Genomic DNA, 144,179 nt, shown 5'->3' on the forward strand with positions numbered 1-144,179 from the left:
CTGCCTGGTGCTAATGGAATCTGACAAATCTCTAGTGTTTGAAGGGTATAGGAAAGGTGATTTGTATGTGGTAGATTTCTCAGCAGGACCACAACTTGCAGTATGTCTTCTTGCAAAAGCTTCAGAATGCTGGCTTTGGCATCGAAGGCTTGGGCATGCTGGCATGAGGAACCTCCACACCCTTGCGAAGAAAAAGCACGTCATAGGCATCGAGGGCGTCAAGTTTAAGAAAGATCACTTATGCGGTGCTTGTGAAGCAGGGAAGATGACAAGGGCAAAACATCCTTCGAAGACAATCATGACTACTACACAACCCTTCGAACTGCTTCACATGGATCTTTTCGGTCCCACTCACTACTCAACTTTTACTACTTCTTCATGCCTCTATGGCTTCGTAATTGTTGATGATTATTCTAGATATACTTGGGTGCACATAATCCTTTACAAGACTAAAGTGCAGGATGTCTTCAGACGCTTCGCAAATCGAGCTATGAACAATTTTGGCGCCAAGATAAAGCACATCAGAAGTGACAATGGCACCGAATTCAAGAATACTGGCCTTGATACATATCTGGACACCTTGGGCATCACACATGAATTCTCAGCTCCATACACGCCACAGCAGAATGGCGTCGTCGAACGCAAGAACAGAACACTCATTGAGATGGCCAGAACAATGCTAGATGAATACAAGACTCCAAGAAAATTCTGGACTGAAGCCATTGATACTGCATGCCATACAATCAATCGTGTTTATCTTCACAAGCTCCTGAACAAGACATCCTATGAACTCCTAACTGGCAAGAAGCCAAATGTCAGTTATTTCAGAGTATTTGGCGCAAAATGCTGGATCAAGGACCCACACCACACCTCAAAGTTTGCTCCAAAGGCACATGAAGGCTTCATGCTTGGATATGGAAAGGATTCGCACTCCTACAGAGTCTTCAATCTCTTCCACTACAAAGTGGTTGAAACAGTGGATGTGCGATTTGATGAAACCAATGGATCACAAAGAGAGCAATTGCCAAATGTGCTAGATGAAGTTCCATCAAATGAATCAATCAAGCTTATGGGAACTGGAGAAATTGTACCTTCTAAAGCCCAACCTGAAGAAGAACTTATCATCTCAGCACCTGATCCACATGAAGACAATGCTCAGCCTGAAGATATACCTTCAAATGACCACATAAATCAGCAAGAGCAAAGTCTTCGCACCACACACCCTCGTGTTGCAAATGAAGTACAAATTGACAAAATACTGGACAGCATCAATGCACCTGGTCCACTCACTCGTTCAAGGGCAACTCAGCTAACGAACTTCTGTGGGCATTTCACATTTGTCTCAATATCAGAACCCAAGAAAGTTGAAGAAGCCTTCATGGAACCTGAATGGATTCAAGCTATGCAAGAAGAGCTTCAACAGTTTGAGCTGAATAATGTACGGGAACTGGTTAAGCGTCCTGATCCACGGAAGCACAACATAATAGGCACCAAATGGATATACCGCAACAAGCAAGATGAGCATGGTCAAGTTGTCAGAAACAAAGCTCGTCTAGTTGCTCAAGGATATACTCAAGTGGAGGGCATTGACTTCGATGAAACATTTGCTCCTGTGGCTAGGCTTGAAGCCATACGCATACTGCTGGCCTATGCAAATCATCATAACATACTTCTATATCAAATGGATGTGAAAAGTGCCTTTCTCAATGGCAAGATTGAAGAAGAAGTGTATGTTGCACAACCACCTGGCTTTGAAAATCCAAAACATCCTGATATGGTATACAAGCTCAACAAGGCACTGTATGGCCTCAAACAAGCCCCTAGGGCCTGGTATGATACACTCAAGTACTTTCTGAAAAGCAAAGGCTTCATACCTGGTTCCCTGGATCCCACTCTTTTCACGAAGACATATGATGGTGAACTGTTTGTGTGCCAAATATATGTGGATGACATTATCTTCGGCTGCACCAATCAAAAGTATAGTGAAGAGTTTGGATACATGATGCAAGAGCAATATCAGATGTCCATGATGGGGGAGCTGAGGTTCTTTCTCGGTCTTCAAATACGGCAACAACGCAACAGCATCTTCATATCTCAAGAGAAATATCTTAAAGAGTGCCTGAAGAAGTTCGGTATGCAAGACTGCAAAGGCTTCACAACACCAATGCCAGCCAAGCATCATCTGGGTCCCGACGACAATGGTAAAGAGTTCGATCAAAAGGTATACCGCTCCATGATTGGGTCTTTGCTTTATTTATGTGCATCTAGGCCAGATATCATGCTTAGTGTTTGCATGTGTGCTCGATTTCAAGCGACACCAAAGGAGTCGCATCACTTAGCTGTGAAGCGAATTCTTTGATATTTGGCTCACACCCCAACTCTAGGATTATGGTATCCAAAGGGCTCAGAGTTTGATCTGGTTGGATTTTCGGATGCTGATTATGCTGGTGACAAAGTTGATCGCAAATCTACATCAGGCACATGTCATTTTCTGGGACGATCACTTGTATTTTGGTCTTCAAAGAAGCAGAACTGTGTATCTCTCTCCACTGCTGAATCTGAATACATTGCTGCTGGATCTTGCTGCGCTCAGCTTCTGTGGATGAAGCAAACACTCAAGGATTATGGCATTCATCTGAAGCAAGTGCCACTTTACTGCGACAACGAAAGCGCCATCAAGATTGCCAACAACCCAGTTCAGCACTCGAAGACAAAGCACATTGAAATTCGTCATCACTTTCTCAGAGATCATGTTGTGAAGGAAGACATTGATATCATACACGTCAACACTGAAGAGCAATTGGCAGATATCTTCACAAAGCCCTTGGATGAGAAGAGATTTTGCAAGTTACGGTGTGAGCTAAATATCTTGGAATCCTCAAATGTCCTGTGATCAGGCACACATCCTAACACTTATGCATATTGATGACTTAGATGTGCAACACACGAAGTAGCGTATATCTTCAATCAATGAAGACATACATTCTAAGTGTGAATACATTAATGTGGAATTTGACTTCGGAGCGCCACGATAATTGTGCGCCGTGTCTGGGTCTAATACTTCCTATACGGTGGGTAACGCCACCACCAAACGTTCCATTTTGAAGTGTTTCTCTCATGGCGTCACCTCTCAATGTCTTCACAATTGGTTTGGCTTCATTCTCTGTATGTCTTCATGATTATCTTCACTGCGTTGATTATATGGATATATATGTACTGATGTTCTGTCCTCTACAGCATTCACTTATAGCTATGTCTTCTTGGTTGAATCTTTTGAACTAAGTGAATGTGATCGGACCCTAACCTCTCTATGCTTTCTATCCCAAACTCTATCTCTCCAAGTCATATGCATTCTGTTGAAACTGTCGAATGTCTTCACTGTGTCCTTGTCAGCCGAAGACATTGAGACAACCATAAAAGTCAGTTTTAATGCTCATTCCTCCACATAAGATCCGGAGAAGCAGAAACGACCGCCCGATAATTTAGGCGTGCGTGGGACGTGGAACAAATCCCGATAATCTAACTGGCCACGCGTGCCTCAAATGCGAACCGCCGGGGTACCTGCGTAATAGCGCAGTGCCGCCTCTATCCCTATAAATATACGATTCACTGCGGTCATTATCTCCTTCTTCCACCCTCGCACGAACCCTAGCGCCACCGCTAGCACTCGACGACGCCGGCGACGAAGCGCTTCACTGCCGCAACCTCTCCGACGCCGTTTTCACGCCGACAGCGGACATCACTTTCTCCGCCGTCGCCGTAGGTGTCTTCCGTCGCCAAGTTAGGGCATGGAGGATCGAACTGCTCGGCCTCAACTCTCACTTCGTCTAGCAGTTCCAAGTGTGGTAAATAAAACCTCTTTTTACAGCTTCTTTTGATCCTACAGTTCAGTCACTTTCTGCCATAAGAAGTTTCTCTTCACACCAGTTAAATCTCTCGCTGCATCTCATAACATGCCTAGTATATTCACTTGTACTTCATAAAGTAGTTAGATTCCTCACTTGTACTGATCTATGGGTTCGTACAAATCTGGAACCAACTTCTTATCTATAAGTGAATGTCTTCGCATAATGAGGTCAATGTCTTCTAAACCGATTTATCTTCAAAATCTTCTGAGAATGCATATGACCTCTTCCCCTTCCCTCGCACCTTAATGCTGTCACAGGTACATGTCCGTGGGAGAATCCTTCGGTTCTCATAGTCTGCATTCATTTGTAGAGTACTTGCAGCATCACATCAACTCGCCTGAAGCCAGTTCTTGCAGAAGGAAGCCCTTGAAGCCTTTGAACATCTTGAAGCCTTCCAAGTTATCCATGGCTTCAGAAACAGCAGCAAGGAAGGGAGGCAGACAGCGACGTGGTGAAACGTCCAAAGATCTGCCTGATGAATTGGCAGAGATGTACAAAACTGATCCTGAAGAAAGCTATGGTCAGCGCAAGACACGAATCCAATGGATTCGAAGATATTGGGCAGAGCAATGGTTCCACTACCGCTTCGTCACTCAGGAATATGCGGAGAAGTGCGCCATCAAGAGACCGTGGGGAGATGTATTATACAAAAATCTCGTACCCAAGTCCAAAGACGAAGCCATTGCTCAAGGATTCTATCCATGCATGGTGAGAGGACCACAGCCAGCTGAGGCGCATCCGTCATCACTTCTCTGGTGCCGCGATGATAATCTCTTCAAGCACAACTTTCAGTTTGCACAACAGTCAGCGAAGATAAACAAGAAGAAATTTGGGCTTGACTTCAACCCTGGTCCCTCCTCACCAAGGGCAGATGGCACATGCAACGCCAATCCCAATATCATCGGGCCGTATGCCAATCTTGCAGGCCTCATCACTCGCATCCTAGTCCAAGGGACTGCTGTGAATGACCCTCCAGCAGATACTGAGTCAGATGACGCCCCTGCTGCTCTGAAGCCAAAGCAGAAGAAGCCAAAAGCTCCAAAAGCTTCAAAGCCAGCCGCTTCTCCCAAGATCGCAAGAGTGAAGCCTTTAGCAACTGCACCTCCTGAAGCCAGTGTGCAGTCAGAAGGCTTATCGCGAGTGTCCAAGCCCCAAAAAGCCAACAAGCCTCAGCCACACACAGGCAAAGAGCTCACAGCTGTTGACATTCTGCGCTGCGAAGCCATTGATCTCTCAAGCGATGAAGATCTTGGAGATGATGCTCTTGAGCAGCTCATCAAGAGCAAGGAGGAGGCTGAAATCTTCAACAATCTGCCTCTGTTTGATGTCGCCATCATCCACAACTTCATCGATGAATGGTTTGACACACCAGACATAAGCTTCAATGATCTGCAGCTACCCATAGGCCTCAGCGTTGCCTTTCAAGGTGCAATCGCTTCAGAACTTGCAATAGCCCAGCGCATTGTAGAACTGAAGCAGAAAATTGATCATGAAAAGGCTCAGTTCAAGAAGCACGTGGCCAAGCTCAGTGTGCAAGAAGTGAAAAACTTCAAGATCATGTTGCACGAGCTGAAAGAAAACTTCCTGAAGACGCGTGCCGAAGCTCAAGGCTCACGAGAACGCATGAAGACTTTGGCTGAACGTTGCGTGCAAGCCTACAATGAGGCAGAAAAGCGCAAGGCACTTGGGCGTCCCGGCATTGACCCCAGGATGGACGCGAAGAAGAAAAAGAAGGCGGCTGTGCCCGAACCTGAAGCGCCAAGGTCAGAACCTGATGCTCTGATTGTCTTCCCCGCTGCAACGATTGGCTCGAAGCCAAAGAGTCGATCAACCGCCTCACAGCACAAGAAGACACGGACTGCAGAGGCTAAAGCTAAGAAGAGAAAACATTCTGAAGCCTCTCCTTCTGAACCCATCATCAAGAAGCGCAAGACAAAGAAATCTCGGGCTGCTCCCACAGAGCCCCTGATAGTTGAACCACTCTGCGTCCGCTATCCTGACGCAGATCGTCAGTTGACAGTGCATGAGCCTGGTTACATAGAGGCTCCGCATGCTGAAGACATTCTAGCAGCCAACCCTAATGCTGCTGAAGACATTGGTCCCCAAGACAATGTGCAAGGTGATGCAGCCCTTCCTCAGCTTGAGACAAGCGAACAGATCAGTATTGGTCGTCCATTGACGCCAATCACACAAGATGCGTCGTGGGCAGATCGCCCACAGGAGGAAGATGAGCCCCAACCCACTGCAACTCCACCGGCGCCTACCCTCCATAGGCTTCGCAGAGGGCCAAGGGCTCAGGCTGTTGAAAACATTCCGGCTGCATCAGCCGAAGAGCAAGAAGAAATACCACAAGCTCCAACTCCCCCGCACCAACAAGAAGCAGTTCTCAAGGAGAACGTGCCTGAAGCTGAAAATGTTGAGGCTGCCACAAACAACGCCGAAGCAAATGTGGAGCCCTCCCCAACAACAGCTTCAGAAGACACCGAAGCTACTGCTCCTGAACATTCTGTGCCTGAGTCTACTGCCGGACCACAATTCAACTATCATATTGCGCACAGGCCCCAGGTCCAGAAGCCGATCCCACGACTACCAAGGTTCCCAGGTCCTGCATCAGCTCCTGGTTCCTTCAACATCAACGGCTTCAGGGCAGATAACACGTTTTTCGACCGCTCCAAGAACCCTTATTCAAGGGAACGGATTGTATCAGATAGGTTCTGGAGCCATCAACAGCGCAGCTATTATTCATGCATCCTCTACAACCAAGGCCGCATCTTTCCTCACAAGCACCTTGAGGTTGAAGCTGTTGAAGGTCTGCCTGGTCTAGAAGAAGCATTGGATTGCTTCAAGCAAGTGGGTTTGCTGCCATTTATCACTGACGAAGAGCACTGGAACGAAGAGCTTCTGCTCCAGTTCTATGCCACTTTGCATATCAAAGGCTATAATAGAGATCCGAAGACATGGATCCTGGAGTAGATGACAGGCAATATCCATCATGAAGCCAATGCTTTCGACCTAATTGAGCTTACCGGCCTTCCCACTCCTGGCGAATTCTTTGAAGAAGGGTGCCAACTCCATGCTGAAGCCATTGAGAGCATATTTCAGCGTCCTGAGCCAGATATGAGTCAGATGCTCTCAATGATGAAGCCATTTCCTCCAAATGCACCCTATCCAACTAGGTTCTTCGTTGAAGACTTAGAGTACCTGCCTAGAACAATATATCACATCATAAGGCGGACTCTCTGGCCAGTCAAGGGACACTCTCGATATGCAACGATTGATGGTGCAATGAAGACTCTCATCTTCTGCATTCTTCATGGCAAATGCTTCAATGCACAGGATCTCTTCATCCGTCAATTTGCAGCATCTGCTTCAGAACTGTTTGGCTTAAAGTTTTATGCTCCTTGGGTTATGAGGCTAATCAAGCTTCACTCTGCAATCTCCTATCAACCCTCAGCCCGCAATCATAGGATATTTTTGCCCGATATGGACACATCTGCTGAAGCAATATATCCAGAGCCGGCCAAGCAACCACTAAGTCTTCAAAATGCAGAACACCAGAGCTTCACTCAAAATATTGAAGGTGTTGAAGCTCTCTCTCGCGTCTATCCAATGGCTGGCACCACACGTGCCCCTGCCTCAACTGAAGCCACCAAAAGCACAACTGCAAAGAGACCCAAGAAGCGCACTCGTGCACTCAATGACAGAGAGCTTCTTGTGGCTCTTCACCAAAAGCAAGATAGGCATCACGACTGGCTCAAGAGGCAGATGAGAAGCATCATGCAAGACGTCAATCGCCTCAGAAATATGGCAACCAAGAATGCATTTGTCACACACGAGACCTGTCGCCGCACTTGGAAGGGCCTCACCATGATGTGCCCTGAAGCTGAACTGCATGAGGATGGCTTCACAGAGCACTTCAAATTTGACTCCACGCCTCCAAGAAGAGCGGTGATGCGTAGCACACCATCACTTGAAGAGTCAGAGTTCTCTTCTTCTGCTGCCACCGTGTCTGCCCGTATTATTGAAGAAGAAGACGACGCGACATCATCTCCACCTGCTTCAACGCGCGTCGAATCTGCACCAAGCTCGTCTGCACCACCGCCAAACAACTCCACCGACCCTGCTGCGCCTGGGAACGCGTAGAAACCTCTATGTCTTCAAACCTTTTTGGTCATCACTGACAAAAGGGGGAGAAGCATATGATGGTTATAGTCTTCAAGCGGGTCACTTTGGGCGGGTGCCACTATATTTTGCTTCGTGCTTACAACTCCCGTTCTTGCTACATTTGCTTCTTGAGTTGTAACACTTAGCCTTGATGGCCGTCTGCTACCTGCTTGTCACTCCGGTATGCGAAGATAAATTCCGCATGTGCGATGATAAATTCCGCACTTATCTCTTACTGCAGACGTCCATTTTCCATTATGCATGACATTATCTTCATATACTTTCACATGCATAGTGGATTGTCATCATAAGTTGAAGTGGATCTCCACAAGTACAACCTGCCATGTGCATTTGCATTCAAAAGGCAAATTACTTATATGCACATCTTCAGGGGGAGCCCTCGCAACTTATGAAGACAAATTCCTTTACTATTTCACAAATTATGTTCCCCGTTGAAAACTTCAACTAGTTTGTCATCAATCACCAAAAAGGGGGAGATTGTAAGTGCATCTAGTGCCACCCCTAGTTGGTTTTGGAGTATTGACGACAAACCTAGTTGAGGGACTAATGTGTTTGTGAGAATTGCAGGAAAACACAGGTAGAAGTCCCTCATTGATTCGGTTTCACTACCAGAGATGACCCCTAAAAATGTACGAAGACATTGAAGACAATGGTGGTTTATGAAGATATTCATAGTGAAGACAATGACATGAGAAGACTCCCTATGAAGCTTTTGGAACTTGAAGACCTAGATCCTTCGTAGTTTTATTTCATTCATGTTGTGTCATAGGAACCACCGTACTGTTAAGTGGGGTCGAAGAGAACCAGTCAGAATGACTGAAGTGATGCCTAATTCAAATCCTATGTCTTCGAGCGAAGCCTATGAGAGAAAATCTTGTCCAGAGTCAGACAAGTAAGCTCTACTTGTAGCCCAAGTAAAGTTGCCGTGTGAGTTCGAAATCCGACCGTTGGTACACGTGTCAATTCCTTAGTGACCCAGGGTCATTTCGGACAGATCAGGTCGGGTTGCCAAGTGGCTATAAATAGTCCACCGCCCACAACCTTAAATGGTTGGCTGCTCAGATTTCAGCGCACGGCTTTTGTCGTTTGAGAGCAACCCACCTCGAAGCCTTTGAAAGAAAAATTCCCAGTGAGGAGAAAAGCCCTAACCACCCAGAGCCAGAGTAAATTGGGCATCACTTAAGTCTTCGTGTCTGTGTGATTTGAAGACTTATTACACTTGAGGACTGTGCATCCTCCAGACGGTTAGGCGTCGCGTTCTGAGCATCCAAGAGAAATTGTGGATTGCCAGTGAACGAAGTCTGTGAAGGTTTGGGAGTCTACCTTGAAGACTTACCAGAGTGATTGGGCGAGGTCTGTGTGACCTTAGCTCAAGGAGAAAACGGTGAGGACTGGGTGTCTTGGACTAAGTGTCCTTGACTGGGTGTCCGGGACTGTGTGTCCTTCGGTTTAAATACCTAGCCGCTCCAACCAGACGTACAGTTGTCACAGCAACTGGAACTGGTCCAACAAATCATTGTCTCCAACGTGTCACTGGTTTCATCTTCACTTCCCTTCATTTACAGTTATTCATTGTGAAGCCATTGCATGCTTGCTTTATCTTTTGTCTTCACAACATGAATGTATGATCTGTTCGGCTTCATAACTTCTTCCTACCTGATCCTTATTACACTGAAGTTGTTTGTCATTGAGCTTTCACTCTATTGAATACATGACCATGGCTGCCCTAGTGTAATCTAACTTCCGCTGCATAGTAATAGGCATAATCTTCACTGTTTGTCTTCATAACTCTCACATTTTGAAGACTTTCATAAAAATCGCCTATTCACCCCCCCTCTAGTCGATATAACGCACTTTCACCAACAACAAGAAGGGTTTGACTATGATTGTTTCCTATTAATACTAGTAAGGTATACGTGCATTGCACGCATGAGATTTGGTATCCAAATTATGAATAAATACCACACTATAGCATGTAAGCTTTGAGTCATATATGCATGATGTAGATGTTCGTTTAATTCTTATAGTTCATCTCATTCAAAATCAATTAGTTTTATAAACAATCTATTTTAAGATTCATGGAATTGTGCATTGTAAAGCATAAAGTAAAAACAAATAGTGATAATTCATTTGGAAAAAAGTTTGGGAAATTAAGATATGGAAGATTCTAGAACAAAGGAGAAGTGATTGTGTTTTGAGGTTTGTGCATTATGCTTAAGTTCAACCATGGAGTCTTCTACATTGTACATGTGGCAGAATCTGGTGGAATGTAGAAGATATCCAACGGCCAGTAGTGCTCGGACTTGCCATCTCTATACCATTGGATTGGCTTCATCCAACGACCAATTTCAAAGTTATTCACACACTATATAGGGGTATAGATGTGTGCCATGCTAGACCAAATAAAGTTTGAACACATGTGTGGGACGACACCCCCCTCCCGCCGCCTAAAAGATGGGAAACCGACATCGTACCTATTGAACCAGGCTTGGAGTAGGGTACGGTGTTCGGTTTGTAATGTAGTTGGTGGGCCATCGAAGTTGTGCACTCGGGATTTAAACACATCACACACCACCATACCCATACATATTTTTCAGGCCGCATGCAGTGTATACGGGGTCTTCTGATTGACCACGACTCCCTTGTGTGGGTTTTTGTGACGACACGCATATCTCTGTGCTCCCTGAGTGTATATATATCATCCCTTTAACCAATAATGAGGGGTACATGTCGGCCATGAATGGATTCCTCCTAGTTCGTGTTAGGGCCGGTCACCGTCACATGTCGCTCCCACATGCTCAGATTGCTAGGTTCGACCTACATCGTACCCTGCGTATCTCGTGCTTAACTACCTTGCCTTCATGGTTGTTGTCTGTATCGAGAGGTAGGCACCACATCTAAATTGTACATTATTCTATATTGAAAACACACAACACCCCTTCCCAACATATGATACATCTCCAGCGTATCTATAATTTCTTATTGTTCCATGCTATTATGTTATCCAAATAGGATGTTTTATATGCATTTATACGCTATTTTATATGATTTTTAGGACTAACCTATTAACCTAGAGCCTAGTGCCAGTTTTTGTTTTTTTCCTTGTTTTTGAGTATCACAGAAAAGGAAAACCAAACGGAGTCCAATTGACCTGAAATTTCACGGAGATTATTTTTGGATCACAAGAAGCCCATAGAGTATCGGAGATGGGCCAGAAGAGTCCCGAGTCACCCACGAGGGTGGGGGCGTGCCCTACCCCCTAGGCGCGCCCCTACCTCGTGGCCGCATCTGGGACCCCCCTGACTTGTTCCCGACGCCAACACCTCTTATATATACCCAAACTTCCAGAACATAGCCTAGATCGGGAGTTCCACCACCGCAAGCCTCTGTAGCCACCGAAAACCAATCTAGACCCGTTCTGGTACCCTGCCAGAGGGGGGATCCGTCTCTAGTGGCCATGTTCATCATCTTGGCGCTCTCCATGACGAGGAGGGAGTAGTTCACCCTCGGGGCTGAGGGTATACTAGTAGCTATGGTTTGATCTCTCTCTCTCTCTTGTTTTCTTGATTCAACACGATTTTGATGTATTCCGAGCTTTGCTATTATAGTTGGATCATATGATGTTTCTCCCCCTCTACTCTCTTTTGATGGATTGAGTTTTCCCTTTGAAGTTATCTTATCAGATTGAGTCTTTAAGGATTTGAGAACACATGATGTATGTCTTGCATGTGCTTATCTGTCGTGACAATGGGATATCACGTGATCCACTTGATGTATGTTTTGGTGATCAACTTGCGAGTTCCGTGACCTCATGAACTTATGCATAGGGGTTGGCACACGTTTTCATCTTGACTATCCGGTAGAAACTTTGGGGCACTCTTTGAAGTTCTTTGTGTTGGTTGAATAGATGAATCTGAGATTGTGTGATGCATATCGTATAATCATACCCACAGATATTTGAGGTGACATTGGAGTCTCTAGGTGACATTAGGGTTTTGGTTGATTTGTGTCTTAAGGTGTTATTCTAGTACGAACTCTAGGATAGATTGAACAGAAAGAATAGCTTCGTGTTATTTTACTATGGACTCTTGAATAGATCGATTAGAAAGGATAACTTTGAGGTGGTTTCGTAACCTACAATAATCTCTTCGTTTGTTCTACGCTATAAGTGACTTTGGAGTGACTCTTTGTTGCATGTTGAGGCATTGTTATATGATCCAATTATGTTATTATTGTTGAGAGAACTTGCACTAGTGAAAGTATCAACCCTAGGCGTTGTTTCAACACATTGCAATACCGTTTGTGCTCACTTTTATCATTAGTTACCTTGCTGTTTTTGTATTTTCAGATTACAAAAACCTTTAACTACCATCCATATTGCACTTGTATCACCATCTCTTCGCCGAACTAGTGCACCTATACAATTTACCATTGTATTGGGGTGTTTGGGACACAAGAGACTCTTTATTATTTGGTTGCAGGGTTGTTTGAGAGAGACCATCTTCATCCTACGCCTCCCATGGATTGATAAACCTTAGGTCATCCACTTGAGGGAAATTTGCTACTGTCCTACCATCTTCATGCTCTTTTCTGGCACCGTTGCCGGCGAGGTTAGCGCTTGAAGGTATATCTTTAGATCTTGTAATCGAATCTTTTAGTTTCTTGTTTTATCACTAGTTTAGTTTATAAAAGAAAATTATAAAAAATGGAATTGACGATACCTCATATGCTTCATCTTTTTAATGTCTTTCATGAAAATAAGGATTCCAATAATTGTGCCAAAGTTTTAGAAGAAGAATGCATTAGAATGTTTGGCACTAAATATTTGAATGATGAGCATGATTGCAATGTTGTTAGTACGAACTCTTTGAATATCCATAGTACTAATGATGATTGCACTAGTCATGATGAAAATATCTCTTATAAGCATGTCAATTTTTGTGGAGTGCATAGGGTTTTAAAGTGCACACCAAATAGGGAAGATAGATTTTGCAAGAGGCATAAGTATCTAGAAACTAAATGGTTGCAAGAAAGGCCAGATGTTTATGCGGAAAATTTAAATTTTCTTAGCCACCCTTATGAACTTTGCAATGAACGTGGTCATTTAAATATCCAATGCAAAAAATTTCATGATCGAATCATGTCCAAAAATTGTGATCACTTGATTTCCCTTGCGCACCATAATGAACTTAGTTTGCTCCTGGGTTATGAAGAAATGAAACGTATAACTAAAGATATTCTAGAATTTTCCCTTGATAAATTTCTTGATTTTGATCTAGAGGAAATTTATATGTATTTTGAAGTGAATTGCATTGAAAATCCTTATATTACCAATTACATAGAGTCAAGAAAACAATTATAAGATGAACAGAATACTAATGAAAGGGAAGAGATTTCCCAATATCCTCCTATTTTTTCTTATGATGAATCAGGTAATGAGGAGGAGCCTTCTATCCAACCAATATCATTAATAAGGAGCTCCAAAAATAGGGTTAAACCAACACATGATGCGAAGAAGAAAAAGAAAAGACGTAGAAGCAAAGGTAAAAAGGTATCCCTCCCAAATGATGTTGCTCCTATTACTCATTGTGATGATGAAAATTGATATACTATTGGTGCTATCTATACTATTATTGATGAGAGTGATTATGCTTATGATATGAAAAGGCCCAAGCTTGGGGATGCTATGTTTGATGAGAATGACATGTTTGAGAATTTATTTGCTGAAATTAATGTTTGTCCCAAGCTTGGGGGTGCTATGATTAATGAAGATGATATTTTTAGTCTCCCATGTTTTGATGAGCAAATTTACTATGATGATAGCATGCCTCCTATTTATGATGATTATATTGATGAAAGTGGATTTGGAAGAGTGTCAACTTTAGGACGTAATGATCCCACTATTTTGGAGGATGTTGAATCTTATTGTGATAACTATAAAAGTGGAATTGGAGAGGTCATGACTTTATTAAGTAATGATTCCATTATATTGGAAGAGGTTTCAATTGATTATGATGAGAACAAAGTTTCTACTTATGATGATTATTGTGATGACACCTATGCTATAAAAGTAGTGATTCTTATATTTATAAAACTTGCCATGATTATGATTACCCTTTTTATGAACACTACTCTTTTAATGTGGAAACAATTTATAGTATTCTAGCTTCTTATGATACTCCCACTATTTCGAATGAGAAGAATTTTGCTTATGTGGAGAATAGTAAATTTTCTATGCTTGTAGATCATGAAAAGAATGTTTTATGTGATGGTTATATTGTTGAATTCATTCATTATGCTACTGAAATTTATTATGAGGGAGTAGTATATGCTTGTAGGAATTTCAATAATATCGAGTTTCCTCTCTATGTGCTTAAAGTTTTGAAGGTATGCTTGTTTTGCCTTCCTATGCTAGTTGATTATTGTTCCCTTAAATTGTTTGCTCACAAAATCCCTATGCATAGGAAGTGTGTTAGGCTTAAATTTTCTAGTTATATTATTCATGATGCTCTCTTTATGTTACAATTCTTATCTTTTATGTGTGCATCATTGAAATCATAATGCCTAGCTAGGGGCGTTAAACGATAGCGCTTGTTGGGAGGAAACCCAATTTTATTTTTGTTCTTTGCTTTTTGATCCTGTTTAGTAATAAATAATTCATATAGCCTGTGTTTAGATGTGTTTTTATGTTTTAATTAGTGTTTGTGCCAAGTAGAACCTTTGGGAAGACTTGGGTGAAGTCTTTGCGATCTTGCTGTAAAAAACAGAAACTTTTGCGCTCACGAGATTAGCTGCCATTGTTTACTGGAGAGTGCGTTTAGGTTTATTCTTTATGCAGATTATTAATAGAAAAGTTCGTCAGGTCCAGCAATTTATTTCAGAATTTTTGGAGTGATAGAAGTATTTGAATGATACAGATTACTGCAGACTGTTCAGCTTTTTGACAGATTCTGTTTTTCATTGTGTTGTTTGCTTATTTTGATGAATCTATGAGTAGTATCGGAGGGTATGAACCATAGAGAAGTTGGAATAAAATAGATATTACACAAATATGAATTTAGAATGAGTTCACAACAGTACCAAAAGTGGTGATTTATTTTCTTATACTAACGGAGCTCATAAGATTTTCTGTTGAGTTTTGTGTTGTGAAGTTTTCAAGTTTTGGGTAAAGATTCAATGGACTGTGGAATAAGGACTGGCAAGAGCCTAAGATTTGGGATGGCAAAGGCACCCCAAGGTAATACTCAAGGACAACCAAGAGCCTAAGCTTGGGGATGCCATACGGGGCATCCCCTCTTTCGTCTTCGTTCGTCGGTAACTTTACTTGGAGCTATATTTTTATTCACCACATTATATGTGTTTTGCTTAGAGCGTCATTTTATTTTCTTTTGTTTTGCTTTCTGTTTCAATAAAATACCACGATCGGAAATTCTTAAATGTCATAAAGTCTTCACATAGTTGCTTAATTATTCAACTACTCATTTATCTTCACTTATATCTTTCGGAGTAGTTTGTCATCTGCTCTAGTGCTTCACTTATATCCTTTTAGAGCACGATGGTGGTTTTATTTTGAAGAAATAGATGAACTCTCATGCTTCACTTACATTATTTTGAGAGTCTTTTGAACAGCATGGTAGTTTGCTTTGGTTATGAAACTAGTCCTAATATGATATGCATCCAAGATGGGCATAATAAAAACTTTCATATAAAGTGCATTGAACACTATGAGAAGTTTGATACTTGATGATTGTTATGAGATATGAATATGGTAATATTAGAGTCATGCTAGTTGAGTAGTTGTGAATTTGAGAGATACTTGTGTTAAAGTTTGTGATTCCCGTAGCATGCACGTATGGTGAACCGTTATGTGATGAAGTCGGAGCATGATTTATTTTTTGATTGTCTTCCTTATGAGTGGCAGTCGGGGACAAGTGATGGTCTTTTCATACCAATCTATCCCCCTAGGAGCATGCACGTAGTACTTTGTTTCGATAACTAATAGATTTTTGCAATAAGTATGTGAGTTCTTTATGACTAATGTTGAGTCCATGGATTATACGCACTCTCACCCTTCCACCATTGCTAGCCTCTCTTGTGCCGCGCAACTTTCGCCGGTACCATACACCCACCATTACCTTCCTCAAAACAGCCACCATACCTACCTATTATGGCATTTCCATAGCCATTTCAAGATATATTGCCATGCAACTTTCCACCATTCTGTTTATTATGACACGCTCCATCATTGTCATACTTCTTTGCATGATCATGTAGTTGACATCGTATTTGTGGCAAAGCCACCGTTCATAATTCTTTCATACATGTCACTCATGAGTCATTGCACATCCCGGTACACCGCTGGAGGCATTCATATATAGTCATATCTTGTTCTAAGTATCGAGTTGTAATTTTTTGAGTTGTAAGTAAATAAAATTGTGATGGTCATCATTATTAGAGCATTATCCCAAGTGAGGAAAGGATGATGGAGACTATGATTCCCCCACAAGTCGGTATGAGACTCCGAACGAAAAAAAGAGATAAAAAAGGCCATAAAAAGGAAGAAGGCCCAATAAATGAGAGAAAAAGAGAGAAGGGGCAATGCTACTATCCTTTTACCACACTTGTGCTTCAAAGTAGCACCATGATCTTCATGATAGAGAGTCTCCTATGTTGTCACTTTCATATACTAGTGGGAATCTTTCATTATAAGAACTTGGCTTGTATATTCCAATGATGGGCTTCCTCAAAATGCCCTAGGTCTTCACGAGCAAGCGAGTTTGATGCACACCCACTTAGTTTCTTTTTGAGCTTTCATCCACTTATAGCTCTAGTGCATCCGTTGCATGGCAATCCCTACTCACTCACATTGATATCTATTGATGGGCATCTCCATAGCACGTTGATACGCCTAGTTGATGTGAGACTATCTTCTCCTTTTTGTCTTCTCCACAACCACCATTCTATTCCACCTATAGTGCTATGTCCATGGCTCACGCTCATGTATTGCGTGAAGATTGAAAAAGTTTGAGAACATCAAAAGTATGAAACAATTGGTTAGTTTGTCATTGGGGTTGTGCATGATTTAAATATTTTGTGTGATGAAGATAGAGCATAGCAAGACTATATGATTTTGTAGGGATAGCTTTCTTTGGCCAAGTTATTTTGAGAAGACATGATTACTTTGTTAGTATGCTTGAAGTATTATTATTTTTATGTCAATATTAAACTTTTGTCTTGAATCTTATGTATCTGAATATTCATGCCACAATAAAGAGAATTACATTGATAAATATGTTAGGTAGAATTCCACATCAAAAATTCTATTTTTATCATTTACATACTCGAGGATGAGCAGGAATTAAGCTTGGGGATGCTTGATACATCTCCAACGTATCTATAATTTTTGATTGTTCCATGCTATTATATTATCCATCTAGGATGTTTTATATGCATTAATGTACTATTTTATATGATTTTTGGGACTAACCTATTAACCTAGAGCCTAGTGCCAGTTTTTGTTTTTTTCCTTGTTTTTGAGTATCGCAGAAAAGGGAAACCAAACGGAGTCCAATTGACCTGAAATTTCACGGAGATTATTTTTGGAACAGAAGAAGCCCACGGAGTATCAGAGATGGGCCAGAAGAGTCCCAAGGCACCCATGAGGGTGGGGGCGCGCCCTACCCCCTGGGCGCGTCCCCTACCTCGTGGCCGCCTCAGGGACCCCCCTAACTTGTTCCCGACGCCAACACCTCTTATATATACCCAAACTTCCAGAACATAACCTAGATCGGGAGTTTCGCCACCGCAAGCCTCTGTAACCATTGAAAACAAATCTAGACCCGTTTCGGCACCCTGCCGGAGGGGAGAATCCCTCTCCGGTGGCCATCTTCATCATCTCGGCGCTCTCCATAATGAGGAGGGAGTAGTTCACCCTCGGGGCTGATGGTCTGTACCTGTAGCTATGTGTTTGATCTCTCTCTCTCTCTCGTGTTCTTGACTCAGCATGATCTTGATGTATCGTGAGCTTTGCTATTATAGTTGGATATTATGATGTTTCTCCCCCTCTACTCTCTTGTGATGGATTGCGTTTTCCCTTTGAGGTTATCTTATCGGATTGAGTCTTTAAGGATTTGAGAACACTTTATGTATGTCTCGCATGTGCTTATCTATGGTGGCAATGGGATATCACATGATCCACTTGATGTATGTTTTGGTGATCCACTTGGGAGTTTCGTGACTTCATGAACTTATGCATAGGGGTTGGCACACGTTCGTCTTGATTCTCTGGTAGAAACTTTGGGGCACTCTTTAATGTTCTTTGTGTTTGTTGAATAGATGAATCTAAGATTGTGTGATGCATATTGTATAATCATACCCACGGATACTTGAAGTGACATTGGAGTATCTATGTGACTCTAGGATAACTTTGTGTTATTTTAGTATTGATTGAACTGAAAGAATATCTTTGTGTTATTTTACCACGGACTCTTGAATAGATCGATCAGAAAGGATAAGTTTGATGTGGTTCCGTACCCTACAATAATCTCTTCGTTTGTTCTCCGCTATTAGTGACTTTGGAGTGACTCTTTGTTGCATGTTGAGGGATTGTTATATGATCCAGTTATGTTATTATTGTTGAGAGAACTTGCACTAGTGATAGTATGAACCCTAGGCCTTGTTTTAATGCATTGCGATACCGTTTGTGCTCACTTTTATCATTAGTTACCTTGTTGTTTTTATATTTTAAGATTACAAAAACCTTTATCTACCATCCATATTGCACTTGTATCACCATCTCTTCGCGGAACTAGTGCACATATACAATTTACCATTGTATTGGGTGTGTTGGGGACACAAGAGACTATTTGTTATTTGGTTGCAGGGTTGTTTGAGAGAGACCATCTTCATCCTATGCCTCCCACGGATTGATAAACCTTAGGTCATCCACTTGAGGGAAATTTGCTACTGTCCTACAAACCTTTGCACTTGGAGGCCCAACAACGTCTACAAGAAGAAGGTTGCGTAGTTGACATCAAGGTACATCATTTTGGGCTGCATGCAAGAGGTGTTAGTTTTGTGGTCCCTCTCATGCGATTTTTATGATGGTTCAATCTATTGGCCCAAGAAGTTTATCCACAACAATAGTTGTCGTTTGACCAAACAATATATTCATTGGACCGCCTTATGGTAGATCTTGGCGACATGCATGTATGACCAAAGTATCATTATGTGCATCCGCCCCGCTGACACGAAGTGGGAGGCGGTGGGGCGAAGCATCCTAGATAGTTACGACATTATGTCATTAGAGATATATCCAAGGATGCTTTTGGGTTTGCGAGGCAAGTGCCACCAAAGATGTCTATTGTGTATTTAAAGTTTTAAACATCACACCCAATATTCCTACATATATTTGGCCACTTCCAGGTGGTTCTTGACTTCTGGCCCCTCTCATCGATCTTCGGCCACGCACCCAACCATGGGGCCGTGCGGTCAAAGTTGTGCATTGTAATTTTGAACATCAAAGACCACCCTTTTCAATCATATATACTTGGGACACATGCTGGTGTGGCTGTCTTCTCACCCTCTCTAACTTTTTTGCTACAAAGATTCTGATGATGCTCAACGGACACGGGTATAATGTCTTAACCGTGTGTGATGCAAGTGCGCTATGAATCACCACCTGTGCAAGCTAAAGGCAGGTAAGTTTATTTAGAATTAGGATGAACCGCACCTTGAGTGTTGCAAAAATCGGCAGTTCCGCCACTTTTCCTTATTATCATACACACACATTCTTATTGGACCATGCGCAATCTTGGGCACTCCCGCCCCGCATAAATTCCTTTGCCCAAATTTTAGTAGCCATCGTACTTCAACTGTCGCCCACACTCCTCCAACACCGACCTTATAGTAAAATTGAAATAGCCGAGGCATTTGAACCGCCGGCCTCCCTCGTCCACCACCATCTCCACCCACCATTACTAAGAAATTTAGTAGCCGTGGCATATCATCAAACACACCCCCCAACACAGTCCCCCTACCTGGCCCCCTTCCCCCCTCGAACCCTAGCTCTCAGGCGCCACTGGCACCAACACCAACCCCTGTCGGTCTGCCCGTTCCTCCAAGCTTAGATAATCAAGTTTAGGTTACCCTACGATTCCCATACCGTCGCCCCACTCCCCTGAGTTTTTATATGAGGCCTGTGGTGTCCCTCCCTACCAGATCCACATCCGCTACTCCAAAATGTCACAGCCTAAGCTCGACCACGTATCTTGGGGAGCCCGACGAGCATTCGGCCAAGAAGATGTTATCATGGCCTCTTCGATGGACGTTGGCGAGGTGGCCGCCGTTCGCTCTAACCTGTCGATCCCGGAGCATCACGTCAGCGCGGAAGCCAACGAAGACGTTGACTACGTTGCCATGCCGAAGTCTTCATGTTAACGGGCTAGTGTTTTACTGTATCTCGGGAAAGTTGGCTACGACATCAAGCTCGTGGATAGCAACGGCTTCACGCGGGCCATGTCACAGGTTAAGTGGTCCATCCCCAACCCTTCTAGTTCAACCACCGTCGATTTCTTCAACGGCCCTGCCGCTGATCTCCTCGACCAAGTGATCAAGGATTTGTCATCCTTATACGCCATCAAGCCCATTTTGTCATTTCTGAAGGACACGTTCTATGGCGGAGGCTTGGGATCCTCATTTGCTAAGTCAGATCTCATCGACCACGACCACGAGGAGGGCACCCACAAAGGTTCTTCCAAGGTGAAACATCCCATCTGTGACATCATCGAGCACACCATGTGTTTGTGCTCTTCCAACTGGATGGATCATGTCCATGAAATGTGAGGCAACATCCTATCAATAAATCTTACCTTTTCTAGCTCGCCAACCCATATCCTTTGTTGTTGTAGCATTTGTCGTGCGGTGCTTTAACTGTGCCGTGTTTAATTATTTCAGTTATGCAAAAATGTATTGTTCAATAGGGCTATGTGATGTTTACGTATGAATTGTCCACTTTAGTTTCACGAATGGCTATATTTGGTTATTTATAGTGAGTAGATGCCTTGTTTATCTATATTTGGGTGTTAGGTTGGTTGCAGCGAGCATTTTTTCAGTTATCGAGAAGATGCCTTGTTTATATGTATTTGTTTCTTAGTTTGGTTGAAGTGAGCATTTGTCCAGTTTTCAAGCAGATGCCTTGTTTATCTGTATTTGCATGTTGGGTTGGTTGTAGTGAGAATTTGTCTAGTTTTCAAGCATATTCCCTGTTTATTTGTATTTTCTTGTTAGGTTAGTTGAAGTGAGCATTTGTCCAGTTTTCAAGCATATGCCCTCTCTATCTGTATTTGCTTGTTAGGTTGGTTGAAGTGAGCATCTGTCCAGTTTTCAAGCATATACCCTGTTTATCTGTATTTGCTTGTTAGGTTGGTTGCAGTGAGACTCTGTCCAATTTTCAATGGCTATATTTGGTTGTTATACTGATCATTTATGCCTTGTTTATTTCAGTCATTCACAATGTGTTGTTCATTATGTGCAAGTCGGAACTGTGCCGCTCGACTGCATCAATACCAGTTTGAACGGCTATATTTGGTTCCAGTTATGCCCGGTGTAGTTAACACATGCCCTTCATTTCAGTTTTACACATTTATCTAGTGTGATGTTTAAGCATTACCTACACAATCATTTTTAACAATACCAGTTTGAATTGCAATATTTGTTGGCTGTTAAGCCTACTGTCGGTAACATTGCCTTCCATTTTATATCTCCTTTAACAGCATGCTGAAACCAACACATTCAAGCTATCATTTGGAGATGATGTTGTTTACCTTTGCTATATTTGTTTGATGTTAAGGTTGTTGTACTTATCATGCCTTTCCACTACTTATGCAAGACAATAACGGGAGTGGGCACCATTTCCCGCCGAGGTTAGCTTCATCCCTCGGCTTGTACTGCCCCCATCGTTCCATAATGTAGTGCATATAGATCTAGGCCTGGACACTTGTTAGCTTCTAATATTGACTTGTTGCTTGTAGGTACATATGCCCTTGGTAAGAGTCCACACATGGACCCTTTTTGCGTATGGGGCAATGAGATATTCATGAACAAGCATCAAGTGAGGAAACTAATAAGGATTATTAGCAGAAGATACAAATGGTGGAAAGCAAATTATTTGTTTATGCTCTATCCAACACAATAGTGAGATGTAGGATGATAACTACAAACTCTGCAACCTTCTCTTTTTCCTGCCCATAATCAGTTGTTAGACAACAATGTCTGAATCTTTTTCGTTCACAGTGGTTCCCAAAGCAGTTCACTCAAGATTACCTCGCAAAGTACATGATTGGTGGACACACAATGAAGGTCAAAGTATTTCACCCAGAATACAATGAGCATCGAGAAGTCGTAATGAAGACAGTGAAGGATGGACGGGCTACCATCACAAGGGGTTGGCCTAGAGTTGTGCGCACATTACACATGGAGGAGGGCACAATATGGGCATTCCGCTTCACCTTCTCTAGCAACCAGAATGTCCTTCGCCTCTCTCTCTTTACAGTCTTTAGTACAACTGTGGTTCATCATTCTTTACTTGGTGCTTCTATAGTTCTTCGTGGTTGAACCTATATTTGTGATAAACATGGTTGGATATGAAATAAGTGATTGCCAACTTTCAAATTCAAACCGTGTGATTTTTAAATTAAGGATTAATTAGGGATTACACTGCACACGGTTTGCGAAAGCAAAACGTCTATGATAGACGTGGAGATCAGACACATTTCTAGGATCCACTACGTGTGCGATCCATCTCCACTGCACACATGATCAGCCAAGAAAAAACGTGTGCGATTAACAACATCATTGCACATAATTCTTTCCTATTAAATGTTTGCGTTAGTCACATTAGCACACATGTTTCGAAATTATGGATTGTTTGTGATGTTGTGTGCATCACAAACGTTTCGACATAGAACAATGCGAGCGATGCACATACTAACGGAAACGTATTCCTTGGATTGACTGTGTGTAATGTACATATGAACAGAAACATTTAGTGGGGACTGACTGTGTGGGGTGTACTTATGACCGGAAACAATTTCGCCTATATAACTGTATTTTTAGCACTACTTTACGTATAACCGTATTTGAGCACTCGCCGGTCACACACAACCTAATTCTGCCGAGCGTGTGTGACAGGAGGGCATATCCCCGACGGTTTCTGGGTCGTGTGGGAAGGACCCCCTATCGTCGTCGATCACTTGGCAACGGTTTCGAACACCATCGTGGAAAGGGGTTAAAAACCATTTGTATAGCACTGACGCATACTAGTGTACACACAGTTATATATAATGTTTTTATGCATAATAATGCTTTATGGAGTACTTCTAATGCCTTTTCTCTCATAATATGTAGGGTTTACACAAAGAGGGAGAATACCGGCAGCTGGAATTCTGGACCTGAAAAAGCTACGTTAGGGTCACCTATTCCGGCTGCCGGCTCACGGCCCATGCCGGCTATGGCTGTGCCCTCTGCCCGCGCCCTCGATCTGGCTCGCCGCCTTTGTACCATTGGCCCTCACCCGCGACCCGCCCTCCACGAGCTGCCGGCTGGCCCCGCGACCCACCGCACCTCGCCTCTGCCTCCTCATAGTCTGGCCTCGGTGTAGCCCTACTGCTTCAATGGTGTCCACTCTGAGTCGCCCTCGCATTTTTAATCCGCCTCTGCTTTGGTCTTCACTGTGAGTCACCATTGCCTAAGAGTCAACTGCGCCGGCCTTGTGCCTACACTGCTGCGGCTGGGTCCCACCTTGCCTGCGCCAAGTCGATGTGGACAAGCCGCCCTCACGGACCCGACCTTGCCTCCAAACCACCCCCATGAGTCACCCTTCTACTTTTTTTCGTCGCATTGCCCCAAGAGCTGGCCTTGATGTGAGCCGATTTTAGCTATTGTCTCGCCTTTCCAGCCGCAGTGGCATTAGGTCGTCTTTGCCCTGGTTACAAGCCATAGCCGGTGCTGCCGGGTCTGCACCGCAGTTGAGCCTCCACACCTCGCCCCAATGGCAAGTGCTGCCGAGTCGCCAGCATGCCAAGCCGCTACGGTGTCACCCTCAGCTGTAGGCGAGGCTCCACCAGCCTGCTACCACATTTTTCCTCGTCGGGGAACTTACCTCCGAGCCGCCGATGCCTCTGAGCCGTCGACCGCTTGATCCACCCCCTTGACCCGCCTCCACGCCCGTGAGTCACCGGTTTGCCTTAAGTCATTGCTTCCAAGGCTGATCCTTTGGGCCACCGTCACTGCTACTAGCTTCCGCCACCAACTCGCCGGCTGCTATTGAGTTGTCGTTCCCACGGCCTAGCCTCAACTACCACTGGAGTTTCTTCCTTGTTTCTAGGATGTGAGCTCGAGCAGCTGATGTAAGGAGTTTAGAGTCAGGGCCGGGGGTGTTCGACAAGAGATATTACAAAATTTTGACACACCCAGCTTTCCAATGCTATCGTTCGACTACGAGATGATGTGAAAGTTGCACTTACTTGGTAGGTTGCGGAAAAGAAATTCCACTGCTTTGACTGGGTTTAAAGTAGCACTTGATGCTACCTGTCGTGGACTTGACACGGCATATGTCCTAGTGCAAGGACTTAGTCGTGGAGCCACCGCAACTAGGTTAGCTTGAAGGGGTTAAGAGGGACAAAGGACACAGAGAGTTTACCCAGTTTCGGCCCCTCTCAATGAGGTAAAAGCCTACTCCTGCTTTGCGTTGTATTGCTAGGGTTTCGATTACCAGGGAGGGAATACGTTTGACCTAGCTCCCGATTGTTATCACTTGTGTCTAAACCGTTGCTGGGTCGTCCCTTTATATACACAGGTTGATGCCCGGCGGCTCACCGAGTCCCGGCCGGCTCATACACATCGTGTCCGGCTCGGTGACTAACTATGCTTGCCTTACAAAACAAGTTATACACATATGGCGGTTCATCGTCTTGGGCCATAAGTCGCCTCTGGGTCTTGGGCCGTCAATGGGCTTGTATGAGCCGCCATGTTCATTGATAAGTCGTCCGTGGTATGACCCGGCCCCTCCTTGTTGGTTCATACCCAATAGTTATATCCCCAACATTAGGCCCTAGTTTGATTCGAACTTGTTCATATCAATCTTCAATACCTGACTTGTCAAAATCTTGCATTGCTTGTTTGATAAATTTGATGTAACCCGCCATGACGTCAGCTCACGGAATCTTCTTAAAATGCCATGACATTACTTTGCATTAATTTCACACGAGGCCCAAAAAATCTTTAACTGGTCCTTATCTTAATGACCATCCCAAAAATCAAGGCATCCATATAGCCATATGATGATTTCAGCCTCCTTGATTCTTGCTTTCAGGACCCTGATCCTAGGTCACATCGATCTAGCATGTAACACATAATATCACTTTGTCGCGTCACGCACGGTATTCCCACGGGTGCCAACTTACCTGGCCCGGGAAAATTTGCGCCTTTTGGCTCACGTATATGATAGTGTCGCTAGCATCCATATGACAGAGAACCCAAGGCCGACATGACTAGTCATAAACCGAAAGTTGGCACCCGTGACCAAAGACTGTACCCGTGTCCATATGGGACTCTCCTTGGCGTGGAAGGCAAGCTTGCCGAACAACCATGAAGATTCCATATTATGTAATCGACTCTATGTAACCCTAGATCCCCCCGGTGTCTATATAAACCGGAGGACTTAGTTCGGGTAGGGGATACTCAATACCTTAGTCATACAGGCTAAACTTCCAGGGTTTAGCCATTACGATCTCGTGGTAGATCAACTCTTGTAATACTTGTATTCATCAATATCAATCAAGAAGGACGTAGGGTATTACCTCCATCAAGAGGGCCCGAACCTGGGTAAAGCTTCGTGTCCCCTGTCTCCTGTTACCATGAACCTTAGAAGCACAGTTCGGGACCCCTACCTGAGATCCGCCGGTTTTGACACCGACGTTGGTGCTTTCATTGAGAGTTCCTCTGTGATGTCACTGAAAGGTTTGATGGCCCCTTCAATCATCAATAATGGCGCTGTCTATGGAGAAACTTCCCTCCCCGGGCAGATCTTTGTGTTCGGCGGCTTTGCACTGCGGGCCAACTCATTTGGCCATCTGGAGCAGATCGAAAGCTACGCCCCTGGCAATCACGTCAGATTCGGGAGCTTAAACTACGTCACGAACATCTGTGGAGACTTGATCTTTGCCGGATTCGATACGGCGGTAGCTGCTCCCGATCACCCCGATGATCATGACTTAAATCTGTCATCGGGCCACATCCAGGAGATCGCTCCTGTAACCGCTCTGGCCCTAGAGCCGGAGCAGGCCGCGCCATCCAAAGATGGGAGGATTAACCCCACCGCAGAGGCCGCAGATTCCACGGTGTTGGAGCCTCATAGGGACCTGGTCTCACTGGATGCCTATGCAACCGGAACACCGGACTCATCTCTGGCTATAGGTTCCGAACCACGCCAGCCCGTGGACGCCGAGCTTGATCGTTTATCGATCATCGAATTCAGCGCTGAAGACATCTTCTAGCACTCACCTCTGGGCGATATGCTAAACTCGTTAAAATGTCTGTCCTTAGCGGAGGACTCTCAGCCGAACTATATCCGGCTCGATCTAGGGGCTGACGATGGACAATTTCGTTTCCCACCCGCCACCCACTTTATAGCCATGGTCGAGGATTTGGCCGACGAAATTTATTACGACTCCGAGGACATTGATGATATGGACGACGATGCCGGAGAAGAAGAAGACCAGAACCAGCCGTTCACCGGACGCTGGACGGCCACTTCCTTGTATGACGTATACATGGTGGATGCACCAAAGTAAAACTGCGACGACGACAAGGAAGACCCAGTTGAGGATAAACCTTCTAAAATACAGTCCAAGCGCCGGCATTAGCGGTGCTGGTCTAAGTCACGCCGCAGTAAAGATAGCAACACCGGCATGAGAGAAGATGACACTCCGGAAGGTGCCGAAGGCAACGAAGACCCCGTCGACACAACAAATGAACAACATGAACGGGAAGATGCGCAGGTTAGCCCTGTTGAATAGGCCACGCACAAAGATTCGGAGGACGGAGGACGATAGTTACCTTCCGCTCTCCGAGGACGAGGTGAGCCTCGGTACCGAGGATTTCATCGCGCCTGAGGAACCTCTCCAGCAGGAGCACTTTAAGCGCTAGCTAATACCCACTGCAAGGAGCCTGAAGAAGAAGTAGGAGCAGCTTCAAGATGACCAGGATCTGCTCAACAATAAATGGACTGATGTCCTAGCAGCCGAAGAATACGGCCTCAAGAGCCCAACCAAAAGCTACCCAAAGCGTAAATTGCTACCTCAGTTCAACGAGGTGGCGCCGGAATATATACTACCATCATACAATGCGGCTGACCGACCACCGCATGGTTGGGACAAAACGACAGCTCATGCCGAACACCAGCCCACCCCGCCTCCTCACTCAGGCAAAGGTAAATTCGCCCACGGCCATACATATGACCTCCGGCAGAACCTGAACAATAAAGCAGGACCTACCAGATCAATCTATGGATCGTGAGGACACACCTCGACACGTGACAACGGCCACCTATTCGGACGTGACAAACCCAGTCATGTGTAGGCCGAACACCGCAGACAGACTCCATCAGAGCTGCGTCACGATACGGCCCGATACAGAGGCCCCGCACACCCTCATTGCTTCACTTATGAGGCCTGGACCACGAATTCCCCGAAGGATTCAAGCCCGTGAACATAGAATCATACGATGGGACCACAGACCCCGAGGTGTGGATCGAAGACTTCATTCTCCACATCCATATAGCACACGGAGATGACCTTCACGCCATCAAATACCTCCCTCTAAAACTGAAGGGGCCAACTCGGCATTGGCTAAACAGTGTGCCTGAAAATTCCATCGGTAGTTGGGAGGACTTGGAAGAGGCTTTCCTCGATAACTTCCAATGTACATATGTTCGACCTCCGAACGCTGATGACTTAAGCCATATAGTCCAGCAGCCCGAAGAGTCCGCCAGGAAATTCTGGACAAGGTTCCTAACTAAAAAGAACCAAATTGTTGACTGTCCGGACGCTGAAGCTCTAGCAGCTTTCAAATATAGCATCCGCGACGAATGGCTCGCTCACCACCTCAGCCAAGAAAAGCCAAAATCCATGGCGGCCCTTAGGGCACTAATGACCCGCTTTTGTGCGGGCGAGGACAGTTGGTTGGCTCATAGCAAAAACAATGCAAGCGACGCCGGCACCCCTGAAGTTAAAAGTAGCAAAGACAAGTCTCGACGCAATAGATAGAAGCGCCGAAACAACGTTCTCAACACCGAGGATACGGCGGTCAACGCCGGATTCAGTGGCTCTAAGTCCGGCCAGCGGAAGAAGCCGTTCCAAAAGAACAATTTGGGCTCGTCCAGCTTAGACCGCATACTTGATCATCCATGCCAGATTCACGGCACCCCTGACAATCCTCCTAATCATACAAATAGAGAGTGCTGGGTTTTCAAACAGGCCAGCAAATTAAATAGCTAGAACAGGGAAAAAGGATCGCAAAGCGAGGACGACGACGAAGAGCCACGGTAGCCGAACATAGAGGGACAGAAGAAGTTCCCCCTCAGGTCAAAATGGTGAACATGATATATGCCACCCACATACCCAAGAGGGAGCGCAAGCGTGCGCTTAGGGACATCTACGCGATAGAGCCCGTCTCCCCAAAATTCAACCCATTGTCGTCGTGACCGATCACTTTCGACCGCTGGGACCACCCGACCAGTATCCGTCACGGGGGATCAGCTGCACTAGTCTTACACCCAATAATTGATGGGTTTCACCTGACTCGCGTCCTTATGGACGGTGGTAGCAGCCTCAATCTGCTCTATAAGGATACAGCACGAAAAATGGGAATTAACCCATCAAGGATCAAGCCTACAAGGACTACCTTTAAAGGAGTCATACCAGGTGTAGCGGGCCGCTATGCGGGCTCAATCACATTAGAGGTTGTCTTCGGATCTTCGAACAACTTCCGAAGCGAGGAGTTAATCTTTGATATCATCCCATTCCGCAGCGGCTATCATGCACTTCTCGGACGAACTGCGTTTGCTCGATTCAACGTAGTGCCACACTATGCTTATCTCAAGCTCAAGATGCCCGGTACACACGGCGTCATAACAGTCAATGGCAATATGGAACACTCTCTCCGTACAGAATACCACACAGCTGCCGTAGCAGCACAAGTACAAAGCGGCCTTCTCAAGCAGAACCTTCATTCAGCGGCCGAGCCCGTGGACACCCTTAAGAGGGTCCTAACTACTCTGCAGCAGGAGAGCTCGGCTCGTCAGGAGCTCGACTAGCAATCCGGCCTCCGTCTCAGTCCCGATCAAGTGGTGGCATTCGTGCCGCGCGTACATAACTACACAATTAAAATTCCAGGGACAATGACGGAGGCACAGATAACTTGTGACCCATGGCACAGCTGAGCCGACATCGGATGCACACATACTTTCACTTTTACTTGTTCTACTTTCAGGTCTCAATCCCACAGGCCCCATCGGGGGGTCCGGTCATCGGTCCTCTTGTAGGATAAATACACCAAGATGGCGAGGAGCGCAGACATATGGGGAACTTTTTAGGTGATTCCGTTAAATGATAACTCTACCAGTTTTCCAGGACCCATATGCAGCTCTCCCCTGGTTTCGGCATGTTAAATAGCCTATTGCTTATTGCACTATTTGTATCAATTTGCCTTGACATACTAATTACATTACAATGAAAACAGTTTGTAGCTGGAGCTTTAGGACCCTAGCTTTTCACCTTTACGTCTTGTCTGTTTTCTTTCTCTCTTTTCCTTTTCAGATTCCCTGTGGATAACTCCATCAGGTAGCACCTGTACATTTTGGTACGTTTGATGTTGGCTAGGGTCTTTATAGCACCTTACACTACAGCAACAAATGTCCGAACACTTTCTGTTAGTATAGTTTGGCACCCCGAATTTAGCATTATATGCATTGGCTCTGAATCATGTCTTTGGTTAATAGTTGGGTTGCCCGGCTCGTGTGCTTGCTACCCTATGTTCTGCTACATCGGCTAGGGTAGTAAAGGGAGAACTCAGTAGAGAAAGCCGAAAACTGACTTTGATGATGCGGTGAGAGCTGGTCAGCTGTCCGGAGGTCTCAAATCATTGGAGATTTTTCCGCATTTTGTGAAGGATCAGTACTGCCCGATCAGACACCGACAGCACTCCGGTTCGTATACCAGGGGTTGCGCCTATGTTTTATTATAAAATTCCTATGGCTAAGTGGGGGCGTTCAAGCCGTATAGTCTGGTTGCCTGGTTTGTTGCGCTAAACAACTCCTTCAAGGACCATATAATTGGATCAAGATTGTTTAGATTCCATCCCGAACACCTCCGTACTACCTACGCAAGGGCTGAAGCTGACGACTGGTTAACCCTCAGATTTCATACAACACGACCGCACAGGAGGAATCAATCAAACCATAATAAAAATTGTGTATTACAAAGCGGATTTGTTGTGATCATACAAGACAAAATATGAGTGTATTCACTCGAAAATAACGTCCTGCCCGCACTGTGTGGCTACAATACGAGACCCCTTGAGGACATCCGCAAAATAATGCTCGGGGGTATGGTGCTCCTTGCCCTTCGGCGGCCCCTTGGTCAGCTCGATGGCATCCATTTTCGCCCACCACATCTTCCAGCGAGCAAAGGCCATCCGGGCACCTTCAATACAGAGAGACCGCTTTACGACCTCAAGTCATGGGAAGGCACTAACAAGCCGCTTCACAAGCCCGAAGTAACTGCTGGGTACCGGCACGGCAGGCCATAGCCGGACTATCAGGTCCCTCATGGCCCTCTCAGCTGCCTTGTGTAGCTCAACCAACTGTTTCAGCTGGTCGCTGAAGGATACTGGATGTTCTGGTCCAAGATATTGAGACCAGAACAGCTTCTTCATCAAACTCCCTTCCTCGGCTTGATAGAATTCAGTAGCATCGGATAGGTTGTGCGGCAAATCCGTAAACGCCCCTGTGGAGCACCAAATTCGGGTAAGCAACAGGAGCGTTCCTGAGGGAGTCCTGGATTAGGGTGTCTCCGGACAGTCGGACTATATCCTTTGGCCGGACTGTTAGACTATGAAGATACAAGATTGAAGACTTCGTCTCGTGTCCGGATGGGACTCTACTTGGCATGGAAGGCAAGCTAGGTAGTATGGATATGGATATCTCCTCCTTTGTAACCGACCTTGTGTAACCCTAACCCTCTCTTGTGTCTATATAAACCAGAGGGTTTTAGTCCGTAGTACACAACAACAACATACAATCATACCATAGGCTAGCTTCTAGGGTTTAGCCTCTCTGATCTCGTGGTAGATCTACTCTTGTACTACCCATATATCAATATTAATCAAGCAGGACGTAGGGTTTTACCTCCATCAAGAGGGCCCGAACCTGGGTAAAATATCGTGTTCCCTGCCTCCTGTTACCATCAGCCTTAGACGCACAGTTCGGGACCCACTACCAGAGATCCGCCAGTTTTGACACCGACATTGGTGCTTTCATTGAGAGTTCCTCTGTGTCGTCACATTTAGGCTTGATGGCTCCTACTATCATCGATAGCGATGCAGTCCATGGTGAGACTTTCCTCCCCGGACAGATCTTTGTGTTCGGCGGCTTTGCACTGCGGGCCAATTCGCTTGGCCATCTGGAGCAGATTGAAAGCTACGCCCCTGGCCAACAGGTCAGGTTTGGAAGCTTAAACTACACGGCTGATGTCCGCAGAGACTTGATCTTCGACGGATTCGAGCCTCTACCTTGTGCGTCACGCGGTCACGATGAGTACGATTTAGCTCTACCATCAGACAGTGTTCAGGAGATCGCACCGACAGCCGCTCCGACCCTCAATTCGGAGCCAGTTGCGCCGTCCATGGACGGGTGGATGGACCACGCCACGGAGGCCTTACCCTCAGCGGCGATCGAGCCGAACATCGATCTTACCTTGCACGAGAGCCGTATTGTTAAACTGTCGGATCTTTCTCCGGCCATGGACTCCGAACCGCCTGCGCCCGTTCCTATTGAATCCGATTGGGCGCCGATCATGGAGTTTACCTCTGCGGATATCTTTCAGCACTCGCCCTTCGGCGACATACTGAACTCATTAAGGTCTCTCTCCTTGTCAGGAGGATCCTGGTCGAACTATGTCCGGCAGGACTGGGATGCGGAAGACGAAGAAATTCGCGGCCCACCCACCGCCCACTTAGTAGCCACTGTCGATGACTTAACCGACATGCTCGACTTCGACTCCGAAGACATTGACGGTATGGACGACGATGCGGGAGATGAAGAGGAACCACTGCCCACAGGGCACTGGACAGCCACCTCATCATACGATATATACATGGTGGATACACCCAAAGAAGGCAATGGCGACGAGACAGCAGAGGATGACCCCTCCAAGAAACAACCCAAACACCGACGTCAGCGGCGCCGCTCTAAGTCCCGCCAAAGCAAAAGTGGTGATACCGGCACAAGAGGTAATAACACTCCGGATAGTGCTGAAGACAACAATAACCCCCTCCAGCAAGAGTTAGAGCAGGAGGATGGAAGAGCCAGCCCTCCTGAGAGAGCGGCAGATGGAGAAGCGGAGGATGATAATTACATGCCCCCCTTCGAAGACGAGGCAAGCCTCGGCGATGACGAATTCGCCGTGCCATAGGATCCCGTCGAACAAGAGAGCTTCAAGCGCCGGCTTATGGCCATGGAAAATAGCCTTAAGAAAAAGCAGCAGCAGCTTCAAGCTGATCAAGACCAGCTAGTTGACAGATGGACTGAAGTCCTCGCGGCCGAGGAATATAAACTGGAGTGCCCCTCCAAGAGTTACCCAAAATGCAGGTTGCTACCTCGACTGGAGGAAGAAGCGTATGATGCGGCAGATCGGCCACCTCGTGGCCATGAGAGAGAGGCATTCCGGCCAAAAGCTCAGCCGGCACCCCGACGCCATTCAAATAAAAAAGCATGGGGAAACACACCAGACTTGCGAGACGTATTGGAGGACAAAGCAAAACATGCAAGATCAATCTACGGATCACGAGGGCACGCCACTATGCGAGACGATAAACGTCACGCCAGATACAGTAAAAGTAAATCCGGCCGAGCCGAACACAACGGGCAAGACCCATTCGAGCTGCGTCGCGATATAGCCCAATACAGAGGCGCCGCACATCCCTTATGCTTCACAGACGAAGTAATGGATCATCAAATCCAAGAAGGTTTCAAACCTGTAAATATTGAATCATACGACGGCACAACAGATCCTGCGGTATGGATCGAGGATTACCTCCTCCACATCCACATGGCCCGTGGTGATGACTTACACGCCATCAAATACCTCCCACTAAACCTCAAAGGACCAGCGCGGCATTGGCTTAACAGCCTGCCAGCAGAGTCCATTAACTGTTGGGAAGATCTGGAAGCAGATGCAGAGGCACTTATGTGCGACCACCAGATGCCGATGACTTGAGCCACATAATTCAGCAGCCAGAAGAATCAGCCAGGTAATTCTGGACTCGGTTCCTAACAAAGAAAAATCAAATCGTCGATTGTCCGGATGCAGAGGCCTTAGCAGCTTTCAAACACAACATTCACGACGAGTGGCTAGCCCGGCACCTTGGTCAGGAAAAGCCGAAATCTATGGCAGCCCTCACGACACTCATGACCCGCTTTTGTGCGGGAGAAGACAGCTGGCTGGCTCGCAGTAACAATATGTCAAAGAACCATGGTACTTCGGATACCAAGGACGGCAATAGCAGGTCACGTCGCAACAAACATAAGAGCCGCATTAACAGCGATAATACTGAAGATACGACAGTCAATGCCGGATTCAAAGGCTCTATACCAAGTTAGCGAAAAAATCCATTCAAAAGAAGCACTCCGGGCCCGTGCAGTATGGACCGTATACTCGATCGCTCGTGTCAAATACACGGCACCCCGACAAGCCAGCCAACCACACCAACATGGATTGTTGGGTGTTCAAGCAGGCCGGCAAGTTAATTGCCGAAGACAAAGATAAGGGGCCACATAGCGATGACGAGGAAGAGCCCCGGCAGCCGAACACCGGAGGACAGCAGAGGTTCCCCCCACAAGTGCGGACGGTGAACATGATATACGCAACCCACATCCCCAAGAGGGAGAAGAAGCGTGCGCTCAGGGACGTATATGCGTTGGAGCCAGTCGCCTCGAAGTTCAACCCATGGTCCTCCTGTCAGATCACCTTCGATCACAGGGACCACGCCACTAGTATCCGTCATGGAGGATTCGCCGCACTTGTCCTAGACCTAATCATTGACGGATTTCATCTCACTCTAGTCCTTATGGATGGCGGCAGCAGCCTGAACCTGCTCTATCAAGACACAGTGCACAAAATGGGTATAGACCCCTCAAGGATCAAACCCACAAAAACGACCTTTAAAGGCGTCATTCCAGGTGTAGAGGCCCATTGCACAGGCTCAATTACGCTGGAAGTGGTCTTCGGATTCCCGGATAACTTCCGAAGCAAAGAATTAATCTTCGATATAGTCCCATTCCGTAGTGGTTATCCTGCACTACTCGGGCGAACCGCATTTGTGAGATTCAATGCGGTACCGCATTATGCATACCTCAAGGTCAAGATGCATGGACCTCGTGGGGTTATTACAGTTAATGGAAACATAGGGTGCTCTCTTCGAACGGAGGAGCACACTGCGGCCCTCAGAGTAATCGGCAACTAGACCGCCTGGCACGATCTGAGCTTGCGTAGCAATACGGCCCCCACCCCAGTCCCAGCCAAACAGCGAAATCCTTGCCACGCGTGCATAATTACGCATTGAAAATACCGTGGGCACAGGTGGGGAGGGGGGCACAACTACGAAACGCTCCAAGACACGGCCTAAACCGCACTAGGGGCTTCCCGCTTTGTTATTTTCTCTTTCAGCATTTTAATCTCTAGAAACCTTGTCCGACAGCATGATTGCTGAACACATGATGGAGCAACCAAGAGAGGCAGAAAGCTACGTCACACCACGGAACTCCCAGGTGGATCACTATAACGAGTGAAATATTTGCTTTAATACCATTCCTCAGCTTGCCCTTGGAAGGGACATAGTCCTACTTTTTGATTATCGCACAATCTGTATCATTCTGCTTTAACACACCTCTTTGAATAAACAACGCATAACATTACGACTATTATTGCATTCTTGTTTTATATATATGTGTTCATTAATGACACCTTGCAACCGTACACTTTGGTACGGCCAACACACTAGGGGCTTAAGTACCCCACAATATGGTGTGAGAAGTCTGAACACTTTCACAAGTGCGGCACCCCGAACTTATAGCATTATATGCATCAGCTCTGAATCATGTCTATGGTCAAATGTTGGGTTTGCCCGGCTCCTATGTTTTGGTACCTTACATTCCGCTCTATCGGCTAAGGTAGCCCTAGGAGAACTACTGCGATTGTGCCTCGGTTCTGCTGGGCTCAACACCTCAGTAGAGAAAGCTAAAACTGACTGTCATGATAAGGCGAGAGACTGGTCGCTATTCGGCGAGGTTTCGAGTCCCTAAAGACTTATGCCACTTAGAGCGAGGAGCCGGTCCTGTCCGACTTAAAGGCGTGTATCGTGCCCCGAATTCGGCCTTCCAAATACCAGGGGCTTCGCCGAAATTTAAAATTATAGAATTCTATGGCTAAGTGAGAGTGATAAAGCATTATTAGTCTGGTTGCCTTGTTCGCTGTGCTGAGCACCTCCCTCGAAGGACCAAAACATGGGAACAAGAGTGCTCAGGTTTATCCCGAACGCCCCAACACTCGCGGCATGGGGCAGAAGCCGAGGACTAGCCATCTCTCAGATTGGATAAACAGCCAAACTGAAGGTAATATTTTAAATTCAAACAAGCGTTGCATAGCGCATATGAAACAAGTTTTCATCATACAGGATCACACGAGCAAGTTTACTCAAATATTACATCCTTTGGACATTCGTCCGCTACAAGACGGGCACCCTTCAGGACACCCTCATAATAAATTTCGGGGGTACGATTCTCCTTGCCCTGCGGCAGTCCTTCCTTGATCAGCTTCACGGCGTCTAGCTTGGCCCATTGCACCTTCACGCGGGTGAAAGCCTGGCGTGCACCTTCAATGCAAGCGGACCACTTGATGAATTCCAGCCGTGGGCAGGCATCCACAAGCCGCCTCACCAGGCCGAAGTAGCTGTTCGGAAGGGCGTCGCCAGGCCACAGCCGGACTATAAAGCCCTTCATGGCCTGTTCGTCCACCTTGTATAGCTCGACCAGCTGCTTTAGCTGGTCGCTCATAGGCACCGGGTGTTTGGTCCCAGTATACTGAGACCAGAACAGCTTCTCCGTTGAGCTTCCCTCCTCGGCCTGGTAAAACTGTGCGACATCCCACACGCTGCGGGGCAAATCTATGAATGCTCCTGGAGAGCTCTGGATTCGGGTAAGTAATAGGTGATTTACTTTCACATGCTTGCTTTGCATATAGAATGCCTTACCCGCCGCTATTTTCTTCATCGCGTCAATCTCCTGGAGGGCCTTTTGGGCTTCGGCCTTGGCACTCTTTGCGCTCTTAAGGGCTACGGCAAGCTCAGACTCTTGTGTCTTCGAGTCAAGCTCCAATGCCTCGTGCTTCGTCACGAGAGCCTGGAGCTCTTGCTGCACCTAGCCCACCCGAGCTTGATGCCTTTCCCGCTCGGTGCGCTCCTTAGCCGCTTTGCCTTTGGCCTTGGATAGCGCTTGCTTCAGGGTCGCCACCTCGGTCGTGGCCCCTGGCAAATATACGATGATCCTGTCATTTTGCAATCGCGTCTTCTTTTATATATACATATCTACAGAGAGGGTATTACTTACCCTTGTTCTCCTCGAGCTGCCTCTTGGCAAGGCCGAGCTCTTTCTTGGACCCCTCGAGGTCCTGCTTCAGTGTGGCGACCTCCGCAGTCAGTGCTGCTGAGGCCAGCAGCGAAGCATGCATACGCATACACACATAATTATGTTAGACTCCTACGGCATTATTTGATCCTCTATTCGACTTTTCTTTTTTGAACACCGAACAGAGCATCAGGGGCTACTGTCTATGCGGTAATATTTTTCCTATATTTCGAACACTTACCTCAAAGCCTGTTAGAAGTCTGGCACAGGCTTCAGTCAATCCGCTCTTGGCAGACTGAACCTTCTGGACCACCGCATAGTGCAGTGCTCCTCGTCGATGGAAGCGCTGCGAAGCGCTCCCAATAGATTGTCCAGTGCCTCTGGATGGACAGAGGTCACAGGCACAGGCGTCTTGCCCCTCTTGGAAGGAGGCCGCATGCCTGAATCTGGAACTGCTGGAGGTTCCGGCGTGTTGTTCGGCTGAGGGCCGAACTCGGAGCCCTCGGGGGCCTTGTCCCCTCTGCTCCTGGAGTCTGGAAGGTCACCTTGAGGCGCCTCCGGGACTGTCTCCCCTCGACCCGGTACCTCTTGAGACAATACCTCGGCGTTGTCCATAGGGCAAGGGGAGGTGGCGGTCGGAAGTGGATCGCTATCCATATCCGATGAGCCCAGGGAGCCATCCGACGATACGTCGATACGGGCTCGTGGCGGTCTGCATAGTCATAATTCGGCGTTAGCAGAAGCAGTGCGACAAAGGAATGCTATGAGTTACTCTGGTATCCGAATACTTACGATTTCCCCAGGGTCTTGGCCCTGGGCAGCCACTCATCATCGCCTTCGGCGGCGGTGGTAGAGTAGTCCGGATGGAGAGTCCTTCCCTTCATGGACCCTTTGGGCCCCCCGGTTGGGGCTGCCTTCCTTTTCTTGTCTCCCTGACTGGAGGGGGAGTGTCTTCGTCTTCTTCCTTGTCTTCGGGGGAGGAGTGCACCGTGGAGTTATCGGACGATAAGTCCGATAAACCCAGGCGTCGGGAACTCTTTCAGGTTCCCTTGGCCATCTTGGTCTTCTCTGGCACCTTGTAAGGTGCCGGAGTCAGCATCTCCGTCAAGAGAGCGCCCACAGTGTCTTCGGGCAAAGGGGCCGGACAGTTAGTCTGCCCCGACGTCTCCACCTAGTCCTGTCAAGGGCATGGAGATCAGACCCCGCACATGATTAAGCTAGGGGAAATAAATATCCTACGAGATGTATTGAACTCACCGAACGTGCTAGGCACTTTGCGCTTAGCCCGCGGTCCTTGGCGAGTGAAGGAGGGACCTCGGCGCCCTTGAACAACACCTTCCAGACGTCCTTGTGCGTCGTATCGCAGACCTCGCTCAGATTCTGGTGCTGGGCCGGGTCGAACTCCCACAAGTTAAAATCCCGTTGTTGACACGGGAGGATCCGGCGGATGAGCATGACCTGGACTATGTTGACAAGCTTGAGCTTCTTGCTTGCCATACTCCGGATACATTTCTGGTGTCCATCCAGCTGCACCGATGAACCCCACGACAAGACCTTCTCTTTCCAGGAAGTGAGCCGTGTAGGGAATCTGGATCAAAACTCGGGGGCCGCCGCCCATTTGGCGTCGCGCGGCTCGGTGATGTAGAACCACACCGAATGCCACCCCTTTATGGTCTCCACAAAGGAGCCTTCAAGCCATATAACATTGGGCATCTTGCCCACCATTTCTCCGCCGCATTCTGCTTGTTGGCCTCCCACCACCTTCGGCTTGATATTGAAGGTCTTTAACCATAGGCCGAAGTGGGGCCGGATGCGGAGGAAAGCCTCACACACGACGATGAACGCCGAAATGTTGAGGACGAAGTTCGGGGCCAGATCATGAAAGTCCAGCCCGTAGTAGGACATGAGACCACGGACGAATGGATGGAGGGGAAACCCCAGTCCGCGGAGGAAGTGGTGGAGGAAAAGTACCCTCTCATGACGTTGCGGGGTAGGGACGATCTGCCCCGCAGCGGGCAGCCGATGCGCGATATTCGCGGCTAAGTATCCGTCTCCCCGCAGCTTCTTGATATGTCCCTCCGTAATTGAGGAAACCATCCATTTGCCTCCCACTCTGGACATGTTTGGAGAAGGTTGAGGGAAAGGATGTGGGCTTGGGTGTTGGAGCTCTAGTGCGCGAAAATGGATGAGCAAAGGAGGAAGGGGGCGTGGATGAAGAGGTGAATCCTTATCCCTTTATATGGGCGGACGAAACTATGCGTCCCCACTAGCCTGGTAAAACTCGCTTATCCCCCAAGTGCCGTAATCGATGGCGCGGTTGGGTTACCCACGCCCGTATTGATGAGAATCCCATGATAAGGGGACACGATCTCTGCTTTGACAAGACGTGTCAAAAAACTGCCTCGCGTTATGTGTGGGGCTAGTTAAAGGAAACGGTTCGAGTAATCACTGGGCCATGACATAATGTCGTGTTGCCAAAACAAGTAAGCAAATTAGATTTGTGGAAATATTATTCTCTCTATGGTGGTATGTGGAACTTATTTTGCAGGGTCGGACACTATCCTTGTATTCAAATTCTTCCATGATGTATTCGAGGGAGGAACCCGCCTTGCAATGGCGAAGACAATACTGCGTGCCGGACTCATCGTCATTGGAAGCCTGGTTCAGGGGCTACTGAGGGAGTCCTGGATTAGGGGGTCTCTGGACAGCCGGACTATATCCTTTGGCCGGACGGTTAGACTATGAAGATACAAGATTGAACACTTCGTCTCGTGTCCTAATGGGACTCTACTTGGCGTGGAAGGCAAGCTAGGCGGTACGGATATGGATATATCCTCCTTTGTAACCGACCTTGTGTAACCCTAACTGTCGGTGTCAAAACTGGTGGATCTCGGGTAGGGGGTCCCGAACTATGCGTCTAGACCGGATGGTAACTGGAGGCAGGGAACACGATGTTTTGCCCAGGTTCGGGCCCTCTTGATGGAGGTAAAACCCTACGTCCTGCTTGATTAATATTGATGATATGGGTAGTACAAGAGTAGATCTACCACGAGATCAGAGAGGCTAAACCCTAGAAGCTAGCCTATGGTATGATTGTATGTTATGGCTGTTGTCGTCCTACGGACTAAAACCCTTCGGTTTATATAGACACCGGAGAGGGTTAGGGTTACACAAGGTCGGTTACAAAGGAGGAGGTATCAATATCCGTATTGCCTAGCTTGCCTTCCACGCCAAGTAGAGTCCCATCCGGACACGAGACGAAGTCTTCAATCTTATATCTTCATAGTCTAACAGTCCGGCCAATGGAGAAAGTCCGGCTGTCCGGAGACCCCCTAATCCAGGACTCCCTCAGTAGCCCCTGAACCAGGCTTCAACAACGATGAGTTCGGCGCGCAGTATTGTCTTCCGCATTGCAAGGCGGGTTCCTTCTCCGAATACATCACAGAAGAATTTTAATACGAGGATGGTGTCTGACCATGCAAAATAACTTGCACATACCGCCGTAGAGAGAATAATATTTTCACAGATCTAATTTGCTGGCTTGTTTTGGCAGCATGACATTATGTCATGGCCCGGTGATTATTCGAACCGTTTCCTTTAACCAGCCCCGCACATAACGTGAGGCAGTTTTTTGACACGTCTTGACAAAGCAGAGATCGTGTCCCCTTATTACGGGATTCTCATCAACACGGGCGTGGGTAACCCAACCGCGCCATCAATTACGGCGCTTTGGGGATAAGCGAGTTTTACCAGGCAAGTGGGGACGCTTAGCTTCGTCTGCCCATATAAAGGGATAAGGATTCACCTTTCTATCCACACCTTCTTCCTCCTTTGCTCATCCGTTTTTGCACACTAGAGCTCTAGCGCCCAAGTCCACACTTCCCACCTTAACCTTCTCCAACCATGTCTGGAGCGGGAGGCAGGTGGATGGTCTCCTCTGTCACGGAGGGAGACATCAAGAAGCTGCGCGGAGCCGGATACTTAGCCGCGAACATCGCGCATCGGCTGCCCACTGCGGGGCAGATCGTCCCTACCCCAGAACCTCACGAGAGAGTAGTTTTCCTTCACCACTTCCTCCGCAGACTAGGATTTCCCCTCCATCCATTCGTCCGTGGTCTCATGTTCTACTACGGGCTGGACTATCATGATCTGGCCCCGAACTTCATCCTCAATATTTCGGCATTCATCGTCGTGTGTGAGGCTTTCCTCCGCATCCGGCCCACTTTGGCCTGTGGTTAAAGACCTTCGATATCAAGCCGAAGGTAGTACGAGGCCAACAAGCAGAATGCGGCGGAGCCATGGTGGGCAAGATGCCCAACGTCATATGGCTCGAAGGCTCCTTCGTGGAGACAATAAAGGGATGGCAATCGGCGTGGTTCTACATCACCGAGCCGCGCGATGCCAAATGAGTGGTAGTCCCTGAGTTTTGATCCGGATTCCCAACACGACTCACTTCCTGGAAAGAGAAGGGCTTGTCGTGGGGTTCATCGGTGGAACTGGATGGACTCCAGAAATGTATTCGGAGCATGGCGAGCAAGAAGCCCAAGCTTGTCAACATAGCCCAAGTTATGCTCATCCGCCGGATCCTCCCGTGTCAACAACGGGATTTTAACTTGTGGGAGTTCGACCCGGCCCAGCACCAGACTCTGAGAGAGCTCTTCGATACGACGCACAAGGACGTCTGGAAGGTGCTGTTCAAGGGCGCCGAGGTCCCCTCTTCTCTCGCCGACGACCGCGGACTAAGCGCAAAGCGCCTAGCGTGTTCGGTGAGTTCAATACGTCCCGTAGGAGATTTATTTTCCCTAGCTTAATTACGCGCGGGGTCTAATCTCCATGCCTTTGATAGGACTGGGTTGAGATGTCGGGGCAGATTAACTGTTCGGCCCCTTTGCCCGAAGACACTGCGGGCGCTCTCCTGACGAAGATGCTGGCTCCGGCTCCTTACAAGGTTCCGGAGAAGACCAAGAAGGCCAAGGGAACCCGAAAGGGTTCCCGGCGCCAGGTGTTATCGGACTCATTGTCCGATAACTCTGCGGCACACTCTTCCCCCAAAGACGAGAAGGAAGAAGAAGATGCTCCCCCTCCAGTCGGGGGAGACAAGAAAAGGAAGGCTGCCCCAACTGGGGAGGCCAAAGTGTCCAATAAGGGAAGGACTCTCCTTCCGGACAGTTCCACCGCCGCCGACGAAGGCGAAGATGAGTGGTTGCCTAGGGCCAAGCCCCCGGGGAGATCGTAAGTATTCGGATACCAGAGTAACTCATAGAATTACTTTGTCGCATTGTTTTCCCTAACGCCGAACACAATTATGCAGGCCGCCACGAGCCAATATCGAGGTATCATCGGACGACTCCCTGGGCTCGTCGGACATGGACAACGATCCAGTCCCGACCGCCACCTCCCCTCATCATGCCGATGACGCTGAGGTGCTGTCTCAAGAGGCACGGGACCGAGGGGAGACAGTCCCGGAGGTGCCTCAAGGCGACCTTCCGGACTCCGGGAGCCGAGGGGACGGGGCCCCTAAGAGCTCCGAGTTCGGCCCTCAGCTGAACACCGCGCCGGAACCTCCAGCGGTTCCAGGCTCGGGCAGGCGGCCTCCTTCTAAGAGGGGCAAGACGCCTGTGCCGGTGACCTCTGTCCATCCAGAGGCGCCGGACAATCTGCTGGAAGCGCTTCGCAGCGCTTCCATCAACGAGGAGCACCGTACTGTTATGAGCGCGGTGGTCCAGAAGGTTCAGTCCGCCAAGATCGGGTTGACTGAAGCCTGTGCCAGCCTTTTAACAGGCTTCGAGGTAATTGTTTTAAAATGTAGTAGAAATATTACCGCATAGATAGTAGCCCCTGATGCTTTGTTCGGTGTTCACAAAGAAAAGCCGAACAGAGGATCAAATAATATCGCTGGAGTCTAATATAAGTGTGTCAATATGCATATGCAGGCTTTGCTGCTGGCGTCCGCCGCACTGACTGTGGAGGTCGCCATACTAAGGTACGACCACGAGGGGTCCAGGAAAGAGCTCGGCCTTGCCAAGAGGTAGCTCGAGGAGAACAAGGGTAACTAATACCCTGTCTATAGATATGTATATATAAAAGAAGATGTGATTGCAAAATGACAGGATAATCGTATATTTGCCAGGGGCCATGACTGAGCTGGCAACCCTGAAGCAAGCGCTAACCAAGGCCAAAGATAAAGCGGCCAAGGAGCGCGCCGAGCGAGAGAAGCACGAGGCTCGGGTGGGCGAGGTGCAGCAAGAGCTCCAGGCTCTCATGGCGAAGCACGAGGCATTGGAGCTTGACTCAAAGACGCGGGAGTCTGAGCTTGCCGTGGCCCTCGAGAGCGCAAAAAGCGCCAAGGCCGAAGCCCAAAAGGCTCTCCAAGAGATCGACGCGATGAAGAAGATGGCAGCGGGTAAGGCTTTCTATATGCAAAGCAAGGATGTAAAAGTAAACTACCGATTACTTACCCGAATCCAGAGCTCTCCAGGAGCATTCGCAGACTTGCCCCACAGCGTGTCCGATGCCGCACAATTTTACCAGGCCGAGGATGGAAGCTCAATGGAGAAACTGTTCTGGTCTCAGTATGCTGAGGCCAAACACCCGGTGCCAATGAGCGACTAGGTGAAGCAGATGGTCGAGCTACATAAGGCGGCCGATCGGGCCATGAAGAGCTTTATAGTCCGGCTGTGGCCTGGCGACGCCCTTCCGAACAGCTTTTTCGGCCTTGTTAGGCGGCTTGTGGATGCCTGCCCGCGGTTGGAGGTCGTCAAGCGATCTGTCTGCATTGAAGGTGCACGCCGGGCTTTCACCCGTGTGAAATTGCAGTGGGTCAAGCTAGACGCCGTGAAGGTGATCAAGGAGGGGCCGCCGGAGGGCAAGGAGCACCGCCACCCTGAGATGTACTACGAGGGTGTTCTACCGGGTGCCCGTCTCATCGCAGATGAGTGTTCAAAAGATGTAATGTTTGAATGAGACTTGCTCGTTTTATCCTGTATTTTTGAAAACTTGTTTCATATGCGCTATGCAACGCTTGTTTGAATTTAAAATATTACCTTTTGTTTGGTTGTTTATCCAATCTGAGAGATGGCTTGTCCTCGGCTTCTGCCCCCATACCACAAGTGCTGGGGTGTTCGGGATAAACCTGAGCGCTCTTGTTCCCATGTTTGGGTCCTTCGAGGGAGGTGCTCAGCACAGCGAACAAGGCAACCGGACTAATAATGCTTTATCACTCTCACTTAGCCATAGAATTCTATAATTTTAAATTTTTGCGAAGCCCTGGTATTCGGAAGGCCGAATTTAGGGCGCGATACACGCCTTTAAGCCGGACAGGGCCAACCCCTCGCTCTAAGCAGCATAAGTCTTTAGCGACTCGAAAACCTCACCGAACAGCGACTAGTCTCTCGCCTTATCATGACAGTCAGTTTTAGCTTTCTCTACTGAGGTGCTGAACCCAGCAGAACTAGGGCACAATCGCAGTAGTTCTCCTAGCACTACCTTAGATGATAGAGCGGAACGTAAGGTACCAAAACATAGGAGCCGGGAAAACCCAACATTTGACCAAAGACATGATTCGGAGCTGATGCATATAATGCTATAAGTTCGGGGTGCCGCACTTGTGAAAGTGTTCGGACTTTTCACACCGTATTGTGGGGTACGTAAGCCCCTGGAGTATTGGCCGTACCAGAGTGTACGGTTGCAAGGCGTCATTAATGAACATATATATATATGACAAGAATGCAATAATAGTCGTAATGTCATGCATTGCTTATTCAAAAAATTGCGTTAAAGCAGAATGATACAGATAGTGCGATAAGTAAAGAGTAGGACTATGTCCCTTCCAAGGGCAAGCTGAGGAATGATATTAAATCGAATACTTCGCTCGTTACTGTAATCCACCTGTGAATTCCATGGTATGACGTAGCTGTCCGCCTCCTTGGTTGCTGCATCATGTGTTCGACGATAGTGCTGCCGGACACTGTTTCCAGAGATTAAGGTCCTAAAAAAAAGATAAACAAACGGGATGCCCCTAGTGCGGTTTAAGCCGCGTATTGGGGCGTGCTGTAGTTGTGCCCCCCTCCCCATCTGTGCCCATGCTATGTTTAATGCGTAATTATGTACGCGCGGCACGAGTTTCTCCGTTGGGCTGGGATTGGGGTGGCCGCCGTATTGCTACATGAGCTCAGATCGCGCCAGGTGGTCTATTTGCCGAGCGCGCTTGAAGGTGTCCGGGCTTTGAAGCGCTGAACTGGTTGATTGCCTTGAGAGGCTGCTTTGTGTTTCTGCTGCGAGGGCTGCGGTGTGCTCCTCTGTTCGGAGAGAGCGCTCTGTGTTTCCGTTGACAGTAATAACTCCGCGAGGTCCTGGCATCTTGAGCTTGAGGTATGCATAATGCAGTACCGCATTGAATCTAGCAGATGCGGTTCGCCCGAGCAGTGCGTGATAACCACTGCGGAACGGGACTATATCAAAGATTAACTCATCGCTTCGGAAGTTATCTGGGGATCCGAAGACCACTTCCAGTGTAATTGAGCCTGTGCAATGGGCCTCTACACCTGGAATGACGCCTTTAAATGTCGTTTTTGTGGGTTTGATCCTTGAGGGGTCTATACCCATTTTTGCGCACTGTGTCCTGATAAAGCAGGTTCAGGCTGCTGCCGCCATCCATAAGGACTCGAGTGAGGTGAAATCCGTCAATGATTGGGTCTAGGACTAGTGCGGCGAATCCGCCATGATGGATACTAGTGGGGTGGTCCCTGCGATCGAAGGTGATTGGACGGGAGGACCAAGGGTTGAACTTTGGGGCGACTGGCTCCAACGCATATACGTCCCTGAGCGCACGCTTCCGCTCCCTCTTGGGGATGTGGGTTGTGTATATCATGTTCACCGTCCGCACTTGCGGGGGAAACCTCTTCTGTCCTCCAGTGTGTGGCTGCCGGGGCTCCTCCTCGCCATCGCTATGCGGCCCCTTGTCCTTGTTTTCGGCAATTAACTTGCCGGCCTGCTTGAACACCCAACAATCCCTGTTGGTGTGATTGGCTGGCTTGTCTGGGGTGCCGTGTATTTGACATGAGCGATCGAGTATACAGTCCAAGCTGGACGAACCCGGCGTACTTTGCTTGAATGGCTTTTTCCGCTGACCGGGTTTAGAGCCTTTGAATCCGGCATTGACTACCGTATCCTCAGTATTTTTGCTGTTAATGCGGCGCTTATGTTTGTTGCGACGTGACCTGCTATTGCCGTACTTGGTATGTGAGGTACCATGGTTCTTTGATATGTTATTACTGCAAGCCAGCTAGATGTCTTCTCCCGCACAAAAGCGGGTCATGAGCGTCGTGAGAGCTGCCATAGATTTCGGCTTTTCCTGACCAAGGTGTCGGGCTAGCCACTCGTCTCGGATGTTGTGTTTGAAAGCCGCTAAGGCCTCCGCATTCGGGCAGTCGATGATTTGTTTTTTCTTTGTAAGAAACCGAGTCCAGAATTGCCTGGCTGACTCTTCTGGCTGCTGAATTATGTGGCTCAAGTCGTCGGCGTCTGGTGGTCGCACATAAGTTCCCTGTAAGTTGTCGAGGAATGCGGCTTCCAGATCTTCCCAACAGCTAATGGAGTCCACTGGCAAGATGCTAAGCCAATGCCGCACTGGTCCTTTGAGCTTTAGTGGGAGGTATTTGATGGCGTGTAAGTCATCACCGTGGGCCATGTGGATGTGGAGGAGGAAATCCTCAATCCATACTGCGGGATCTGTTGTGCCGTCGTATGATTCAATATTTACAGGTTTGAAACCTTCTGGGAATTGATGTTCCATTACTTTGTCTATGAAGCATAAGGGGTGTGCGGCGCCTCTGTATTGGGCTATATCACGACGCAGCTCGAATGGGTCTTGCCCGCTGTGTTCGGCCCGGCCGGATTTGCTTTTACTGTATCCAGCGTGACGTTTATCGTCTCACAGAGTGGTGCGTCGTCGTGATCTGTAGATCGATCTTGCATGCTTTGCTTTGTCCCCCAATATGTCTCGCAGGTCTGGCGTATCTCCCCATGCCTTTTTATTTGAATGGCGTCAGGGTGGAGGCTGAGCTTTTGGCTGGAATGCCTCTCTATCGCGGCCACGAGGTGGCCGATCAGCCGTATCATACGCTTCTTCCTCCAGTTGGGGTAGTAAGCTGCACTTTGGGTAATTCTTGGAGGGGCGCTCGAGTTTATATTCCTCGGCCGCGAGGACTTCAGTCCATCTGTCAGCTAGCAGACCTTAATCAGCTTGAAGCTGTTGCTGCTTTTTCTTCAGGCTATTTGCCGTGGCCATAAGCCGGCGCTTGAAGCGCTCTTGTTCGACGGGATCCTCTGGTACGGCGAATTCATCATCGCAGAGGCTTGCCTCATCTTCGGAGGGGGGATGTAATTGTCATCCTCCTCCTCTCCGTCTGCCGCTCTCTCAAGAGAGCTGGCTCCTTCATCATCGATTCTCAAAATCTTGCTGGAGGGGATTGTTGTTGTCTTCGGCACTATCCGGAGTGTTATTATCTCCTGTGCCGGTATCACCACTTTTGCTTTGGAGGGACTTAGAGCGGCGCCGTTGACGTTGGCGCTTGGGTTGCTTCTTGGAGGGGTCATCCTCTGCTATCTCGTCGCCATTGCCTTCGTTGGGTGTATCCACCATGTATATGTCATATGACGAGGTGGCTTTCCAATTCCCTATAGGCGCTGGTTCATGTTCGTCTCCTACATCGTCGTCCATACCGTCGATGTCTTCGGAGTCGAAGTCGAGCATGTCGGTTAAATCATCGACAGTGGCTACGAAGTGGGTGGTGGGTGGGCGTCGAATTTCTTCGTCGTCCGCATCCCAATCCTGTTTGCCATAATCCGGCCAGGGCCCTCCTGACAAAGAGAGAGACCTTAGTGAATTCAGGATGTCGCCGAAGGGCAAGTGCCGAAAGATGTCCGTGGCGGTGAATCCCATGATCGGCGCCCAATCGGATTCGATTGGCAGGGGCGTGGATGGTTCGGATTCCGGAAAAGAGTCTGGCACCTTGGAGTCACGGGCTGCGCAGAGGGTTAGGCTGGTGTTCGGCTCGATCGCCGTTGAGACTGCAGCCCCTGAGGCGGTTTCTAACCACCCGTCCTCGATTGGCGCAGTTGGCTCCGAGCTAAGGGTCGGAGTTGATGCGGGCGCGGACTCTGGGGTACTGTTCGGCGGCAGAGCTAGGTCATACCCATTGTGACAGTGCGGATGTTGGCCGTGTAGTTCAAACTTCCAAATCTGACCTGATGGCCAGGGGCGTAGCTTTCAATCTGCTCCAGATAGCCAAGTGAATTAGCCCACAGTGCAAAGCCGCCGAATACGAAGATCTATCCGGGGAGAAAAGTCTCACCCTGGACCGCATCGCTATCGATGATAGTAGGAGCCATCAAGCCTAACGGCGATGACACAGAGGAACTCTTAATGAAAGCACCAATGTCGGTGTCAAAACCGGCGGATCTCGGGTAGGGGGTCCCGAACTGTGCGTCTAGGCCGGATGGTAACAGGAGGCAGGGGACACACTATTTTACCCAGGTTCGGGCCCTCTTGATGGAGGTAAAACCCTATGTCCTGCTTGATTGATATTGATGATATGGGTAGTACAAGAGTAGATCTACCACGAGATCAGAGAGGCTAAACCCTAGAAGCTAGCCTATGGTATGATTGTATGTTATGGTTGTTGTCGTCCTACGGACTAAAACCCTTCGGTTTATATAGACACCAGAGAGGGTTAGGGATACACAAGGTCGGTTACAAAGGAGGAGGTATCCATCTCCGTATTGCCTAGCTTGCCTTCCACGCCAAGTAGAGTCCCATCCGGACACGAGACGAAGTCTTCAATCTTATATCTTCATAGTCTAACAGTCCGGCCAATGGAGATAGTCCGGCTGTCCGGAGACCCCCTAATCCAGGACTCCCTCAGTAACCCTCTCCGGTGTCTATATAAACTGGAGGGTTTAGTCCGTAGGACACAACAACAACATAAAATCATATCATAGGCTAGATTCTGGGGTTTAGCCTCTCTGATCTCGTGGTAGATCTACTCTTGTACTACCCATATCATCAATATTAATCAAGCAGGACGTAGGGTTTTACCTCCATCAAGAGGGCCCGAACCTCGGTAAAACATCGTGTTCCCTGCCTCATGTTACCATCCGCCTTAGACGCACAGTTGGGGACCCCCTACCCGAGATCCGCCGGTTTTGACACCGACAGTTCCCCTCATCAACTTGCTTTGCATAATGAAAAACATACCCGCCGCAATGTTCTTAGCCGCCTGGAGTTCCTGAAGAGCGCTCTGGGCTTCGGATCGAGCCTCTTGTGCGCTCTGGCAAGCCTTGGCAAGTTCGGACGCCTGCATCTTAGAATCACGCTCAAGGGACTCGTTCTTCTTAACGGCATCCTGAAGCTCTTGCTGAACATCACTGACCCGGGCCTCGTCCTTTTCGCGTGCACCGCGTTCCTTGGCCGCTTTGTCCTTGGCCTCGGCTAACGCCTTCTTGAGGGCTGCCACCTCGGTCGTGGCCCCTAGCATAGTCCATGACATATTCATCCTTCCTAACATACACACACAGGTTACTGCATACCTTTGCTGTCCTCTAGCTGCGTCTTCACAAGACTGAGCTCTTCCTCGACCCGCTCCAGGCTCTGCTTCAGTTCGAAGACCTCCGCAGTAGGAGCGGGAGCAGCCAGCAATGATGCCTGCTTATTCACATAGACAACATATGTTAGACTCCTGCGAAACTTGTTTTGATCCTTTGTTCGGCTTTTCTTTACGAACACCGAACAGAGCATCAGGGGCTACTGTCTACGCCGTGATATTCTTTCTACAATTATTATTACCTCAAAGCCTGTTAAAAGGCTAGTGCAGGCTTCGGTCAGTCCACTTTTGGCAGACTGAACCTTTTTGATCATCGTACCCATGAGGGCACGATGCTCATCTACAATGGAAGCGTCTCGCAGCACTTCCAGTAGATCGGCCGGTGCCTCTGGTCGGACAGAGGTCACCGGCGTAACAGGCACACCCCCTCCTTTCGGGGAAGGCTGACTCCGGAGTCGTACAGGTCTCCGCAATAATATCTGGCTGAGGGCCGAATGGAACTCGGCCCCCACCATCAGTCTCCATGGGGGTTTCTTCCCCCATGTGTTCGGCGGCCGTGGAGTCACCCTTGGACGCCGCCCTGACGATCTCCGGAGCCTCCCCTTTGTTGGGGAAGGCCCATTGGGACACCACCTCGTCATCACCCTTGGGTGAGGCAGAGTGAGCAGGTGGCGGTGACATGCTAGCCATCTCCTTTGAATCTAGCGAGCCCTCTGTCGAGGACTGCGGAGAACCATCGCGGGCCGGACTGCAGTAGCATAAATTAAACATATTAATATTGCAAAGGGGAAGGGCCGAACATTTGGATGAGCATAAGGTCTTGGGTACTTACGAAGCGGTCCGAGGCTTGGTCCGGGGCATTCGTTCAGGACTGCTATCGACATCCCACGTGGAGTTATGTACGAGGGAGCCCTTCCCCCTCTTGGGTGGCTTCACCCCCAGGTTTGTGGAGGCCACCCTTTTCTTCCTCCCCCCCTCAGGGGGAGTTGTCTTCCTCCTCCTCCTCATCGCCGTCTTCGGCTACCGAAGGGTCAGTCTTGTCTTCGAAAGATAGTTGCAAAGAATCCTTTCGACGAAGGCCACTCCTGGTCTCCTTGGTTGCCTTTTTGGTATTCTTTTCTGGCACGTCATAAGGCGCCGAAAACAATATCTTCGTCAGGAGTGGGGTCTCTTTTTCTTCGGGTAGCGGGGCTGGATAGTTAATCCGCCTCGCTATGTCGACCCAGGCCTAAGGAAACAATTGATAGGAGAGCTTAGACTTCTTTCTCACAATACGGTAGTAAAGGTTATGCCTTGAGAGCGTGAAAAAACTTACCGAATTAGCTTGGCGCTTTGAGCTAAGCCCACGATCCTCGGTTGTATGCGGTGGCGTCTTGCCGGCTTTGAAGAGCACTTTCTAGATATCCTCGTGCGTTGTATCGAAGAGCTCTAGCAGCGTCTGGTGCTTGGCCAGATCGAATTCCCATAAATAACAAGTCTAGCGTTGGAACGGGAGGATCTGGCGGATGAGCATAACATGGATCACATTGACAAGATTAATCTTTCTGGATATCATGTTCTGGACGCACGTCTGGAGCCCTGTCAGCTCGCCTGAAGCACCCCAGGTCAGGCCCTTCTCTTGCCAGGAGGTGAGCCGCATCGGAACTCCGGATCGTAATTGGGGGGCCGCCATCCAGTTAGTGTCGCGCGGCTCGGTGATGTAAAACCACCCTGATTGCCAACCTTCGAGCCAGGTGACATTGGGCATCTTACCCAACATAGCTCCTCCGCACTCTGCCTGTTGCCCTCTCACCAGCTTTGGCTTCACATTAAAGGTCTTCAGCCATAGGCTGGAGTGAGGTGGAATGCGGAGAAAGGCCTCGCACACGACTATAAATGCCGAGATGTTGAGGATAAAGTTAGGGGCTAGATCATGGAAGTCTAGACCATAATAAAACATCAATCCGTGGACAAACGGGTGGAGAGGGAATCCCAGCCCGCAGACAAAATGCATGATGAACACCACTCTCTCATGAGGCTTGGGGTGGGGATGATCTGTCCCTCGGTCGGGAGTCAATGAACGATCTCCTTGGCCAGGTATCCGGCCTCTCGAAGCTCCTCTATATTTTCCCTCTTAATGGAGGAGGTCATCCACTTGCCGCCGGCTATGCATCCGGACATGGTTGGGTGCTGGTTTGAATGAGTACTTCGCCGTTGGAGCTTGAGGACAGAGAGGCAGGACGAAAGCGTGTGGGAAGAAAGGGGAATCTTATCTCCTTATAAGGGCGGTGAATATCGAACGCCCCCCCCCCCCATTCGCCTTAAAATTCGCCTGCTCCCAAGGCTGTGTAAATGGCACAGTTGGGTTACCCACACCCGTATTGATGAGAATCCCATAATAAGGGGACACGATCTATGCTTTGACAAGACATGCCAATGACAACCACGTCTCGAAACGTGGGGCGAAAAATGGTTCGAAATTATAACCGAACAGGCGTGACGTCACATTACTAAAGTTGTCAGCGGATTGGACTCGTGTGTTATTATATTCTCTCTATGGTTGTGTGCGGTATGTGTTACAGGTCCGGACACAATCAATTTGTCTGAAGACTATTCGGGAGTTCGGAAGGAGGAACCCGCCTTGCAATGCCGAAGAAAGCACTATGCGTCGGATACCTTGTCATTGAAGCCAGGTTCAGGGGCTACTGAGGGAGTCCTGGACTAAGGGGTCCTCGGGCGTCCGCCCTGTTATCTATGGGCCATACTGATGGGCTATGATGATATGAAGACCGAAGACTATACCCGTGTCCGGATGGGACTCTCCTTGGCGTGGAAGGCAAGCTTGGCGAACAACTATGAAGATTCCATATTATGTAACCGACTCTATGTAACACTAGATCCCCCCGGTGTGTATATAAACCGGAGGACTTAGCCCGGATAGGGGATACTCAATACCTTAGTCATACAGGCTAGACTTCTAGGGTTTAGCCATTACGATCTCATGGCAGATCAACTCTTGTAATACTCGTATTCATCAATATCAATGAGCAGGACGTAGGTTATTAACTCCATCAAGAGGGCCCGAACCTGGGTAAAGCTTCGTGTCCCCTATCTCCTGTTACCATCAACCTTAGACGCACAGTTCGGTACCCCCTACCCGAGATCCGCCAGTTTTGACACCGCCAGTCGGTACGGTGCTGGTTTTAGATGCTGTCGCAAGGCGAATACACAAAATTGAATAAAGCACAACAGTTGTTGGAATGAAATCGAGCGACAGTTCCTAACAAGCAATCAGAGTTGCAATTCTATCAACAATATTGTCGTACTACTTATACACACAAGACACTTGTTTCACCATGCCAGAGTATTACATCAAAATCTCTCGGAGGATAGATCAGTTCGGCAGTTGCGTGATGCTACTGAAGAATTTCAAAGTTGATTCAGACCAGTTCTCCTTGCCGAGAAAGTTCGATTTTGACATCATCCCCTACCGCAAGATATGATTTAGATTAGAACCTTGACCATCCTTTAGCATCAATCATCATGCGACCATCCTTTGTACTTACGGTATATTGAGGAGGTTCATTCACACCAAGGCTGCGCATGGTAAGAGAAACTTGGCCACAGTCGCCCGGATTGTTGAACGACTCCCTCCTTGCTCTAGGAATTCTCTGTTTGCAAACAAGAAGACATACACAAACAGTAAGATCAACACAGTGAATCATGTGAAACAACATGGAATGAAAAAAGAATGAAGCACTTGGGCGGACAATGATTACCAAGAAGGTGGACATGTCGGTTTTTGTATGGACTTTGGTATATGAAGTGCGAACTGCAGCCCAGTCTGTTGCCGGTGCAACTGCCGGTTCTGTTGCCGCTGCACGGGCCGGAGCAGATGCAAGTGCAAGTGTTGGTGCAGGTGCCGAAGCCGTTGCTGGTGCCCGTGCCGGTGTGACTGGTAGTGCTGCTGCTGCTTCCAGAGATGGTGCTCCTTGTAGAGCTAGTGCCGGTGTCGGAGCAGGTGCCTGTGTCGATGCCTGATCCTCTGGTAGATCAGCCTGATCAGCTGACGCGGTCGGTGCCCAATCCTCAGCTAGATCAAACTAACCTGCTGCCACAGTTAGTTGATACGTCCATTTCGCATCATGCTTTTATATCGATATTTATTGTTTTATGGGCTGTTATTACACATTATGTCACAATACTTATGCCTATTCTCTCTTATTTTACAAGGTTTACATAAAGAGGGAGAATGCTGGCAGCTGGGATTCTGGGCTGGAGAAGCAGCAAATATTAGAGACATATTCAGCACAGCTCCAAAAGTCCTGAAACTTCATGGAAGCTATTTTTAGAATATATAAAAAATATTGAACGCAAGAAGTTCCAGAGGGGGCCCACACCCTGGCCACGGGGGTGGGGGCGCGCCCTACCCCCTGGGTGTGCTCCCTGCCTCGTGGGCCCCTTGGTGCCCTCTGATGCCCATCTTCTACTATATGGAGTCTTTCGTTGAGGAAAAAATCATAAGAAAGCTTTCGGGACGAGACTCCGCCGCCACGAGGCGGAACCTTGGAGGAACCAATCTAGGGCTGTGGCGGAGCTATTCTGCCGGGGAAACTTCCCTCCGAGAGGGGGAAATCATCACCATCGTCATCACCAACGATCCTCTCATCGGGAGGGGGTCAATCTCCATCAACATCTTCACCAGCACCATATCCTCTCAAACCCTAGTTCATCTCTTGTATCCAATTCTTGTCTCCAAGTCTAGGATTGGTACCTGTAGGTTGCTAGTAGTGTTGATTACTCCTTGTAGTTGATGCTAGTAGGTTTATTTGGTGGAAGATCATATGTTCAGATCCTATATGCATATTAATACCCCTCTGATTATGAACATGAATATGCTTTGTGAGTAGTTACGTTTGATCCCGAGGACATGGGAGAAGTCTTGCTATTAGTAGTCATGTGAATTTGGTATTCGTTCGATATTTTGATGAGATGTATGTTGTCTATCCTCTAGTGGTGTTATGTGAACGTCGACTACATGACACTTCACCATTATTTGGGCCTAGAGGAAGGTATTGGGAAGTAATAAGTGGATTATGGGTTGCTAGAGTGACGGAAGAATAAACCCTAGTTTATGCGTTGCTTCGTAAGGGGCTGATTTGGATCCATATGTTTCATGCTATGGTTAGGTTTACCTTAATACTTCTGTTGTAGTTGTGGATGCTTGCAATGGGGCTTAATCATAAGTGGGATGTTTTTCCAAGTAAGGACAGCACCCAAGCACCTGTTCTCCCACATACCCAATTATCAAAGTACCGAACGCGAATCATATGAACGTGATGAAAACTAGCTTGACGATAATTCCCATGTGTCCTCGGGAGCGCTTTACTTCATATAAGAGTTTGGCCAGGCTTGTCCTTCGCTACAAAAAGGATTGGGCCATCTTGCTGCACCATATTTACTTTTATTACTTGTTACTCGTTACAAATTACCTTATCACAAAACTATCAGTTACCGATAATTTCAGTGCTTGCAGAGAATACCTTTGCTGAAAACCGCTTATCATTTCCTTCTGCTCCTCGTTGGGTTCGACACTCTTACTTATCGAAAGGACTATGATAGATCCCCTATACTTGTGGGTCATCAAGACTCTTTTCTGGCGTCGTTGCCAGGGAGTAAAGCGCCTTTGGTAGGTGGAATTTGGTAAGGAAAAATTTATATAGTGTGCTGAAATTTACTGTCACTTGTTACTATGGAAAGTAATCCTTTGAGGGGCTTGTTTGGGGTACCTTCACCCCGACCAGTAGAGCAAAGAGTTGCTCCTCAACCTACTGAACCTACTGAAGCTACTGAAAATGAAAATGTCTACTTTGAAATACCTTCGGGTATGATAGAAAAACTACTAGCTAATCCTTTTGGAGGAGATGGAACATTACATCCTGATGAGCACCTAATATATGTGGATGAAGTTTGTGGATTATTTAAGCTTGCAGGTATGCCCGATGATGTTATCAAGAAGAAGGTCTTCCCTTTATCTTTGAAGGGAGATGCATTGACATGGTATAGGCTATGTGATGATATGGGATCATGGAAATACAAACGATTGAAATTGCAATTTCATAATAAGTTTTATGCTATGCATCTTGTTCATCGTGATCGCAATTATATATATAATTTTTGGCCTCGCGAAGGAGAAAGCATCGCTCAAGCTTGGGGGAGGCTTAAATCAATGTTATATTCATGCCCCAATCATGACCACTCAAGAGAAATGATTATCCAAAAATTTTATGCTTGACTTTCTGATAACAATCACACCATGCTCGATACTTCTTGTGCTGGCTCTTTTATGATGAAGACTATTGAATTCAAATGGGATTTATTGGAAAGAATTAAACGCAACTCTGAAGATTGGGATCTCAACGAAGGTAAGGATTCTGGTATGACACCTAAGTTTGATTGTGTTAAATCTTTTATGGATATCGATGTTTTCCGTAAATTTAGCACTAAATATGGACTTGACTCAGAGATATTAGCTTCTTTCTATGAATCTTTTGCTGCTCATGTTGATCTCCCTAAGGATAAGTGGTTTAAATATCATCCTCCCATAGAAGTAAAAGTATCTGCACCTATTAAAGTTGAAGAAAAGACTATCACTTATAATGATCCTATTATTCCTACTGCTTATGTTGAGAAACCAACTTTTCCTGTTAGGATAAAATATCATGCTAAAGCTTCAACTGTGGTTCGTAAAAGCAATATTAGAACCTATACACCTCCTGAGCAAGTTAAAGATGAACCTAATATTGCTATTGTTAAGGATCTCTTGGCTGATAATATTGATGGGCATGTTATTTATTTCTGTGATGAAACTGCTAGAATTGCTAAACCTTGTGCTAAATACAAACATAGACCTATGGTAGGCATGCCTGTTATTTCTATTAAAATAGGAGATCATTGTTATCATGGCTTGTGTGATATGGGTGCTAGTGATAGTGCAATACCTATTGACTTATACAAAGAAATTATGCATGATATTGCACCTGCTGAGTTAGAAGATATTGATGTCACAATTAAACTTTCCAATAGAGATACTATTTCACCAATTGGGATTGTTAGAGATGTTGAAGTCTTGTGTGGGAAAACTAAATATCCTGCTGATTTTCTTGTTCTTTGTTCCCCACAAGATAGCTTTTGTCCCATTATGTTTGGTAGACCCTTCTTAAACACTGTTAATGCTAGGATAGACTACGAAAAGGATGTTTTTACTATTGGTTTAGGTGATATGTCTCATGAGTTCAGTTTTTCTAAATTTCGTAGACAACACCGTGAAGAGGAATTGCCTAGTAAAGTTGAAATTATTGGTCTTGCTTCTATTACCGTACCTCCTAGTGATCCTTTAGGACAATATTTGCTAGACCATGAAAATGATATGTTTATGAATGAAATAAGGGAAATAGATGAAGTGTTTTTAAATAGGGACCTATTCCAAAACACAACTTGCGTGTTGAAATCTTATGGGATTATCCTCCACCCAAGGGTGATCCCGTGTTTGAGCTTAAACCCCTGCTTGATACTCTTAAATATGCTTATCTTGATGAAAAGAAGATATACCTTGTTATTATTAGTTCTAGCCTTTCAGAGAAAGAGGAAGAAAAATTATTGAAAACTCTGAAGAAGCACCGTGCTGCTATTGGATATACTCTTGATGATCTTAAGGGCATTAGTCCCACTCTATATCAACACAAAATAAATTTGGAGAAGGATGCCAAACCAGTTATTGATCACCAACGACGGCTGAATCCTAAGATGAAAGAAGTGGTAAGAAAAGAAATACTAAAGCTCCTTGAGGCAAGTACAATTTATCCCATTGCTGATAGTCAGTGGGTAAGTCCTGTCCATTATGTTCCTAAGAAGGGAGGTATTACTGTCGTTCCTAATGATAAAGATGAATTGATTCCACAAAGAATTATTACAGTTTATAGGATCCTAATTGATTTCTGCAAATTAAATAAGCCTACTAAAAAAGATCATTACCCCTTACCTTTCATTGATCAAATGCTAGAAAGATTATCCAAACATACACATTTTTCCTTTCTAGATGGTTATTCTGGTTTCTCTCAAATACATGTGTCAGCTGATGATCAATCAAATACCACTTTTACTTGCCCTTTCGGTACTTTTGCTTATAGACGTATGCCTTTTGGTTTATGTAATGCACCTGCTACCTTTCAAATATGCATGATGGCTATATTCTCTGACTTTTGTGAAAAGATTTGTGAGGTTTTCATGGATGATTTCTCCGTTTATGGATCCTCTTTTGATGATTGCTTAAGCAACCTTGATCGAGTTTTGCAGAGATGTGAAAAACTAACCTTGTCTTGAATTGGGAGAAGTGCCACTTTATAGTTAATGAAGGTATTGTCTTGGGGCATAAAATTTCTGAAAGGGGCGTTGAAGTTGATAAAGCTAAAGTTGATGCTATTGAAAGGAGGTCGTGTCCCAAGGACATCAAAGGTATAAGAAGTTTCCTTGGTCATGCTGGCTTTTATAGGAGGTTCATTAAGGACTTCTCAAAAAAAATTCGGCCTCTGACTACTTTATTACAAAAAGATATACCATTCGTCTTTGATGATGATTGTGTAGAAGCATTTGAAATACTTAAGAAAGCATTCATCTCTGCACCTATTGTTCAGCCACCTGATTGGAATTTACCTTTTGAAATTATGTGTGATGCTAGTGATTATGATGTAGGTGCTGTTCTAGGGCAAAGAGTTGATAATAAATTAAATGTTATTCAATATGCTAGTAAAACTCTAGACAATGCCCAGAGAAATTATGCCAGTACTGAAAAAGAATTTTTAGCAGTTGTATTTGCTTGTGATAAGTTCAGACCTTATATTGTTGATTCTAAAGTAACTATTCACACAGATCATGCTGCTATTAAGTATCTTATGGAAAAGAAAGATGCTAAACCTAGACTTATTAGACGGGTTCTCGTGCTACAAGAATTTGATTTGCATATTATTGATAGAAAGGGAGTTGAGAACCCCGTTGCAGATAACTTGTCTATGTTAGAAAATGTTCTTGATGACCCACTACCTATTGATGATAGCTTTCCTGATGAACAATTAAATGTCATAAACGCTTCTCATACTACTCCATGGTATGCTAATTATGCTAATTACATTGTTGCTAAATTTATACCACCTAGTTTCACATACCATCGAAACAAAAGGTTTTTCTATGATTTAAGACATTACTTTTGGGATGACCCACATCTTTATGAAGAAGGAGTAGATGGTGTTATTAGACGTTGTGTACCTGAGCATGAACAGGAACAAATCCTACGCAAGTGTCTCTCCGAGGCTTATGGAGGACACCATGCTGCAGATAGAACTGCACATAAGGTATTGCAATCCGGTTTTTGTTGGCCTAATCTCTTCAAGGATGACCGTAAGTTTGTCTTGTCTTGTGATGAATGTCAAAGAATTGGTAATATTAGTAGACGTCAAGAAATGCCTGTGAATTATTCACTTGTTATTGAACCATTTGATGTTTGGGGCTTTGATTATATGGGACCTTTTCCTTCCTCTAATGGATATACACATATTTTAGTTGCTATTGATTATGTTACTAAGTGGGTAGAAGCTATTCCAACTAGTAGTGATAATCATAACACCTCTATTAAGATGCTTAAAGAAGTTATTTTTACGAGGTTTGGGGTCCCTAGATATTTAATGACTCATGGTGGCTCACATTTTATTCATGGTGCTTTCCGTAAAATGCTTGCTAAGTATGATGTTAATCATAGAATTGCATCTCCTTATCACCCACAGTCTAGCAGTCAAGTAGAATTGAGTAATAGAGAACTCAAATTAATTTTGCAAAAGACTATTAATAGATCTAGAAAGAATTGATCCAAGAAACCTGATGATGCATTATGGGCCTATAGAACTTCGTATAAAAATCCTATGGGTATGTCTCCATATAAAATGGTTTATGGAAAAGCATGTCACTTAGCTCTCGAACTAGAACATAAGGCTTATTGGTCTATTAAACAGCTCAATTATAATTTCAAACTTGCCAGTGAGAAAAGGTTATTTGACATTAGCTCACTTGATGAATGGAGAACCCAAGCCTATGAGAATGCCAAATTGTTTAAAGAAAAAGTTAAAAGATGGCATGACAAAAGGATACAAATGCGTGAGTTTAATGTAGGTGATTATGTATGGCTATACAACTCTCGTTTAAGATTTTTTGCACGAAAACTTCTCTCTAAATGGGAAGGTACTTACGTTATCGAGGAGGTCTATCGTTCTGGTGCCATAAAAATCAACAACTCCGAAGGCACAAATCCGAAGGTGGTGAACGGTCAAAGAATCAATCATTATATCTCACGTAATCCTATAAATGTTGAAACCAATGTTATTGAAACCGTAACCCCGAAGGAATACATAAGTGACACTTTCCGGAATGTTTCAGACTCCGAAAAGGAATAGGTATGTGGTATGGTAAGTAAACCGACTCCAAAACAGTTCTAATGGCAATTTTTCTCCGTTTTGGAATATTTACAAAAATAAAAATTAAGAAGAAATCCGGGAAGGACACGAGGACTCCACAAGGGTGGAGGGCGCGCCCCCTGCCTCATGGGCACATCGTGCACTCTCTGGACTCCGTTTTCTAGCATGTTACATATTTTGGTCGGTAAAAATTCATTATATAATCTCCCGAAGGTTTTGACTCATGTATCACGCAATTGTCCTTTGTTCTTGTTTTGACCTATTTTTCTGACAGATCTAGATCATCATGACATCTCCAAGTGCCCCCAAGGACAAGTTTTTGTTAGAAGGTCATCAACTCCTACCTCGCGGAAGTGCCGCAACACCCTCAAACCATTGAGATGCATGAGGGGGTGCTGCACATCCGCAATGTTGTGGGACCAAAGAGGACCGGAATCATGGAGAGAAGGCTCGAGGCAATGGAGCAACAAGTTTTCAAGTGCCAGGAGATGGTGGAACACGGACTCAACTCCAACCATATGATGATCGCGGATTTCACCAACAACAAGAAGCTGGATGCCAAGAACATTGGGGAGACCATCTTCAAGCTTCACGAGAAGATTGAGCACCTCCAAGCCCAAATCTATGACTAGCAAAACCAAAACAGTGAGTACGAATATAGATTCAAGAGGATGAGTTTTTCTGCTGATTTGAGGATCCTGGAGACTCGTTCATCCTTCTATGATGATGAGCCTACTTCATCATCACCACCATGTTCTTCACCAACAAAGGAGACATAATCATATGGGTATTGGCACTCCCCTTGGCAACTGCCAAGCTTGGGGGAGGTGCCCCGGTATCGTATCACCATCAAATCTCTATCTTTATCGTTTTTTAGTTCGATCCTTTTAGTAATATCTTGATCTAGTAGAATAAAGTTTTTGGTATGATCCAGTTTTGAGTTTTGCTTTATGATCCCTCTATGTAATCGAGTCCGTGAGTTATATAATAAAGATTAGTGTTGAGTCAAGGGCTTGATTACCTTGCTATGATCTTGAGGGAATAAAATAAAAGTGAAGAAATAAAAAGAACCAAAGAGATCATATGGATATTATGGGGAGTAATGAGCTCACATATAAAGAGTATGATGAATAAAAAATGTTGAGAGTTGACAAACATAGTTTTGTTCATCGTTGCAATTAATAGGAAGTAATATGACATTCATGGATGGTTTCACATATAAATTTACTATCTTGGACATCTTTTACGATTGTGAGCACTCATTAAAATATGACATGCTAAAGAGTTGACGTTGGACAAGGAAGACAACATAATGGGTTATGTTTTCTTACATCTGAGATAAATTATATTGTCATGGATCATCCAACATGATTGAGCTTTCCTTTCCCCCTCATGCTAGCCAAATTCTTTACACCAAGTAGAGATACTACTTGTGCATCCAAATACCCTTAAACCTAGTTTTGCCGTGAGAGTCCACCATATCTACCTATGGATTGTGTAAGATCCTTCAAGTAAGTTATCATCGATGCAAACAATAAAAATTGCTGTCTAAATATGTATGACTTATTAGTGTGGGAGAAAATAAGCTTTATGTGATCTTGTGATATGAAAGAAATAAAAGCGACGGACTACATAATAAAGGTCCATATCACAAGTGGGAATATAAAGTGACGTTCTTTCGCATTAAGATTTTGTGCATCCAACCATAAAAGCGCATGACAACCTCTGCTTCCCTCTACAAAGGGCCTATCTTTAAATTTTATCTCCTACCTTACATAAGAGTCATGGTGATCTTCACCTTTCCTTTTTACATTTTATCTTTTGGCAAGCACAATTTGTTGGAAGGATCCTGGTATATATGGCTAATTGGATGTGAGTTTTCATGAACTATTATTTTTGACATTACCCTTGAGGTAAAACGTTGGGAGGCAAAATTATAAGCCCCTATCTTTCTCTGTTTCCGATTAAGACTTCATACCCATAAATATTGCGTGAGTGTTAGCAATTGTGAAATACTAAACGATGGTTGAGTATGTGGTCTTGCTGAAAAGCTCTTATATTGACTCTTTCCTATGTTATGATAAATTACAATTGCTTCAATGAATGAGATTATAGTTTGTTAGTTCTCAATGAAGTTTATGATTCATACTTGAAATTGTGACTGAATTGTTACTCTAGCATAAGAGATCATATTACAATAAGTATATAAGATGTTGTTCTAAGAATGATCATGATGCCCTCATGTCCGTATTTTATTTTTATCGACACCTCTATCTCTAAACATGTGGACATATTTTTTGATTTCGGCTTTCGCTTGAGGACAAGCGAGGTCTAAGTTTGGGGGAGTTGATATGTCCATTTTGCATCATGCTTTTATATCGATATTTATTGCATTATGGGATGTTATTACACATTATGTCACAATACTTATGCCTATTCTCTCTTATTTTACAAGGTTTACATAAAGAGGGAGAATTCCGGCAGCTGGGATTCGGGGCTGGAAAAGGAGGAAATATTAGAGACCAATTCTGCATAGCTCCAAAACTCCTGAAACTTCACGGAAGCTATTTTCAGAATATATAGAAAATACTGAGCGCAATAAGTTCCAGAGGGGGCCCACACCCTGGCCACGAGGGTGGGTGGCGCGCCCTACCCCCTGGGCGCGCCCCCTGCCTCGTGGGCCCCCTGGTGGCCCTCCGATGCCCATCTTCTGCTATATGGAGTCTTTTGTTGAGGAAAAAAATCATAAGCAAGCTTTCAGGACAAGACTCCGCCGCCACGAGGCGGAACCTTGGCGGAACCACTCTAGGGCTCTGGCGGAGCTGTTCTGTCGGGGAAACTTCCCTCCGGGAGGGCGAAATCATCACCATCGTCATCACCAATGAACCTATCATTAGGAGGGGGTCAATCTCCATCAACATCTTCACCACCACCATCTCATCTCAAACCCTAGTTTATCTCATGTGTCCAATCTTTGTATCTAAACCTCAGATTGGTACCTGTGGGTTGCTAGTAGTGTTGATTACTCCTTGTAGTTGATGCTAGTTGGTTTCTTGGTGGAAGATCATATGTTCAGATCCATTATGCATATTAATACCCCTCTGACTATGAACATGAATATGCTTTGTGATTAGTTACGTTTGTTCCTGAGGACATGGGAAAAGTCTTGCTATTAGTAGTCATGTGAATTTGGTATTCGTTTAATATTTTGATTAGATGTATGTTGTCTCTCCTCTAGTGGTGTTATGTGAATGTCGACTACATGACACTTCACCATTATTTGGGCCTAGAGGAAGGAATTGGGAAGTAATAAGTAGATGATGGGTTGCTAGAGTGACAGAAGCTTAAACCCTAGTTTATGTGTTGCTTCCTAAGGGGCTGATTTGGATCCATATGTTTCATGCTATGGTTAGGTTTACCTTAATAATTCTGTTGTAGTTGCAGAAGCTTGCAATGGGGCTTAATCATAAGTGTGATGTTGGTCCAAGTAAGGACAACACCCAAGCACCGGTCCACCCACATACCAAATTATCAAAGTACCGAACGCGAATCATATGAACGTGATGAAAACTAGCTTGACGATAATTCCCATGTGTCCTCTGGAGCGCTTTACTTCATATAAGAGTTTGTCCAGGCTTGTCCTTTGCTACAAAAAGGATTGGGCCATCTTGCTGAACCTTATTTACTTTTATTACTTGTTAGTCGTTACAAATTACCTTATCACAAAACTTTCTATTACCGATAATTTCAGTGCTTGCAGGGAATACCTTGCTGAAAACCGCTTATCATTTCCTTCTGCTCCTTATTGGGTTCGACACTCTTACTTATCGAAAGGACTACGATAGATCCCCTATACTTTTGGGTCATCATTAGTGCAAGAGCAACTGTCGGTGCTCGATCCATTGCTGAAGGTGGTACCGATGTGTGAGACAGCGGCGATCATGTCTGATCTTCTATGATCAGCTTTCTAACTAGACTAGGCTCCGTGACCATGATCCATTATTTTTCTTCATTTCTTTAAAACACGAGAAGGACTAATTGTGGCATGTTTGTTAAACCAAACTATAGTTCATTATAGGGATTCAGCTTGTACTCAGACAACAGACTGATCCAATTTTTTCCAGTAATATAGGTGATGGACAATCCCTTCATTACTGACACGACATAATAAGTGAAACTGCAAAAATATCCATCGTAGAGCAAACCAAATGGTTTATTCTGTGATGAATGTCACATGGCAAAACCTGCATCGTAAAATTGCAGCAAAAGAAATAAAACATGACATTAAATCAATAAGATCTAGACAGTAAACCAATAAGATTTACTTGATGTGACACGAGTGAATCCTTACCTGGAAATCACTATGTTGAAGTACTAAATAGAAGATTGGTTGTCCAACTACGCATGTAATGCAGGGCCCCCACCTACTCCCACAAGGACGACAGTCCAAAGGTCATGACAAATCGTATGGACCGAACATCCATGGGACTGGAAATCCTGGTGGGTGCGATAAACCCTGCAATGCATACATATATTGGAGTGTAACCATAATTGATAAACCATCCTCACAAAAATATGATCTGGATACTTCAAAATATACAGACTAAATTAAGTGGACATACATTAACATAGAAAGTTCTCAGGACTCACCACACACCAAAAGCGGCAGTACTAAACAATAGAGGGTTCACAAACACAAATCAAGTATTGAACAATAGTACTTACTACTAACAAGCAAAGTTGCACTAATTAAACTTTATGGACTATTTCTTGCCACCGACCTACGGAATAAACCCTGCATAACTGACTAGGCCATGGACTTCGTGAGATGTCTACCGGCACCATCACCATCTCCACAACCTTGGTGAACCTAACAGAGTGGTCTTTCCATTCATAAACATGACGATGAAGACATGCCGCATTAGATTTGTCAGGAAGCTTTACAAGAACCACACCCTTCGTAATCGAAGGCACAACCAGGAAATTGTTGTGCTCAAGTACAACCTCGAGAACACGCCTGGCAACAGTGCTACAGGAAAACACTAGTTCAGAACACATGGCGACAAGGACACAGCAGCTGGATAGTTTAGCAATAGAACTTATCCTCAGGTATTCTAGTTCACACGGCATGACTTTGTGAACTTCATATCCACTGCAGACCTGGTTCTAACTTAAAAAGAAACCAAATATTTTATTACTACCTCCGTTCAGAAATATAAGATGATTTCCAATATTTTACTCCATATATGTAACACCTTGGATGTAACTTGCCATATTTGTAACTCTGACTCTTGCCATTTTCGGCTTTAAGTTATGAGATTCCTTTCATGATTGGGTTTTGTCTTCATTTTGCATTTTGTTCATGTCATGCATTTCATATCATGTCATCATGTGCATTGCATTTGCATACGTGTTCGTCTCATGCATCCGAGCTTTTTCCCCGTTGTACCTTTTGCAATCCGACACTCCTACGTGCACCGGCGCACCCCTCTTGTCTCTTTTCATGAGAAGGTGTTAAACGTTCTCGGAATAGCCTTGGTATACCACTCGTAGACCGCCTGTCAAATTTCGTGTCATTTGGAGTCCGTTTGATAGTCCAACGGTTAACTGGGTAACCGGGAAGGCCTCTTGTGTGTTGCAGCCCAACACCCCTCCAAAACGGCCCAATAACCCATCTAAACCACTCCCATGTCCTCCGTCATCAGATCACGATCATGTGGGCGAAAACTACACCCCATTTGGACACTCCTACCTCCTCCTAGCTACAAATATGTGCAACCCCCTCCAAAATTCTGGTCCCGAAACCCTAGCTACTCTCCCCGCCACCACCGGACATGTCTGCGCGCCGCCGGACGAGATCCCACCGACGCCCGTAGCCAACCGCCGCTTGCCACGTCAGTGGTGCCGCTCCACGCCTCCAGCCGGCCCGCGAGGCCCGCGTCTGGCCCGCGGGGCCCATTCCGCCGTGCCGCCGCCCGCGGGCAACAGGCCCAAGAGCGCCAAGCGCCGCCGCCACCCTCTTCACCTCCGGCCACCGTCCAGCCACCGCCGCCGCCTCCCACGCCATTCGACCGCCGACCCGCCACCTCGGCTTCCACATCGTCCCCGCGCCGCTGCCAGGTGCCGCCTCCTCCGGTCGGATCCGGACGCCCCCTCGCCGGATCTGCCTCCCCGCATTCTCCGGCGAGATCCCGACGAGCTCCAGCCACCGCGGCGACGAAGCTCCGGCCCTGCCTCGGTTTCCGTGCGAAGAACCTTAGATCTGATCCGGAGGGGTATATTTTCCAAGTCCAAGCGTGGAAATGATGCTATCTTTGTTGTCATCGACAAGCTTACTAAAGTGGCTCATTTCCTTCCAATCAAAGAGTCTATCACAACAGCTTAGTTGGCAGAGCTATACACCTCCAGGATTGTCTCTTTGCACAACATTCCACAATTGATATCTTCAGATCGTGGAAGCGTCTTCACTTCTATGTTCTGGGACTCCTTTTAGAAGGCCATGGGCACCAACATTCGCTTCAGCACATCCTTCCATCCTCAAACTAGTGGCCAAGTCGAGCGAGCCAATCAAATCCTTGAAGATATGCTCAGGGCTTGTGTCATTTCCTTCGGTATGAAGTGGGGATATTGTCTTCCATATGCCAAGTTCTCATACAACAACAGTTTCCAAGCGAGTTCGGGCAAGGCCCCATTCTAAATTCTCTATGGCAGAAAGTGTCGTACTCCTCTCAATTGGTCAGAGACTGGTGAACGCCAACTTCTTGGCAATGACTTAATCACAGAAGCTGAAGAAATGTGTAAAGTCATCCGTGAAAATCTCAAAGCCACGCAATCGCGCCAGAAGAGTTACTATGATAGCAAGCACCATGACTTGGCTTTTGAGATCAGAGACCATGTCTACCTCCATGTCACTCCAATGAAAGGCACTCATCGCTTCGGTATCAAAGGGAAGCTTGCCCCTAGATACATGCGTCCTTTCAAGATCATTGGAAAAAGAGGCGATCTCGCCTTTCAACTTGAGCTTCCGTCCAACTTCGCAAACGTGCACGACGTGTTTCACGTGTCACAGCTTCGCAAGTGCTTCAAGACTCCTGAGCGCACCATCAACTTGGAAGAGATTGATTTCCAAGAGGACCTGTCTTATCATGAGCATCTAGTTGCTATTCTTCAAGAAACTGAACACAAGACTCGCAACAAGTCTATCAAATTCCTGAAAGTGATGAGGTCACATCATTCCGACCGAGAAGCCACCTGGGAACATGAGGATCACCTCCGTTCCGAATATCCGGAGTTCTTTCAGTCCTAGATCTCAGGACGAGATCCTTTCGTAGTGGTGGAGTGTTGAAACACCCCGGATTTAACTTGCCATATTTGTAACTCCGACTCTTGCCATTTCCGGCTTTAAGTTATGCGATTCCCTACGTGATTGGGTTTTGTCTTGGTTTTGCATTTTGTCCATGTCATGCATTTCATATCATGTCATCATGTGCATTGCATTTGCATACGTGTTCGTCTCATGCATCCGAGCTTTTTCCCCATTGTCCGTTTTGCAATCCGACACTCCTACGTGCACCGGCGCACCCCTCTTGTCTCTTTTCGTGAGCAGGTGTTAAACGTTCTCGGAATGGACCGAGATTTGCCAAGTGGCCTTGGTATACCACCGGTAGACCACCTGTCAAATTTCGTGTCATTTGGAGTCCATTTGATACTCCAACGGTTAACCGGGTAGCCGTGAAGGCCTCTTGTGTGTTGCAGCCCAACACCCCTCCAAAACGGCCCAATAACCCATCTAAACTACTCCCATGTCCTCCGTCGCCGGATCTCGATCGTGTGGGCGAAAACTGCACCCCATTTGGACACTCCTACCTCCTCCTAGCTATAAATATGTGCAACCCCATCCAAAATTCAGGTCCCAAAAGCCTAGCTACTCTCCCCGCCGCCACCGGACATGTCTGCGCGCCGCCGGACGAGATCCCACCACCGCACGTAGCCAACCACTGCCTGCCACGTCAGCGCCGCCGCTCCGTGCCTCCCGCCAGCCCGCGAGGCCCGCGCCTGGTCCGCGGGGCCCGTTCCGGCGCGCCGCCACCCGCGGGCAACAGCACCTGAGAGCGCCAAGCGCCGCTGCCGCCCTCTTCGCCTCCGGCCGCCGTTCGGCCACCGCCCGCCGCCTCCCACGTCGTCCCGCCGCCGCCCCGCCGCCTCGGCTTCCGCATCGTCCCCGTGCCGCCGACAAGCGCCGCCTCCTCGGGCCGGATCCGGACACCTCCTCGCCGGATCTGCCTCCCCTCGTTCTCCGGCGAGATCCCGACGAGCTCCGGCCACTGCGGCGACGAAGCTCCGTCCCGGCCTCAGTTTCCATGCGAAGAACCCTAGATCTGATCCGAAGGGGTATATTTTCCACCAAGTCCCTTTTCTGCATTATTTTATGCCTCTGTTCTTCATGCCATATCTCCATGACCATAGCTCCGTTTCATGCGAATGATATATCGAATTGTTCGTTGGGAGATGCTCTTCATTTCATTCCATAGTGGCATGCTTGTTTGAGTTCATATTGATGCACTAATCATTGATGCAAGAGTGCTATAAAATGTTTACTGCTGCTACTTATCAGATTATGATGATTTGGCATTTGTGTCACATTTGTTGTGTGCTTCATATGGGCATGAGCTCTACATGCGTTTTGAACTATGCCATGCCATCTTTACAGGGGTGGTTGCCATGTATATTTGTGATCAATGTGGTGACTAGCACAAGCATGCAAACTAGGCTTCGTGATGTTGCTGATTTCAGGGAGTTAGTCATTTTCCTACTGTTATTTTGATGCCATGTAAACATGATAATACAGTGAGTTCCATGCTTGTTTTGAGTACCTTCAGTAAGGATGTTTTGGGAATATGGTTATTCTCTATCCATACATGCCAATGTTTGCAATTACGGAGTGCCCTAGCATGTCTTAATCTTGCTCTACTTTTGCTATAAAATGTTCCTGGCAGATTGTTTACATGTTAATCAATTTTTCCATGGTTGTTACTAGTGATCCATGCATGCTATGAACTTGCTCTTGCCATGGTTAGCTTCATGAGCATGTCTTCTTGCTGTTTGTATTCTTATCTTGTCATCCAATGCCTTGTGGTGAGTGTTTTGAGCTTGCAAAATTACCTTCATAATTCTGTTTATAAAACATGCTATGTTTACATGGGTGCCATCATATCTTCTGTGCCTTTTTGGCTCAAGATCATTAAGGGACTTTTCTTCTATGCATTTAGCAGAATCATGCCATGCCTTTGTTTGCTATGAGATGTTCCTGTAGCATGTTGTTTTCTTGCTCTAAATATTTCTTCCTGATGTTATTTCTGGCATGTTAGTATTTTCACTAAGTCTATGAAGCTGATATCTTTTGCACTTTTTCCATGCTTGTTTGAACCCGCTCTTTTGTGATTTTGCCGTAGCTTAGTGTTCATGTTTTGTCAAGAATCTTTTGTACATCACTTCCATATGCCTTGTTGATATGTTGGGTTGCCGTAGCTTAGTTTCTTGTTGCATTCTAGATGGCATCGTGCTGTTAATCGCAGAATTGTGCCTTTCTTGTTTTTCTTGCCATTTGCAAACCGTGCACCCGTTTCCAGCAATCTTCATATTGATTTCGACCGAAATCATATCATCTTTCCAGAGGCACACTTGGTTTGCCAAGTTGATGCCTTGATCATTCTTTCCCTTCCGAAGCACGCATATGTATTGCATATCATGTCTTGCATATCATGCCATGTTTTGCATCATGTTGCTTGTGCATTTCACCGTTATTGATTGTTGGTCCCGTGCCTGTGTTCTTGCTTTGGGTAGACCGGGAGACGAGTACGTGATCGAGGAACCTGTTGAGTACGCTAACGAGGATCAAACTTTCGTCAACTCTGAGAACTTTGCAGGCAAGATGACCATACCCTCGAAATCACTTCTATCTTTGCTTGATAGTTGTTCGCTCTATTGCTATGCCGCGTTACCTACCACTTTATATATCATGCCTCCCATATTGCCATGTCAAGCCTCTAACCAACCTTTCCTAGCAAACCGTTGTTTGGCTATGTTTCCGCTTTTGCTCAGCCCCTCTTATAGTGTTGCTAGTTGCAGGTGAAGATGAAATTTGTTCCATGTTGGAACATGGATATTGTTGGGATATCATTATTATATATTATTTACTTTAATGCATCTATATACTTGGTAAAGGGTGGAAGGCTCGGCCTTATGCCTGGTGTTTTGTTCCACTGTTGCCACCCTAGTTTCCGTCATACCGGTGTTACGTTTCTTGATTTTGCGTTCCTTACGCGGTTGGGTGTTATGGGAACCCCTTGACACTTCGCTTTGAATAAAACTCCTCCAGCAAGACCCAACCTTGGTTTTACCATTTGCCTACCTACAACCATATACCTTCCCTTGGGTTCTGCAGACTCAAGGGTCATCTTTATTTTAACCCCCCCAGGCCTGTGCTCCTCTGAGTGTTGGTCCGAATGGAGCTGCCTATGGGGCCACCTCGAGGAAACTTGAGGGTTGGTTTTACTCGTAGCTAGTCTCATCCGGTATTGCCCTGAGAACGAGATACGTGCGACTCCTATCGGGATTTGTCGGCACATCGGGCGGCTTTGCTGGTCTTGTTTTACAATTGTTGAAATATCTTGTAACCAGGATTCCGAGACTGACCGGGTCTTCCCGGGAGAAGGAATATCCTTCGTTGACCATGAGACCTTGTGATGGGCTAAGTTGGGACACCCCTGTAGGGTATAAACTTTTGAGAGCTGTGCCCGCAGTTATGGGCAGATGGGAATTTGTTGATATCTGGTTGTAGAGAACTTGACACATAACTTAATTAAAATGAATCAACCGCGTGTGTATCCGTGCTGGTCTCTTTTCGACGGAGTCCGGGAAGAGAACACGGTCTCGTGTTATGCTTGAGTGTAAGTAGCTTCAGGATCACTTCTTGATCACTATTATTTTCTCGACCGTGCGTTGCTTCTCTTCTTGCTCTGTTTTGCGTAAGTTAGCCACCATATATGCTAGTGCTTGCTTTAGCTCCACCTTACTACCCTTCACTACCCTTAAGCTTAAATAGTCTTGATCTCACGGGTGTGAGATTTCGGAGTCCCCGTGACTCACAGATACTTTCAAACAGATGCAGGTGCCGATGATGCTAGTGCAGGGGACGGTACCGAACTCAAGTGGGAGTTCGACGAGGATTCGGGCCGTTACTATGTTTCTTTTCTGGATGATCAGTAGAGGAGCCCAGTTGGGACGATCGGGGATCTAGCATTTGGTGTTGTCTTTCTTTGTTTTGGTTCTGTAGTCGAACCTTTGATTGTACCTTGGATGATGTATGACTATTTATCTATTGTGTGAAGTGGCGATTCTAAGCCGACTCTTTATCCCTTTCTTATTCAGCACATGGCATGTGTAGAGATTACCCCTCTTGCGATAGACCTACCATATGGCTATGCATCTAAGTCGTGCCCTGACACGTGGGAGATATAGCCACATTGTGGGTGTTACAAGTTGGTAATCAGAGCCTTCACTGACTTAGGAGCCCCCTGCTTGATCGAATCACTGACGTTGTTCTGTCTAGAACAAAATGTTTTGAGTCTTAGGATTACATATATCAGAGAGTAGGATTCTTTTTACTCCTCAGTCCCTTCGTCGCTCTGGTGAGGCCTCCTGGCGTAGAGTTTTGACTCTTCTCTTGTCAAATTTCACCCAAAAAAATTAGGATCACACGGGTATCTTGGAATCGTTCTGATGGTTTTGTGATGAGAACATTGTTCTTGGTGCCTCCTGACATTTAGGGGTTGTGGCAGTCCCGGGGAGTTGAGCTCCGAGGTGTTGTCATCACAATTTTATCGTTGTAGTTCTGGAATACCTGAGTTCGCCGACATTGAAAATATCTTTTATGCAGTTGCTGGTGAGATAACCTCGACGCCACCCAGTACTGGGGCGGGAGTTCGGGAGTATTGCCATAACTCGTATAACGTATGCTTTTCGAAGGTTGAGGTAAATGATTTCTGAAGGTTTCTTGGTTATGTGTTGAAGGATGGATACAGCTAGCTGTAGGATTTGCTAGTTTTGGGTGAGATATTATGCTTCCCCTGTATCCCCAACACCTGATTGCATAACCATAAAGTTTCGGGAGTTTTATAGGTGGGAATTCATGTAGTTCTAGTATTTCTTCCCGCGGATATTTGGTTTGTGATTGGGTAATCCTTACCACTTATTTGTTCATATCCATACCTTGTTGCTTTATTTCATCTACCTTTATCTAAGTGGCTTCTCAATTTATGGAAGTGTGACGATTTACTTGGAATTCATTCGTTCATTATTGTTCGAATGTTAAGGCTTTATGTTGCAATTTCGATCCTTTGATTCAGCTTAAATATATGTCTTTAAAGATGCTAACGGATGTCAACCTCTTCAGGATGGCTCCTCCAACGCATCAGAATCTGGACCGCAATGATGGGGAACAGTCGAACCCTCCGTCACCACCTCCACCCCCGGTGGCATGTCAAGCTGTCTTGGCAGCCACCAACCCCAACACTCAGATGCTTTTGTAACTCTTGCAAGAGGCAACCAAGGGCAAGGAAACCAAGAAATCAAGGCCAAGGCAACAATCAGCCTCAGTTTGCTACCCTCAACCAGTTCCTCGCAAACCACCCGAAGTCCTTCAGCAACTGTGTCGAGGCCACAGACGCCGACGACTGGCTCATGGATATCTGCAAACATTTTGAGTTTAGCAATGTCAGGCCTGAGGACTTTGTCAAGTTTGCTTCGTTTCAACTCAAAGACCAAGCTGGTGAGTGGTATCAACAATATAGATACTCCAAAGGAGGTCGTGTGATTACCTGGGATGATTTCCGCCGAGACTTCAAAGCTCATCACATTACACAAAGTGTTGCTGAGAGCAAGCGTGAGGAGTTCCGCAATCTCCAGCAAGGCAGCATGTCTGTGTATTAATACAATATCCAGTTTCAGAAACTCGCTCGCTTCGCTAAACAAGACATCCCTGATGAAAAGAGCATGATTTATCAATTCAGAGGTGGCCTCAGAGAAGATCTGCAATTAGCTCTCGTGCTTCTTGAGCTGACTAAGTATGGTGAATTCTACAACATGGCACTAAAGCAAGAAGCTGCTCAGCTTAAGTGTGAGGCATCTGAGAAGAGAGTCAGGGATGCAGTTCAATCTTCTTCTTCAACTCAAGTGGCAGCTAAGCAATAGAAGTTCTGGTTGCCTCCTCCTCATCCGTTTCGTCAGCCTTATCAGCAGAAGAGTAAAGGTGGCAATGTATCTTCACACCCACTAAACCCAGGCTATCAAAACAAAGCTCAATCTCATACTCCAAGGTCAAGTGCTCCTTATCACCGTCCGCTCTCAGAGCTTACTTGCAACAAGTGTCAGCATAAAGGGCACTATGCAAACAAGTGCTTCAACCAAAGGCGCCTTCCGCCTCCTCCTCCTGTGAGATCTTCTAGCAATGCAATGGTCAAACATAATCCCAAGCATGCTAAGGTCAACATGATGAACGCAACTCAGGCAGAGGATTCTTCAGAAGTGATCATGGGTAACCTTCCAGTTAACTCCATTCCTGCTAAAGTCTTATTTGCTACTGGTGCATCACAATCTTTCATGCCATTCCCGTTTGCATCGGAGCATAATTTTGACACTAAGGCATTACCAAAAGCATTGCAAGTTGTTTCTCCGGCTAAGCATTTGAGTTCTACCATGATGGTTCTGAATGTCGGTATCGAAATGGGCGACTATAAATTTCTGGCTTCTCCAATTGTTCTTGGTGACTCGGATATTGATCTAATTCTCGGCATGGTCTAGCTTTCTAAGCACAAGGCTCTGCTTGATTGTGCTGCCAGAGAAATTAAATTGACACACTCTTCTGAGGAAGTGATCATCTATGCCGCTCGTGACGAAACCATTCGGCTGTTTTCTCTCAATGAGAAGGGCGAGTTTAATGCCATCTCTCAGATTCAAGACGTTTTTGAATATCAAGACTTCTTTCCAGAAGAGCTTCTGGGAATGCCTCCTCACCGGCCAGTTGAATTCGTTATCGATCTTGAGCCTAGCACGGAACCTGTTTGCAAACATCCTTACAACCTTGGACTAGAGGAGTTGAAGGAGTTGAAGAAACAACTCGATGAACAAGAGCATATGGGTCTGATTAGACCGATGTTCTTCTCCATGGGGTTGTGGTGTTCTTTTTGTCAAGAAGAAGGATGGAACGGAACGGCTTTCCGTTGACCATCGCCCATTGAACAAGAAAACAATAAAGAACAAGTACCCAGTTCCCAACATCAATGCGCTTTTCGAGCAACTCAAAGGTGCCCAAGTATTCTCCAAGCTTGACCTCCGCATGGGTTATCATCAGATTCGCATTGGTGAACAAGTTATCCCCAAGACAGCATTCAGAACAAGCTATGGTTCTTATGAATATCATGTCATGTCTTTTGGCCTTGTCAATGCTCCTCCAACGTTCTCTCGCATGATGAACTTCATCTTCAACCCTTATACAAATGATTTCGTCCTGGTATAGCTCGATGATATTTTGGTCTTTTCCAAGAATAAGGAGGATCATGCCAAGCATTTGAGATTGGTACTCGACAAACTCAGAGAGCATCGATTCTATGTGAAGTTTTCAAAGTGTGAGTTTTGTCTTGATGAGGTTCTCTACCTTGGTCATATCATCTCCACCAAAGGCATCGTTATTAATCCCGAGAAGGTGTCTGCAATTGTGAATTATGAACCTCCTCAGAATGTCAAGCAGCTCCGCAGTTTTCTTGGGCTTGCAAGCTATTGTCGAAGATTCGTTGAGAATTTCTCTAAGATTGCAAAGCCTCTTTCCAACCTCCTACAGAAGCATGTCAAGTATGTCTGGTCACCTGAATGTGACATTGCTTTCAACACCCTCAAAGAGAAGCTTGTCACAGCTCCTGTCTTGACTCCTCCTGATGAATCCAAACCATTCGAAGTTTTCTGTGATGCCTCCCTATAAGGTCTCGGTGTTGTGTTAATGCAAGAGAAGAAAGTTGTGGCTTATACCTTTCGTCAGTTGAAGCCCAACGAAAGGAACTACCCCACTCACGACCTCGAGTTGGCGGAAGTTGTCCATGCTCTACTAACGTGGATACATCTCTTGTTGGGAAGGAAAGTTGACATCTTCACAGATCTTAAGAGCCTCAAGTACATCTTCTATCAACCCAACCTCAACCTCAGGAGACTTGTTGGGTCGAAATGATTCCAGAATACAATCCGAGTATTGAATATACTCCAGGCAAGGCCAATGTCATTGCAGATGGTTTGGGCAGGAAGGCTTACTGCAACAGCTTATTTCTCAAGCCCTTCCAACCGGACCTTTGTGAAGCTTTCCGCAAACTGAATCTCCAAGTTGTTCCTCAAGGCTTTCTTGCCAACCTCCAAGTATCTCCTACTTTGGAAGATAAAATTCGTGAGGCACAACTCCTGGATTCCATCGTGAAGAAGGTGAAAAATGGGATTGCCAAGAGCCAACCCAAGTACAAGTGCTATCGCATTGATGACAAAGACACTCTATTCTTCGAGGATCGAATTGCGGTTCCTAAAGGTGATCTAAGGAAAGTCATTATGAATGAGGCGCACAATTCCATTCTATCCATTCATCCTAGAAGTACGAAGATGTACCATGACCTCAAGAAGTTGTATTGGTGGACTCGAATGAAGCGAGAAATTTCTCAATTCGTGAATGAATGTGATGTGTGCAGAAGAGTGAAAGCAGAACACCAACGGCCAGCTGGTCTCCTCCAACCTCTTTCCATTCTAGAATGGAAATTTGACCATATTGAGATGGAGTTCGTGACTGGATTTCCCAAGTCCAAGCATGGAAATGATGCTATCTTTGTTGTCATTGACAAGCTTACTAAAGTGGCTCATTTCCTTCCAATCAAAGAATCTATCACAACAGCTTAGTTGGCAGAGCTATACACCGCCAGGATTGTCTCTTTGCACATCATTCCACAATTGATATCTTCAGATCGTGGAAGCGTCTTCACTTCTATGTTCTAGGACTCCTTTTAGAAGGCCATGGGCACCAACATTCGCTTCAGCACATCCTTCCATCCTCAAACTAGTGGCCAAGTCGAGCGAGCCAATCAAATCCTTGAAGATATGCTCAGGGCTTGTGTCATTTCCTTCGGTATGAAGTGGGGAGACTGTCTTCCATATGCCGAGTTCTCATACAATAACAGTTTCCAAGTGAGTTCGGGCAAGGCCCCATTCGAAATTCTCTATGGCGGAAAGTGTCATACTCCTCTCAATTGGTCAGAGACTGGTGAACGCCAACTTCTTGGCAATGACTTAATCACAGAAGCTGAAGAAATGTGTAAAGTCATCCGTGAAAATCTCAAAGCCACGCAATTGTGCCAGAAGAGTTACTATGATAGCAAGCACCGTGACTTGGCTTTCGAGATCAGAGACCAAGTCTACCTCCATGTCACTCCAATGAAAGGCACTCATCGTTTCGGAATCAAAGGGAAGCTTGCCCCTAGATACCTGCGTCCTTTCAAGATCATTGGCAAAAGAGGCGATCTCGCATTCAACTTGAGCTTCCGTCCAACTTCGCAAACGTGCACGACATGTTTCACGTGTCACAGCTTCGCAAGTTCTTCAAGACTCCTGAGCGCATCATCAACTTCGAAGAGATTGATCTCCAAGAGGACCTGTCTTATCATGAGCATCTAGTTGCTATTCTTGAAGAAACTGAACAAAAGACTCGCAACAAGTCTATCAAATTCCTGAAAGTGATGAGGTCACATCATTCCGACCGAGAAGCCACCTGGGAACGTGAGGATCACCTCCATTCCGAATATCCGGAGTTCTTTCAGTCCTAGATCTCGGGACGAGATCCTTTCATAGTGGTGGAGTGTTGAAACACCCCGGATTAAACTTGCCATATTTGTAACTCTGACTCTTGCCATTTCCGGCTTTAAGTTATGCGATTCCCTATGTGATTGGGTTTTGTCTTCGTTTTGCATTTTGTTCATGTCATGCATTTCATATCATGTCATCATGTGCATTGCATTTGCATACGTGTTCGTCTCATGCATCCGAGCTTTTTCCCCATTGTCCGTTTTGGAATCCGACACTCCTACGTGCACTCGCGCACCCCTCTTGTCTCTCTTCGTGAGCGGGTGTTCAACGTTCTCGGAATGGACCGAGATATTCCAAGTGGCCTTGGTATACCACCGGTAGACCACCTGCCAAATTTCGTGTCATCTGGAGTCCGTTTGATACTCCAACGGTTAACCGGGTAACCGTGAAGGCCTCTTGTGTGTTGCAGCCCAACACCCCTCCAAAATGGTCCAATAACCCATCTAAACTACTCCCATGTCCTCCGTTGCCAGATCTCGATCGTGTGGCGAAAACTGCACCCCATTTGGACACTCCTACCTCCTCCTAGCTATAAATATGTGCAACCCCCTCCAAAATTCGGGTCCCAAAAGCCTAGCTACTCTCCCCGCTGCCACCGGACATGTCCGCGCGCCGCCGGACGAGATCCCACCACCGCACGTAGCCAACCACCGCCTGCCACATCAGTGCCGCCGCTCCGCGCCTCCCGCCAGCCCGCAAGGCCCGTGCCTGGCCCGCGGGGCCCATTCCGGCGCGCCGCCACCCGCGGCCAACAGCACCTGAGAGCGCCAAGCGCCGCCGCCGCCCTCTTCGCCTCCGGCCGCCGTCCGGCCACCGCCTGCCGCCTCCCACGTCGTCCCGCCGCCGCCCTGCCGCCTCGGCTTCCGCACCGTCCCCGTGCCGCCGACAAGCGCCGCCTCCTCGGGCCGGATCCGGACACCTCCTCGCCGGATCTGCCTGCCCTTGTTCTCCTGCGAGATCCCGACGAGATCCGGCCACTGCGGCGATGAAGCTCCGTCCCCGCCTCAGTTTCCTTGCGAAGAACCCTGGATCTGATCCGAAGGGGTATATTTTCAACCAAGTCCCTTTTCTGCATTATTTTATGCCCCTGTTCTTCATGCCATATCTCCATGACCGTAGCTCTGTCTCATGCGCATGATATATAAAATTGTTTATTGGGAGATGCTCTTCACTTCATTCCATTGTGGCATGCTTGTTTTAGTTCATCTTGATGCACTAATCATTGATGCAAGAGTGCTATAAAATGTTTGCTGCTGCTACTTATCAGATTATGATGATTTGGCATTTGAGCCACATTTGTTATGTGCTTCATATGGGCATGAGCTCTACATGTGTTTTGAAATATGCCAATGTCATCTTTACAGGGGTGCTTTACAGATATTTTTTGATCAATGTGGTGACTAGCACAAGCATGCAAACTAGGCTTCGTGATGTTGCTGATTACAGGGACTTAGGATTTTACTATGTCATTTTCCTACTGTTATTTTGATGCCATGTAAACTTGATGATACAGTGAGTTCCATGCTTGTTTTGAGTACCTTCAGTAAGGATGTTTTGGGAATATGGTTATTCTCTATCTATACATGCCCATGTTTGCAAGTATGGAGTGCCCTGTCATGCCTTAATCTTGCTCTACTTTTGCTATAAAATGTTCCTGACAGATTGTTTCATGTTAATCAATTTTGCCATGGTTGTTACTAGTGATCCATGCATGCTATGAACTTTCTCTAGCAACGGTTAGCTTCATTAACATGTCTTCTTGCTGTTAGTATGCTTATCTTGTCATGCAATGCCTCGTGGTGAGTGTTTTGAGCTCGTAAAGTTGCCTTCATAATTCTGTTTATAAAACTTGCTATGTTTAGATGGGTGCCATCATATCTTTTGTTCCTTTTTGGCTCATGATCAGTAAGGGACTTTTGTTCTATGCATTTATTAGAATAATGACGTGCCTTTGTTTGCTATGAGATGTTCTTGTAGCATGTTGTTTGCTTTCTCTAAACATTGCTTCCTGATGTTATTTCTGGCATGTTAGTATTTTCACTAAGTCTATGAAGCTGATATCTTTTGCACTTTTGCCATGCTTGTTTGAACCTGCTCTTGTGTGATTTAGCCATAGCTCAGTGTTCATGTTTTCTCAAGCATCTTGTGTACATCACTGCCATATACCTCGTTGATATGTTGGGGTGAAGTAGCTTAGTTTCTTGTTGCATTCTAGATGGCGTCGTGCTGTTAATCGTAGAATTGTGCCTTTCTTGTTTGTCTTTCCATTTGCAAACCGTGCATCCGTTTCGGGCGATCTTCATATTGATTTCGACCGAATTCATCTCATCTTTATAGCGGCACACTTGGTTTCCCAAGGTGATGCCTTGATCATTCTTTCCCTTCCGAAGCACGCATGTGCATTGCATACCATGTCTTGCATATCATGCCATGTTTTGCATCATGTTTCTTGTGCATTGCACCGTGATTGATTGTTGGTACTTTGCTTGTGTTCTTGCTTTGGATAGATCCGGGAGACGAGTACGTGATCGAGGAACCTGTTGAGTATGCTAACGAGGATCAAGCTTTCGTCAACTCTGAGAACTTTGCAAGCAAGATGACTATACCCTCGAAATCACATATATCTTTGCTTGCTAGTTGTTATGTCGCGTTACCTACCACTTGCTATATTATGCCTCCCATATTGCCATGTCAAGCCTCTAAACCACCTTTCCTAGCAAATCATTGTCTGGCTATGTTTCCGCTTTTGCGCAGCTCCTCTTATAGCGTTGCTAGTTGCAGGTGAAGATGAAGTCTGTTCCATGTTGGAACATGGATATTGTTGGGATATCATTATTATCTCTTATTTACTTTAATGCATCTATATAGTTGGTAAAGGGTGGAAGGCTCGGTGTTATGCCTGGTGTTTTTTTCCACTCTTGTCGCCCTAGTTTCCGTCATACCAGTGTTATGTTCCTTGATTTTGCGTTCCTTACGCGGTTGGGTGTTATGGGAACCCCTTAATAGATCGCTTTGAATAAAACTCCTCCAGGAAGGCCCAACCTTGGTTTTACCATTTTCCTACCTACCACCATATACCTTCCATTGGGTTCTGCAGACTCGAGGGTCATCTTTATTTTAAACCCTCCGGGTCAGTGTTCCTCTGAGTGTTGGTCCGAACCGAGCTGCCTGCGGGGCCACCTCAGGGAAACTTGAGGGTTGGTTTTACTCGTAGCTAGTCTCATCCGGTGTTGCCCTAAGAACGAGATACGTGCAACTCCTATCGGGATTTGTCTGCACATCGGGCGGCTTTGCTGGTCTTGTTTTACCATGCTTGAGATGTCTTGGAACCGGGATTCCAAGACTGATCGGGTCTTCCCGGGAGGAGGAATATCCTTCGTTGACCGTGAGAGCTTGTGATGGGCTAAGTTGGGACTCCCCTGCAGGGTATAAACTTTTGAGATCCGTGCCCTCAGTTATGGGCAGATGGGAATTTGTTAATATCCGGTTGTAGAGAACTTGACACATAACTTAACTAAAATGAATCAACCGCGTGTGTAGCCGTGCTAGTCTCTTTTCGACGGAGTCTGGGAAGAGAACACGGTCTCGTGTTATGCTTGAGCGTAAGTAGCTTCAGGATCACTTCTTGATCACTATTAGTTTCTCGACCGTGCGTTGCTTCTCTTCTTGCTCTCTTTTGCGTAAGTTAGCCACCATATATGCTAGTGCTTGCTGCAGCTCCACCTCACTACCCTTTCCTACCCTTAAGCTTAAATAGTCTTGATTTCACGGGTGTGAGATTGCTGAGTCCCCGTGACTCACAGATACTTCCAAACAGATGCATGTGCCGATGATGCTAGTGTAGGGGACGCTACCGAACTCAAATGGGAGTTTGACGAGGATTCGGGCTGTTACTGTGTTTCTTTTCCAGATGATCAATAGAGGAGCCCATTTGGGCAGATTAGGGATCTAGCATTGGGGTTGTCTTTCTTTGTTTTGGTTCCATAGTCGGACCTTTGATTGTACCTTGGATGATGTATGACTATTTATGTATTGTGTGATGTGGCGATTGTAAGCCGACTCTTTATCCCTTTCTTATTCAGTACATGGGATGTGTAACGATTACCCCTCTTGCGACAGACCTACCATGCGGCTATGCCTCTAAGTCGTGCCCCGACACGTGGGAGATATAGCCGCATTGTGGGTGTTACAATATATGACTACATATACGCACATAAATGAGTGAACAAAGACACTAGAACATGTCTTCAAAGGCATGAGAGCAGAGGGATTGCAATATCCATAACACAAGTTACTGATGCAAATATACCCTCTTCAAAGGTAGCATTGATGTTCATAAAGTATTTGAAAGTAATCTATATGATATCCGTGTCAACCTCTCGCATGTTTTGGTCAAAAGAGGAATTTAGAACCACCATTTGGCACACAAAAATCACATGCAAGATCGAGAAAAAGATCGTCAAGAAGAGATATTACCTGGACTTGCTTAATGAGGGATCCCGGAGAGGGGGGCTTGGACAGGGCGATGGCTTTGAGCTTGTCTGCGGTAGGCTCGGCGGGGTGTTTGCGCTTCTTCGTACCTTGAGCCTCGGCGGTTTTTGCCAGAGCCATAGACATCACTTCGGCCGGTGCTCCAACGCCCATAAAGAAACTGTCAAATAGAAATAAAAGAAAAGAAACCATAATCACAAACCCAAAAGAACAGAGAGAGAGTTATAGGATCAGTCTCGGGGTTGCAAGACCGGGCCTTTGCCAGAATCAACACCATTGATGCGCTCACCTTTCCTTCTTTGGTAGAGAAGAACACTGGCCGAAGCAGGTCGGGGTTTTCTTGAAGAAATGAGGAACAATATGAGGGAGAAGCGAGGGTTGGGTAGAGAGGAAGCTGAGAGAGAAGTGTGAAATGATGGTTGCTTTGTCTGTCCAACTTACTACTAGAAAGGAGGGGGTTTTGTGAGTTGACGGCTCATTGGGCATTACTGCGATGCTTCAATTGGGGAAGTCTACCGTGCAGTTGGGCACTCTACTACGGAGTAATTTAGTGCATGACTGGTGGACCCTGATTATGGCTGTCCCACACGTCGGCGAAAGTGAGTAGCAAAGTTCCCGATGACCGTCGATGAGGATGCACATGGTAGAGCGAGTCCACTATTTTTTCTGAAGAAAAAAAATTATTACAGCATGCCTTTCCACTCTTATGACGTTGGAGTGAGAAACACGATAGCCACTTGAACATACACAATGCTCCAACTACTAGGCATGTGCAGTGGTTCATACGTCAGTACTATATAATCTTGTTGCTAGTGCAGGAGTAAGACATGACGATAACAAATGATGTTGTGCACATGTCAACTATATGAACAGTAATGTAACTACATTGAGATGAGAATGCAACCAAACACACCCACATGCTTTGTGCTATAGTGACTGATCTGCACCGTCTGATTTTGATGCAATGGTCATGTTGCGCGGAGACATGGACATGCCCATGCAGAGGACTCCTAAACACCACCGAAGTCCCTCTGCTTCTCGAGGCGCACGACGTCGGTGATGCAGGGTGCAACGGCCCGCAGAGCCCGCTCCCGGTTGACAGGAGCCAGCTCATCAAAGACGGCGTCCAATGGCATGAATGGATTCCGGTGACGGAGCCCTGAGAGGATTCGCCCGACAACGGTGACGGCAGCCTGCAACCCCTCCTTGTCTAGCTCCGCCCCCACCATCGCGCAGAGACGGCTCAGCTCCTCGGAGATATAGGTGAAGAAGGATAACAGGTCAGGAAGCCATTGTCGTGGTTCTAACTCTGACAGCGATGTAGGGGGGTAAGTATGGAGAGGCTAGATCTCAGCTATTGGGAAGTTGTAAACACACCAAGATGTACGAGTTCAGGCCCTTCGCGGAGGAAGTAATAGCCCTACGTCTCGGTGCCCGGAGGCGGTCGATTGGATTACTGGCGTGTGAATAACAGGGGTGCGAACCCTTCGTACTGAGGAGGGGGTGGCTTATATAGAGTTTGTCGGCCCCCTCCTGCCCTCAGTAATGCAGGGTTTAAGGTACATTTAAGGTTGGTCGTTACTGGTAACGCCCCTAATAAAGTGCTATGATGACGATAAAGACTACTTAACAGCTGACCGTTTGCCTGCGGAGTGACTGTAGGTCTCCTGGCGGTCGAGTGGTTGGCTTCATGGTCGAGTGATAGCTTTCTGGTCGAGTGTCTTGAGTCCGTCGAGTGGGATGCATTTAAGTCGATTGAAAGGTGACTTCTCCTAGGGATGTCCTAGGGTAGGACTCTTTGGTCAGGTCTGTGTCCCTATCCTAGGTACATGTCTTCATCATTAGCCCCCGAATGGATCGAGGTTAGAGTGGGGAAAGAGTTGGAGATCTTTCCGACTGGTTCTTCGGGCTACGTGAGCGCCTCGTTTTGGGCCAATCGTCACGGATGACGTTGCCAACCTTTTTCAGTCGCCTTGATCCATTCCAGGCCTTTCGTCGAGTGAATTTCGTTGCTTGTGACATACCGAGCGTCGGCGCGATCGGGGTCTTCTGTTTTGACAAGTTGTTTTGTGGCCCGCGGATGTCGCGGGATTCGGATTTTGGGAAGCGCGCGGGACGAGAGCGGCCGCAGTAATCGGAAGTGATAAAGCGGAAGCTCCTCGATCCCCGCGTCGCCTTTTTCGCCACGTACCGCGCGCGTGTCTGCTGCGGGATTTGACTGGATAGCCTGGGCCTACCAGTCAGCCACTCGGAAGCGGTCCCTTATAAATCGCCGGCTCGGGGTTTCCCAGCAGTGCGCTCTCTTCTCCTCCTCTCTTCTTCCTCTCTCCCTTCGCAAGTCCTTCCGCCACCTCCGTTCTCGCCCTAACGCAGTAGGCTCGTGCAAGACCTCGCCGGCGACGATGATGAAGGGCAAGACCTCCGCTCTGGAGCGCGCGAAGAAGGCGGCGGCGCAGGGGAAGGGAAGAAGATTGGCTCGGGGCGGATCCTCCTCTAGGACCGCTCTGCCCAAAGGTTGGATTCAGGGTGACTGGATGCCGTCGGTGCTCCGTCAAGAGGATCTCGACGACATGGTCGAGGGGGGAGTCATCCCCCACCAAGCCGCGCGTCTTCCAGGGGGAGAGATCGAACCTCAACCCCGTGATGGTGAGTGCGTGCTCCTAGCCACCCACATCGACCGAGGGTTTTCTCTGCCGCCCCATCCCTTTTTCCGGAGTTTTCTGAACTTCTTCGGAGCGCAGCTCCATCACTTCACTCCCAACTCCATCGTATACCTCGCCGCTTACATTTCTATGTGCGAGGACTTCTTGGGTTGCCACCCCCACTGGGGACTCTTCAAGCACATCTTTACCTGTCGCTCTCAATCAGTCAAGAAGGCCAAGTCGAGTGACGAGAGGACGCAGGTGATCCAGCTGTGCGGGGGTCTGGCGATCCAGGCGAGGGGGAAGAGTTGTTTTCCTTCCATCACTTTCCCGGAGTCGGTCCGTGGTTGGCAAGCAACCTGGTTCTACTGTCAAGACCAGGCGACCCCAGGGTAGTCGACTGGACTTCCTCCATTCTCTCTCGACCGAGCTGAAAAGCCTGCTTCTCTGAAAGTGTCACTGGAGGAAAGGGCCCAGGTCAAAGTGTTGGCGGGTCAAGTGGTTGAGCTCGTCCGTGAGGGTGTGACTGGCATGGACCTGCTGGAGGTCTTCCTCCGGAGGCGTATCCAACCGCTCCAGGCCCGTGACCACCCGATGTGGCTGTACGCGGGCCTTGACGACACCACTCGGGTCCACCCGGAGGAGGTCACCGACGAGATGCTGGAGGGTTGGCTGTCAAGCATTACGGGGAACAAAGACAACCCCCGAGGAGCCAGGAGGGTGGTTCCACTCGACAATTCGTATGAGGTGGACCAGGTATGTCTTTATGTTCCCGACTGAAATCTTGTTTTCTGCATTGGTCTTCTTTGAGTTGGTCGATTGACTTTCGTCTTGTCTATTGTCTTCCAGGCGACCACCGAGATGTACTCGACGCCCAACGGGGCTCAGGAGCCAACTGAGGAAGGGGAGGCGAGCGGAGGTGAGAGTGGGGACGACCAAGGCGAGTGGGAGTCCAACGGGGAAGGAGAGGGAAACGACGATGTCGACTCCAGCGAAGAGGAGGAGGAGGAGGTCGAACCCCCTCGCCCAGAGGGGCGGTCCAAGCACGCACACGACTCAACGCGGGAACGTGGTAAGGCAACTGATTCTATTGGGCAGTCGTCGAAACGCCCTCGGACCTCTTCTCCTATGCCGATTGGGAAGGTTCCCAAGCACCCATGCACGACGCTGTCCAAGCCGCCCAAGGCTCTGCCTAAGATGAAGATAGCTGTCCCTACCATTTCCGGGTAATAATAAAACTTGCTTTCCTTCGTCAACCATGGACAGATCCTTGGTCGATTCATTGAGCCAACTGACTGACTTTCGAGATTTGCAGCGCTGCTACTTCTGAGGTCTCCGTGAAGGACGGTGACCAAGAGATGGAGGATGCTGTTACCTCCAACCCTGGTACGGTTACTGACGTTCTGCTTTGAGTCGACTGATCATTTATTGCAACCCTGGTCGATTGAACCTTTCCTTTGTAGCCCCTCCTCATGTTATCGACCTCCCGGATGACGATGACAACGGTCCGTTGAGAGTGAGGAGGCACAAGAGGGCGTCGGCTGACAAGACCCCCCAATCCGTTCCGGTGTCCGAGGCCGAGGCTCGGGATGGTGGTGACACCACTCGGGCTTCAGTGACCTTCGCCGTTCCTCTGGCGAGTGCGCGGCCCTCGTCGTCGACTGCGGATCCGTCTTCGCTTTTTGCCACATACCCCGTCCCTGAGGACCAAGCGGCTGCTGCGAAGGAGGCTATACGCCAGGCGGGGATCATGATGGAGCAAGTGAATATGGCTCGGGAGGCCAGCCAAGCAGCCTATGACGCGAGTTCGGCTCTTCAGAGCAACGTCCAGGTCAGTCGACTCAACACTTGGTCTGTTATGATATGCTGTTTGGAGAGTCTCTTTTCCGAAGATCTTTGTATCTGTACACCCACTGGGTGTGTCTGCCAATCCTTGGACAAGTGGGGGCACGCTGAGTGCACCCACTGGGTGTAGTCCCCGAGACTACGGTGGACTGCTGGCAGTCGACTGTACTCTTCACATTGTGTTGCTGCAGTTGTATTTCTTCACTCGGTTTGGTCGGGCCAGGTCGAGTGGAACTTTTTCTCTCTTCTTTTTTGGTCAAACCAGTGGGGGCACACTGAGTGCACCCACTGGGTGTAGTCCCCGAGACTACTGTCGAATGTTTTTGATTCGGCTGTGGTCTTAGAAACGTCGTCATTGTCCCTTAGTTACCCGGAAGCAACTTATCTTGGACGTCTGTCGACTGACTTTGCTTTTACAGAAATCCTGCGAACTCGTAGCTCACTATACTGAGTTGGAGAAGTAGAAGTTTCAACTGAACCTTGATCTGGAGCTGGCCAGAACAGAGCTGCAGAAGGTCAGAGACGGCGCCGCAGGTAAGATGACTTTGTCGATTGGTTAGTCTTTGGGCTTGAGTACCCTTTTGTTATTTCCGATTCAATCATCATTTCTTCGCAGAAAAACTGAACGAAGCTCTGGCGAAGAAGGATCAGGACTTGGCTGCTGCCCGTAAGGAGGCTGATGACAAGACCGCTCTGGCCGCACAGAAGCTGGCTTCGGTCGACCACTTAGAAGAAGAGAATACCAAGCTGAAGACCACTCTGAATGAAGCCAACAGGGAGTGTTCACGTTGGAAGAAGGAGAAACTCACCCTAAGCGAGAAGCTGGAAGGCATCGCTCGCAGGAGGGACGACCTGAAGAGCTACTTGGGGAGCCTCGCCAAGAAATTGTACCTTAAGCTTGAAGGTGCACATTCAGTTCCGACTGGTTTTTGTGTCGACTCAGTCTATGAAAATTGACTTATCCTTGGATCGTGTATGCAGAGCTTTGCCAGAATTTTGAAGAGGAGACCAGTCGAGTGGAGCCAAGCTTGGACCCTGTTAACTCTCTTGTGAAGGACGAGGCTGCAATGAACGTGCTCCGTCTGGAGTCTCGTACTGCCAGCGTCGTTGACTATCTGGCTCGGCTGAAAGTGGCGATGTCACGGATCGACACATCACTCTGGCCTGGGATGACGCTTCAGAACGACCTCGAGTCTCTGATGGCTCGACTTAACGAAGTCACAGGTCGAGTGGCGGAATGGAAGAAATCTTCTGCTAGATGTGGTGCTGATGTCGCTCTGTCTCTGGTCCGCGTCCATTGCAAGGAGGCGTGAGAAGAAAAGCTGGCAGCCATCTAGGTTGCCAATACCAGGAAGCATAGCTTTCAAGACTTCATGGAGACTTTCATCGCTGCTGCCACCCGCATTGCCGACGGGATCGACTTGGATGAGTTCGTCGCCCCTTCCAGTCCTCCTCCCGAGGAGTGAAAAACTTTGAATTTACCTCGGGATGCCGAGTGGATTTGTAACTGTTTAAACTCCGCCGAGCCGAGGGCTCGAGTACTTTGAGGTCTGGGACCTTTTGGGATTTTTCTGAACTTGATTTCTCGTTGGATATCTTCACGGTTTGATTCGTCGAGTGGAACTTGATCTTCACTCGGAATAATCTTGTATTCGCGACACAGCTCCGAGGGAGAAGGTAGCAGTCGACTCGCGAATTGGGCTGTGTCTTGTACTTAGGTGAGCATCGTGCTGCAGCTAAGCCCCCAAGTGGGGGGTTTGCTCTCCACTCGGTAGGATTTTTAAACACTTAGGCGAGCGTCGGGCTGTAGCTAAGATCCCGAGTGGGAGGTTTGCTCTCCACTCGGTAGGATTTTTAAACACTTAGGCGAGCGCTGGGCTGCAGCTAAGCCCCCGAGTGGGAGGTCTGCTCTCCACTCGGTAGGATTTTTAAACACTTAGGCGAGCACTGACTGCAGCTAAGTCTCTTAGTGGGAGAAATTAGGCGAGTCCTGGACTGCAGCTAAGCCCCCGAGTGGGAGGTTTGCTCTCCACTCGGTAGGATTTTTAAACACTTAGGCGAGCGCTGGGCTGCAGCTAAGCCCCCGAGTGGGAGGTTTGCTCTCCACTCAGTAGGATTTTTAAACACTTAGGCGAGCACTGACTGCAGCTAAGTCTCTTAGTGGGAGAACTTAGGCGAGTCCTGTACTGCAGCTAAGCCCCCGAGTGGGAGGTTTGCTCTCCACTCGGTAGGATTTTTAAACACTTAGGCGAGCGCTGGGCTGCAGCTAAGCCCCCGAGTGGGAGGTTTGCTCTCCACTCGGTAGGATGTTTAAACACTTAGGCGAGTGCTGGGCTGCAGCTAAGCCCCCGAGTGGGAGGTTTTCTCTCCACTCGGTAGGATTTTTAAACACTTAGGCGAGCACTGACTGCAGCTAAGTCTCTTAGTGGGAGAACTTAGGCGAGTCCTGGACTGCAGCTAAGCCCCCAAGTGGGAGGTTTGCTCTCCACTCGGTAGGATTTTTAAACACTTAGGCGAGCGCTGGGATGCAGCTAAGCCCCCGAGTGGGAGGATTGCTCTCCACTTGGTAGGATTTTTTCAAACTTAGGCGAAACGGATTCGCAGCTAAGCCACCCACTGGGGGATTTCGTATGTAAACAAAAGTGACAACAATTATTGGAACACTCTTGCCTTTGATAAAAACGAACTGCAGATATTTTTCTTATTACATCTCTGCCAAGGGAGTACTCAAGTGTAAAAGGGGCGGAGTAGTTCCGCATTCCAAGCTCGTGGCTCGTCGATCTGGTGATCAACATTGTAGAGGTGATATGCTCCATTGTGGAGGACTCTGGTAACGATGAAGGGGCCTTCCCAAGTAGGAGCAAGTTTGTGTGGTTTCTGTTGATCCACTCGGAGGACCAAATCTCCTTCTTGGAAGGCTCGACTCTTCACATTCTGGGCGTGAAATCGACGTAAGTCTTGCTGATAAATGGTCGATCTGATCATGGCCATCTCCCTCTCTTCTTCTAGGAGGTCGACTACGTCTTGCCGGGCCTGTGCTGCTTCATCTTCAGTGTAAAGCTCGACTCGGGGCGCGTCGTGAAGAAGATCGCTTGGCAGAACTGCTTCGGCTCCATAAACCAGAAAGAATGGAGTTCTTCCAGTCGACCGGTTAGGGGTGGTCCTCAATCCCCAAAGAACTGACGGAAGCTCGTCGACCCAAGCGCCTGCCGCATGCTTGAGATCACGCATCAGTCGAGGCTTTAGTCCTTTGAGAATCAGACCATTTGCTCTTTCAGCTTGTCCATTCGACTGGGGATGGGAGACCGAAGCGTAGTCGACTCGGGTGCCTCGAGAGGCGCAGAAAGCTCTGAACTTGTCCGAATCAAAGTTTGACCCATTGTCAGTGATAATGCTATGCGGGACTCCATATCTGAATGTTAGCCCTCTGACGAAACTGATAGCAGTGCAAGCATCAAGATTCTTGATAGGCTTAGCTTCAATCCATTTGGTGAACTTGTCGACTGCCACAAGCACGTGAGTGAAACCACTTCTGCCTGTTCTCAGTGGACCAACCATGTCTAGTCCCCAGACAGCAAAGGGCCAGACGAGTGGAATGGTCTTCAGGGCTGATGCAGGCATGTGTGACATGTTGGAGTAGAACTGGCACCCTCCACACTTGTTGACTATCTCTTTTGCCATCTCATTTGCTCTTGGCCAGTAAAATCCTGCTCGGTATGCTTTAGCCACAATGGTCCGAGAGGACGCATGGTGAGCGCAGGATATACGCGATGTATGGTATCGTCCAGTCGGGAGTGATTGCCAAGATTTCCATGATTAGGTCGACCACAGTAGGAACTTCGACTTCAGTCAGATCTGTGGTGCTTTTCGGCTGCGGGGCTTCTTCTGTAAAAGGATCTTCTTGGACTGACGGTGAGTGAATGTGTTCCAGGAACACGTTGCTGGGAATGGCTTCTCTCTTGGAGCCTATCTTTGCCAAGTCGTCAGCTGCCTGATTTTTCAGTCGGGCAATGTGATGAAGCTCCAACCCCTCGAATTTCTTTTCTAGCTTTCTCACTGCATTGCAATAACCAGTCATAGCCGGACTTCTGACGTCCCACTCCTTCATCCCCTGGTTGACCACCAAATCTGAGTCGCCATAGACCATGAGGCGACGGACGCTGAGTGAAATGGCCATGCGCAACCCATATAAAAGTGCTTCATATTCTGCTTCATTATTGGAGGAATCAAAGTGAATCTGGAGAACGTATCTGAGCTTATCCCCTCGGGGGGAGACTAATACTACCCCAGCACCGGAACCATTCAGCATCTTAGATCTGTCAAAGAACATGGTACAGTGCTCCGAGTGGACTTGAGTCGGAAGTTGCTGTTCAATCCACTCGGCGTCGAAATCTACGATTGCTTGGGACTTGATAGCCTTCTTTGCTTCAAACCTGATATCTAAGGGAAGGAGTTCAATCGCCCACTTAGCCACTCGACCAGTTGCATCTCTGTTGTGCAGGATTTCTGACAATGGGGTGTCGCTGACGACTGTAATGGAGTGGTTAGAGAAGTAATGTGCAACCTTCTTCGTGGTCATATAAATCCCGTATACAGGCTTCTGGTAATGGGGATATCTTTGCTTCGAAGGGGTCAAAACTTCAGACACATAATATACTGGGCGCTGAACTCTGAAGGCCTTTCCTTCTTCCCGCTCGACTGTGAGCATTGTACTGACAACTTGTCCTGTGGCCGCAATGTACAGCAGCAGAGGCTCTTTGCTGATTGGGGCAGCAAGCACCGGCTGGGTGGAGAGCAGAGCTTTGAGCTCTGCAAACGCTGGGTCAGCTTCTGGAGTCCACTCGAACTTGTCAGACTTCTTCATCAGTCGGTAAAGAGGCAACGCCTTTTCACCGAGTCGAGAAATGAATCGACTAAGAGCGGCCAAGCAACCTGTAAGCTTCTGGACATCATGTATACGCACGGGGCGCTTCATCCGGAGTATGGTGCCAACTTTCTCGGGGTTAGCGTCGATTCGTCGTTCGGAAACGAGAAAACCGAGTAACTTTCCACCTGGAACTCCGAATGTGCACTTTGATGGATTGAGCTTGATATCATATCTCCTGAGGTTAGCAAAGATTTCGGCAAGGTCAGTCAGTAGGTCGGAACCTTTTTGTGATTTAAACACAATATCATCCATGTATGCTTCTACGTTCCGACTGATCTGAGTGAGCAAACACTTCTGAATCATCCTCATGAACGTGGCTCCAGCATTCTTGAGGCCGAAGGGCATGGTGACATAACAGAAGCACCCAAATGGGGTGATGAAAGCCGTTTTTATCTCGTCGGGTCCATACAGACGGATCTGATGGTACCCTGAATAAGCATCTAGAAAAGACAAACGCTCACATCCCGCGGTCGAGTCCACCATCTGGTCGATGTGGGGGAGAGGGAAATGATCTTTCGGGCAAGCCCGATTGATATGTTTGAAATAATTGCACATGCGAAGTGACTTGTCCTTCTTGGGAACCATGACGACATTGGCGAGCCACTCGGAGTGGTAAATCTCTCGGATGAACTCCGCTGCTAAGAGCCGTGCCACCTCCTCGCCAATGGCTTTCCTCTTCTAGACGGCGGACTGTCGAAGATGTTCTTTCACAGGCTTGAACTTCGGGTCGACTCGTAGACGGTGCTCAGCCAGCCCCCTGGGAACTCCAGGCATGTCAGAAGGCTTCCATGCGAATACGTCCCAGTTCTCATGGAGGAACTGGATGAGCGCTTCTTCCTATTTGGAGTCGAGCGTCGTCGAGATGTGAGTCGGAGCAGCGTCGGGGTCGGTCGGGTGAATGTGAGCTGTCCTTGTTTCACCGGACGACTGAAAAGCTGACTCTGAAGCAGGCTTCTTGGCCCGTAGCAATTCACTCGGATCGGCAGTCTTTTGGTACTCTTGCAGCTCGACCACTGCCATCTGAGCATCTACAATCTTTGAGCCTTTCTGAAAGCACTCTTCTGCCTTCTTCCGATTGCCTATAACGGTGATCACACCTTTGGGACCAGGCATCTTCAATTTGAGATACACGTAACATGGTCGAGCCATGAAGCGTGCGTAAGCTGGCCTGCCCAGAATGGCATGATAGGCACTTTGGAAGTCCACAACCTCGAATGTCAACTTTTCCTTGCGGTAATTCTTTGAATCTCCAAAAGCCACATCAAGAGCAATCTGGCCGAGTGACACGGCTTTCTTCCCGGGAATGACTCCATGGAAGCTCATGTTACTGGTACTGAGTCTGGACATCGGAATGCCCATCCCTTTCAATGTTTCAGCATATAGTATGTTCAAGCCACTGCCGCCATCCATCAGGACTTTGGTCAGTCGAGTGCCTTTGACAATTGGGTCGACCACCAAAGCTTGCCTCCCAGGGGTGGCAATGTGCGTCGGGTGATTGGACTGGTCGAATGTGATGGCAGTCTGAGACCACTTCAGGTAACTGGGTGTTGCTGGGGCAACCATGTTCACCTCGCGGTTAATGACTTTCAGTCGACTTTTGCTCTCGACATCGGCAAAAATCATCAGGGTGGAATTGACTTGGGGGTATCCATCGTCACTGTCTTCCTTGTCCTCAACTCTGTCCGACTCTTTTTCCTTGTCTTTGGGATGTTTGCCCTGAAACTGCTGGATCAGGAGTCGACACTGTCGAGTGGTATGCTTTGGGTAAATAAAATTACCCTCTTCATCTTTCTTGGTGTGGATGTGGCATGGGAGATCCAAAACATCATTTCCATCTTGATCCTTGACTTTCTTGGGCTTCCAGGGGCCTTTGGGTTTTCCCTTGAAGTTTCCCTGGGCTGCGGCCAGGGCCTCCCCAGGAGCGGCTGGCTCGGCCTTCCGCTTCTGTTTCCGACTGGAGTTTCCTCTGGTTTCTTGGGCGACTGCCTTGAGCTTGCCGCTTCGGAGTCGATCTTCGTCTTCACCATTAGCGTACTTGGTGGCAATCTCCATCATCCGATTCAGAGACATCTCTCCAGTTCGACCGAACTTCAGATTCAACTCTCTGTATTTAACGCCTTCCTTGAAGGCACAAACTGCTTGATGGTCTGGCACATTCTCAACCGCGGGATGTAGCGTGATCCACCTCTGGATGTAATCCCTCGGTGTTTCATTTGGCTTCTGTACGCAGGACCTCAACTCTGTAAGGCCTGCAGGTCGCTTGCAGGTTCCTTCAAAGGTTGTGACAAACACTCAGGAGAGGTCCTCCCAAGTGTAGATGCTGCTGGGTGCCAACTGATTCAGGCACGCTCTTGCTGAGCCCTCTAACATGAGAGGCAAATGCTTCATGGCCACCTCATCATTGACGCCGCCAATCTATACAGCCACTCGGTAATCTTCGAGCCAAGTGTCAGGCTTAGATTCACCGGTGAACTTGCTGACCCCAGTCGCCAGCCTGAAGTTGGGAGGAATCACTGCGGCCCTGATGGCTCAACTGAAACACTCTGGCCCTGAAACACGTGCTCTGCTGCTGGCGAGCGCATCCCTGTTCTGGCCTTCTCGATGAGCCCTGTTCCTGTCAACCAAGCCTTGAACGAGGACAGATCTCGCGTCAAAGCCTGGGTCCCTGGGGTCGACTGGTATCCCCTGCCCAACACTATGAGGGCGTCTGTCATCTTGCCGTCGGGGCGCATATGACCCACTCCTCGGGGGAGGGGTTGGCACTCGACGTCGATCATCACGATCGAGCCGGTGATCATACTGCTCATTCCTCCTGTACCGATCATGTCGGTCACCATGTCCCTCACGCCTCGGGGGCGATCTCGGGCTGTGAGCCGACTCAACTGTATCGGTTGCGACGGGTCGACTGTGGATCCTGTTCCGCGACTGAGAGACGGCAGAATTCTGGTCTCCCGCCGCCCGGAGCAACGCTCTGATCTGCAACAAGCCCCTGCGAGCCTTCGACTGGGAGGGCTGAATTGATTCTGCTATACGGGCCACAGTGGCCAAATTCTGAATTGGGGTCCGGTATACCTGCGGCGGCGGGAAGAGCTGACGCCGACTGGACTCGGGAGCTTGCTGACGTCGACTGGACTCGGGAGCCCGCTGACGCGCTTGCTCGTCGAGTATTCGCTGGAGATTCTCCAGTCGAGTGCGCTCGGCCAGGTTAGCCAAGCGCGCGTCCTCCAAGGCCCGGGCCTCGGGGGTTTCTCCGACAATAGGAGTGTGGAGCGCGTCCATGTTCCGGCGGCGAAGCTCCTCTCGCTGCAATGACGTGAGAGGTTCGGGGAGATACTGATCGTGAGGATGCGACGGGTCGCCCCCACCTGCGCCTCCATCTGCGCGAGGGAAACCGGGAGGACCGTGCGCCCCATCGACCGCTCTCAGCCGCTGGGTCTCTGCTATCGCATTCGGATGCGGTCTCCGCGGAGCCAGTCGACAGGTCGAACAGGCCGCAGAGGGATTCGTCGGGCTCGATTGCCGCGACTTGCGGGGCGGCCGACTGGCGAGCCACGGCATGTCTCACCCACCTCTGAAGTCTCAACCGACCGGAGCACTTGCGCCGGTGGGAGACAGAGCGAGGAGATGATACGGGGGCCGACTGATATTGGGTCGACGGCTGGCGCAGGAGGACGCCACGAACGCATGCGCGGAAATGCGTCGCACCACGGACGGGGAGCGCGTCGATGTCGAGTGGCGCCTCCTGAAGCTAGGCGGAGTCGTCGATGATGAACGTGAGCGCGTCGAAACGGATCTCGCGGCCATCCACCAAAACTCCGCACGAAACCATGATCAAAGGGATCGGAAAAATCGCAACTCCTCCAATTAGGCGCTAAGATTCCGGCCCCACGGTGGGCGCCAACTGTCGTGGTTCTAACTCTGACAGCGATGTAGGGGGGTAAGTATGGAGAGGCTAGATCTCAGCTATTGGGAAGTTGTAAACACACCAAGATGTACGAGTTCAGGCCCTTCGCGGAGGAAGTAACAGCCCTACGTCTCGGTGCCCGGAGGCGGTCTATTGGATTACTGGCGTGTGAATAACAGGGGTGCGAACCCTTCATACTGAGGAGGGGGGTGGCTTATATAGAGTTCGTTGGCCCCCTCCTGCCCTCAGTAATGCAGGGTTTAAGGTACATTTATGGTTGGGCGTTACTGGTAACGCCCCTAATAAAGTGCTATGATGACCATAAAGACTACTTAACAGCTGACTGTTTGCCTGCGGAGTGACTGTAGGTCTCCTGGCGGTCGAGTGGTTGGATTCATGGTCGAGTGATAGCTTTCTGGTCGAGTGTCTTGAGTCCATCGAGTGGGATACCTTTAAGTTGATTGAAAGGTGACTTCTCCTAGGGATGTCCTAGGGTAGGACTCTTTGGACAGGTCCGTGTCCCTACCCTAGGTACATGTCTTCATCAGCCATAGATCATTGAAGTCGACTGGGTGGTCGAACGGGTTTAGGCTGACGGCCGGCATGGTCGCACTGGCATGAAGGTAGGCATCACGCATCCGCAACACGTGTGTGGCAACTTGGTCCACCAAGTGGCTGAGGCGATCTTCGACCTCGTCATGATCGGCCCGCTCGCGTTCCAGCTGCCTCCCCTGACGGCCTATTATATCTCCCGCTTTCTACAGCAACGCCGCCGACGCCTCGAGCATCTTTGTGGTGGACGCCTGCCGCTTTTGAAGCTTCATTAACTCCTGCACATAACGGAGGAGCATGGCACTCCTCTCCTCCTTGAGCTCATGGAGCTCCATGTCCTTGGCCTTGAGCTCCGCATCCTTGGCCTCGAACTCCTGTGTCAGGCGCCTCACCTCAGACTCCGTGATCTGCTGCGCCGACATGGCACCAGGTAGAAGCAATGGGGAGAGGAAGCAAAGGGGGCGAAACGGCTGAAAGGGTATGCAATCTACAGGAAGGCGGAGGAAGCCAGCCGAGGAGTAGGGAATCTTTAGGTTTTCACCATGGGAAAACACCTGTCGACAACGTCTCACATCAGGGAGCAGTGGATTTTACAAGCGGAGTAATCGTGACTAATTACTGTCGCGACTGCTCCCGTCAATCAAAAAACTAAATATCCTGCCGCGCGTGCTCCCATTAATCAACAAATTTAAAATCCTGCCACGCATGCTCCCGTCAATCACAAAATTAAAAATCCTGCCGCACACAAAGACTAGAGCAACTTTGCGGTGGATATTTAAATTTACCTGCCGGCAAGGAGATAAAAAAGGGTGAAAAAACAAATGTGGCGGCGGCCTAGCTAATCGGTCACACTAGCCCAACTAGCTAGCCACCGTGCTTCACTGATGTACTCGCCGAGAAAGGTGTGTCGGTGTACAAAAAGAGGGGTACACTTTTTGTACCCCTATAACTGTGCACGGGCAGTCTGAGCCGCGGATACCACCACACCAAGCAAGGAAAGGGAGGTGAGCCAGGGTAAGACCGAAGCTCAAGAGAACTAGAACGACGCCATGGCCAAGACCACGAAGAGCAAAGGGGACGAAGCGGACTCCCCCGACGAGACCCTTGCCGGGAGACAGTTCTAGCAGCCCCGGCAAGACCCTTGCCGCGGCGACTCGTCCCGCGCCTACGGAGCAAATCACCCTTGAGTCCACTGCCCCCAAAGGGCAAGGATTCAGGAGACATCCCCGTGGCGGCGTGCAGATCTTTGTGAAGACATTCAAGATCAGATACGCACTAAGGAGACGACAACCCTTGGCGGGATCCCAGCCAAGGAAGACCACAAGGCCCCTGGCAAGCGCCTTGCCGGGGATGACAGCAGGCGCCTCGGCAAGACCCTTGCCGGGGCCCTGGCAAGGCCCTTGCCGAGGACACTCGCAGGGCCACCATCAGCCCCACGCTGACTAAACCTCCACCACCGCATGCATGCAGCTGCCGACCCAACCAGCTAGGTAGGCACCCGCATGGCGGCATGCAGATCTTTGTGAAGACGCACCACTGCGCCACCTCAGCTGCCTGCCTACCTACATGGCATCGCAGGCGTCGCTGGCCAGGGCGCGTGTCGACACAAGAAGGAGCGGCAATGGACGAGACAGGTTTCTCCCCCGTCCCTGATAAAGCAAGGACACCTAAGCAAGACGCATTAAATGCGCCTTGTCAAGTGATGCGAGGGATAACCTCGCAGCACTGTACCCGTTCCACCTCCTGTGTTCCACTGTGACAACACCTTTTTTCTATAAAAGGAGGCCCGAGGCGACCAGAGGAAAGATTCGGCTTTTTGAGCTCCTCATGCCCCATAGCTAGCTCAAGAACACAGATATACAATCCACCAAAGCTGGAGTAGGTTTTTACGCATCCTCGCAGCCCAAACCTGGATAAATGAACCGTGTGCTATCTGTTTGATCCGCTCTTCTCACGACCCCGCGCCCCGGTAACCACAGTAGGGATTCTTGTGATCCCATAGGTCTCGTTCCCACTGACATCTTTGGCGCGCCAGGTAGGGGGGCGCAGTTGTGAGAACCGGCTTTAACAGTTAGCCCAGCACTCCTTCATCTTCGTGACCCTTGGAGAAGAAAGGAGGCCAGAAGATCGGCACTCGAGCGATTAAAAACAGAAGCTAAGTTGCACTGAACCCTTATTTGTTCTATCCTTCTTATATGGGGTTATTCCCCCCAGAGATGTCACGCCTTTGTATGAGAAACCTGCACGCCAGGGGGCTCTCCCATGATCGGCAACGCCCTTGCCCTGTTTCGAGTCCGCTCAACAGCTCAAGCGGCTGCGTCGAGAATGGCAGAGTAGCCTTACGCGATCAACAACGCCCTCGATTCTGACTCGAGTCAAGCTTGATAGTTCGAGCGGCCGCGTTCAGAATGGAAAGGTGCCTCGTCCGGCAGCACGCATACCCAGCAGGCCCATGGGGATCCTGTGACACCCCAAAAAATTTGGCCTTGTTTTAATGGATTAAAATTTTTTTGCCAGGAATTAAAACTTTGAATTTCTGAGCTCCATTTTGATTTTTCTTAAATCATTCCTTTCCCTGTTATGATGAGTTTTTCCCAAAGAGAAAACTTTTCAAATATGTTATTGGACTTGTTTAACCTCTCAAGAAAAACTTTTCTTTTATCAGTATAACTAATTAACTAATTTAATTGGTTGATCTTTATTTTCTTGAAGAATGGATTTTCAAGGTTAAATGGCCTTATTTGAACTACAACCATTTGATAAATTTACTTAAAATTTCAACCAAAATTTGGAGATGTCATGTGATGTTTTTAAATCACTTTTATACAAAAATATCTTCTATTAATGTAATATTTTGAGCTCTACACTCAATTTTTCTTCTCTGGTCCAGAGTGCAATTTGAACTACAACCCTTTTAAATAATTCTTTCTAGCCTCCACCAAAATTATGGGATATTGGTAGTAGCATATGATTCAACTTTATGCAAAAACCCAGTAATGTTATTTGCAAATTTTGAGTGAATCAACCTCATCTTCATTCTGGTCCAACATGATGGTTTGTACAGCAACCATATACTTGCTTGCTCTTTAGCTCTTGATTCTTTTTCCTACTTGTAGACAGCCCTGCCAAACCCCTAAATCCAGGAGCATGCACCCATTGGCATATTTTTGGTTCATGAAATAATTTCATTTAATTCCTGTTTAGAATTGAAGTTTTGCAAAACTTGCGCTAACAAGTTTCTACTTTTGGCAAACTAACCTCACCACCCTCTTGTACATCTAAAGAGACCACCATCTGGAAGTTTTGGCCACCCCAAGAGATGCCTAGGTGCCTGTGGCATTTTGTCGAACACCTGGAGAGCATGACCAGTTTTAACTTGAGTTTTGGCATTGCACTGTGGGCTTGCACCTCTGATCAAACAAGCATGTCCACTAGGCTCCCAGTTGCTCCTAACCTGGGTCTGTTAATTGCCAGCCTCGACCGCGACCTCTAGCGTGCTCTGGCATAGTGTCAAACACGTCCCGTGCACGCCCGGAGCGCGAGCAGAGCGCGCGTATTGCACGACCCACGCCCGAGCCGACACGCTGGTCCCACGGCTTTGGCCCGCTCTGCAGCACCTCGCCACGCGCTCCCCTTCTCACCGCAACACGCCAAGCAGCCCCCGCCGCGCCCGGCAGGCCAAGAGCTAGCCGCCGCCACCGCCCGACAGCTCCTGCGCTGGTCGGCGCCGCAAAACCTTCCCCCGCTCGCCACCTGGCCCCTGGAGCAGTGCCCACTCGTCCGTTAGTTCCTGCCGTCATCCCCAGCCACGCCACGTTGCCCTGCAAGCTACAGAGAGGCGGTTCGCCGGCATCCTCATCCGCCGCCGCGGAACCGACCTCAACGAGCTATAAAGGGAGGCCCCCGAGCTTCCCCGAGCACACAGGCAACCTCAGGCCACCCCATTGGCGCTCCCCTAGCTCGCATTCGACCCGGGGAGGTCTCCTTCCTCGTCTTCGGCAACTGCTGCCGCCGCCACCACCCCGGTCAATTCGGCACCACCAGGGCCTCCCACTCTCCGTTCTCTTCGCCAGGAACCTCCACATCCTCCCGTGAACACATTCCCCTACTCGATTTTGATCGGAATCCACCGTTGCCCCAAAACCACTCCGCTCCCGAAGCTCTCCGTCCGCCGCGAAGCTCGCCGCCGGCAGCTCCCTCCGTCCCCACCGGCCTGGCAACCACCGGGAGGACCGCACTGGAGTGGCGGATCCATCCCCGCCCTCGGGGCCCCGCGAAGGGCTGCCAGTCGCCGGCGACGATCGCCTGAGCTCCGCCTCCGCTCGGGACAGGGGAAGGAGGGGGAGAAAGACTAGTCAAACCTGACTAGTGGGCCCCTTGGACCCACTGTCAGTGACCCTGCGCCTATCCCCGTGGGTTAAGTGAAGGCGTAATCCGCCCAGTACGTTTTCCCCGCTCCGAAAGCGTATTCCCCTCCGAAACGTTTTCTTTTCTGTTTTATTTTAAATAACAGATTTGACCAGAACTTTGACTGGCTATAACTTTTTAAATATAACTCCAAATGAATTAATTCTTTTTCCTACATCTCTCAAATATTGTCTAGTTTATTTTAAAATTTATTTGAAAATTTTCCAAACAACTTTTTTGTGCTGTTTTTGAAATGTGTGTTAATTCAAATATATTTTAAAATAGGATTTTGGAGAGAGAGAAGAAACTTTCAAAAGTTTTGGAGAACACCTCACCCCTCCACCACTTAAAGGCAAGCATTCTGAACCCTGGCATAATATTTTTGGTGTGCTAATTGACACGTTTATAACACCACCTTGCTTCGAAGAACTCGTTATTTCATGTGATATGATCAGTTGCAAGAAAGCAAATCAGTGATTTCCTTGCTGTTGGAAATAAATATTATTGTGATGGTAATCATCGTCATGTGCCTTGCATGCATGCCGGAAAGGAATCCGGGAAAGCCTCGGCCTTGGGTAGGCGTGAGCTTGTCGCCGGTCCCCGTCGGGACGGTCATGTCCGGTATGGCATGGTAAGGTACATTGAGTGGTGATTTCTTCGGTTGAAATATATTTGTCACATGTCATGCAGGGAACTTATAAACCTCCCGAGTCGACCGTAGACTGAGTCTTGTTTCCAGTAACCCCCATACTTGCTATGTACTACCACTTGTCCCTGCCGCAGGTAGGGTATGGTTCAGTAAGTCGTCAACCCCTTTCAAGCACACACCGTACAGAGAGGCCATGGTGGAAGATATCGGTTGTAGCCGGTAGGCATGCCACCTGGTCCGGGGGCATGGGTGTTTCTGGTTGGGACCGAGAGGGGAGGCCACCCCTTAGAGCGCGCGATATAAATTTGATCCCATGCTACGCGAGGTTGTAGCCTCCCCACTTAGAGTTTTGCTTAACAACCGTCGTGGGTGATTCCAGACACCGGTGAGTTAAGCTGGTGTGTGTAAGTTAGGCGTGTTTTCAACTAAAAGACCGTAAACGGAATTAGTCCCGATGGACTAAAGGAAATACGTTACTCGTGGGTAAAGAGTACACCCTCTGCAGAGATTAAAACCTATTCGAATAGCCGTGTCCATGGTTAAGGATTACAGTCTGGGATGGGTCAAGTGTTGGTCTTAGTGTCGGTCTTCGGAGGAGACATTGTTAAACAAAACTTGGACCGTGACTTGTGACTTGTGAAGATTATGATTATTATCTTGTAATGGACTAACCTGTTGCATTAATTATATTATTGAGTATCCCTGGGACGGTTCTACCTCCTGGATATTCATTGTGATTATTTATCTTGTAAGTCCTTTATGTGGTGTCGCTCAAACGCCCGACTGTGGCATTTCTTTTAAAGCCCTTTATGTGGTGTCGCCCAGACGCCCGACTGTGGCATTTCTTTTAAAGCCCTTTATGTGGTGTCGCCCAGACGCCCGACTGAGGCATTTCTTTTAAAGCCCTTTATGTGGTGTCGCTCAGACGCCCGACTGTGGCATTTCTTTTAAAGCCCTTTATGTGGTGTCACTCAGACGCCCGACTGTGGCATTTCTTTTAAAGCCCTTTATGTGGTGTCGCTCAGCCGCCCGACTGTGGCATTTCTTTTAAAGCCCTTTATGTGGTGTCGCTAAGACGCCCGACTGTGGCATTTTATTCCCTCTCTTTTATTGCTTACTCATGTTGCATATAAATAACCTGCTTGCATGCATAAAAGATATTTTCTTTGTGACTGACGATGTGATCATAGAATATTTCAGTGCATGATTATATTATACCTGTGTTCTTAATGTTTGCGAGTACATTCAAAGTACTCACTGGCTTGTCCCTGGCTATTGTCTTGGCCAGATTTCTGTTTGGAGAGGAGCGTGACGATGACAGCCTCGAGACCTAAGCAACGGTGATAGCAGCCTCGCGAAGATAGGAGTTAACCTGGTCAGCTGTTCCCGTGGGAAATGGAGTCCCATAGACACTGATGATTCACAAACCGCTTCCGCCATTGACCACTAGAAACCCAATTGTTGTACTCACAGGCCAGAATGGTCTTGTACTCCATATTTTGTATTTTGCTTGAGATTTCTGTATCCAGTTTGAGCCTCATCAGCTAACAGTAATCCTGGGGCTGATGAGCACGACGGTCTTTTCTGGAAATTTATGTCCGGAAAACCCGGTCGTGACAGACTTGGTATCAGAGCCAGGCTGACCATTGGCTAATCCTATCTTATCCGGGTCCATAAACTTAGGCAAACTGACCCACCAAACCATAACCAAACCCCAGCCAAGCTTCTCGTGCAAGATAGCCACCCAGTGACCCAACACCTTTTTGGCAGTCGGTGCCCAACCTATCAACCTATCCTGTCACTCATGCGCCAGTGAGCGGCCCCTAAATAGTCCTTTCTCACAAGCGTGCGAAGGAAGACTCCGTCCCCTTTTTCCTATAAAAAGGGACATGCTAACCCCAACCCAGCACAGCAGCCGCTACCCCAAACCGAGCCACAATGCCTGGACCCATCGTGCACAATGAGACCACAGCAACCAACCTTGGAGGTTTTGTGACCATACTCGCAAACCTCACCCGTCGTGCCTATGCGTTAGAAGAGCCCCCAGAATATGTTGTGTACCAAGGACCCATGAGCGGTGAGAGCCGTCAATTCTGGGCCACTGTGCACATTTATGGTAGGGGACTAGAGCCCGAGCGCCCCTACAGGTTCACCGGAAGGATAACTTCCTTTGAGCCACAAGCCATCCAACTAGCTGCTCGAGAGGCTATAGTTCATCTCCGGCACTTGTCGCCCAGAGTTAACTGTCGCTCGTTCTACTACTACCCCAGACGTGAAGGGTATGGTAGACCACCCCAAGTTGCCAATGGAGATCACGAGACAGATCCTGCATTGTTGCACCTAGTGCGCTATGTAAGTGAACTAGAGGAACTGTGCGATCAAATCACCATTGATCTAATCGCAGCTCGTGGAGAGCTGGTTCGTCGAGCCCCGGCAAGAGAAGAGAACGAGCCCAACACCGACAACCCAGTCATGCTGTTTGGACACCCGATCGAGTCTCGGATGCCTTCCCCAGCCATCGGCCAAGGTGCTACGATAACCCCAGAAGTGCTTCGTCGCATATTGGGAGCACACTCCAACGGGATTGTGGCCAACAACCCCCGAGATGGTCATCATCGCTACCCCGAGCCTGCAGCCCCTCAACCCACTCCAGTTAATTTAGACGACGAGACCCGTGGAGGAGCCTCAAGGCACGCCCGCTTGGATGTAAACGAGGTAGACTAGGTCACCCGAGTTGTATCGAGTCCCAGTGTACCCTCGCTTTGTAATCGTGTGGTCTTGTAATTAAATGCCGCCTGTTGTCGTGCCTCTATTTTAATAGTAGCCTTGCCTGGATGCGCCAGTATGCAATATAAGATTTCTATCCCAGGCACAGTTACCAAAAATCACCCCGTCAACCCCATAGTAACACATCACTATAGTGAAATGTGTGAATCTGTGGCTTGACCCCGACCCTTGGAATAGAGCTGAAAATTTTTCTTTACCATTCACCACGGTAAAAATGACCAAGCTCCGGTGCTATAAGGAGGCCACCGCGTGACCTTGCCAAGCACCTCTCACCTTGCGCACCACCCTCACAACCATTTCTTGCCATGCCGAGCCCTAGCATTTATCTGAGAACCCCAGATGCAACCCCAGGTAGTTTTGTCAAGATATTGCGGGATTTTACCTGCAGTACCATGGGCGCTACCCAGCCACCCCAATACGAGCTGTTCAAATCGAGGATCACCTCTTCCACCTCAAGATATTGGGCAGCAGTGCACATCCCTCCTGTAAACTCAAACCAAGATCCAACAGAAGTCTCCTTCGTGGGGAAATCTATGCCAACCCCACAGATGGCCGTAGAAGCTGCTGCATACGAAGCGCTTCCTCGCCTTCGATTCGCAATGCCCTATGCCAGCGCACGAGGATACTATTACTTTCTGAGCCGTGTAGAACCCGGAGGAGTGACATCGTTTCCTGGTGGACGAATTGAGAGAGACCCAGTCCTGGCCAACCTTATCTAGTACGTCATCGCTCAAGAGCATTTAACCCAACGTGTGATGGGTTATCTTCAGAGCCTCGCAGATTTAAATCCTCAGATCGCCATCGGCAGAGCACTAAGGCCCGACCAGGAGAGACACGTGCATCGACTGGTCAATCCACTTTCCCCGATAGAAGAGGAGTGTATCCCAGTACCAGAGACGTTTTCTAGGGACCCCATCCAGTTGCCGTTTCCATTTTAGACGATGTTGCGGTGTTCATTATTGCAACATTTATTTATGTGTGTGACTTATGCCTAATGCCCTGAGTTTGTACGACAAGTTAATTAATTGGCTTCTACTAATGGATGTAGTTTTGTTGTGGTTTATGCTCTTTTAAAATTAACTGCTTTCCTCGCAAAATCCTGGAGTGAGATTTCCTTTCCCTGAGTTGCTACATCTACACTTTCTCGCGACATGGATTATTTAATTTCACACAGCACCGCGCAGCAGACTCACAACCATTATCATTCGGACACATACACTGTTTGCAAAACTTTGCAACAGTGTTGCATCCAGCTAATCACCCCCTAACAACGGTTAGCACCCGGCACACCTCACCTACTCCTCGTGATCACCAGCACCACGGAGAGCCAACACCCGAGCAGCAGCGTCGCAACGCTCGTCGAGGATCATCGCGCACAGGAGCACGGAGAGCCCCAGCAGTGTCACCAGCCCTACGCATATCAGGATCGCAAACCAGTCCGGCATCGCCTCCGCCATTAGAGCCTCACCCGAGCTTCTGTAAGCAGTAATGGAGGAAGAAGGAGAAGGAGAAGTGAGGCCAAGTGTGAGGAAGGAGACAGAGGCACCCCGGCCGTTTTATAGCTCGAGCTCGGTGTACGGTGGGCGAAGTCCACCAATGCAGCTCGTCGCCGATCGCCGGTGTTCGGAGTCGAATCCGCGAGCAGTGCCGATAGCGCGCTGGCCCGCGAGGTGAGTGCACGCTGCACCGGCAGCTAGCCCGCCGCGCACTACCGCGGTACGGCCTAGATACCCTACGCGCTAAATGTTGCCGGTGGAGAAAGCACGGGGAAGCGCGCGGGAGAGAGGAAGAAGAGAGAACCAGAGGGAGAAGAAGAGGCTGACAGTGGACCCCGGGTCCACCTGTCGGCCAGAGAGAGCACTGTGCTCTCGGGTACAACCAGCGTATATTTAAATTTAGAAGTTATTCTAAATTTATATCCAGCGTAGAAATCTCGCGATTTTGTCCCGAACCGTAGACTTTTCCACGCAGCACCAGTTTCACACTGTGATTTTTCACCACTTATTGCCCTCCCACTGTAGCCACATTTTTACTGCTTATTGTTCTTCTTAAAACAGCTTTTAACAAATCTCGAGGACGAGATTTTTCTTAAGGGGGGTAGTGTTGTGACACCCCAAAAATTTTGGCCTTGTTTTAATGGATTAAATTTTTTTGCCAGGAATTAAAACTTTGAATTTCTGAGCTCCATTTTGATTTTTTTTAAATCATTCCTTTCCCTGTTATGATTAGTTTTTCCCAAAGAGAAAACTTTTCAAATATGTTATTGGACTTGTTTAACCTCTCAAGAAAAACTTTTCTTTTATCAGTATAACTAATTAACTAATTTAATTGCTTGATCTTTATTTTCTTGAAGAATGGATTTTCAAGGTTAAATGGCCTTATTTGAACTACAACCATTTGATAAATTCACTTAAAATTTCAACCAAAATTTGGAGATGTCATGTGATGTTTTTAAATCACTTTTATACAAAAATATCTTCTATTCATGTAATATTTTGAGCTCTACACTCAATTTTTCTTCTCTGGTCCAGAGTGCAATTTGAACTACAACCCTTTTAAATAATTCTTTCTAGCCTCCACAAAATTATGGGATATTGGTAGTAGCATATGATTCAACTTTATGCAAAAACCCAGTAATGTTATTTGCAAATTTTGAGTGAATCAACCTCATCTTCATTCTGGTCCAACATGATGGTTTGTACAGCAACCATATACTTGCTTGCTCTTTAGCTCTTGATTCTTTTTCCTACTTGTAGACAGCCCTGCCAAACCCCTAAATCCAGGAGCATGAACCCATTGGCATATTTTTGGTTCATGAAATAATGTCATTTAATTCCTGTCCAGAATTGAAGTTTTGCAAAACTTGCGCTAACAAGTTTCTACTTTTGGCAAACTAACCTCACCACCCTCTTGTACATCTAAAGAGACCACCATCTGGAAGTTTTGGCCACCCCAAGAGATGCCTAGGTGCCTGTGGCATTTTGTCGAACACCTGGAGAGCATGACCAGTTTTAACTTGAGTTTTGGCATTGCACTGTGGGCTTGCACCTCTGATCAAACAAGCATGTCCACTAGGCTCCCAGTTGCTCCTAACCTGGGTCTGTTAATTGCCAGCCTCGACCGCGACCTCTAGCATGCTCTGGCATAGTGTCGAACACGTCCCGTGCACGCCCGGAGCGCGAGCAGAGCGCGCGTATTGCACGACCCGAGCCCGAGCCGACACGCTGGCCCCACAGCTTTGGCCCGCTCTGCAGCTCCTCGCCACGCGCTCCCCTTCTCACCGCAACACGCCAAGCAGCCCCCGCCGCGCCCGGCAGGCCAAGAGCTAGCTGCTGCCGCCGCCCGACAGCTCCTGCGCTGGTCGGCGCCGCAAAACCTTCCCCTGCTCACCACCTGGCCCCTGGAGCAGTGCCCACTCGTCCGTTAGTTCCTGCCGTCATCCCCAGCCACGCCATGTTGCCCTGCAAGCTACAGAGAGGCGGTTCGCCGGCATCCTCATCCGCCGCCACGGAACCGACCTTGACGAGCTATAAAGGGAGGCCCCCGAGCTTCCCCGAGCACGCAGGCAACCTCAGGCCACCCCATTGGCGCTCCCCTAGCTCGCATTCGACCCGGGGAGGTCTCCTTCCTCGTCTCCGGCAACTGCTGCCGCCGCCACCGCCCCGGTCAATTCGGCACCACCAGGGCCTCCCACTCTACGTTCTCTTCGCCAGGAACCTCCACATCCTCCCGTGAACACATTCCCCTACTCGATTTTGATCGGAATCCACCGTTGCCCCAAAACCACTCCGCTCCCGAAGCTCTCCGTCCGCCGCGAAGCTCGCCGCCGGCAGCTCCCTCCGTCCCCACCGGCCTGGCAACCACCGGGAGGACCGCACTGGAGTGGCGGATCCATCCCCGCCCTCGGGGCCCCGCGAAGGGCTGCCAGTCGCCGGCGACGATCGCCTGAGCTCTGCCTCCGCTCGGGACAGGGGAAGGAGGGGGAGAAAGACTAGTCAAACCTGACTAGTGGGCCCCTTGGACCCACTGTCAGTGACCCTGCGCCTATCCCCGTGGGTTAAGTGAAGGCGTAATCCGCCCAGTACGTTTTCCCCGCTCCGAAAGCGTATTCCCCCCCGAAACGTTTTCTTTTCTGTTTTATTTTAAATAACAGATTTGACCAGAACTTTGACTGGCTATAACTTTTTAAATATAACTCCAAATGAATTAATTCTTTTTCCTACATCTCTCAAATATTGTCTAGTTTATTTTAAAATTTATTTGAAAATTTTTCAAACAACTTTTTTGTGCTGTTTTTGAAATGTGTGTTAATTCAAATATATTTTAAAATAGGATTTTGGAGAGAGAGAAGAAACTTTCAAAAGTTTTGGAGAACACCTCACCCCTCCACCACTTAAAGGCAAGCATTCTGAACCCTGGCATAATATTTTTGGTGTGCTAATTGACACGTTTATAACACCACCTTGCTTCGAAGAACTCGTTATTTCATGTGATATGATCAGTTGCAAGAAAGCATATCAGTGATTTCCTTGCTGTTGGAAATAAATATTATTGTGATGGTAATCATCCTGATGTGCCTTGCATGCATGCCGGAAAGGAATCCGGGAAAGCCTCGGCCTTGGGTAGGCGTGCGCTTTTCGCCAGTCCCCGTCGGGACGGTCATGTCCGGTATGGCATGGTAAGGTACATTGAGTGGTGATTTCTTCGGTTGAAATATATTTGTTACATGTCATGCAGGGAACTTATAAACCTCCCGAGTCGACCATAGACTGAGTCTTGTTTCCAGTAACCCCCATACTTGCTATGTACTACCACTTGTCCCTGCCGCAGGTAGGGTATGGTTCAGTAAGTCGTCAACCCCTTTCAAGCACACACCGTACAGAGAGGCCATGGTGGAAGATATCGGTTGTAGCCAGTAGGCATGCCACCTGGTTCGGGGGCATGGGTGTTTCCGGTTGGGACCGAGAGGGGAGGCCACCCCTTAGAGCGCGCGATATAAATTTGATCCCATGCTACGCGAGGTTGTAGCCTCCCCACTTAGAGTTTTGCTTAACAAGCGTCGTGGGTGATTCCAGACACCGGTGAGTTAAGCTGGTGTGTGCAAGTTAGGCGTGTTTTCAACTAAAAGACCATAAACGGAATTAGTCCCGATGGACTAAAGGAAATCCGTTACTCGTGGGTAAAGAGTACACCCTCTGTAGAGATTAAAACCTATTTGAATAGCCGTGTCCATGGTTAAGGATTACAGTCTGGGATGGGTCAAGTGTTGGTCTTAGTGTCGGTCTTCGCAGGAGACATTGTTAAACAAAACTTGGACCGTGACTTGTGACTTGTGAAGATTATGATTATTATCTTGTAATGGACTAACCCGTTGCATTAATTTTATTATTGAGTATCCCTGGGACGGTTCTACCTCCTGGATATTCATTGTGATTATTTATCTTGTAAGTCCTTTATGTGGTGTCGCTCAGACGCCCGACTGTGGCATTTCTTTTAAAGCCCTTTATGTGGTGTCGCCCAGACGCCCGACTGTGGCATTTCTTTTAAAGCCCTTTATGTGGTCTCGCCCAGACGCCCGACTGAGGCATTTCTTTTAAAGCCCTTTATGTGGTGTCGCTCAGACGCCCGACTGTGGCATTTCTTTTAAAGCCCTTTATGTGGTGTCGCTCAGACGCCCGACTGTGGCATTTCTTTTAAAGCCCGTTATGTGGTGTCGCTCAGCCGCCCGACTGTGGCATTTCTTTTAAAGCCCTTTATGTGGTGTCGCTAAGACGCCCGACTGTGGCATTTTATTCCCTCTCTTTTATTGCTTACTCATGTTGCATATAAATAACCTGCTTGCATGCATAAAAGATATTTTCTTTGTGACTGACGATGTGATCATAGAATATTTCACTGCATGATTATATTATACCTATGTTCTTAATGTTTGCGAGTACATTCAAAGTACTCACTGGCTTGTCCCTGGCTATTGTCTTGGCCAGATTTCTGTTTGGAGAGGAGCGTGACGATGACAGCCTCGAGACCTAAGCAACGGTGATAGCAGCCTCACGAAGATAGGAGTTAACCTGGTCAGCTGCTCCCGTGGGAAATGGAGTCCCATAGACACTGATGATTCACAAACCGCTTCCGCCATTGACCACTAGAAACCCAATTGTTGTACTCACAGGCCAGAATGGTCTTGTACTCCATATTTTGTATTTTGCTTGAGATTTATGTATCCAGTTTGAGCCTCATCAGCTAACAGTAATCCTGGGGCTGATGAGCACGACGGTCTTTTCTGGAAATTTATGTCCGGAAAACCCGGTCGTGACAGATCCGTCCCCAAAATGCCGCTAGGGGCTTCCGCGCCGGCGAGCCTACCCAATCGACATAGGGCGCGCGTACAAAGAGGAATTGAATGGGGAAAATAACATGCATGAAATTAAGAGTACTGCAAAAGTTATGTTACATCACATCATTGCCACGGTTCTAACTAAAGATAAAATTTGTCTTGGTCGGGAACCCGCAGCGGCGAAGAAGAACGGGATGCCTAATCCCGGCGCTGGCCTTCCTCCCTCTTGATTTCGTCGATGCAGTCGACGATGGGCTTGATGCGCTCCTTGAGCACTGTGAGGTCAGTACCATCCGGCAAGCTATCCATTGCGGCCTCGAAGTCAAGGTCGGGATTCCAGTACGCCATCTTGGTGAGGACCTTGGTCACGACCCTCCGGCGAAGTCGCTGGGCCTCCCCAGCCAACATGGCCGCTCTGCTGGAGTGAAGATAAGCCAAGGCTCCAAGGACGCCCTCGAACAACTGGGTCAGCTTGGCGTTGACGGTCCCGCTGCGCTCAAGGGCATACCTCACGTTTGGCATCCCCATGGTGGCCAACTGCGAGGTGACCCTACCGGCGACGTCCTCCAGATGGCTGATCCATCTGTTCTCGCACGCCACATATTCCTGGTGGGAGGCGGCCTCGTTCGCCCGCAGCTGCTTCTCCTCCTCCAGGCTCCTGGTCAAGGTCTCCTCCCGAGCTGTGCTCTCTGACAACATCTTCTCGAGATTCTCCAGCTTCAGCTTGAGATCGCTGATGGAGTTTTGCGCTTCGGAGAGCTCCCCAGCCCTGCTGATGACCGCTCCTTGCGCCTCTACCATGGCGCTGTTGAGCGTGCTCTTCTCGTTGGACAGCTTGAGGGCCTGCTCCTTCAGCTCTTCCCGCTCTACCTCCAACTCCTTCACCTTGCCGGCATGGGCATCGAGTGCCTCTTTGTGCCTCTGCTCCAGCTCACGAGTCCGTCGCACGACAAGGGCCTCGAGCTCCTCATCCTTGCCGCGGAGCGTTGCGGCAAGCTTCGCCTCACGCATGGAGAGGTCCTCTTCCTGGGAATCCAATGCGGCTTTTCCTGGGCCGCGGCAGCCAAGTTCGCCGCCTTTTCCTAGGCCTTCTTGATGTCAGCCATCTTCATGGTGAGCTCTACATCGCGCTTCGCCAATTCCTCTTGAAAGGCCCTCTGCTCCTCGCGAGTCTGGTGAAACCAGGTCTGCGTCTCAGCAACGCGCGCCTTGAAGTCCACCTCCGTGTTGTCCACCGTTGCCATCTTGGACTTGACCTTGTCTAGGCGAGCACGGTAGAGCGCTTGGAGCTTTCGGAAATTGGCCCCCATTGCATGAAAAAGCTGCTCTTCTGGAGAACCATCGCCGCCAACGCCCGGCTCATCGACAACCTCGAGCCCGGTGGCGGCAAGCACCTCGCCGTCAAAGACTTCCCCTTCGGTGGGCGCTCGGAAACTTAACGCCCCTGGAAGATGGACGAAAAGATCATCACCCACCTTCAGGTATCTGCCGGGGCCCAAGGTTGAGGAGGAAGGAGGCTGATCATCAACCACCTCTTCCTCGGCGGTGGCCTTGCCGGCTTCCCCGGCGGGCCCACCGCTGGCGCCCTCGGCAGAAGCCTCGCCGGTCGCCTTGGCGGCCCCTGCAGCGGTGTCCTCGGCAGCATCCTTAGCGGCCTCATCAGCGGCGGCCTCGTCAACATCTCTGGCGGCAATCCTGTCGGCCTCCGCCGCGGCCTCCTCAGCAATATTCCCAACAACAATATCCACGTCCTCCATACCTATTGAAGGAGGGCCTGGGTAGTAATGGTAGCATTGAAGCCAAGAAAAAGAATAAGGAAAAAACAGAGACGGAGGACAGGCGACTCACCAGTGCCAGGCTGTGAAGCAGAAGTCCCCCCCCCCCCCGCCATCATTTGACACCGTGGCAGAGTCACTAGCGCCCAAGTTCCCCTCTTCCTCCATGGGTGTGGGCTCCGTGCTTGATGGCCTTGCCGGGGACGCCACTCGCGGCGGCGTAGTCGATGGGGGTGGTGTGTTGGGGGTAGCCCTCTACGGCTCCTCCTACTGCCGCTCCCCTCCTGCAAACCCGACAAGGTCAACACCATAGCATCGAATCCCTACCACGTGTTGAATAAGAGGAGGGTGATGAACTTACGCTGGGGGCTGTGCCGGGGGCTGCTGTCCGGGCTGCTCAACACCACCAGTGGCGTCTTCGAAGCCCCAGCCGGGGGCTGACTGCTCGCCGAGGCCTTCGCCCTCTTCACCCTCTGGGCCAATGTCTCTGCATCCCTGCAAAAGCAAAAACGGATCAAGATGAGTGACTTAATTCAGAGGAATGGAAATGGCAGTAAGGAATGGAGTACTTACTCATCATCCATCTCCTCCTCTTCCACCACTCCCATTTTCCTCTTCAGGCTGAGAGGCCCAAGATCAAAAGGGAGCTCCGCGTCAACATCCGAGTCGACATCTGCCGGAGGAGGCGAAGAAGGCGGGGTTTGTGCGCGCCCAGATGGGGAAGGGGCAGTTGCCTTCTTCTTCTCAACGGCCTTCGTAAGCCTCTTCGCTATCGTGGCCCTCGTATGACGCCCGGACCCCTCCAGGGTCAATTGAGGCCGCGCAGCCCTGCCGGGTCGGACCGGCTCGCCAGAGCCAGCCCGCCGCAGGAATCGCCCTCTTCCCCTGGCTGGCATCGAGCCCGCCGCCACATCCTCCTCCCCCGATGACTCGTCGGCCGCATCTTCGACAAGCGGAGCTCCCGTGTCGGCGCTGCTAACCTCCCCGGAGGCCGCCGCCCACCGGGTGAGCTCCTCTTCCTCCACAGCCGTTGCGGCCTTGTCCTCCACACCCCCGGCGCTGCCGGCCTCCATGGCAAGCTGTGCCTCCCTCGCCCTAGTGGCGATGTAGTCCATCCCTGCCTGGGTGGTGTCCATGACAAGCCACCTCTCGGCATCAGCATTGACATACACCTCGATCAGGGTGTCAAAGAATTGCTGCACATCAGCATCCTTCAGCTCCTTCCAGCTCGGGACAGGGCCGTGCGCATTATAGTCCGGCATCATAGAGATGATCTCGGACCGACGTGAATTATTGCACAACGGGACCACCCCCGCCGGCAACTTGAAAAACGGCCCCTTGATGGCCTTGCCGACCTTTGCGGCAGCCCTCGCGGCCTTGCCGGTCCGTTTGACCTCGCCGTCGCGACCCACATCAAGCTGAAAAAGCCGCTGGCAAAAGTGGGCATGCGCCCTCACCATGAAATTGTGGTCGAGGCCGGGGCAGAGTCGCATAATGTCAGCCGGATTCATAAAAAGCCAGGCTGGCCTCCCCTTGTTGTGCAACGGGGCGATCCGGCGACGAATGAAGTCCGCCCCGATCATCTCAAGGGTGAGTCCAGCGCGGGTGAGCCGGACAATCCTGGTGGTGGCGACAGTGAGCGTCGATATCAAAACCGGCGGATCTCGGGTAGGGGGTCCCAAACTGTGCATCTAGGCCGGATGGTAACAGGAGACAAGGGACACAAAATTTTACCCAGGTTTGGGCCCTCTCGATGGAGGTAAAACCCTACGTCCTACTTGATTAATATTGATGATATGGGTAGTACAAGAGTAGATCTACCACGAGATCGAGGAGGCTAAACCCTAGAAGCTAGCCTATGGTATGATTGTTGATGTGTACGTTGTCCTACGGACTAAAACCCTCCGGTTTATATAGACACCAGATAGGGTTAGGGTTACATAGAGTCGGTTACAATGGTAGGAGATCTTCATATCCGTATCGCCAAGCTTGCCTTCCACGCCAAGGAAAGTCCCTTCCGGACACGGGACGGAGTCTTCAATCTTGTATCTTCATAGTCCAGGAGTCCGGCTGAAGGTATAGTCCGGCTATCCGAACACTCCCTAATCCATGACTCCCTCAGTAGCCCCCGAACCAGCCTTCAATGACGATGAGTCCGGTGCGCAGATTGTCTTCGGCATTGCAAGGCGGGTTCTCCTCCAAATTCCGTGTACCTGTTTGAATAAAGTCCGGTTTCTTGTAGATGTTGCGCTCCTTGGCTTCTACGCCCAATAATGGCCGCTTCCCACATGTCAAACGAATATGAAAAGTCTGAGTGTTTTTACATTCACACCCCCCGCCGCGTAAATGAGTTGCTCTATTTAAGGGGATGATGATTTAGATCCAATCCACACCTTCTCCCCTCCGCGAGTGTTCATCAGAGCGCATCTGACAAAGGTCCATTCCACCATGCCCAGCCGTCGCAACTCCTCCCCTCGCCCTTCTAGCCGTAAGCCTGGATATTTGGAGAGATGTTCCACCCCGCATAGTGAGCTAGTGACGCTCCAGATCAAGGGATTTCTCCCCCCGGCCTATATGGTCCCGGTTCGAGCCGGTTTTGATGTCTACAACGGCGGAGAGCAAGCAGAGAATGCCCCTAATCCCTCCAAAGGAGAGCGGGTGTGCCTTGTCCCTTACTTAATAAGGGGGCTCGGATTTCCAATCCACCCATTTCTCCGGGGGCTGCCGGAGTTCTACGGCCTCCAACTACATCATCTCACGCCTGCCTCAGTATTGCATATCGCGGGCTTTGTAGCCCTCTGCGAGCTGTTCTTCGGCGTTGAAGCTCATTTCGGACTGTGGAAGGAGCTATTTTGCCTCGTGCCCCATTCCAAGAAGGGGTCAATGTATCAAGTGGGCAGAGCCGAAGTGTGGTGCATCGCCGGGACCGGATATCTGTTCGGAACCCCAAGGAAGGCGTCCGAAGACTGGCCCTCGGAATGGTTCTATATAGAAGACGTCCCGCTGCCGGATCCTGTCCGGATCGGCCTCCCTGAATTCAACAGTGCTCCCTTAAAGAAGCGCCTAAGATGGCGCCCACGGAGCCCTCAGAGGGAGAGTGACAGGGACATCATTTACCTGATGGGCCGAATAAGATTGTTAGCCCATTCCGGACTAACCATGATCGGGGTTATGGCCGAATGCATTATGCGGGGGGTGCAGCCGCTTTATTATATAAGCCACCCCATGTGGGACTTCAACGGGGAGGACGACGCCACACGCTACGCTCGTAAGGGGCCGGATTTAGCTACCGCTCTACTAAATATCTTGTCCACTTTGTATAAGGGAGAAGAGGAGGAATTTCTCCGCGTGAACCCTCAGGGTGGATTCTCCATGCACAATCCCCCGAGCTGGGTAAGCGGCCGTATTTACTTGTCCATCCGTTTTGTATTCCCGTTGTTAAATATTCAGTCTGACGACTTTAACGCAGGAACTGCACCGGGCTGTTAAGGAAATAAGCAACCCTCCTCCACAACCCGAGGACCCAGGACGGTCCCTCGACCCGGCCTCTCAAGAGGATCCGGACATGTCTGTGGAGCTGATTGATGGAGTGTTCCATCAATTGAGCGAGGACAACGCCTTGGTGTCCATTACGGCCGATTACCCAGGGCTAATCCTGACGCCCCAGGTACCTGAGATCGAAGTCCCAGTACCCCGAATAGGTGTCCGCCCACTCGTGTTCAGTTTCCTGATTGCAACCGAACTTTGCAGGGGAGGTTTTTGAGGCGGAAGGCCGAACCTGCGGTGACAAGCCAACGAGGGGTCGTAGGGCCCCGTGGGCAGAAAAGAAGTGCAGTCCGGACCGAGGCATCAGCGCAAAGGTATGGCGCGTCCCCTTATCCTAGGTGTTATACCTTCGAGGCACATTGACACTCGTGCTCTCTTCAGGAAAAAGAGACCTCGCCGGACAATACCCGGAGAGGCTGCCAATCACGCCTCCACCAGCCAGGCTCTAAAGCCTGGTCCGGAGGCGAAGGCGAATGCAAGGCGCGCGCTAGACGCTCCTCCGATGGAGCATGTGGACGGGTTGTCTGCCACCAACTCTGAGGTGGAGAGTGCCATGAACCACAGGCGTCGCCGGACAATTCTTCGCGATGCTTGTTTCTCCCAAGGGGCGTTAGATGCCTTCAACTCGGGAGATGCGCACCTCCGTGCTGCTCAAAATGGTTTAGCCAGAGCCATGGAGCAATATGTAAAAGACATACGGGTAAGAAAAATTTGGTAATTATATATATAGCAGTAGCCCCCGAGACTTGAAACAGTTAGAATAACTGATTTAAGGATCATTTGATATGCAGGTTCTTATAGAAAAGAATTCCCTACTGTCCAAGGAGCTGGAAGAGTGCAAAGCCCAACTGGAGGCCACACTAGCTGCGGCAGGGGAGCCTAAGGAGACCCCCTTTGGTAATATACACTTTGAAAGATAAGTATTTTGCGAAGCATGGCTTTGGTGCGGATCTGACAAATGAAATTGCAGATGGCGCCGGATTGAATCCGGAAAGGCAACACCTCCTACGCCAGCTAAAGGCTGGTGAGAGGGTGCTGATAAAGGTGATGGGGGAGAAGAACGATCTCCAAGATGCCAACACCAAGCTGGGCGTCGAGATGAAAGATGTTCGTGCCCAGCTGTCAGACTCCGTGAAGGAGAATCAACGACTTCGACGCGGCATATTTAGTAAGTGCTTGAACGAACCTTTTGAAAGAAAGTTCGGCGGGGAAGTCGACTAACAGAGCAATGTCTGTAGGTGTGCTAACAGGTCATCCTGCAGAGGAGATGCCCGGTTCTATGGGTGGCCTTCTTCCCGAGCTCTCGCAACTGCTCGATCGAGTTCGGCAGGCAATGCGAGGCGTCGCCCAGGCCCTGTGGCCATCCGTGTCCATGGCCGAAGGTCTTGGAGAGCTTGCGGAGAAGCTAAAGGGAGCATGGCGGCGCTTCCGATTGTGGAAGATATCAGCCTGCCGTCAAGGTGCTAGGGAGGCCTGGGCCATGGTGAAGACGCGGTACGCAAAGGCTGACCCCAACCACATGGCCGAGGTCGGTCCTGTAGGGCCCGATGGGAAAGAGATCCCTGTAAGCTTAGTATACGGCCAAGTAGAATTGGCCGCAAAGTATTCCCAGCAGGACTGTAAATTAGACGGCCCGTTAGATGGTATTGAAGTGGAATACAACCAGTCAAAATGACTATGAAATTTAATTGACATTTATAATGCCTTCTAGCCGGATTGTAGATCATTTGTCAAGGCCGACCTTTTCACTTCAGCCTCGGGATCTGACAGTCCGGAGTGTGTCCGAATTCCCATGCGGTTATATAGGAACTGGGGAATGCATGGAGACCAGGCGTAGGGGTCATTAGGGCGTGAACAGACAAGTGCCCGACTAGGTATGTTATATTACATGGTTAGTAAGAAACATCTTCCAGGGAGAATAGTTCCGTTAGGGGTTCCTTTCCCTGGGAGGCATGCCCTAAGGTGCATGTCCATGCTGCGAAAAGAAACGAAGGAAAAACATCTGGGGGCGTATAGATAAAAATAAAAAAAGATCATCTTTAGTTCACCCTTAAGAATGCTAGCTTTCGGCTGCACCCAGTCTGAGGTACACGTCCGGCTGACCCGGCAGTAACAATCGCAGAGGTGCTCCCTTTACCACCTAGCTGAACAATCGGGAACGTAGGGGTAAGCAAAGGAGCCAGGCAACCCAGCTTGGCCAAAACTTAAGTCATATCGATGCATATAATGGTGAATAAAAGGTACATGCGGAAGTGTGACACATGTGTTGGGCATGAAGCCCGCATGAATAAGCTTCTATTTAAAGAAGCCCCCAGGTTTAATGAGCGTGGATAGCGCATCACTTTATGAGCCTTTAGAGGCTATAAGAGAGAGAGAGAGAGAGAGAGAGTGAGAGAGAGAAGAAGAGAAATGTAAGACAGAAAATATAAAAAATGGACAGAGGAAGGAGACGAACACAGAGTCCGGCGCTAGGCCTAGAATCTTCGGAGACGGGCTGCGTTCCATGGGTTTGGCTTGAGTCGGTTATCCGATGCATCTCGCAGGCGGTACGCTCCACCAGTCAGGACTTGGTCAATTATGAAGGGACCTTCCCACTTGGGCTTGATTTTGTCCCTTTTCTTGTCCTGTAGTCGTAGAACTAATTCGCCAACGTTGTAATTTTTGGCCCGTACTTCTCTGCTTTGGTATCTTCGAGCCTGCTGTTGATAGAATGCGGAACGGGCTTTTGCCATGTCACGCTCCTCCTCCAATGCGTCCAAGCTGTCCTACCGATCGAGCTCGGCTTCTCTTTCTTCGTACATGCGCACTCGAGGTGAGTCATGAATTATGTCGCAAGGCAAAACTGCCTGTGCGCCGTACACCATAAAGAATGTTGTGTATCCGGTGGTACGATTCAGCGTGGTCCGCAGCCCCTAGAGTAAGGAGTCGAGCTCCTCTACCCAGTGCGTGTTAGATTCCTTGAGGGACCGCACTAATCTGGGTTTGATGTCGCTCATGATAAGACCATTTGCATGTTCGACCTGGCCGTTAATTTGTGGGTGGTAGACGGATGCATAATCGAGCTTGATGCCCATGTTTTTGCACCAGAGTTTTACCTCGTCGGCCGTGAAGTTCGTGCCGTTATCAGTGATGATGCTGTGGGGGACGCCGTAACAGTGTACAACCCCGGATATAAAGTATATCACCGGTCCGGATTCGGCCGTCTTAACAGGCTTGACTTCTATCCATTTGGTGAACTTATCCACCATGACCAATAAGTATTTTTGCTTGTGGGTTCCGCCTTTAAGGGGTCCAACCATGTCAAGCCCCCAGACCACGAAGGGCCAAGTAATGGGGATGGTTTGGAGGGTGGTGGGTGGCATATGGCTTTGGTTTGCAAAGAGCTGGAAACCGGTGCATCGTTGGACTAAGTCCTGAGCGTCTGCCCGGGCCGTCAGCCAATAAAAGCCTGTACGGAAGGCCTTGCTTACAAGGGACCGGGCTGCAGCGTGATGACCGCCGAGTCCGGCATGAATTTCAGCCAGGAGATTCCGCCCCTCCTCTTCGGAGATGCACCTTTGAAGGACTCCGGTAGTGCTTTTCTTATAAAGCTCTCCCTCGTGGACTACGTAGGCTTTGGATTGCCGCATTATGCAGCGTGCCTCATTTTGGTCCTCGGGGAGTTCCTGCCTAGTAAGGTAGGCGAGGAATGGTTCTGTCCATGGGGCGATGACGGCCATTATTACGTGGGCTGAAGGTGTTATTTCATTGGCAGAGCCTCCGATTATATCAGAATGTTCGGTGTCGGGCAGTGCGGTTGGGTCCAGGCTGTTATTGTTTGGCTCCCCTTCCCATGCTACGGATGGCTTGAACATCCTTTCCAAGAAGATGTTGGGGGGGGGGGGACTACATCGCATTTTGCGCCGATGCGTTCCAGGACATCTGTCGCCTGATTATTTTCCCGGGCTATATGGTGAAATTCAAGCCCCTCGAACCGAGCTGGCATTTTTAGGACGGCGTTGCGGTAAGCTTCCATTTTTGGATCCTTGGCATCAAAGTCTCCATTTATTGGGATATTGCGAGGTTCGACTCCCCGCGCACCTCTAGGCTTTGGATGCCCATGGATACTGCCATCCCGAGACCATGTAGAAGGGCCTCATATTCAGCTGCATTGTTGGAGTCCGTGTACATAATCTGTAGTACGTATTGAACTGTGTCTCCTGTGGGGGACGTCAAAACGACGCCAGCCCCCAGTCCGGCCAACATCTTGGAGCTGTCGAAATGCATGATCCAATTTGAATATGTGCCATACTCTTTAGGGAGTTCGGCCTCCGGCCGTTCTGCAACAAAGTTGGCCAAGACCTGTGACTTGATGGCTCGTCGTGGCTTATAAGTTATGTCGAACAGGAGGAGCTCGATGGCCCATTTCGCAATCCGGCCCGTTGCATCATAGTTGTTTATAATATTGTTAAGTGGTACTTCCGAGGCTACTGTTATTGAACACTCTTGAAAGTAGTGTCGTAGCTTCCGGGATGCCATGAATACCGCGTACGCAATCTTTTGATAATGCGTGTACCGTGATTTCTAGGGAGTGAGGACAGTGGACACATAATACACCGGCTTTTGAAGGGGGAATTTGTGTCCCGTCCGCTTCTTGTTCGACGACGAGCACTACGCTTACAACCTGATGTGTTGTTGCAATGTATAATAGCATTGGTTCGCCAATGTTTGGCGTGGCCAGGACTGGGTTTGTTGCCAGTATGGATTTTATTTCGTCCAGTCCGGCGTGGCTGCGTCCGTCCATTTGAAGTGTTCGGTGCGCCGAAGGAGGCGGTAAAGGGGGAGGGCCTTTTCTCCCAAGCAGGAGATAAAGCGGCTTAGAGCCGCCACGCATCCGGTTAACTTTTGTATTTGTTTGAGGTCCTTTGGGATATCCAGTTGCGACAGAGCTCGGATCTTGGCTGGATTTGCTTCAATTCCTCTACCGGATACAATGAAGCCCAAGAGCTTTCCGGCTGGAGCGCCGAAAATGCATTTTTCCGGGTTGAGCTTGATGTCGTATGTTCGGAGGTTATCAAATGTGAGCCTCAAGTCGTCTACTAGAGATTCAACATCTCTTGTTTTGACGACCACATCATCTACATATGCCTCCACTGATTTGCTAATCCGGCATTCCAGACATGTCTGAATCATGCGCTGATATGTTGTGCCGGCATTTTTGAGCCCGAAGGGCATCGTGTTGAAGCAGAATGGCCCGTATGGTGTGATAAATGCCGTTGCGGCTTGGTCTGGTTCTGCCATCTTGATTTGATGGTAGCCAGAATATGCGTCGAGGAAACACAACGAATCGTGTCCTGCGGTAGCGTCGATAATTTGATCGATGCAGGGGAGGGGGAAGGGATCCTTTGGGCAAGCCTTGTTAAGGTCTTTAAAATCAACACACAGGCGCCAGGATTTGTCCTTCTTTCGTACCATCACCAGGTTTGCTAGACCGTCTCGATGTTTTATATCTCTGATGAATCCGGCCTCCAATAGCTTTGCTAGCTCCTCTCCCATGGCCTGTCTCTTAGGTTCGGAAAAACACCGAAGAGCCTGTTTGACAGGTTTGAATCCTGTTTGGATATTTAAGCTGTGCTCGGCCAGCTTGCGTGGGATTCCTGGCATGTCTGAAGGGTTCCAGGCGAAAAGGTCCCAGTTCTCTCGTAGGAACTCTCGCAATGCGGCGTCGACATCAGGGTTTAACTGTGCCCCGATGGAAGCTGTTTTATGGGGGTTCATTGGATGGACTTGGAATTTGACTATTTCATCCGCCGGTTTAAAGGAGGTGGACTTGGATCTTTTGTCGAGTACCACATCGTCCCTATTCACCGTAGAGCGCAGCGCAGTCAGCTCCTCAGCTGCTAGTGCTTCGGATAGTGCCTCGAGGGCCAGTGCGGTTGTCTTGTTTTCGGCGCGAAGTGCTATGTCTGGATCACTAGCGAGAGTGATGATCCCGTTAGGCCCGGGCATCTTGAGCTTCATGTACCCGTAATGGGGTTTTGCTTGGAATATTGTAAACGCTTCCCGCCCTAGCAGAGCGTGATAGCCGCTGCTGAACGGAGCCACTTGGAACGTGACCTCTTCGGACCTGTAATTATCCGACGTGCCGAACACCACATCTAGTGTGATTTTTCCTGTACAGCGCGCTTCCTGACTGGGGATTATTCCTCTAAAGGTTGTGCTGCTTCGCTCAATGCGTGATAGCACAACCTGGAACGTGACCTCTTCGGACCTGTAATTATCCGGCGTGCCGAACACCAGATCTAGTGTGATTTTTCCTGTACAGCGCGCTTCCTGACTGGGGATTATTCCTCTAAAGGTTGTGCTGCTTCGCTCAATGCGGTGCCAGTCTATTTCCATTTTTTGAAGACTCTCCTTGCAAATGAGGTTCAATCCGCTACCGCCGTCCATGAGTACCTTGGTAAGACGAAAGCCGTCCACTATTGGACTGAGGACCAATGCGGCTGGTGCTCGGGCTGTTCGAAATTTAGGTTCATCACTCGCGTTAAAGGTAATAGCCGAGTCACTCCATGGGTTTATTGTTCCTACTTGGTAGACTTCGGTAAGGCTGCGGAGTGTCCTTTTTCGCATATTATTTGATGCGAAAGTCTCGAAGACTGTTAATACCGTATTGGTGTCTCTGGGGTGGCTTTCTATGGCCTCCGGAATTAGGAGATTTTCGCCAATTTTGGCCACCTGCCGGAGTATCCAACATGCTCTGAGGCTGTGAGTTGGTGTGGCGTCTTCTGTACTGTGAATTTTACAGGGTCCATTAAGCCACCCTTCCAGTACGGTTCCATGCCCTGTAGAGAGTTTTTGCTTTTTAGTGGTTGACCCGGGTGACTGGTGATGATGCACCCTTTTATTTCGGACTGGGTTTGTATTCAGGGCCGGATTGTCCCAAAATTTTATTTCGGTTTTCCAGGTGCTTTCCATCGCATAGTACTTTCGTACAATGGATGCCAAGTCAGCGAAGCGTGTAATATCACGGCGGCTTATGGCATTGAGTATTCCCTTGTCCGTGCAATTATTGCAGAAGATTGAGATTGTGTCTTCCTCGCGGCAGTCCCTTGGCCTGTTCTTAACCAGGAGGAATCTGGCCCAGTAATGATGTACTGTTTCATCAGGTTCTTGGCTGATTTTGGATAGATCGCTTATGTTGGGGTGGGCGGGTGTAATTAAATCCGAAGCCTCACCCCATCTAAAGCTCAGAGGACGAGGAATTTCTGAACTCGAAAATTTGGATTTCTGGATGTTCTCTAATGAATCCAGCCCGTCGCCTGACTCTAAGTTCAGGTCTTGAGTGATATCCTCCCCTCCGCGGGTATCCAGCTTGGAGGGATCGGGAATCCAGACATAGCGAGTCCATAAGATAGATGAAGGGTCGCCGCACTGTCCCTCTACCACGGCAACATGATCGGTGACTTGGGGAGAGTTAATCTCTCTCAGATCGGTTTTAGGCCCAATCTGGTCGTAATCGGTAGCGACTCCTAGGGCGGCGAAGCGATCCAAGAGCTCGTTTATGGAGGAAAGCTCTATTGGATCTAACTTCTCGGCGAGTTCTGAGTTGACATGAAGATTGTTTTCGATGGCTCGAGAGGTCATCGTCGGTGCAGAAGCCGAACAGGCAGTCATAAGAAAGCCACCTAACCGGAGGGTTTGGCCGACAGCCAAAGCTCCATTAGCAACGGTGCCGTCTTTAAAGACGGGGCGAGGCATCCTTCCTGATGGCGATGACACAGAGGAACTCTCAATGAAAGCACCAATGTCGGTGTCAAAACCGGCGGATCTCGGGTAGGGGGTCCCGAACTGTGCGTCTAGGCCGGATGGTAACAGGAGACAAGGGACACGAAGTTTTACCCAGGTTCGGGCCCTCTCGATGGAGGTAAAACCCTACGTCCTGCTTGATTAATATTGATGATATGGGTAGTACAAGAGTAGATCTACCACGAGATCGAGGAGGCTAAACCCTAGAAGCTAGCCTATGGTATGATTGTTGATGTGTACGTTGTCCTACGGACTAAAACCCTCCGGTTTATATAGACACCGGATAGGGTTAGGGTTACATAGAGTCGGTTACAATGGTAGGAGATCTTCATATCCGTATCGCCAAGCTTGCCTTCCATGCCAAGGAAAGTCCCTTGCAGACACGGGACGGAGTCTTCAATCTTGTATCTTCATAGTCCAGGAGTCGGGCTGAAGGTATAGTCCGGCTATCTGAACACCCCCTAATCCTGGACTCCCTCAGTGAGCCTCCCATCGGCGACGTTGACATCAATCCAATCGCTGCCGCGGACCGGCGGCACTCGGCGGACCTTGCAGAATTCCGGCGGGTCTTCATCTTCAATCCAGCACCACCGGCCACGCCATTCCTCCCACCTCTCCTTCACGGCACCGTCCGGGTATGCCCCCTTGGATCTTGGGATCCAGGTGACGCAACCAAAGACGACACCTCCCGGTTGGATCCGAGCGGAGAAATAATGGCGGAAGAGTGCCGTGTTGGGATGCACCCCAGCAAAGCCTTCGCAAAGACGCGCGAAGAAAGCCATGCACGCCACCACGTTCGGAGTAAAATCAAAGAGGCGAAAGCCGAAGGTGTGCATGATGTCGCAGAAAAAATCGGAAAAAGGGGGCCATAACCCGCAAGAAAGATAATCGACGAAAAAGGGATACCGATTTGGGGCAGGATCGGCACAAGTGGCAGGAATGACGCGTGTCGCCGGATGTCCTGAATTCTCTCCCCCCGTCTTCACTCCCCATAGAGGCCTGAAGGAGGCCCCGAGCTGACGAACATCAACCGTCGAGGGGAAGAAGAAGGTGGATTTCGTCCGGTCCCCCAATAGCGCACTCTCCGGCGGCTCCACAGTCCCAGTGCCCTTAGCCACCCCCTTGCCCTTGGCGGATTTGGGCGCGATGGCGGCTAAGAAAGTTAGAGGACTGAGTAAGGGGGATCGCGAAGCAACGACGGCGGGCGATGGCGGAAGCTTAGGAGGGAAGGAAGAGAGGAAACAGTGGCTCTGAGATTGGAGAAGGCACGAGGAAAGAGGAGAAAGTGAGCAGCGCGCCCACGGTTATTCCTTCTTATGGGGGAAAACACGGGCCGCCTCTTTTCACATTAATTGTGATGTGACGCATGCCCGCAGGAACCAACCCCACGCATGCCGCCCACGTCACACGTGCCTCCCCACGCCGCGCTACGCGCGGGAATCGTGGGAAGCGCAGCGCGCGAAGAATCTTAACGCGGTAAAAACCGCCCTGCCTGCCCGCGCACCGTTTTTGGGCCTAGCCCAACAACGCGTTGCGCTTATGTGTGGCCTGGGCCTGGGGGCTCCTGTCGGTGTACAAAAAGAGGGGTACACTTTTTGTACCCATATTACTGTGCACGGGCAGTCTGAGCCGCGGATACCACCACACCAAGCAAGGCAAGGGAGGTGAGCTAGGGTAAGACCGAAGCTCAAGAGAACTAGAACGACGCCAAGGCCAAGACCATGAAGAGAAAAGGGGACGAAGCGGACTCCCCGGCAAGATCCTTGCCGGGAGACAGTTCTAGCAGCCCTGACAAGACCCTTGCCGCGGCGACTCATCCCGCGCCTACGGAGCAAATCACCCTTGAGTCCACTGCCCCCAAAGGGCAAGGATTCGGGAGACATCCCCATGGCGGCATGTAGATCTTTGTGAAGACATTCAAGATCAGATACGCACTAAGGAGACGACAACCCTTGGCGGGATCCTAGCCGAGGAAGACCACAAGGCCCCCGGCAAGCGCCTTGCCGGGGATGACAGCAGGCGCCTCGGCAAGACCCTTGCCGGGGCCCCGGCAAGGCCACCATCAGGCCCACGCCGACTAAACCTCCACCACCGCATGCATGCAGCTGCCGACCCAACCAGCTGGGCAGGCACCCGCATGGCGGCATGTAGATCTTCGTGAAGAACCACCACTGCGCCACCTCAGCTGCCTGCCTACCTACATGGCATCGCAGGCATCGCTGGCCAGGGCGCGTGTCGACACAAGAAGGAGCGGCGATGGACGAGACAGGTTTCTCACCCGTCCCCGATAAAGCAAGGACACCTAAGCAAGACGCATTAAATGCGCCTTGTCATGTGATGCGAGGTATAACCTCGCAGCACTGTACCCTTTCCACCTCCTGTGTACCACTGTGGCAACCCCTTTTTTCTATAAAAGGAGGCCCGAGGCGACCATAGGAAGGATTCGGCTTTTTGGAGCTCCTCACGCCCCATAGCTAGCTCAAGAACACAGATATACAATCCACCAAAGCAGGAGTAGGGTTTTACGCATCCTCGCGGCCCAAACCTGGATAAATGAACCTTGTGCTATCTGTTTGATCCGCTCTTCTCACGACCCCGCGTCCTGCTAACCATAGTAGGGATTATTGTGATCCCATAGGTGTCGTTCCCACCCACAAGGTGGTATTTCGTAATTTGATGACTCATTTACTTGCTTCGGTGCTACGGCCGAGGAGGACCCAGAAAACGCACGGTAGGGCGTCCCATGTCTCGGCAAGGATCAATATATGCGTGCACCACCCGGGAGGACCACGAAACTGCGTGGTAGGGTGTGCCACGTCCTGACATGGAGGAAAAATGTGCGTGTAAAAATATATCAGACATAGTAGTACCTATGGTTTGACCTCGAGAACCAACTTGTCATTCAAAAACACCCCACTAGCCACACAGCTTCATCATGCTAATGTGGCACGGATGATAGGTGTGGTCAGCTCCGTCTCGACCAGCCAGAACGTCTCTTGTTCTAGGAGATTCTTCTATTTTCCAAGCTTTTTTAGTTATAATCACACCACGAAAAGCTAGCACTGCTCTTCGTGTGTGCCCGTGCATCGAAAGGCTAGAAGATGGACAGGAGAGAGAGATCGTAGACCTGGGACCCACCAGTAAGTGAGTGAACGGTCATGCACGTGTTGACGAGGTACTCCCTCTACTCTACTCAACGTAATACTATATAAAATCAAGTTATGGGACAAAACCAACAACCGTTGTTGCTTCAGGCTATTGAATTACGCTTTGTAGTCCAGGTTGCCAGTTTGAATCTCGTCTTTCAGATCTGTTAGTTTAAGTCCAAATTTGATCAATGACAAGAGGGACCCCATGTGTTGTTCCAATATTTCAGTATAGGATGGTTTTTTTGAACAAACCCTTTGCGCAGTTAGACAAGTAACGACACGAGTTACACGCATTTTGCAAGTTTACGAACAAAAATGACAACGGAATAGAATATCACATCCACCCCGCAGCTTAGATGTTGTGGTGATACAAGCAAGGTTGTCAGAATCACGATTTTGAATCAGATCAGAGCTCTGATGGTAGAATCGTAAACCGTAGAATCTTCACTACCAGGATCATAGATTTTATGAACTAAAATCGTAGAATCAGATGGGTAAGTGTGGATCGTATAACAGAATCGCGATTCTAACAACCTTGTATACGAGTTCTTACATCATTGGAAGTGAGATCCAATGGCTTGGGAGTAGTCTTTTTAATTATGCGCAATTTCCAAACTCTGCAAAGGTTTTCTTTACAAGTAAAACATTCAGGCCTCATGTGTGCCGCTGCATCTTGGATCCAATAGCTCCCCGCTGCTCACATTAGGTGCTCCCCGTAGCTTAATTAGCTGCTACGGTGATACGAGCATCTAGGTTGTATGATCTGTGATCAGACGACACATGCGTAGTACTTGTACTTTCTACGCAATTCCCAAACTCTCTCAGTCGTATGTTGCAAAAACATTCAAACCTCCTACTGTGGGCCGTTAGATCTCCGTGAACTCGTATCACCATAGAATGGACAGTGTGGGAGCAGCCCATATTCACCCATGTGAGAAAACATCAGATGCTCTCGTTGCTTGGATGGTACGGCGATACGAGCTTCGAGGTCATTTGATCTCAGATCCAATGGCATCTGAGCAGTCTTTGTGCTTGTAAGCAGTGGCCGAACTCTTCGGGGGCTTTTTTGTAAAAAATCATTCGAACCACCGAGGAGTTTTTGGGCACAAATCCAATGTCTCCGAAGAGCTTGTATCACCAAAGCATCTAAGGTGTGGTAGCACATGATATTCTTACATACAAGAGAATCTAATGTCCTCCTTCATCTCAGATACTACGGTGATATGAGCTTCGAGGTCGTTGGATATGGGATCCAAGGGCATCTGAGTAGTTTTTGTACAAATTGTGTGCAATTATAAAACTCATTAAGGTTTCCTGTAAAAATATTAAGACATCATGTGAGCTGCTATATCTCAGATTTACATGCTCCAAGCAACTCGTTTCAGCATATAGCATCTAAGGTGTGGGGGCAGATGATATTATCTCGAGGAGGAGGGGGTGCACAACCACTCGGTGTTTGGCAGCTAGGGTGGGGACAAATATAATCTAAACAATCCTAAACAGAGCTTCACAAATTTATCTAAGGTCGAGGGGTTAACCCCCAACAATCTACATAGCTCCGCCTAAACACAACATTTGCATGTACTGTAGTATTAGACTTAATATTCATGCTTTAGTTTCCTGTTCATTTGAAATATTGAATTGAGGACCATGCATGTCTTACATTTGACTCCCATTGTTCCTAATTATTAGTCTTTTTAGAGATTTCAAATGGACAGGCACATACGGATGTATATAGACATATTTTAGAGTGTAGATTCACTCATTTTGCTCCGTATGTTGTCACTTGTTGAAATCTCTAAAAGATGCACTATCCTTATTGGATTGTTGTTATGTTCATGTGTGTGTGTGTGTGTGTGGGCATATGCTTGATACATACAATGTTTTATCACTACCATATTGTTCATCTTTTAAATTTGAATTTGCAATGAAAAACTTACTACGGATCCACGTTGAGACCACTATATCACAAACTCACTCTAGTTCAAGAACTCGTCATAAATCAATTACCATGTCGAGATTACTATTTGCAAGGAAAATACGGCATTGTAATACACATAGATTCGTTCGGCAATTTAAAAAGATTCCTTTCATATTCTCGAATGGTACCCAACGGCGTACCAGCCAGACCTTGGCTCATGTTTATCCGCAAAAAAACCGGTCTCATGTCGTTCTGGTGGCGTACGTGGTACGCACATTAGCCAACCCCAACGAGTCAAGCCTCCACGTTTCGAGTCAAAATATCTGGCGGCCAGAATTCCAGCCCTAGGAAATTCCCCTCATGTCCCCGGTCCATAATGACTACTGATGAACAATGGAGGGATGATTTAGTTACTATACAACGTTACCTACCATGCCGAGCACGGTTCAATTCCCTCGGTCGCTGCTCCCCAAGGTCACCCGTCAACTGCATTGCCTAGTACTACTACTACTACAGCAGGATGAGCACAGAATTAGGCCCGTTTGTTCGTGCCTCCTGTCGGTGTACAAAAAGAGGGGTACACTTTTTGTACCCATATTACTGTGCACGGGCAATCTGAGCCGCGGATACCACCACACCAAGCAAGGCAAGGGAGGTGAGCTAGGGTAAGACCGAAGCTCAAGAGAACTAGAACGACGCCAAGGCCAAGACCATGAAGAGAAAAGGGGACGAAGCGGACTCCCCCGGCAAGATCCTTGCCGGGAGACAGTTCTAGCAGCCCTGACAAGACCCTTGCCGCGGCGACTCATCCCGCGCCTACGGAGCAAATCACCCTTGAGTCCACTGCCCCCAAAGGGCAAGGATTCGGGAGACATCCCCATGGCGGCATGTAGATCTTTGTGAAGACATTCAAGATCAGATACGCACTAAGGAGACGACAACCCTTGGCGGGATCCTAGCCGAGGAAGACCACAAGGCCCCCGGCAAGCGCCTTGCCGGGGATGACAGCAGGCGCCTCGGCAAGACCCTTGCCGGGGCCCCGGCAAGGCCACCATCAGGCCCACGCCGACTAAACCTCCACCACCGCATGCATGCAGCTGCCGACCCAACCAGCTGGGCAGGCACCCGCATGGCCGCATGCAGATCTTCGTGAAGACCCACCACTGCGCCACCTCAGCTGCTTGCCTACCTACATGGCATCGCAGGCATCGCTGGCCAGGGCGCGTGTCGACACAAGAAGGAGCGGCGACGGACGAGACAGGTTTCTCACCCGTCCCCGATAAAGCAAGGACACCTAAGCAAGACGCATTAAATGCGCCTTGTCATGTGATGCGAGGTATAACCTCGCAGCACTGTACCCTTTCCACCTCCTGTGTACCACTGTGGCAACCCCTTTTTTCTATAAAAGGAGGCCCGAGGCGACCATAGGAAGGATTCGGCTTTTTGGAGCTCCTCACGCCCCATAGCTAGCTCAAGAACACAGATATACAATCCACCAAAGCAGGAGTAGGGTTTTACGCATCCTCGTGGCCCAAACCTGGATAAACGAACCTTGTGCTATCTGTTTGATCCGCTCTTCTCACGACCCCGCGTCCTGCTAACCATAGTAGGGGGGATTATTGTGATCCCATAGGTGTCGTTCCCACCGACAAGGTGGTATTTCGTAATTTGATGACTCATTTACTTGCTTCGGCGCTACGGCCGAGGAGGACCCAGAAAACGCACGGTAGGGCGTCCCATGTCTCGGCAAGGATCAATATCTGCGTGCACCACCCGGGAGGACCACGAAACTGCGTGGTAGGGTGTGCCACGTCCTGACATGGAGGAAAAATGTGCGTGTAAAAATATATCAGACATAGTAGTACCTATGGTTTGACCTCGAGAACCAGCTAGTCATTCAAAAACACCCCACTAGCCACACAGCTTCATCATGCTAATGTGGCACGGATGATAGGTGTGGTCAGCTCCGTCTCGACCAGCCAGAACGTCTCTTGTTCTAGGAGATTCTTCTATTTTCCAAGCTTTTTTAGTTATAATCACACCACGAAAAGCTAGCACTGCTCTTCGTGTGTGCCCGTGCATCGAAAGGTTAGAAGATGGACAGGAGAGAGAGATCGTAGACCTGGGACCCACCAGTAAGTGAGTGAACGGTCATGCACGTGTTGACGAGGTACTCCCTCTACTCTACTCAACGTAATACTATATAAAATCAAGTTATGGGACAAAACCAACAACCGTTGTTGCTTCAGGCTATTGAATTACGCTTTGTAGTCCAGGTTGCCAGTTTGAATCTCGTCTTTCAGATCTGTTAGTTTAAGTCCAAATTTGATCAATGACAAGAGGGACCCCATGTGTTGTTCCAATATTTCAGTATAGGATGGTTTTTTTGAACAAACCCTTTGCGCAGTTAGACAAGTAACGGCACGAGTTACACGCATTTTGCAAGTTTACGAACAAAAATGACAACGGAATAGAATATCACATCCACCCCGCAGCTTAGATGCTGTGGTGATACAAGCAAGGTTGTCAGAATCACGATTTTGAATCAGATCGGAGCTCTGATGGTAGAATCGTAAACCGTAGAATCTTCACTACCAGGATCGTAGATTTTATGAACTAAAATCGTAGAATCAGATGGGTAAGTGTGGATCGTATAACAGAATCGCGATTCTAACAACCTTGTATACGAGTTCTTACATCATTGGAAGTGAGATCCAATGGCTTGGGAGTAGTCTTTTTAATTATGCGCAATTTCCAAACTCTGCAAAGGTTTTCTTTACAAGTAAAACATTCAGGCCTCGTGTGTGCCGCTGCATCTTGGATCCAATAGCTCCCCGCTGCTCACATTAGGTGCTCCCCGTAGCTTAATTAGCTGCTACGGTGATACGAGCATCTAGGTTGTATGATCTGTGATCAGACGACACATGCGTAGTACTTGTACTTTCTACGCAATTCCCAAACTCTCTCAGTCGTATGTTGCAAAAACATTCAAACCTCCTACTGTGGGCCGTTAGATCTCCGTGAACTCGTATCACCATAGAATGGACAGTGTGGGAGCAGCCCATATTCACCCGTGTGAGAAAACATCAGATGCTCTCGTTGCTTGGATGGTACGGCGATACGAGCTTCGAGGTCATTTGATCTCAGATCCAATGGCATCTGAGCAGTCTTTGTGCTTGTAAGCAGTGGCCGAACTCTTTGGGGGCTTTTTTGTAAAAAATCATTCGAACCACCGAGGAGTTTTTGGGCACAAATCCAATGTCTCCGAAGAGCTTGTATCACCAAAGCATCTAAGGTGTGGTAGCACATGATATTCTTACATACAAGAGAATCTAATGTCCTCCTTCATCTCAGATACTACGGTGATATGAGCTTCGAGGTCGTTGGATATGGGATCCAAGGGCATCTGAGTAGTTTTTGTACAAATTGTGTGCAATTATAAAACTCATTAAGGTTTCCTGTAAAAATATTAAGACATCATGTGAGCTGCTATATCTCAGATTTACATGCTCCAAGCAACTCGTATCAGCATATAGCATCTAAGGTGTGGGGGCAGATGATATTATCTCGAGGAGGAGGGGGTGCACAACCACTCGGTGTTTGGCAGCTAGGGTGGGGACAAATATAATCTAAACAATCCTAAACAGAGCTTCACAAATTTATCTAAGGTCGAGGGGTTAACCCCCAACAATCTACATAGCTCCGCCTAAACACAACATTTGCATGTACTGTAGTATTAGACTTAATATTCATGCTTTAGTTTCCTGTTCATTTGAAATATTGAATTGAGGACCATGCATGTCTTACATTTGACTCCCATTGTTCCTAATTATTAGTCTTTTTAGAGATTTCAAATGGACAGGCACATACGGATGTATATAGACATATTTTAGAGTGTAGATTCACTCATTTTGCTCCGTATGTTGTCACTTGTTGAAATCTCTAAAAGATGCACTATCCTTATTGGATTGTTGTTATGTTCATGTGTGTGTGTGTGTGTGTGGGCATATGCTTGATACATACAATGTTTTATCACTACCATATTGTTCATCTTTTAAATTTGAATTTGCAATGAAAAACTTACTACGGATCCACGTTGAGACCACTATATCACAAACTCACTCTAGTTCAAGAACTCGTCATAAATCAATTACCATGTCGAGATTACTATTTGCAAGGAAAATACGGCATTGTAATACACATAGATTCGTTCGGCAATTTAAAAAGATTCCTTTCATATTCTTGAATGGTACCCAACGGCGTACCAGCCAGACCTTGGCTCATGTTTATCCGCAAAAAAACCGGTCTCATGTCGTTCTGGTGGCGTACGTGGTACGCACATTAGCCAACCCCAACGAGTCAAGCCTCCACATTTCGAGTCAAAATATCTGGCGGCCAGAATTCCTGCCCTAGGAAATTCCCCTCATGTCCCCGGTCCATAATGACTACTGATGAACAATGGAGGGATGATTTAGTTACTATACAACGTTACCTACCATGCCGAGCACGGTTCAATTCCCTCGGTCGCTGCTCCCCAAGGTCACCCGTCAACTGCATTGCCTAGTACTACTACTACTACAGCAGGATGAGCACAGAATTAAGCCCGTTTGTTCGTGCCTAGTACTACTTGAGTTAATATATCAGGGACCCCTAAAAAGAGTTAATATATCAGGCAATGCACTGGTATAGACGGATTATCCTTTTAATCTGCATATATATATATATATATATATATATTGTCTGAAGTCTAACTAAGCAAAATGTCTGACCAAATCCTTTCTTAACAAATACAACATGACAGATGTACTACCTCCGTCCTAGTTTATTGGTCCCCATTGTATATGTGTCAAATTTTGACTATAGATTAAACTAACAAAACATTCATGCATGTTACCAAAAAATATATCATTGATAACTATGTTGAAATACGAATCCAACGATATAATTTTCATTGTCATGCATTAACATTTTGTTAGCTAAATATTTGGTCAAAATTTGGCATGAACTACAAAGGTGACCTATAAACCAGGACGGAGGTAGTATCACTTGAAAATTTATTCCATGATGCACATTATGATGTTGTTTCGAATCCTGGATTTAAAATTTTAGAAAATCCAAAAGTGACCAGAAATTCATGAAACTGAGCATGGGCACGTGATATGGCACAAATATTCCTTCAAATTTTTTTTCTTCAATTTGAGACAAGCTGCTTATGACAAGTTGCACAAATGAAGGGCCAAGGTATTTTGGAACAAAGACCTGTCACATTAAGGTGAACGATTTCACTACTGAAACTGTGGGCGTTTACGTGCTGCCACGAGTCCCACTTCTCATTAGCAGGTATCATCCGAGCAAGCGTGTGAGTCGACAGGAGGCATGCGAGCAGACCGCTGCGCAGGCTCACCGAGAGGTGAGCCCTTTGACCAGGCTCCGCTGCCCACCTTCGTCCCAACTGCTCCCACTTTTAATGTCACCAGCGCCACAGTTTAAAATCAACCCCGCACTACCCGGTATCGCTACAATCTTCTCTCTTCCTCAGCGATTCTCCGACCGTCTACCTCCAACCAGCCTGACCTGAATGTACACCATGCCGCATCATGATGGTATTCCCTTAGTCTTCTAGTTTCCTAAGGAAGACACCCAGCCGGAGTCTCAAGAACATAAGGCACTTTGGGATGAGCTTGAACCAGCCTTGCGGGAAGACACCGTGCCTGTCCCCACTCCCGTTCCGGCTCCCGTCGCCCCAACTGTGCTAGTGCCCATCCCTGTGGCATTGATGGGATGGGAGCCGCACATTGTCGCCGAGCTTGATGCCACGGGATTCCACGAGGTCCCCGCCGACTTTCTAGCGCCCATGCACCTGCCAGCGTATGAGCCTGTGCGTGCACTGAGGCGCACGCCCGTGCCGATGCCCGTCCACCTGCCAGCGCATGCGCCTGCGCGTGCACTGATGTGCGCGCCCGTGCCGGTTCCCATGCACATGAATGTCTCCTCTGCGCCATTGCCAGTGCTTGTCCCCGCCCGGGTGCCAGTGCCCCCCTCAGCGGCATGGATGGCCGCCATCGACCGCTTCCTTGCACCAACGCCAGTCGCCTCCTCCCGCCAGTTGACTCGCTCCTGGAGATCGAAGTCCAGAAAATTGTGGCCTTCCTTGAAGCTTGGGCCAATGTGCAGGAGTACGCCAACAACGGCGCAAGATGCCGCCGTCGCCGTCGGCCAGTGGCCCGACGACACAAAGAGCACCGCAGAGGAGCCCCTTACCACCGCAAGACGCCCCCGCCGCCGCGTAATCTAAATTTGCCATGAAAAACGTTTGGATTTCCATGCTTAAAATCCAAACATTTATTATTTCCGTTTATTTTAGATTGATCGTCATATGAATGTAAAGTCGGAGTCAGACTGAATGAAATCTATGGTTTGATCGATTGAATGTTCTGCTAGAGTTGTATCAAAATAAATGTAGAACGTCATCAAGACACATGTATTCCTTCTCATCCAACAACCTAGACTACTTCAATGTCGAGCGCTCAACACGTTTAGCGTGCAGTTAATTTGATGCCAGAAATAGTGCTAATCACATAATAACACGCAAATAATATCCTACTTAATATCTGCATGCACTTAATATACTTCCAAATTAACATCCATTGCACGTACACATTGACTAGTACTACTAGTACGTGAAACTGGTGCCGTAACTTGTGAACGCGTCCAGATATGTTCAACGGCAACATCGCCCGCGAGTTCTTCGTGTTTGCCCGTGCGTCTAAATGCAGAAGGGGAGGAGAGAAAGAGCACACATGGAACCCACCAGTAAGTGAAGGCAAATAGTACATGCTAACGAGCTGGTCCCACTAATTTACTAAAAATAATATTACATGTTATCCATTAAATATGATGTGGTAATATAAAAACATTATATGAACAAAAGGGGGTACAACAAACATTCTTGTTCTATGTATGTTGGCTTTTGATGTGCGGTTTGAAGGCCTTGGTCGCATGTTCGATCCTCGTCCTTTATTTTTTTAATTCGTATATGGGTCCAAATTTGTTTCATGATAGGTGGGGCCTTTGATGTGTAGTTTGTGGAACTTTAATTTGTGGGTCGAAATTTGTTCCATTCCAAGTGAACTATCGGTGTGTAGTTTTGTAGCTTATTTGTAATAATCAGAGTTTTTTGCAATAATACCATGGTGCAACGTTGAAGGCGAGAAAGGACGTGCAAGAGAGCGATGACCAAGCCAGAGGGAAATCAATTGGGGGAGGTGCGGGGGTTGCAACGGTGTTTAGAGTAGTAGTGGGCCGAATGCTACAAAAATATAATCTACCAACGGAATAAATGCCTACACAAATTAATCCAAGGTTGGAGTCCCCCTTGCAATGTAAATAGCTCGGGCTTTGCGAGGGATGGAGAGGTAGCTTCAATGTGTGGAAGATACAGCGTGAGAAAGCGAGGTCAATCGAGAGACATATAGCTAGAGAGACAAAGTGAGTGTGGTCCAGCATTCATTGAAAAGATATATATGCTCTCAAGAGATATTGTCCGATTGAGCTTTTGGGAAGGGTGAGGGCTGTAAGATAGAGCTTGAGAGATGATCCAGTCATAGACATGTAGATATATTTTGTGCGTGGGAGGAATCAAGGTCAATCAATTACATATATAAAGGGAGAGAGATTGTGCGAGTGTGGGTCGTCGTGCGATCGAAAGAGTGATACGGGTTGGAGAGAGTGACCTAGATAGAAAATGTTAGTGAGAGAGTATACAATATGAATATGTCGAATTGGGCTCAAACATGGAGATATATCGTTTGTGTCCGAGAAAGAGCGAGGTCAATCTAGACATACAAAGAGAGACAAACAGAGAGAGAGTGTGGGAGTCCTGGATTAGGGGGTCTCCGGACAGCCGGACTATCTCCATTGGCCGGACTGTTAGTCTATGAAGATACAAGATTGAAGACTTCGTCTCGTGTCCGGATGGGACTCTACTTGGCGTGGAAGGCAAGCTAGGCAATACGTATATTGATATCTCCTCCTTTGTAACCGACCTCGTGTAACCCTAACCCTCTCCGGTGTCTATATAAACCGGAGGGTTTAGTCCGTAGGACAACAATCACAACATACAATCATACCGTAGGCTAGCTTCTAGGGTTTAGCCTCTCTGATCTCGTGGTAGATCTACTCTTGTAACACCCATATCTTCAATATTAATCGAGCAGGACGTAGGGTTTTACCTCCATCAAGAGGGCCCGAACCTGGGTAAAACTTCGTGTCCCTTACCTCCTGTTACCATCCGGCCTAGACGCACAGTTCGGGACCCCCTACCCGAGATCCGCCGGTTTTGACACCGACATTGGTGCTTTCATTGAGAGTTCCTCTGTGTCGTTGCCGTTAGGCCTGATGGCTCCTACTATCATCGATAGCGATGCGGTCCAGGGTGAGACTTTTCTCCCCGGAAAGATCTTCGTATTCGGCGGCTTTGCACTGCGAGCTAATTCGCTTGGCCATCTAGAGAAGATTGAAAGCTACGCCCCTGGCCATCAGGTCACATTTGGAAGTTTGAACTACAAGGCCGACATCCGTGGAGACTTGATCTTCGATGGATTCGAGCCACATCCGGGAGCACCGCACTGTCTCGATTGGCACGACCTAGCTCTGCCACCGGATGGTACTCCAGAGGCCGCACCCACACGAGCTCCGACCCTTAGCTCGGAGCCAACTGCGCCAATCGAGGACGGGTGGCTAGACACCGCCTCAGGGGCTGCAGTCTCAACGGCGATCGAGCCGAACACCAGCATAATCCTCTGCGTAGCCCGTGACTCCAAGGTGCCGGACTCTCCTCCAGACCCCGAACCATCCGCGCCCCTGCCAATCGAATCCGAGTGGGCGCCGATCATGGAATTCACCGCCGCGGATATCTTCCAGCACCCACCATTCAGCGACATTCTGAATTCACTAAGGTCTCTCTCTTTGATAGGAGAGCCCTGGCCGGATTATGGCCAACAGGACTGGGATGCGGACGACAAAGAAATTCGACGCCCACCCACCACCCACTTTGTAGCCACTGTCGATGATTTAACCGACATACTCGACTTCGACTCCGAAGACATCGACGGTATGGACGACGATGTAGGAGACGAACATGAACCAGCACCTATAGGGCACTGGAAAGCCACCTCGTTGTATGACATATACATGGTGGATATACCCAATGAAGGCAACGGTGACGAGATAGCGGAGGATGACCCCTCTAAGAAGCAACCCAAGCGCCGACGTCAGTGGAGCCGCTCTAAGTCCCGCCAAAGCAAAAGTGGTGATACCGGCACAGGAGATAATAACACCCCGAATAGCGCCGAAGATAATGAAAACCCCCTCCAGCAAGAGTTAGATCAGGAGGATGAAGGAGCCAGCTCTCCTGAGAGAGCGGCTGGCGGAGAGGAGGAGGATGACAATTACATGCCCCCCTCTGAAGACGAGGCAAGCCTCGGCGACGATGAATTCGCCGTACCAGAGGATCCCATCGAACAAGAGCGCTTCAAGAGCAGGCTTATGGCCATGGCAAATAGCCTGAAGAAAAAGCTGCAGCAGCTTCAAGCTGATCAAGATCTGCTAGCTGACAAATGGACTGAAGTCCTCGCAGCCGAGCAATATAAACTCGAGCGTCCCTCCAAGAGTTACCCAAGGCGCAGGTTACTACCCCGACTAGAGGAAGAAGCGTATGATACGGCTGATTGGCCACCTCGTGGCCGCGATAGAGAGGCATTCATGCCGAAAGCTCAGCCTCCACCCCAACGCCATCCAAATAAAAAGGCATGGGGAGATACGCCAGACCTGCGAGACATATTGGAGGACAAAGCAAAGCACTCAAGATCGATCTAGGGATCACAAGGGCGCACCACTCTACGAGACGGTAAACGTCACGCCGGATACAGTAAAAGCAAATCCAGCCGGGCCGAACACAGCGGGCAGGACCCATACGAGATGCGTCGCGATATAGCCCAATATAGAGGCACCGCACACCCCTTATGCTTCACAGACGAAGTAATGGAACATCAATTCCCAGAAGGTTTCAAACCTGTAAACATTGAATCAGACGACGGCACAACAGATCCTGCGGTATAGATTGAGGACTTCCTCCTCCACATCCACATGGCCCGCGGTGATGACTTACATGCCATTAAGTACCTCCCACTAAAACTCAAAGGACCAGCACGGCATTGGCTTAATAGCGTGCCAGCGGACTCCATTAGCTGTTGGGAAGACTTGGAAGCCGCATTCCTCGACAACTTTCAGGGCACTTATGTGCGACCACCAGACGCCGATGACTTGAGCCACATAATTCAGCAGCCAGAAGAATCGGCCAGGCAATTCTGGACTCGGTTCCTTACAAAGAAAAACCAAATCGTCGATTGTCTGGATGCGGAGGCCTTAGCGGCTTTCAAGCACAACATTCGAGACGAGTGGCTAGCCCGGCACCTTGGTCAGGAAAAGCCGAAATCTATGGCAGCCCTCACAACGCTCATGACCCGCTTTTGTGCGGGAGAAGGCAGCTGGTTGGCTCGCAGTAACAACATACCAAAGAACCATGGTACCTCAGATACCAAGGATGGCAACAGTAGGTCACGTCGCAACAAGCATAAGCGCCGCATTAACGGCAAAAGTACTGAGGATACGGCAGTCAATGCCGGATTCAAAGGCTCTAAACCCGGTCAGCGGAAAAAGCCATTCAAACAAAGTACGTCGGGTTCGTCGAGCTTGGACCGTATACTCGATCGCTCATGTCAAATACACGGCACCCGAGACAAGCAAGCCAATCATACCAACAGGGATTGTTGGGTGTTCAAGCAGGCCGGCAAGTTAATTGCCGAAAACAAGGACAAGGGGCCGCATAGCGATGACGAGGAAGAACCCCAGCAGCTGCACACTAGAGGACAGAAGAGGTTTCCCCCGCAAGTGAGGACGGTGAACATGATATACGCAACCCACATCCCCAAGAGGGAGCGGAAGCGTGCGCTCAGGGACATATATGCACTGGAGCCAGTCGCCCTGAAGTTCAACCCTTGGTCCTCCTGTCCGATCACCTTCGATCACAAGGACCACCCCACTAGTATCCGTCACGGCGGATTCGCCGCACTGGTCCTAGACTGAATCATCGACGGATTTCACCTCTCTCGGGTCCTCATGGATGGCGGCGGCAGCCTGAACCTGCTTTATCAGGACACAGTGCGCAAAATGGGTATAGACCCCTCAAGGATCAAACCCACAAAGACGACCTTTAAATGCGTCATTCCAGGCGTAGAGGCCCATTGCACATGCTCAATTACTGTGGTCCTCGGATCCCCAGATAACTTCCGAAGCGAACAGTTAATCTTCGATATAGTCCCGTTCCGCAGTGGTTTTCACACACTGCTCGAACGAACCGCATTCGTTAGATTCAATGCGGTACCACATTATGCATACCTCAAGCTCAAGATGCCAGGACCTCGCGGAGTTATTACAGTCAATGGAAACACAAAGCGCTCTCTCCGAACAGAGGAGCACACCGCAGCCCTCACAGCAGAAGCGCAAAGCAGCCTTTCAAGGCAATCTACCAGTTCGGCGTTTCAAAGCCTGGACACCTTCAAGCGCGCTCGGGGCAATCGGCAAATAGACCGCGTGCCACGATCTGAGGTCGCGTAGCAATACGGCGGCCACCCCAACCCTAGCCAATGACGTTGTTCGTGCCGCCCGTACATCATTACGCATTAAAAATACCATGGGCACAGATGGGGAGGGGGAGGCACAACTACGGCACGTCCCAAAACGCGGCCTAAACTGCACCAGGGGCTTCCCGTTTGGTTATTTTTCTTTTTCTTTCAGGACTTCAATCTCTGGAAACACTGTCCGGCAGCCCTATTGCCGAACACATGATACAGCAACCAAGTAGGCCCACGACTACGGAATTCCCAGGTGGATTACAGATTTCACATAATTCCTCAGCTTGCCCTTGGATGGGACATAGTCCTATCCTTTTGCTCATTACACTATCTGTATCACTCTGCCTTAATGCAATTTTTTAATATACAATGCATGACATTACGACTATTATCGCATTTTTGTTATATGTATACATATCTATCTGTTCATTAATGACGCCTAGAAACTGTACACTCTAGTACGGCCAATGCACCAGGGGCTTACTTACCCACAATATGGTTTGAAAAGTCCGAACACTTTCACAAGTGCGGCACCCCGAACTTATAGCATTATTTGCATCAGCTCCGAATCATGTCTTTGGTCAAATGTTGGATTTTCCCGGCTCCTATGTTTTGGTACCTTACGTTCCGCTCTATCGGCTAAGGTAGCGCTAGGAGAACTACTGCGATTGTGCCCCGGTTCTGCCGGGCCGAGCACCTCAGTAGAGAAAGCTAAAACTGACTGTCATGATAAGGCGAGAGACTGGTCACTGTTCGGCGAGGTTTTTCAAGTCCCTAAAGACTTATGCCGCTTAGGGCGAGGGGCCGGCTCCGTCCGGCTTACAGGCGTGTATCGCGCCCCGAATTCGTCCTTCCGAATACCAGGGGCTTCGCTGAAATTTAAAATTATAGAATTCTATGGCTAAGTGAGAGTGATAAAGCATTATTAGTCCGGTTGCCTTGTTCGTTGTGCTGACCACCTCCCTCGAAGGACCCAAACATGGGAACAAGAGTGCTCAGGTTTATCCCGAACACCTCGGCACTCGTGGCATGGGGGTAGAAGCCGAGGACTAGCCATCTCTCAGATTGGATAAACAGACAAACAGAAGGTAATATTTTAAATTCACACAAGCGTTGCATAGCGCATATGAAACAAGTTTTCATTACACAGAATAAAAAACGAGTAAGTCTCATTCAAATATTACATTTCGTGAACACTCATCCGCGATAAGACGGGCGTCCCGGCAGAACACCCTCGTAGTACATCTCGGGGTGGCGGTGCTCCTTGCCCTCCGACGGCCCCTCCTTGATAAGCTTCACGGCGTCTAGCTTGACCCACTGCGTTTTCACACGGGCGAAGGCCCGGCGTGCACCTTCAATGCAGACGAATCGCTTGACGACCTCCAGCCATGGGCAAGCATCCACAAGCCGCCTCACCAGGCCGAAGAAGCTGTTCGGAAGGGCGTCGCCAGGCCACAACCGGACTGTGAAGCCCTTCATGGCCTGATCGGCCGCCTTATGTACCTCGGCCATATGCTTCAGCTGCTCGCTCATTGGCACCGGATGTTCGGCCTCAGCATACTGAGACCAGAACAGCTTCTCCGTCGAGCTTCCGTCCTCGGCCTGGTAGAAATGTGCGGCATCGGACACACTGCGGGGCAAATCTGCGAATGCTCCTGAAGAGCTCCAGATTCGGGTAAGTAATCGGTAATTCACCTTTACATGCTTGCTTTGCATATAGAAAGCCTTACCCGCCGCTATCTTCTTCATCGCGTCGATCTCCTGAAGGGCCTTCTGGGCCTCGGCCTTGGCACTCTTCATGCTCTCACGGGCCGCGGCAATCTCAGACTCTCTCCTCTTCAGGTCAAGCTCCAACGCCTCGTGCTTGGTCACGAGAGCCTAGAGCTCTTGCTGCACCTCACCCACCCGAGCCTCGTGCCTCTCTCGCTCGGTGCGCTCCTGGGCCGCCTTTTCTTCAGCCTGGGACAACGCTTGCTTCAGGGTCGCCTCCTCGGTCGTGGCCCCTGGCAAGCATACAATGATCCTGTCATCTTAGCAATCGCGTCCTTTTTCTCATCTATAGACGGGGTATTAATTACCCTTGTTCTCCTCGAGCTGCCTCTTAGCAAGGCCGAGATCTTTCTGGGACCCCTCGAGGGCCTCCTTCAGTATGGCGACCTCCGCAGTTAGTGCGGCGGATGCCAGCGGCGAAGCCTGCATATGCATATTGACATACTTATATTAGACTCCTGCGATATTATTTGATCCTCTATTCGGCTTTTCTTTATGAACACCAAACAAACCATCAGGGGCTACTATCTTTAAAAAACTTACCTCGAAGCCTGTTAGAAGGCTAGTACAGGCTTCAGTCAATCCGCTATTGGCGGACTGAACCTTCTGGATCACCGCACTCATGATAGTGCGGTGCTCCTCCTCGATGGAAGCGCTGCAAAGCGCTTCCAACATAGTGTCCGGCACCTCTGGATGGACAGAGGTCACCGGCACAGGCGTCTCACCCTCCTTAGAAGGGGACCGCCTACCCAAGCTCGGAGCCGTTGGAAGCTCTGGCGCGGTGTATGGCTGAGGGCGGAACTCGGAACTCTCGGGGACCCCGTCCCCTCGGCTCCCAGGGTCTGGAAGGTCGCCTTGCGGCGCCTCCAGGACTGTCCCCCCTTGATCTGATGCCTCTTGAGACAGCACCTCGGTGTCGTCGGCTGGAAGAGGGGAGGTGGCCGTCGGGACTGGATTTCTATCCATGTCCGACGAAGCCAGGGAGCCGTCCGAGGATACCTCGATATTGGCTCGGGGCGGCCTGTACAATTGAGTTCGGCATTAGGGAAAGCAATGCGACAAAGGAATCCTACGGGTTACTTTGGTATCCGAACACTTACGATCTCCCCTGGGGCTTGCCCCTGGGCAACCACTCGTCTTCACTGTCATCAGCGGCGGTGGAGCTGTTCGGAAGGAGCGTCCTTCCCTTCTTGGACCCTTCAGCCTCCCCAGTTGGGGCGGCCTTACTTTTCTTGTCTCCCCCAGTCAGTGGGGGAGCCTCTTCTTCCTCTTCATCGTCTTCGGGGGAAGAGTGCACCGCAGAATCATCGAACGGTGAGTCCGACGACGCCTGGCGTCCGGAACTCTTTCCAGCTCCCTTGGCCTTCTTGGTCTTCTCCGGCACCTTATAGGGGGCCGGAGTCAGCATCTTCGTCAGAAGAGCGTTTGCGGGGCCTTCGGGCAAGGGAGCCGGACAGTCGATCTGTCCGGCCATCTTCTACCAGTCCTGTCAAAATTACGGGAGTTTAGATCCCGCATAGAGCCAATCTATATATATATATAACAAATATCCTGTAAGAGGTAAAAACAACTTACCGCACTGGTGTGGCGCTTCGCGCTGAATCCGCGATCCTCAGTAATGGGGGGAGGGACCGCGGCGCCCTTGAACAGCACCCTCCAGGCATCTTCATGAGTCGTGTCGAAGAGCCTGTTTAGAGTTCGGTGCTGCACCAGATTGAACTCCCACAAGGTAAACTCCCGTTGTTGGCACGGGAGAATCCAGCGAACGAGCATAACCTGGACTATGTTGACAAGCTTGAGCTTCTTATCCACCATGTTCTGAATACATGACTGGAGTCCGGTCAGCTCTTTCGAATTACCCCAGGACATGCCCTTCTCTTTCTAGGAGGTGAGCCGCATGGGGATGCCGGATCAGAACTCGGGGGCCGCTACCCATGCGGGGTCGCGTGGCTCGATGATATAGAACCACCCCGATTGCCACCCCTTTATGGTGTCCATGAAGGTGCCCTCGAGCCATGTGATGTTGGGCATCTTGCCCACCATGGCGCCTCCGCACTCTTCCTGGCGGCTTCTCACTACCTTCGGCTTGACATTGAAGGTCTTCAGCAATAAGCCGAAGTGGGGCTTGATGCGGAGGAAGGCCTCGCACATGACGATAAACGCCGAGATGTTAAGGATGAAGTTTGGGGCTAGATCATGGAAATCCAGGCCGTAATAAAACATGAGCCCCCGGACGAACGGATGGAGAGGGAATCCTAGTCCGCGAAGGAAATGGGTGAGGAATACCACCCTCTCATGGGGCTCGGGGGTGGGGATGAGCTGTCCCTCATCTAGGAGCCGGTGCGCGATGTCGTCGTGCAGGTATCCGGCTCTCCTCAGTTTCTTGATGTCTCCCTCCGTGACGGAGGAGACCATCCACTTGCCTCCCGCTCCGGATATGGTTGGAGAAGGTTGAGATGGAAGTGAGGACTTGGGCGCTAGAGCTCAAGTATGCGGGAGCAGATGAGCAGAGGAGGAAGAAGGCGTGGATAGAAAGGTGAATCCTTATCCCTTTATATGGGCGGACAAAGTTAAACGTCCCCACTTGCCTAGTAAAACTCGCTTATCCCCCAAGCGCCGCGATTGATGGCGCGGTTGGGTTACCCACGCCCGTATTGATGAGAATCCCGTAATAAGGGGACACGATCTCTGCTTTGACAAGACGTGTCGAAAAACTGCCTCGCGTTATGTGCGGGGCTGGTTAATAGAAACGGTTCGAATAATCACCGGGCCATGACATAACGTCATGATGTCAAAACAAGCCAGCAAATTAGATCTGCGAAAAAACATTATTCTATCTACGGTGAAATGTGGGACTTATTTTGCAGGGTCGGACACTATCCTTGTATTTAACTTCTTCTGTAATGT

The sequence above is a fragment of the Triticum urartu genome, chromosome 6A (genome assembly GCF_056163025.1).
Source record: "Triticum urartu cultivar PI428250 chromosome 6A, HENAU_Tu73, whole genome shotgun sequence".
NCBI lineage: Eukaryota > Viridiplantae > Streptophyta > Magnoliopsida > Poales > Poaceae > Triticum > Triticum urartu.